General features: G+C 35.7%; 4 protein-coding genes across 8 annotated transcripts in view; 2 read left to right on the forward strand and 2 right to left on the reverse strand.

Annotated features, from left to right (window-relative positions):
• The first annotated feature begins 3,177 nt into the window (after positions 1-3,177).
• Positions 3,178-48,536, forward strand: LOC121416109 (ADAMTS-like protein 5). Of its 3 annotated transcripts, none has more exons than XM_041609569.1 (13): positions 3,178-3,711; positions 32,512-32,617; positions 33,570-33,736; positions 35,639-35,714; positions 36,625-36,730; positions 39,951-40,078; positions 40,531-40,654; positions 41,088-41,174; positions 42,098-42,261; positions 43,701-43,869; positions 44,631-44,774; positions 45,288-45,350; positions 46,036-48,536. In XM_041609569.1, exons 1-13 carry the CDS (start codon positions 3,647-3,649, stop codon positions 46,353-46,355), a joined length of 1,719 nt encoding a protein of 572 aa, XP_041465503.1. In that variant the 5' UTR covers positions 3,178-3,646; the 3' UTR covers positions 46,356-48,536. The 3 variants fall into 3 exon arrangements, with proteins under 3 accessions (XP_041465503.1, XP_041465504.1, XP_041465505.1); XM_041609570.1 differs by lacking the exon at positions 3,178-3,711 and adding an exon at positions 20,091-20,189; XM_041609571.1 differs by lacking the exon at positions 3,178-3,711 and adding an exon at positions 21,910-22,278.
• Positions 48,537-52,565: 4,029 nt separating this feature from the next.
• On the reverse strand, positions 52,566-77,550 carry LOC121416110 (serine incorporator 5-like). Of its 3 annotated transcripts, none has more exons than XM_041609573.1 (13): positions 77,399-77,550; positions 75,607-75,765; positions 72,195-72,373; positions 70,345-70,521; positions 67,259-67,299; positions 63,769-63,945; positions 62,245-62,340; positions 61,671-61,845; positions 59,500-59,539; positions 56,274-56,337; positions 55,586-55,712; positions 53,849-53,995; positions 52,566-52,922 (listed from the first exon to the last, which is right to left on the reverse strand). In XM_041609573.1, the coding sequence occupies exons 1-13, from the start codon at positions 77,435-77,437 to the stop codon at positions 52,871-52,873; spliced, it is 1,473 nt and encodes a 490-aa protein (XP_041465507.1). In that variant the 5' UTR covers positions 77,438-77,550; the 3' UTR covers positions 52,566-52,870. The 3 variants fall into 3 exon arrangements, with proteins under 3 accessions (XP_041465507.1, XP_041465506.1, XP_041465508.1); XM_041609572.1 differs by lacking the exon at positions 59,500-59,539 and adding an exon at positions 58,738-58,780 and having other exon boundaries at positions 77,399-77,549; XM_041609574.1 differs by lacking the exon at positions 59,500-59,539 and adding an exon at positions 58,738-58,780 and having other exon boundaries at positions 53,799-53,995; positions 77,399-77,549.
• A 17,858-nt stretch (positions 77,551-95,408) lies between these two features.
• Positions 95,409-123,407, forward strand: LOC121416111 (DNA polymerase subunit gamma-1-like). The gene is given in 24 exon segments (XM_041609575.1): positions 95,409-95,471; positions 98,661-99,402; positions 99,877-100,005; positions 100,660-100,855; positions 101,521-101,682; positions 102,084-102,227; positions 102,808-102,887; positions 103,497-103,679; positions 104,334-104,573; positions 105,003-105,224; positions 108,026-108,116; positions 108,690-108,779; positions 109,391-109,548; positions 110,184-110,355; positions 111,381-111,516; positions 112,211-112,317; positions 113,047-113,190; positions 114,567-114,578; positions 115,020-115,043; positions 116,295-116,302; positions 118,472-118,586; positions 120,612-120,863; positions 122,739-122,856; positions 123,177-123,407. Coding segments are annotated over 23 exon segments (3,621 nt in total). The 5' UTR covers positions 95,409-95,471; positions 98,661-98,698; the 3' UTR covers positions 123,311-123,407.
• Positions 123,408-134,020: 10,613 nt separating this feature from the next.
• The window catches only part of LOC121416112 (RNA-binding protein 8A-like), a 15,032-nt gene continuing 4,873 nt past the window's right edge, over positions 134,021-144,179 (reverse strand). The window contains exons 3-6 of the mRNA XM_041609576.1: positions 144,134-144,179; positions 143,282-143,418; positions 141,064-141,206; positions 134,021-137,098 (exon numbers count right to left, since the gene is read on the reverse strand). The exon at positions 144,134-144,179 is cut by the window's right edge and continues 29 nt beyond it. Of these exons, the coding sequence (XP_041465510.1) occupies positions 137,080-137,098; positions 141,064-141,206; positions 143,282-143,418; positions 144,134-144,179 (345 nt within the window). The 3' untranslated portion in view covers positions 134,021-137,079. The remainder of the gene's footprint in view (positions 137,099-141,063; positions 141,207-143,281; positions 143,419-144,133) is intronic.

The following is a 144,179-nucleotide window of genomic DNA, read 5'->3' on the forward strand; positions in this document are numbered from 1 at the left end:
GATGAGGATTGAAGAACATGATCAACGAAAATAAAGAAAAAATAAAGATAAACCGCAATGATAAAAATACGACAGCACCTTTGTCCATGACATTCATCATTATTCTTCATGTAATTGAAATTATTTTTATTATTATTATTAGTCTATTCGGCACTTAATCGTTCAGAACATTGTGTGAAACAATTTCTTCACCATTTCGGATATTGTTAACGTTTGTGTATCGAACTTAATTCATCATGACTGAAAAATAAGTTTCTTCTGACGTTTCAATAATTGGATCACGACCTACTTCTCCACAATTTTCATTTCTACTTTACTGGAGGGTGATAAGGAAATGGATTGTGGGTAAAATTATTAAAGATGGTAGAGGATCGTTCCAATTAAAGACCCCTTTTTTAAAACACATCTGGTCCACTTTTGAGAGACTTATGTCTATTTATTTATCTATTTATATATATATTTATTTATTTATCACTATTATTTTTTTCGGGGGGGGGAGGGGCTTGTCATATTTTTTAGTAAAATGTCCCCCTGGAAAATCCTGGATCCACCACGGCTTACATGCATGTACAATAAGAGCCAAAAGCCTAAATGGAACAACATTAAACGGGTGAACGGGATATGAAAACCATGTCCACGTTATAGTTAAATGATTGCCATGACTAGATGACTAGCTTGAAGCGACCAAAATAATTTATCCTCGATAATTGATATTCAATACTTATTCCTTCACACTAACATTTAAACAAGCTAAATCGTTGGTGATATATTTTCATGAGACATATTTAGCGATTCACGGCGTTTTCGAAACAAGACATTAAACGGGCATTTTAAGTCCTTAATTTAAATCCAAATAGTCAGATATTCAATTTACTTCCGAATTGGATCCTTTAATGAGGGGGAAGTTTAATCCCAAACTCACAAACCCTCGAGCGTATATATGAAATAGGTCATTTCCTCGGCTTGTTTACTCATTTCGTCATCATTTTATGCCTAATTTTCTTTCGTGTAATAGTATTCTGAGATTAATCGTGACAGGTTCATCTGTCCCTTCATACCAATTTACCGCTGACCTGATTTTTTTAATTTCATTCAATATATTAATATTTATAGCTTGATTTAGAGAGCCACATGGCAATTACTTCTTTTCAATATTGATCAAATTTGAATCTTAATTTCTAACCGGCGAATAGAAATACAATTTCAATTTCGCATTTAACATCATGATTTTTGATAACGGCTTCTCTATAGATTTACAAATACTAAAACTATACCAAATAGCACTAAGAAAAATTCCTCTTTTCCTCTTCCTATTGTAACATCATTCTTATTCTTTTGAAATCATTAAATCGATAAAAATATCTTTATGATTATCGTTATGTCTATTGTAGACAAAAAATAATTATTCGAAATGAATTGATAAAATTGAAATAGTGATCAGAAGAACCATAATTAAAAGCTATATAAAGTTAATGTGCAATAAAAGGGACGGCAACATTTATTCTTTAGCTGCATTCAAAACTGTTTAAAATTGAGAATAATATACAGTATATACCATTCACAGTTCACTTCCCCTACTACTCCGGTCATCGGATCCTGGCATGCCCAGCACCTTTCGCATCCTTACGGGTACACATTAACACCTGGGTGGAGAGTAGCCAACTGTGCTTTGATGCTTAACCAGACGACGCTAGTCCCCTGTAATAGGGAATTTTCGGAATCACGTCAGGAGCAGACTCTACAACAAAGCAAATCTATTGTCAAAAGCCCTTCATGATAACGCAGTCTTTGTCAAAAATCAGTGAATAAAAAACAGCAGTTTCGTCCTGGACAAACGACATATTTGTAGTTTGTTGTCAGTCGATCAGCTGTCCCGGTTTACCAGTTTTCGACAAGACATCTCAGCTGATCATTGTGATTTAACGGGCATGCTCAGTAGATTTTCATTGTTGTAGAATTCGTCCCAGTCGCGATTGCGAAAACTCGCTGCCACCACGGCTCTTCCACAAGAAATTTAAGTCAATGCCCAAAATTCATCCAATGCCTTTGGGTCTTGTCAGGGTAATAGGATTGAACTCTCCTGAGATTATTGGGGGAGGGGGGGGGGGGTGCATGATGGATCATGGATATCATCCCTACCTTGAAGCTGACCCAAGGAACAAAGGTTAAAGCGTTTGCCGAACGTGTCCATAGGTGGTCATTTTTCCCACCAGTCCAGGAGGTGATAGAAGACACAAGGTGTTATGTGTACACTGGTCAGGAGTAAAAAGGGCGTGCTAGGGGCTGTGCCCCCCAAAAGTTTCACAAGAAGGGGAAAAATAAAAGGGAAGGAAAAAAAAGGGAATGATACTTTCTCTCTCTTTCTATTTTTTTTATTAAAGAGGTCACAAAATTGCCCTAATTCGCTTTGCTCGTTCGCAGCTTCGGAGAAAAGTTTGCCCCATACAACATTTCTGACCCCCTCGACAATTTTGGCTCATTACGCTACTGACGTGCACATTAAAGGGATGATCTCCCTTACATGACTCAGGTATGATGTGAAAGCATAAGTGAGATTTATTTTCGTACATACCTCGGACATTATTGCCCCGGCCTGTGCACAGAAGCCGAAACGTTCATTTGATAATTCATGAAGCAAATTTCCACCAGGTAATCATTTGATAACACACCTGGGTCGAATGTGGAAATTAACGACAAATAGTTCGTTAATATTGACGGACATTGCGGTTATATTTGAACCCTTGTAGACACTGAACTCGTTTCGATAAGGTTGGAGAATCACTTCAGGGAAAGTTTGGAAAATTATATTAATAACAAACTAATTTGTTTAATTTTTTTTGCACTTAGAATTTTGTTTAAGTGTTTATTTTTTTCTTTTATGATACAATACAAAGTGAATTCCATATAAATCAAGAAAATTTGTAGTTATAGTAATTCAGTTTCATGAAAAACCCCAATACATGGAAGATCGTTCACCATTCATTCCACATGCAAAATATTATCAATTATCAACATAATCTAGATTCAGGGGGAAGTGAAGAATGAGATGAATAAGAAGGAGTTTTCGTCATGAAACCCAAACCCAATGATTTTGTGGGACCGTTGACAGTCAGCCTACTTGGTGTCTGACCCGGCCTGTGTTTGATATTGCTTGACACACTCAGACCGTAGAAGCACTCAGTTGACTGCAGTCCGTCATTGCGATACGACCTCGTCATCATCACCTCAAGATCATCATCTGGGGGAAGATCTATCTTTATTATCCACGTAACCATTTTTTTTTATTTCGAACAGTTACTCTGTAACGACATTGGATTTTGTTTGATTTTCTACAAAACCTGCGTGATGAATTACTCATTTCATATCTGGTAAATTCCCATGATTACTGTTAACGGACGAGTTTTTTTTTAGACTTTTTTTATCGAGAAAATAAAACTAGATATTTGAGATTTGTTCCTGAAAAGGTGAGAAATAATTTCAGGTGGAGCGATTTTACCTCATATTCTTCAATGCGCACGCTGTATGTGACTTTGAGAAAGATATATTTTCTTCAGTAAGGATTCCACCCACATTGCTCTTGAACGACAAGTGTGTATTATAGCCAGATGCAGCGTTTTGACCTTCACAATGCACGGATAAGCCGTTGATGATACCTGGTCCGCTGAGGAATAAAAGTGATTTATACAAACGAGAAGAATTAAAAATAAAGAGGTAAGTGAAAATTATACATTGTATAATTATGTGGCACGCCATCATGAATTTTAATTCTTCCTCCTTTCTCACTTTATTTTGGGAACATCTTCAGTTGAGCCAAGCCAAGGCATTCTTTCACGGTTGGATACTAATTAGCATACAAATAGCATTTTGGTGTGCTTAGTTGCAAGAAGGAAGCCAATTTATATAGCCCCTCGCTCTTTTTTGGAAGCTTTTGTGAACCCCTATTGTTGGTTTGCTTTGTGGTCAGTATGCGAACAAGTTTTAAACTAACATAGAAGTTCTGATCTCTAAACTTCATTCTGTAAAGGTAAACTGGTAAAAGAGAAGGTGTGACCCACAGGTTAGCTGATAGCTGTGAAGCAGAGCTAACTGGTCATCTTTTATATATAAATGCTTTAATTTGTCCGATACAGATCATATAGGTCTATGTATCAAATTATCAATTAATGAATAACTTATTGGTGTAACAAACTTTTTCTACACCACATATTGTTATATCTATTCCTTCGTTTCGAAATTTTGGAATGCTAAAGCTTGACTCCACAAGTCGCTATACGATGTCCATTCACTGCAAGTATCATTCCTAATTCATTATGTAAATGTTTTATTGGAGGCTGCATTTTTGTTCACCCAGTATTTGATTTGTTTTAAGTAAAAAAAGGTTAAATGTACTTTACAAGTTAGCTATATTGTCAACAGGTTCACAACCCAAATGGGTGTGAGTAACGTTTAAATGAAATAGAATAAATTAGATTAGAGGATGATATAGGTTTGCCCAATCGATGAGTCGGCTTCAACATGTTCAAGTCTTCGTCTGGCAGTCAAATACCATAAAGTTGGGATTACTCGGGCGAATATTGGAAGTCGATTCTAATTCAGAATTCGGACAGGCGATCAGTTGTGGCTATTCTAAACTAGCTTTCTTTTGCTTCTATTTTTCTTTTCTTTACTTTTTTGTCAGGATTTATTTCTGAAGCTGCCGATGCCATATTCTCGTTTTGCTTTCCATTTAGAGAATATATATATATTAGAGGCGGGTTGGTCGTGGGGAATTTCTACTCGATGCTTCTGCTTGTAGATCTTTCCGTTTGTTGTTTGAAATTTAACTGTATTCTCCAACTGTAAAGCGACCTTAATCCACGGAATGAAATACTCAAGTATGACGAAGTAAATACAACGCAGAGTGAAAGATTCAAACTTATTTGTTAGAGAAATTGGCACCCCACTTACATCTGACATTGAAAAGGTTCAATTACTTCCATTCTGAGCTGCCGAAGGGATGAAAATAACTACTTGTATCTTAACACTTTGATCGTCGACCGGCGTTAAGTTTCTTAACTGGGTAATATAATATAGCCGAAATAGGGACAAATAGTTAAAAACAAATCTCTTTCATTCTTTTATTGAATCACATTTTCTTTTTCTTCCATTCTCTGTTCGTATAGGCTCATCCATCTCTCCTTCTCATTCCCCCCCCCCACACACACACACCGCTGCACCCTAAATTTCAAGGATTTTCAATTTTAAATCCTTTTTTTCAAAAATAAATCCAGATCGGCTCTGAAGTGACCAGAATAAAATTTTATATATTTTTACTGTTATTCGATTGTCTCTTCACTCTAAACAAGAAATCAATTTAGATCGTTTAGTTTTATATTCACGTGCACAAGTTAAACCTAAATCTGATATTCACGTTAAACCTAAATCTGATATTCGGCTGGTAACTACTTACAACCGATCTATATACTTCAAAATTTTTGAAATTTACAGTGTAAAAACTGGAACTCCCCTTTTTACTCTGGAGTAAACACGATACTTTTCATCTCGTCATCGGCAATGAATTTGTGGACAAAAGACATTCATAACAAAGCATCCCTGGAAAGTATTATAACAAACTTGTATTTCCAGGTATAACTTTATGTTCATTATCAAGAACCAGAGACATTACAAGAGGATTTAAATCATTTATCATACTTCTCCAACCATAAATGTACTTCCAACTTGTCCAAAGGCTATCGTTTATACAATGAATTAAGCGACATGCGGATCGAGTCATTAAGTCTCGAAGATAATTTCAAGATTGCTCAAAGTAATTGTTTAATTATGGGTTTTACATCCCAGATTAGTCATTGATACCGCCAGTACATGTATATTTTACGAATTATTAACAGATATAATCTAATGCAAAGTACCGATGAACTGGATTACTATCTTTGGATTAAAGTTGAATGCATTATTATCACACCTGCATTTAGTTTAAGAGCTATTACCTATTCTAGACCGATGCAAAACTTGGTTTGAATGCTGATAATGCAGACCCCCCTCCCCCCAAAAAAGTAATAATAATAATAACAAAGCACTGTAATAAGTAAATCTTAAGAGAATGTTGGATTTCTTTTCACATTTGGGGCATGTTTATTAAATCATTGAAAAGGGATGGCTTTTTAAAAATATTTGCTGCTAGTTGTAAGGACAAATTAGATTCCCCTTTTAACATAGGGTTATTCATAGGTCGAATGAACAATGCAATGGATTCTCGGTTATAAAGAAAATGATAAAAATGAGAAATAATGGCGGATATTCGTTGATCCATGGATGGTTGATCTAAAATGGGAAAGCTTAAGATAAAGCAACATCTTACCCGTAAACTCTCCTCAGTAATCTTCAAGCAATAAGATCATGTCTGGTGGGACCCCTTAAGTGACTTTTCTATCAACGGATATAACCTGATGCATCCTGAAGTTAGGTCCAGACAGAGTATATGGAATGCACTTGGGAGCAAGCTAGGTGTTGCATAGCTTTTATGAACAGATTTCAGTGGTATTACTATCTAAACGAACACACGTGTTCAGTTCTATCAACAAATTTACCCCCTTGGCGTCGGATTGCCCTCAGATTTTGTATACCCTCCTTGGAAGACAGGTTTGATTACTGAAATATTGTCGCTTATTTCAATTCAAGGAAAACATCTCGATGTATAGCATGATGTTGCAACGATATCCTAGTTTATCTTTACGGCAAGCTAGCTGCAATGGTTTTTTTTTCAACAAAGTTCATGGTAGAACAAAGTAACAAACAATTAATGTTGAAATGCATCCCAAATAATAATTAATGGAGATAAATTAACGATTCCCTACCAGCCGGATGGGCGTGGCACTTCGCATTACTTTTATTAACTTTTCATTGATCCTCGTTCATGATACGCTTTTGAAATCAATTACTGAAATTACCATTTTTTTCGTATGTGCACAGAGATTTGTTATTTTGACCAATTGCTTGAACATGTTGAATGATGTTTTGGAATATGTCCTTATTTTCTCCCGGGATTTGGCGAGAGCGATGTATTGTATAATTTGTAGTTTGATGCTATAGTAACTGTAAACATGTTAAAATTAATTTCAAGAAGTCATGTAATTTCAGGAAACGACAAGTGTATGAAGCATGAGCGGCGTTTTCGTTTGATTTGAGGTTCCTCATGAGGGGAGGGGGGGGGGGGGGGCTCTCCCACAGACCGCTTTACAAAATTCGAGATTCAGTGGGGGGGGGAGGGGTAGCGGCATGTTATCCACCCCGGGATCGCTTCCCGTGTGATCTAGGACAGTGGCGGACCGTGACTGGGAGGAGACAAAGCATGGGGGCACAGCATTGTTCACAGACAATGCAGTGCCCCCCCCCCAATGCTTTATCTCGTCGGGGTCACGGTCCGCTACTGATCTAGGATGTATTGTTCTGAAAATTTCAGAGGATGTATAGTCATGGGGTAATCAGACTGCTTGTCTTGATGCAAGGACATTGCGAAAAAAACCATTTCTGAAAGAAAAAGTAACTGCCCACACGCCACACCACATTTGACGTCGATTTCCTTTTTTTTTGTTCCCCCTGGGTGCGTCATGATGTACGAGCGGACACGTCGCCCGGTCTTCCGCCGTGATCGTGCCATACCTGTCATCGCAATGTCTCGATGGGTTGTAGTGTTCCCATCTGGGATGGTGAGGGAAATCATTTCATTCAATAAAAGCTTACACACAATGAAAATATCTTTAAAAACAATTTTTACCCCAGCATGTATATTTTCTTTTACCTACCCTCACTTTTCAATTCCATTTTTTCTTCATTCCTCTTTCTTTTCTCTCATTCACCCATACATACCCCCATAGACCCTAAATCCATCACATGCCCCTTTTCACACCCTCTCCCCTTCCTCACAAGTTACTATCAAATTTCATTTCCCATCATAATTACTCAATAGGGCTGCAAGGAGGGGGCGCCCGGGGCCCTTCCCCCTAAGGTACGCCAATGAGCCCAAACCTTTATACCCGGTCCCACCACTTTATCCTCCTTTCCCATTCTCTATCAATCTTTCAAAGAAACTTTCGTCATAGAACTGATCGATCACTTCTTACCTACATTATTACTAACATTAATTTTGCAATCATGATAATTTGCTTTATCCAAGTCCTAATTGTGTGTCCCTTTATGACTAAATCATCTTAAAGATAAGTTTTATCTATGCCACCAAATTAAGTTACATTTCAAAAGAATTTATAATGGTCTTCATTATGAACAACCTTTATCGCTGCGGATGATAAGACACACCCCCTTCCATACACCAAAAAACAATCAAACATAAAACCCGATGTCTTATCTAATAATTGCACCTCCTTATCTGAAAAAAATAATGATGGTGTCACTTTATGAAACTTTCATGTCAGTGTACAAAAAGGTTTCATTTGTATGACCGTAATGATGTTATAGTACATGAACATGATTTTCTCTTTTTCTATATGTTAGGATTAAGTTTCTTCACGTTCTTGTACAATATTATGTTTCCTATAATCTCACTGTTCCCTTTTACATACAATGATGTACAGCCTCCAGCTTTTAAAACACTTCACTCCCTCTATACTTGCACCATTTCTCATTTTCTACCTTCATAAACCATGTTATTCAAACATTATTAAATGTCTCATGTACTTCTCTCCTTACACCTCGCCTACTTCCTGCATCCTTTTCTCCGGGCCCCCGTTTCAGAAGAAGTTGTGATCAAATAAAACCCGAAAAATCCATCACAACTCCATTTTCAACCAATTAGAGGAACGCATTCTTGGGTTACATACAATTTTGAGCACTTTCATTAAACGCGCTTCTTTCTGCAACGACCCTCTTTACCTCATGTAAACTGACCTGCTTTTCGGATACATTCGTGACATTGGCAGTGGGTGAAAAATACCTCTCCCTTCAGCTCTCATACCTAGACAAAATCCGAAAGAAAACAGCGTGTTCCACTTTGACAGCATTATATCCCCATCATGCTCTTGACCCTATGGTTCATGAATTGAAACCTCAAACTCTTCTTGGTGATAGACAGCCTCGTTCAAACTTGAACATCTAATTGATTTGTTATTCTACGGGAAAATTTTCAGCAAAAACAAACAACTGATCATTAAACACCAACAGAACGTGGCCAAAATACTACGACAGTGTGTTAGTCTATTTCAATCCTACTGTTATATCACTGAGACCGACTAAACAGGACAGAGCATTTTAAGCGTTGCTTCAAAACGCTTATACTAACTAGAGACAGAGTCATATTCACACTAAACTTGTACGAGCGAGTATGTCCTATCCCCGGGTCCTGTCTTTCTTGATAATAGGTGAGGTGAATCAGTGTATATTTACCATCTGTGAAACTATATTTCAAGGTTCTTGGAAAATTTTACTGCTACACTGAATACTGATATGTTGTATTGGACTGCGTAACCATTCAATTTCGCCTTTAAATACACCAGTTGAATGTTTTCAAAACAGCCATAATCGAAATAAACAGAACAAACGAAGAAATCACATTTTTAGTTTCATGATGTTATTTGATAAAACCTTTAGAGAAAGTAATACAATGCCGAAGCTATGAAATTGGTAGTGCAATATTCATCCAATCGTATACGGTTGAGTGCACTGCAGGGCCTACTGTCATCTTATCATGATATGAACACCTTCCAAAGTCGAAACGTCATTCTTTGTGTCATCTCAATAGATCGTGGGAAAATAAGACGGTTTACGTAAATGTTTCATTCACATGACCCTTTGTTTACTATGTAAGTTACCTATGACATAAGTGATATCGGGTATACCTCCGGGCTAGTGGCTCAAGACACAGAGCATAGACAATAATGTCTCCGTAGAGAGTTTACCTTTCTCAAGTGATTTAGGGAGCACCTCTTTTATGAAAGGGAGGTTAGGGGTTCGAACCAGATATAACGCAGACCTTACAGCCAATAAGTGTTCAGCATTCAAATTCGACCTGAGTTAGACATTATATTTAGGGGGTTTATTTTGGACACTATTTGAATACGTAAAGCGTAATTGACGAAATACGTAAATGATGAACGGTTATTTAATATTAATTTGATGATCTCATGATTCTTATTTCTTGAAAGCGTTACCAAAGCGTCGTCGAAGCATTGCAAGGAGCTGTTATGATGGCTATCGGGGGAGTGTTTCATCAACATTTTCATCCGACAAGTTGTCAGATCTGACATCTTTCTCTGATGTTGATTGGCTGAGAGGTACTGTTACTATGGTAACTGTCGGATAAAATGGGACTTGTCGGATGAAACGTCCGACAAGTCCTTTCATGAAACGCCCTCCTGGACTGTAGTAAGGTTAATTGCGATGAATATCTTATATAAAATGTTTCGTAACATTCTTATATTAAGTATCGAACGATTCTTTCGTCTCTATGAATGCTCTGATGTTAACAAATCCTTTCCAGCTTCGAGGGTAAAAAGACATTTTTTTCTGAGTGGCATGAACCGGAGTGTATGGATACATGAATATGAGATCTGTACAAAACTTGAAGAAAGAATATGGATGGAAAGGTTAAAAATATTTTCATTCACTTCTGTTCGATTTATGTATCTTCACTCATGGAATATCATAACTCGCTGTCTGTATCATTTGTTGTTCGAGTACTTTAAAGTATAAAGAATAAAACCATACTTGGATTTATTTAACGCTCTCTTACACCTGTCATGATGAAACCAATATAAACTTTGCTTTTTTTTTATTGTTTTCTTTGTTTTATCTTTCATTAACTTTTAATAACTTATTCATTCATATGAATATTTACATTTATTTCCCGTTTTGATTTTAGTATTCGTGCGATTCACTCGAGCGATTGTGGCGAAATAACTAATGACAGAAGGGGGAGGGGTGTTGTAAATCCATATAGGATGCTCCATCAATTATCGAAACAGAGTGTAAGTCTTAATGGTGCAATGGAAGAATGATAGCGAAAAGAGATAGAATGAAATGACCAAATTGAGAACTCTTCGAAGGAAAATAATTCGTTTAAAATAGGCCAGACGGTAAGGGACATGGAACAAAAATTGTGACGAGAAACCGTGAATGAGGCCGACAGCGGTACAAAAGCTAAATAAGGCGTGAATACATTGCCAATTCTTGTTCACTTAGCTATCCATAAAGGGGGGTTTCTTGCAGAAAAGCTGTCAAAATCTATATTTGATTTAGCCACAATGATGAATGGGTTTGGAGGACGGCCGGGTTAACGCCATGATAAAAGCACCATTGAGCTCGGAAAATCGGATTTCATAGAATAATTCTCCGTCAGATTAGTTCAATTACACCTTTAAACCCTCCCCTCACAAAAGCACGGCGATGAATAGAAAAGTACATTTGTAACAATAGTAGAGTTAAATCCTGCATGCGATTATGTTGACTTATGTGAAATGTTGTGACGCGTCAGAATGTCGTCACTTGTTTGTGGGGCCTACGTGCTGGTGTGTCGGGGTTTGAGGTTCGTTTAGAATATATAAATTGACTTTTATGTTTGCATCTCTCAACAACGGATTGACAAAAGACATTTAAACAAATGTTTTACATTCAATGATAAACAGGTTAACTTCTATTCTTCGCCTCCTGATTTATATACCAAGAAGAAGACGACACAAATTTACACAATGCACCTCTCAGAGTAACTTACAGGTTACTTTTAAAAGAGTAAAAAAAAATTGTCAAATTTGAAAAGTGAAAATAAGCATTTTATAGCAATAGCAATTTTACGACTTGAATAGCGTTTTTCACATTTCTTTACACAAATATATTTATTTACATTTTCTAAACTTAGTATACATTTTCTATACTTATATACATTTTCAAAAATACTTACTATACAGTTTCTTCTTCAAAATTTCCGGGGACGCAAATATTCTTACTTGGTAGGTGTCACATTGGTCACCATGCATTGCCCATTCTAAGACAATATATTTCAACCACTTTAAAGTCGCCGTACTCACTTCATTTTGTAAGTTACCCATTCATGATTTCAAAATCATGGTTTAGAGAACCAAAGTTGTAGTTCTGGAACATATACTTGAGCAAAATTGTTTGCTATCGTGATTACTGGCGTTAAACTTGACACGTTCACACCCTGGCATCCTCTGGGTAAGAAGACCCATTCCACCATGGTTGATAGAACATCCAGGACAATCTTGGACGAATACATTATCAAAGGTGGATCTGAGGTGGAGTTGTGCACAGATTGCAACTATGGGTAAACTGTGTGAAAAATAATGGGAATACTTTGACAAAGAAGTGACATGTTGGAAAGTCCAACGGTGAAGGTTGAATCGACAAATGGATTTCAGAAAAGAGGATGGAGTGAGAGATCGAGTCTTATATGAGGACAATGTTCGGCAAGGCGGTCATTGGAATGAGCAGTACATCAAAATAATTTACAATCAACACCATATACGGCCTGTCTGACACGTTTTACTCTGTATCATTAACTTATTTCGATATTTTAATAGCAAGAAACAAATACGAGAGAACACAAAGACGGCTGATTTAACTCTCACTATACTATCGCACTGCGCAGACGCAGCTCTACAAGGTTGCCACATAAATTATTATCATACATACATTACACTACCCATCTTTGCAAACTACTTTGAATAAAAAAAATCGTCGTGTAAATAGTCGTGGTATTATAGAGTGATGATGATGTCTTCTGTGTGTGATGTGTTATCGTTCTATATCATGTATATGTTAAGTGTGCGCGTGTGGGTTTGTATTCACCCACAAACGGTGACCAAATCTGAAACAACACATTAGAATCGAGGACACCTTCGAACCGTGGACTGTCCACGGTATAAGTAGTGCAAACTAATGCAAAAAGACTGGAAAAAAACATAAACACCACAGAAGTTGTGTCCATATTTAGCACGTGGAATATAGGCCTACACGGTTTGGCATTTGGCGTCAGAATTTTTGAAGACATTTTTCAAGTCAAGTCGGTAGACGGCATTTGCAGGTATGTGTGTGGGCTTCCTCGTTTCTTCCACACACACACACTTCCCCATACGTAAGCATCTCACACCCACACTCCATACCAATTTTGCTAGCACGGCTTTAATAATTTTCTTTCGAATATCTAAACTAGGAATCGCCCGTGCCGGAGGAGTAATGTTGGTCAGTAACTGTAGGCCTCCCTCTTGAGGGTATAATTTCCTTGAACTTACAGTTTAGTCTTCCTTTTGGTGTCAAAGAATGCACATGGGGAGAAAGAATACCCTAAACAAATACATTTCCTACCGTGTATACCGTTCAGTCAGAGTTTACACGGTTTAAGGAAAGTTATACATGCGAACCATCTAAATCCGACATCTTCAAATCTAAGTTAACTTTCCTTGCTTAAAAATAGCGCCAACTAAGTCATTGATCGATTTCTGATAAAGCAGTATCCAGTACATTAGCTGTCAATTACCATGTTGATCATTCCGGTGGGATCGCTAAATTCAAAGTATCCCACGTGGTAGAATTGATCCCGAACCATAAACTATCAATTTCTGTATTTCTTATGTGCTAATTTCATTATTCTCTTAATTCATCTGTATCTGTATGAACATGGATTTGTACCTATGCATTTGTCTAAAGCGCCATGGATGTCTTGGGGCGGCTTGTGTGCTTTATAAGATATCATTATTTTATTATTGTTATTGATTATTTCCTCACAAATAATCCTTATTCTAATATAGAATGCAGCTAGGGACCGTTGCTTCTCAGTTATAAAAACTTACCTGCCACCGAAAAATGACTGGAGGACGAGTATTTTTTCTCCGAAAGCAGCAAATTGAAAAAAAGTGCCTTGCCAAAATGATTAATCGAGCAAGCAAACTAGTAAAAACCATCTTTCAATTCAAGTTTACTACTCTCGACAATGACGCCTCTTTGGCACGTATTCTGAACTCAGACTTTAAGTTAGACCGTGGTCTTACTGTGTGCCAGAATTATGGGAAGCCGAACATGTCAAAATGTGTTCACATGGTATGTTTCTTATGTTTCCTGTGCTCTTTCCTAATCCTTTCATGGTAAAGAAAATTATCTTAGTTATCCTTGCCAAACAGTAAACAATGATTTGATAGTCAAAATGAGCTGATTCATTTAAACTCTATTGTTAGAGATTATGTCACAATTGGCTATCCATAGTTAAACCACAACTTTAGACCAGAGTTTAAAATTAAACCTGGTTTCATAATACGGGTGTATATACTTATGTGGCTCCTGCAAGATGGTATGGTCATACATATCGTGGGGCAGTGGGTGAGGATTCCCGCATGAATTTATAAGTCTATTTATAAATGTAAAATTAACCACACTACCCTCATAATGTGCATTAAATACTTCAATATCAGATTATACCTAAAAAATAGTACATCCTAGAATAAACTCAATCTCTTCGCTTCGGCCTTGCTTCTATCTAATATCGGAGATACTACTTTTGCCCGTCAGGTTAAATGTTCCCTTGTACAGGCATGCAAGATACAACCTGGAACTGATATCTTATTGCATATACGCAACTTGACGTTGACCCCATTAAATCCGAAGGGTTAATGTTTGTGATTGAGATGCTAAATCAACATGAACCAGCTAGCGATACCTATCCATCAACTCACCGTGACCGAGTTGGAGGCAGAGGAACATTTGGTAAGATCTTCAAGCAGGGTTCGAGTGATAGGAAAGACAAACATTTTCCATGGATTGCATTTGTAATTGGATGATGAGAGAGAAGGCGTAACCCTTTGATAAATGCTCGTCAAGGATTGCGGAAGATGTAAAAAATTGTGTCGGGAGTGGCGTCCCTGGGCAATGTAGATGAAAGCCATCTCTGGTACCAGTCTGAGAGCTAGGATCCTGGGGAGTCGCTGAGATTCTAGGAGCAGATCTCCCAATTAAGAGTCACATTTCATGTTGCAATTTCATTTTATTCTTCATAATCATAAATTATGTTCAGACAACTTCTGTTATTGCGCATGGTGAAGAGGGGGGCGGGGGGGGGGTTATCCCAGCGCCAGGGGTTGAATAGGAGCCAAAGGAGTTCTTGGTCCCTTGGTCTCCATTTTTTTTTCCTTGGCAGAAATTGTTTACTACTTGTGCCAAGCCACCTTACATCTCATAATATGAATATTTCCATCTTGAATTTCATCTGGAAAGATAAATTTTACCAACATAGAGAAAAAAAAGACGGTAAGGCCACACTTGGCACGTATCGAGTCTGACTTCCGATCCCTGCTTTAATAAAAAATCAAATTTCAGGTTCATTGACACGGAGGACACCCTACACCACCACACCCATCCCATCCATTCTATCCGATGTCGATGTTTGTTCGGTGCATACCCATGCCGTCACAGATGGTTATTTTTGAAACGGCATATGCAGGGCGAAAATTGAAATGGACCCCTCTCCGGATCGTTTTGGGGATGGTTTCCCAATCAGAAGAGCAGACACCGAGTATCATCTCGTGACTTCAAACTTCGTTCGTCTCCAACTGTCCATGTATTGAGTGATCTGGCTAGTACAAGTGCTACAAATAGCGTATTCATGACCTTTACCGCAAAAATTTACAACTCTTTACTGTCCAATACCTGCATAGGATGATCATGACGGTGAAGATAATTGCGAAAAGCACCTTATAATAATTATGACATCTCGTACTCGAGAAATATTATTGATTATTCATACGAGGTACAACAAAAAAAGAAATATAGGTTCAAAATCGGTACAAAAGCAGCATCCAAAAAGCGTGCAATCAAACTCAATCCTAACGGGTACCCATTTGACACCTGGGTGGAGAGTGGCAAAATTATGTATTGATGCCTTACGAAATCAAGCACGACCGCGCTGGGATTCGAACACACGACCCTCCGATTACAATACGAGAGTCAGAATCGCTACACCACGACTCTTACATACTTATCATCGGATATCGAACCACGAAAAAAATACAATCGTCATCTTACAACATTAGCTTTCCGAGTTCAAAATCAGTGTACCGGGCTGCCTCTTCAATAAAGATTTAGTTTAATGCATTTTATAATAAAACTGTGGAAATGTAAAAATAAACCCGTACAAAGATAGCTGAAAATACTGATTTATGTTTAAACATCTTGGGGTTTTATCAGTGTGATATTTAGATTATCGTTCCTCAGAATGGTGCGAGATGCCAATTACTCTGATTTATGACGCCATAAACATGTCTAATTGATTTTTCCTTTCTTAAAAAGTTTTCATAAATTTACGAACCCAATCTCAGTTGTCATCTAAGAATACATGCATTATCTTCTTTATGAGCGGGACCTTAAAACACATTGCCAAACCATTGATAACACCTTCAAGACCAAACAACGCACACTGCGAATTTATGAAGGCCTACATAAAAGAATAGACGAATAAATATTTTCAAGCATTAAAAGGTAACGGTAACGGTGAAACATAATAATCTACGTATGGTACTAATATACCATTATTTAGCTTATTGGGTTGGGGTTGTATTATATCGGAGATAATATATATATCATAAAACTTCACGAGATGTAATAATTTGCGTGTAATACTAGACTTCTTATAGGCCTCTATGTCTACTAAGTATAGCCTACATGATATGATTTGAACATTATTGTTTAGACATGTATCATAATATGTTAATAGTTTTTGTCGTTCTGCTCTCAAGCGCCTTGAGCATCTAATCAAGATGGAAAATGCGCTGTACACATATATCACGTATTATTATTATTATCATTATTATTATTATATTAGTTTAATAATTGTGGAGATCGTACTAAAGTAATACTTTCAAGGTTTTCAGTCATCATTCACCCGGCTTTACAGTGTACATACATGGTTTCAAAATCTATTCCCATTTTCACCTGCGTTGTGGGCGTTGTGGCGTGCGCCTGTAATCCAAGCTGTGGGGAAGTTACAAATTGATGCAGAGGTTCGAGCCCTGGTCACGTCTTTCGGATGGTGACGTTAAAGGTCGGTCCCAGACGTAAATAATCATATCTGATTGATACACGTCTGACAAAACTCAAATACACACACACACCTGCATGTAAAAATATTCTGTTTAAAAATAAAACACATCAATCCCTTAACGTCTAAATTCAATGAATTGTCACGTGAAATGAGTATTCTCAAACAATGTTCGTATATAAATTTGGTTGGCGTTTCCTTGCAGACAGTCTAGTGACATATTGTTCGTTGTGGTTCTTTGCTTTTCCGCAGTCTTCTTATTTATAGTTAACTCGCAGATTCTAGAATAGGAAAGAAAATATAGGTGTAAAACATTTCTATATTATGAAGAAATAATATCTATTTTTTTCTACATAGGCCTATAATGCTTTTGCAAATTCCTCCTGTTTGTACCCTGTATATAGGGCGTTGTAGTTTTATTTTTATCATAATTACCATTATTATCATTAACATTGATAATAATAATCATTATTATCATTATTGTTTTTTATCATCATTTTCCATATGACATGGGGTATAAGAGAATTTAAACACACGCATTCAAATATTTATTATATATATAAAAAAGGTTTATTTACTATGATAAAACTGACAAGGGTATGCATTCAGATATCATGTGATAAACATGTTCTTGTAACGGAATGATTACTTCGAATCTATATTTGTCATTTTGTCAATATCACACATATGATCATGAGAAAGATCGATTTCAGAGAGATTACTCGTAAGTCATGCCATAATGACTGCATCCATTATTTACATTCTTTTTATTCGTTGGTAGTATTACCAAGGCGACATTACGTCTCGCGATGTGTTTTTGGTTCTTTTAGTTGATCACCGTGAAATATCTTCCAAACTCATTATATTTTTTCATAAGACGGAACTCTGTCAAGCTGGATAGGTAATTCAAAAACTAAATTCAGTAGTTGTATTCCAGGGCAATATTTATTGTGTGATGACATGAGGGTTTTACAACCCAGTGGGCAAATGAAACTTATCAGGGTAATGAAATGGAATAGATTATTGTATTGTTATGGATAAATTGGAAAATGTGAAGACAGAAAAAGAGAACTTCTTTGGATTTATGTGTGCCATTTCACACATTCATTGGGTTTAGTGACATAACATGTTTCTTCGTCACACAATCTTGACGGAAGTCAAAGTGTAAGAATGTCTCTGCTTTTTCTTGTCTTGTTCACATATTCACACAATTGGTTTTGTTCTGTTTCCCCATCTCACGCTTTTCATGTATATAGATCTATTCATTCATCATGCTCGTATTTGCATTCGTGAAAAGGGTTGTCTCTTTCAAGAGTTTGTTACCCTCATTTTATCACCAATGCCCTCTCTCCATTCTAATTTTCAGATTATAATTATGTAGGCCCACTCGGCCACTCCGCGTACGAGTGGGTACTGTAAGATCATTGTGAATTTGTCAATTTTTTTTCTATCCTCCCTATTCTCTTCTACCCCTCCCTATCTATCTATCTGTCTATCTACCTGTGTATCTATCTATCTATCTATCTCTATAGATCTATCATCCAATTACTCTATCAATCAATCTGCTGAATTACCGATCGATTTAACTAAAGCATCCCTGGCTATCATCTTCATTCTTCTTAAATCCATTTCGGTTCCAGTTTTTCACACACTTCTGTGTCGATGAATGGTGTCGAGCAAATCAAATAAGCAGGTTCAATTCTTTCCACTTTTCATGGGTTTTGATTTCCAATTCTAAAGAAGTTATTTTCGGGTCCAGTGAATTTGCTACAATGTCGTTAAAGTGTCAGGACAAGTTCACGGTCAGACCACGTCGGATCAACCTGTACCAAACATCAACCAAGAAAAAAAAATTGTTGGTGCCAATGGAAACTGCTGCCTTAAAATATAAACAGTTTTCCTGTTGTCCAATCACAAAGAGTGATAATTTTTATTTGTTGAATTTCAAAACAATTGGAGTGAGAAATGGAAAGCCTTTGTATAGAGAAATACAATTCGGTAAAAATCAAACATTCGTGGCGCTCATGAATCAATGATAGGAAAAATTATCATCACACTTCGTAGTTGATGTTCCCCTCATGTTGCAAAATATACAGCAGTTGATTTTTGCCCCTCTTGCTGAAAATGTTGATTATTTATTTTTTTGAATATATATATTTGTTCAGATAGCTGAGAGAAAGCTATAATTTTCTAATGGAATTAATATATAATAACATGAGACATTATAGCTGGCCCATCCTAAGTGTTTGTGTGTGCATGGGGGAGGAGGGGAGGGGGGGGCACCAAGGTTACAACCCTTCCCAATATTACAAGTAGCATATTTCAACCAAATCTTCCTGGTTATTGTGTTGCTCATGCTATGGACTTCATGTAGAATATCGACCCCAAGACCCAAAAATAAACTCGATGCAAGAATAGTTGGTGATGGATTTGTATTGGGTGTAATGGACAACATTGCGATTTTCCCTTTCCATTTTGAAAATTTGAATTCTATATACTCAAAGTCATCGTTATGTTCACTATATTGCAAACACCCTATAAATACGTTATAATTAATAATCAGATTTCTGATGGCTTTCGAATATACCAGTTCTTAATCGCAAGAGGGTATTTTATTTGTCTCGCAATCTACTATGGTCAATCCGCAATAATGAACCTATTTAGTATTATACCAGTTCTTTTCTTATCATCAATACGCGATACTTAGTTCAGATTTTTCACGCAAGGAAAATGGTACTGTATGATGATAATAGTATCGAAATATGTATAATATAAATAAATTTCAATAACTAAGAGTACAACGTGAAATTAAATTTTCAAGTGACTACTCTAAGAGGGGGTTTGATGATTGTGTTGTATGGTCTGTGTCTAGTCTGGTTTTCATTGATTGTTAGCACGAAGGAGTACTCCATTTTTTTGTTATGAACATGGATGAATATATGACTGATCAATACTCGTGAGACCGCAGCGAATTTCTGAAAATCGATTTTGTTTTCAAGTGCACACCCCTCCTTGTACATGTACAGTATGAAGGGGAGGGAGTTTACATTACTCCGTTCAACCAATTAAGCTGCGAATGAGAGGTCTGTCTCTGTGACTTTCAGGTGAATTCTGGGTTCGAGGCCTAGCTCGTGTTATCACCGTGAGTAATGACTACTTGATTGAAATTTCGTACGTTACATCATTTTGTTCACAAAGACATTACATTTTTTCTTCTGGTATCTCATCAATTCTTTACCTACGTGTATGTGTCAATACAGGCCTATCTGTGGAAATCGAGGCTGCCTATATCAAATCAGCATACGGTACGATTTCTCGAGAAATTTATAAGGGGTGTGGGTAAAATGACCCTCTCTCATGTAGGCAGAATTAGGACAAATCGTCCCGGATCATCGCCCATGCATACCAGTACTCACAGATAGTTTATGCGATCTATTGGTCCTCAATTGATAAAGATATCATCGAAGTTAAATCTAGAAGAAAACGAATCAATAGTAGAATATTATGCATTCAGATATAATTTTCATATCCATTAAGTGAAATCTTAGAAAAATTACATAATGAGGTTTCAGCGGGACGCTCGTCGCCAGTTACAAACCGTTCAAAAATTTATGTGCGAGGTCATACTGACAATTATTTTTTGTATACAAAAATCGGGAACTTTATGCATACATTTATCGAGTTCCTTAGACGAATTCTTTCTAAAAGCATAAAAGGACATGATGCTAATTATATAAGATGGTCCTGTTATCCAATAACGAAGTTGTACTGTAAGGGACAAAGAGTTAATTTCACCGCCAGTGGCTAGCGTACTATAACAGCAGAAAGGCAATAAAGATGAATTTATTTCTGCCAAACCCCTTTTAAAAAGACACGGTGTGTTCGCTTGTTTCCTTTTATCAGCGGCACATTCGAGCTTTTTACGGATTCCACCGAGCTAGAATCATTCTTTTCATCGTTTTATCCACGATTCTCTCTCTTTTTTTGTTAAGAAAAGAGAGAAAGTGGATGTTCTGAGTTTGAAGAATGAACCGAGGAAGGATTACAAGATGCTAACAATATCGGACAATAATAACGACACAAGGAACTATTGTTGTTGGGTAGTTTACTCACATGGATTCTAGTCCGACCTATCAGTTCCTGGTCCCGGGTCCTGGTCTAAGATCAATAATTCCAATACCATTTTACTTAATGATCAAATTTGTATACTTCTTATAAACGCCACTTGTTCCCAAACCAGCTGTGATATGGCTTTTTTTAAATAGCATCTTATACATCTAACAGGAACCACTGAGAACACCCGGTTAAGTCAATGTTCATTTCCCTTTCTTTAACTGTTAAAATCAAGTCATTGTTGCCTTAGTTTGAATGATCAACAAGATAGGCTACTTAAGAAAAATAAATCAGATGTAAAATCAGCTGAAAAAGAAAAATGGGTAAATCATTGCTTTATTATTATGATCATTATATTTCGAAAAAAATTACACCCGGCTAAATCAAATGATGAGTTACAACAATTTTGGTAAAGTGTAATAAAATAATAAAAAGAGGGGTCGTGTATAGTTACTCTATCATTGAACTCACTTGCAAAATGAATACAAGGTACACCAAAAACACAAACCTACACACCGGTTGTATAATTTCTATTTTCTTTGGTATGATGTTTAAAGCGATCAAAACGGTAATACTGCCAAGGTTTAACAAAGCAGAAACATTTTATCATTATCCTATCGCGGTTTGTATTACCTTTATCAGAGTACGAATGTAAACAAAGGCAATTTTAGGTAATATAATGTACAGTGTAATAGATACTTACTCTACCTCAGAAGGGGTAGGTATTAGCAATTTAAACTTTGTGGGACGATTTTTAATACCCCTTCCAATATTCTACTTGACGCTCAAAAGACGCACCGAAGTGGTATCCGTGGGTGCGTTCAGCTATTGTTGCGTGGCTAGTAGCGCGACGAACGCAGTCACAGTTCTCACTTCAGTTTAATAAGTTCGGAAGTAGGTCCCAGTCTCGGGTCACACTTGGATGCCGAGTGTTCCATTCAGCTACTGTATCAGTATCACTCTATCCAGGGCACTGTTCCATTCTCTATCGGCACTATGTCAAGATAACTCCTTTGCAATTAACCCTTTGTGATCAGAGCTGGGAGTTAACTCGAGGAGGTCAATACCATATATACTCTAGGAGCTTGGATGATGATTTTGGAATTAACAAATTAAAGGTAATGAGTTCTTACTCGACTTTACTATTTTCTGAGGCATATTATAGACTCTCTATCTATTCATTGCATCACAGGGCTACTGTCATTCGAATCATCAGAAAGGTTTCACAGTTGAAAGACAGATGAAGAAATAAAAAATGATGTCTTGCTATTGCATTTTCTTAAAGTGTTTCCTCTTTCTATATCAAGTCGAACTGCTTTGTCCTGGGTCTTACTTAGTTGTTTGGTAAAAGTCTGACAGTATTCAGACCTTTTCTATATGCCTTCTCATTTATCACATCACGAACTGCAGCTTGACCCATGTCTTTGAAAATATCTTAAAATTTTGTCATTAGCCACAGATGGAGAGTAACGATTACAGGGATTCAGTGGGTGGTGGGGGATCTATTCTAGTATCATCACCAAGAAGCCCATATTATTTTTAATCATTATGGTCTTGTCGAACAATAGTAACGGATATTGAAACTCAGGCACATGATTGATAGAATGGTTACCATGGTAACTGAAATGACATTTTCCGTTCACCCTATTACCTAATTTTCTTTCTAAGTTATCCGAAAATATACGGTAGGTAGGTTGAAGGTATAACGAGTTACCTCCAGACTAAAGGATCAATTACGGTAGTTGATTTTTAAGACCAACTGCCCTTCAATGAGGACAATCACACTGCTGTAGAACCATGAAGGACAGATTTATGAGTTTTTAATTAAAAAGGAGAAATTCATAACTGATCTGTAATATTGCTCTACCACTTTGAAAATCGTTAGTATCTTAAATGGAAAGCCGTGTTCCCCCTATTTTCCCAAATTAGCATATTTTGATTATGTTGTTCGGGTGAAATAAAGTTCTCTTATTCATGATAACAGTTTTAGAGAGTCAGTCATGGGGTGTCATTCTAGTGGGTATATTGATTATTATAAAACTATATTAGGTGTAGGGAATCAGATGGTAATTAAAGGTCAAGTCCACCTCAGGAAAATGTTGATTTGAATCAATAGAGAAAAATCAGACAAGCATGATGCTGAAAAATTCATCAAAATCGGATGTAAATATGAAAGTTATAACATTTTAAACTTTCGCTTATTTTACACAAAATAGTTTCTTATAATATTATGTAGTGAGTGTGAGTGAGTAAAGTCATCAATTTCCTCATGTGCACACCGACCGGGATGCATATAACAGTTTTGTGAAATTAAGCGAAACTTTAAAATGTCATAACTTTCTCATTTTACATCCGATTTTGATAAAATGTTCAATGTTATGCTTGTTGGATTTTTCTCTTTTTGTTCAAATCAACTTTTTGTTAGGGTGGACTTGTCCTTTAAGAATTTGTGGCATAGGTGCTCTATATAGCTGTAAACTATCCCCTATTGTTTCACTCGTCTATTACAGAAACAGTCTGTTTCCGATTGTTTTGTCAGTTCTTTTCTGCAATTGTTTCCGGATCTGCTGCTCCTTTTCGTCTTTTGCAGAGTTTAAAAAATTGCATGATCTTGAAAAATAGGAAGAGTTGACCATTATAAGTTCAACTGTTTAAGCTGAGTAATTTAATTCATCAAATATTCAAGGTGATCTCTTCGTAACCGTTTAATCATTTACATGTAGAGTTGAAACGCAGTTTCTGATCAGTAATAAAGGAGGTTCATTCCAGTGCAAAGTACTTCTTGGACTGCCTGAAGCTTTCTGAATCATTTTCAACAGGTTTATTGAAGCGGTGGGTGTTGAAAGAAGATGTAACACTTGATGCTTACGGCCCTCGAAGTGTGCAAACATCCAAATCTTTCAATTGGGTTTTCTTTCCTCTCTGTTCGAGAATCATAGTAAGAATAGTGATGCAGAGTTCACAGAGTGCGATCATTTGTTGTTTGGCATATTTCATATTTGATTTTTTTTTTAATAAATGCGATTATAGGAGTAACTAGATGTTGATCGATGGGTCTCAGGTTGGTCTAGGCCGATAAGGAAATATTGCATTATATTTTTAAAAATGGCATCTGTCGCTTGGATTTTCAGAATAAAGATAGAGCAATCACTCATCCAGTATGTTGACCCGAGACTCTTGGAATATTTTTCTGCTCGTGCTAATGTCAAAATACGATCTCAAGAAGGAACCAAATAGATTCATATAAGAAAGACTCTATCTGAAGGACCTTCTTCATTTTTGTATTATTGATAATATTTAACCGCCTTTTGACTCTGACAAATCGCCCGTGAAATATAACCTAGTCATTTATTTTTACTATACATTAAACGGACCTTGAACCTACGAAATATGTGTTCAATAAAATATTACAGCGGGGCTCTGCATGATTGTGACGAGCGTAGCAACCGAGCAAAAATTGTTATTTTCGCCCATGAAACTTTCAAAACGGTAGATACTACTCCAGTGAAAGGAGATATTATGAGCTAGCGTAGTGACGAAGCGAATTTGCTATTTTCAGAATTAAAAATATTATGAAGCACTTCGCAATCCATACATTTTACATTAACTGTGTTTGACAGCAATTACCCCATGTGTTTTCTAGATACTGTGTCAAAGTCATTGCTTTTGCTCGTAATTTGCGGAATTTCAGTCAGATTTTGAAATATAAAATGAATAGGCATTCCGTTAAAAGCACACCTTTAATGCAGCCGTGCTCCTTTGTAAACGTATTTAAAAGCTAAGATTTTTTGTTGTGTGGTCCTGATTGGTGTTTTATAAAGCTGTTCAGAAGTTACGAACGACTTTACAAGCGATTGGTGATTCTTAAACTATAGATCATTACCAATAGAAATATGGTGTGTATTATTTACCACAAGAAAGGATCATCAGTCGTCCTTGAACATGTTGAAGTAGCTCGGAACTTTGTTACGAACAGCTTCATAAAACACCAATGATGACTTAGGATTCTAGTAACCTTGCTATTATTTATTGTAACTTCCATGGAAACATGGCTCAACCGCCAATCAAAATAATGGTTCCTATACGGTAGTTACAATAACTGCAAAGTTATTTCTAAGTCATTGTGAAACGAGCCCCTGGACAGGAAGAATTCTCGTATTAATCTGATTTGGCTAATGAATTTCAGAAACCTGCTAAATTTCATACTTGAAGGACGTATTTTATATCGAATAATTCAATACGGTCGAAATTATTCACCCCACAACTTCCTACCTACGAAAGAAACGGACATGGAACAGTTCCATGATGGGGTTCAATTTAGCATCTCATGATTGTAAAAAAATGTTTCCTAAAGGGTTGCAATACAGTAATTCTGACATATACCATAATAACAACGAATCAAAATAAATATTCCAACGGATGTAAAGTTATCACAATTGAAAGTCTTTATGAAAGTAAGAGGAAGCATTCTCGAATTATTCTGATGGGGCTAATGAATATCAGATATTTGTTAAATTTTATCAAATAACTTACTTATGATTCATCTAACAACTTCATAATCATTCAGTTATTTAAAGAAACGGACACGGAACAGTTCCATGGGGTCCAATTCAGCATCTTGTAATTTTAAAAACATTCCATAAAGGGCTTAAAATTATAATCACTCTGCCATTAGGTCAACTACCATAATAACGTACAGCCAATCAAAATAAAGGTTTCCACGGATGCATGTATAGTTCCCGCAATTGTAAGTATTTATTACGAAACGGACCATGAGCAATTAAGATGCATTCTCTAATTCATCTGGGGCTTATATATTTAATTATATCTGTTAAATTTCATCAAGCTTACTTGGAGGGCGTGAGTACATCGAATGATTCATTTCGGTCGAAATCCTACAACTTCCTCATTATTCATTTATTGAAAGAGACAGACATTGAAAAATGCCATGGGGTCCAATTCGACATCTTGTAATTTTTAGAACTTTTCATACAGGGCCTAAAATTATAGTCACTCTGTTATTATGGCAATCACCATAATAAACATGATAAAAGCCAATCAAAATAAAAGTTTCCACGGAAGCAAGTAACCGCAATATTGTAAGTCTTTGTGAAACAGGCCCTGAATAGGAAGAATTCTTAAATTCATCTGGGGCTAATATATTTCAAATATCTGCTAAATTTCATCAAATTACCCCATTTGAAGGACATTAGTGTATCGAATAATTCATTTCGCTCAAAATGATTCATCTAATAACTTCCTCATTGAAAGAGACGGACACAATCCACGGGGTCTGATTTGGCATCTTGCATTATTTTTTTAACGTGTCATGCACATCGTCAATTTAGACATTAGAGTGACTTTTGGGGGAGTCGAGGAACGCACCACGTGGGATTGTGAAGGCTGATATGGTTTGAACATGGACTTATTACAAATGAATAAATCATGAGATTTTTTCCTCACCACATACTCCATGTCACTCCGCGGCGTGGTGAATGATTGATGCTTTTGATAATCATAGAAATTACGATTGTTTAAATGACTTCGAAGACACATTGAATTACCACTAATTCATGTCGGATATTTCTACTTTCGCGGGTAATAAGTAAATATACTTAGATTGAGAGCGTGCGAGATGTACTGGATGTAGCCATTTCCCCCCTAATCATGCATGTGCCATTTGAAGTGAAAATATTTCTAATTTTTCTTGTTCCAAAAGAAAACATATATCTGTCTGGCGCTAAAATTAATATTTTTTCACTTCAGAAGATAGATATATAAGGATCGTTCCTATATTTTCACATAAAGTTTCTTAATGTATCAAGATAGAATCTTAAAGTATTGAGAACTCTAAAAATCAAGATAATTCGTGTCAGGGTCTTTGTTCTATTGTTGGGTATTTATTGCTTTTCTTGCTCCACAAGTCCATGAAGACATACAATTTCTCTGAGAATTGGTCAGGCTAATATTGATATCTGAAGAACCGAATTGATTGTGAATAAACACCCGATGGTGCAGTTATAAAAAAATATTTTCCTATACTGTTATGAATGTGTTGTTTATTTTAAAAGACCATTCCCATTTTCGTAAAGGATTAGCATGATTAGCACCAAAGTAATATATGATTTCTTTCTGCAACGGATTAGAATACATAGAAATCAAAGAAACAATGGTAGAAAAAGATTGAAAAAAAGATTAACCTGGAGATTACTAATCAATAGCATTTTCTTTGTTGGCAGGTTGCAATTACATTACTTTTCTTGCTTCATGAAGTCATATAAATTGATAAATTCTTTGAGAATTTGTCAGATTGTATTATTGGAGTGCGATGAAATGATAAATCACCTTGTGTACTTATTCTTTATTTTGTTGAATGTTTATCGAGTCGGTTATGTTGTATGAGTAACTTGTGACAACTTTTATTATCCAATGAATGATTTATTAGTTTTATTTTACAAATTTCTACAAACATTAAAGTACAAGGATGTAGAGAGATTTAATAAAGTCTTATCCGTGTCAGGGTTTTTCGTTTGATTGTCGAGTGGCTGTTGCCGTCAATTTACTTTCTTGACGAAGGCATTAAATATATTGATAGATTCGTGATCAGTCTCGTGATAATGAATTGAATCTGATTCTAACAAAAAAAATATTATTTTCATTTCTTTCAAATAGGAAACCTATCAGTTTGTACTTACATAAAAGGTAGGCCTACTTATATAGCGCTTTACCAAAAATATGATCAAAGCGCTTTATAATAAGAAACTAATAAAATAAATAATGAAATTACATTTTATTTGGTCGATAGCCCGATTGATTGAATGAATTGTCTTAAAATCAATAACTCCTCAAGGTTGCTTGCAGCCTCGACAGCTCAGTCCAAAGGCTCCATGACTTTTGACTGTTTATAAAAAAAAAATCATTGTGAAAGAGCTCGAAAATGATTTATGGTATAACACACAACGCAAATCACATTTCAAATCTGATAATCTGATTCGCGTTAAACTAAAGGATATTTTATTTGACTTGAGGGAGATGATCCAAGCGTCCATTATTTTGTATTATTTGTAATCTCTATTTTTCTCCGGGGTTTGGTATGGTTGTTTTTTTTTATGTTTAACCTTGTTCTCAATTATTGTCGTGTATGTTTTTTTTTCTCGTTGAAGTTTTAGTTGTTTTCATTTTCCCTATTCTGTATTCTGCCTATTAATGATACAGCTCCCTTCCATCTTGTCTTAAACAATATTCCTTCACCACAGCGACAATTATAAGGCATTTGAAGGTCAATATAGGCTGTTATTTCCCGTGATTATTAATAGCAGAAATGATCCATTACTTCAATCGCCTCAGCGAGGTTTTTAAAGTGGAAGGAGGGGAGGGGGATGGTAAAAGCCCAAAGAAAATGTAAGGAGCAAGGGTGAAAAAAAAAACATTTTGAGAAACACAAAGAGTGCTCCAAAATGGTATTCTATAAGAAGTAACGAACATCGCACTTAAAAAGCAAACATGGTTCCATAAACATGTTCGGTGTAATTCCGACATGTTTCGGGGATGAAGCAACACTTGCGATTGATAATAATTATAAAGGCCTACTATTGGGGAAAACGATGTTGAAATAATTGTGGAATTATTGATGTTTATCATGTTGATAATAATAATGTTGATCAAAGCATGCAGTAACTACTGCATGCAAGATGCAGATATTTATGTTATTGTTACATTTTCCATTTTCAATTTTGAAGATTACCCTCAGCATGTTCAGTGTATATTTCACAATGCGGACTCTCCTTGTATAATGGGATTTGACTGGGTTTCGAATCCACAACCGTCCCGTTCCGAGGGGAGCTGTACAACCACTGCGTCAGTATTTCCTTTTTGACATGTCTTGATCATCGACAAAACCAATTCACATTGAATATTGTATCGACGGGCTAATTGTTGTGGAGTTATTGTTTCGTTTTACAGAAAAGTAATGACATACCTTGGATGAGCATACAATTAAGTACTCGGTATTTATTTCATTTGTATCACGCTCTTTACTTTCCAAGACACACGGGATTATGTACAAGATATCGCAAACTGCACAAACATTGTGTAGTGATTATCTTATCAAGTAAACATCGTTCGTCTCGCCATCATCAATGGACCATCATTTGGTCTGTGAGCAGGATGGCGCCGATCTTAAACCATGGTCTGATAAACCAAACACAATGTAAACACCAATAAAGTTGACAACAATTCAACACTGTTCAAGACATGTTACAATTTATTAGGTAAATGCTTGTCTGTTACAACCAACAATTATTTCGACATTACTTTTATAATTAGAAAGTCTTTATGGCATAATTCCCTAATCCATCCAGACTCGAAGGCCGGGTAGAAATCACACGTGGACGATTTATTTTGGAAGAAGAATAATAACGTGTGTGACACGGATGAGCAAAGAAAGAAACCCGCCAAGGAAAATATCGAAGATGAAGAATAAATGCGATTACGAACGAAAATTAGTAACAACTTGATTTAATCTGTCTAATCCCAGTAATTGGTGGTATGTTTGAGGTTTATGTTTGGAGTAAATAAAAGAATTGGGATGGGTGGACACTCTTCATGGACATGATACCTCTCAAGTATTCTGAAAAAAAAATGTGTCAAAAGCAAACATTAACTGGAATGACAAACGTTATCATGGAAGAATTTGACAAGCTCTGTCCATGCGCTGATTGAAAAGAGCCAGGACAAATTTCGTAGATATATTTGATAATCCGCTGTTTACATCATTCGGGAGCATGCCTTTCAGCAATGATACGTCCAAACCCTGCCAAATACACTTTTATCTCCAAAGTTTACTATTATTTTGAAAAAAAGTGGCATATAAAATGTATTTTTAGGGTACAAACAAGGAGTTATACCAGCACTCTTTGGTACAAACAAACTTTTTTGATGTCGACGGTGAAATTGATGGTGATTAGAGCGATCTTTAATGGTGAAGTCGGTGGAGATGACGATTATGATGATCTTAATGACGACATAATTATCTTACGAAATAAAGACTCACCCCTGTGATAGTAAAAAAAAACAAGAATTCTTTCATAAATTAGGCTATCAATAATTATCATACTTAACGCTTTTTACTGTAACCTACTGACCTGTCTTTTCGAGAGCTTGTGTGTCATGTGTGTTGTCAAAATTCGTTCGCTTGAAAGCCCCTGCACTGTAAAAACTGTGGTGTTAAAACTGACACCAATTGGTGTTAATAGAGGACCACACCCTGAGGTGTTAAAATAACACCCTAGAGATTGAACATAACACCAAAGAGTGTAAATGTAACAACCATAGGTGTAGTAATAACACCTATAGGTGTAAACCTAACACCACTAATTTAAAACCGGTGTAAAATAACTGGTGTGGTCCTCTATGTACACCGGTTAACACCACAGTTTTTGCTGTGTGGGGATACAAAAAATATAGTTTTTTCTCGATTATGACCAAGGCCTGTGCCCAGGGTGGGGTGAAACTGTTCCTACGGTTTTTTGTAAATAGGAGGCTAAAACAAGAAAAGGGAGGAAGAAAACTCTCGATTGTAACTCTTTTATCAAAATTAAGAAGAAAAAACATGACGTCAAATTTAGGTTGTCTTCCCCTCCCCCGATCAAAATATCCTGGGGCTGTCACTGTCCTCAATACTGTTTTTTGTAGAACATATTGAATTGAGGTGTTATGGCCCAGTGGAGTCTTCGAACTATGAACCACGAGGTCTGGGGTTCGAATCCCACCGCAGCATTCGCGTCCTTTGGCAAGTATTTTTTCAACATTTGCCACACTCTATCCAGGTGTAGTAAGTGGGTACCATATATTATTCCTGGTACGCTTGAGCGGATTAGCCCAGTTAATCCGGGTAATGATAACTCTTATGTAGCAGTGCCTTAAATGGATACCCTTGCGTTAATTTTAGTTTCGAATATTTTTATTCCATTGATGTGAGTACATAGTTTATACGCACTTCATTACATACCTTGATTTTCAGTTCTTTGAAAATGGCACTATATGCGTCAAATAAGCAACGAGTCTTGCGAGTGGGGGTAATGAGAGAACCGGGATGAAAGATAGAAAAACGGACTCGGTGTCGTTAAACAAACATGACAAAGTTGAGATTTTGAGTTTTCATTAGATAAATAGGTTTCCCTTCTCTCCCCCCCCCCTCTCTCTCTCTCCCTCTCTACCATTCTCTTCCGCTGTCTTTCTCACACTATCTCTATTTGAAGTATAAAGTTTGTCTGTTTCTCGATATGTCTTGATCAAAAATTAGTCTTTACTATTCTTACTCTGTCGCTACCACCCGTTTTTCATGAAACATTCTAATCTAATCACATTCGTATTTCTAACATTCAGAAGACAATTGTTATCTTATTATTGGCTTGCAATGGGTCGAATAGAGTGCACAATTTTCGCCATGGGGCCTTGGATATCAGATCAACAACAATTATTACATACAAAAGTAATCCCCGTTGAGGGTAAGCGTAGCAAATTGAACAATATTGCTATAATCATGATAATTATGTTGTATAACGTCGTAAAAAAAGCTCTATACAAATTAGCATCTTTAAGCTGATTTCGAACATCAGATTTTGAAATAGAATTAACCTTCAAGATTGTAATAATCACAGTAATGATGAGATCATCGGTTAATCCGATTTTAGTTTTTATTTTGGCCGATATGATCTTATTCTTCTCATCCCTTCCATTTATTCAATTTTAAAAAAACATCTTACTATTTTTCCCGTCGATTCATTTTCTCCTCCTCGAAACTATATATTTGTTTATCATTTTCCACGTTTTTTCATTGTCCGATTTCACTTAATTCTTTTTTTTTATTTCTCAATTTCTTCTTCCACTCGCATTTTTTCTCGTCCTTCTTTTTCCGTTGTCTTCTTTTTGCCAAATGTTTTATAAGCAAGAATTGTTTTTTCTAAAACTAAAAAAAAAGTCTAACCATCTTATTGCTCAGTTATTTTGGGCAATAGATCCCATAAATTGGGGGGGGGGGGGAGGAGGTATAAAAGAAAATCTGATTCGGATGTAAGAATATATCCACAGATCAACCCCTCCCTCTCCCTCTGTATTCATCCCAAATCACATTACGGTTATCTTTTATGTTCAGGGAATAGGAAATTTAGCCAGTATAACTCTCTAACCCTCTCCCCAATCCTGAACAAACTGACATTTGTTCTAAAATTAATGTGTTGTATGTGGCAATGAGTTAATTGCCATAAAATATTCCTGTCTATATTACTGTAGCCCAATAATTTATAATTAAAACAGATATTTTGTTTTATTTCTTATCTTCATATTTTCAGAGACATGATGGTTGGGATTTGTTACACCAGAGCCTGTTTCATTCCCGCTATTATCTGTCTTCTTTGGAGTGGTTCCGTTAACAGTGAAGATGCTAAGCATAGTCAGGTAAGAACTTTCTACATCAGCATTTTTTTTGCCGCGTCTGTCACTATGCATAAAATACAAGCAATGTGATTTGTATAAAAGATTTGAAACATTCACTAGAATTGTTGGAATGTGTATCTGGTTTAATTTTAGTTACCGTGATTACGTGGGGCTGTTATATAAAGTACATGGTTGACATCCAAACAGTTAGCTCTCAATATAAGCGTTGAGATGGAAAGTATTCCAATTAAATTCGTGTTCTAATTCATATTCGAGAAGGCAAAAAGTCAAGTCCATACTTCAACAAAATTGATTTGAATAAAATGGTACAAGGTGAGATAAGAATTATATTGAATGAAAATATCAAAATTGGATTTTAGCACGAGAGATATATTTCAAGTTAAAAACAAAACACCGATATGCACATCATCGGCGGTAAGCAAAATGGGGTACCAATGACGTCACCCGCTCAATAATTTTTCTGCATTTTTTTGTACATGAACATCAACTATTTAATTTTGACCTCTTACAAAGTAAAAAAATGGTTTGGCGCGTCTGTTTTGTTCAAGTAATTTCACCTTGGTCATGATTTATTGTATTGTTATGCTGGTTGGGATCCTCTTTAGGATCAAATAATGTAGACTAACATTCAGTTAGATTTTACGTAAATATGAAATAAATAGTGTGTTACCTCTTCAGTTCACCCATTTTTCGTACCGACCAGGATTTTTTTTAGTTTATAATTGAACAAAAATTAATGTTTCAAAACTTTTCAGTGCCATGTTTGTTTGATTTTCTCTGTTTGCTAAAAAATCAAGCTGTTGTCGGGTGGACTTGGCCTTTAAACGCATAATTTTATGGGGACTTCTGTAGATAACATTATTTTTTTCAAAGTGTGTTATTGTATTTTTGTTGGAAAGCAAATAAACTTTTCAATCACGATAAACTGATTTTTTTATGATGCTCTCTTCAGGTGGATAAGATTGACGTAAGAAGTGCATCGAGATCGCTTATTGACTGGCGACATCGTGTACGACGGGCATCATTGACCAGCGTGTGGTCATCATGGAGTGGATGGTCAGCGTGTTCGAGAACGTGTGGCGGTGGAGCACAGTTTAAGACCAGACATTGTATGAGTAGGTAAGTTCATTGCAGCATATTGGAACTACACCGAACGCTCTAATGACCACAAATTTTGTGGGGGAAAAGCATGACGTTATCATTAAAGCAAATTCACAAACGAGCAAAAATGTTTTTATTTACAAAAATATTATTTTCTGATATATTTTTACATAATATCGAGAAAATATAATATGCCGCACTTTCTTTCGTTTCCTGTTTTTCATCTTGTTCGTGAAACTTATTTTTCATGTTTTTTAAATTTATATTTATTCATATATTTACTTATTAATTTATTTTCATCACAACCACCACCACCACCATCATCATCAGCAGCATCACAATCATCATCATCAACTTCGTCATCACCACCACCACCAACACCACCACCACCCCATCATCATCATCAGCAGCAGCAGCATCAGCATCATAATCAACATCATCATCATCACCACCATCATCATCGTCATCAAAATCATTATCATCAACATCAACATCATCGTCATCGTCACCATCATTATCATCGTTCACATGAACTTCGTTATCGAGTAACGTGATCATGCCCACGTTCTTGTTATTTTTTTTAACAACAGGCACACAGCTATTCCACTCATACTGACTGCAACATTTCAGTCATCCATGCAATGTTACTGCTTTCAATTCAATATATATCAGTTTCATTTTTTCAATTGCTAACGTAATATAGAGCGCCGACAGGTGCATCCTAGAATGTAGAGAGTAAAATCATTTACCTGGGGGACCATATTAAATTCACATTCCAACAAATGTTTGCATGATCTCCCTTCAGGACATTTCCACATACACGCACAATATCAAGAGCAATCAATCAAACCGGTTAGGTAACATACTTTGTCGGATACCATAGGAGATTCAAGGATTAATGAGTAATACAGACTTAAAATTAATAGGAAGTGATTTCGAATCACTCCCCTATCTGAAGTGAAAACATTTCAAATACTTCCATCAACATGATCAAGGCTATCGTCACTGAAAAGTCTTGGCTTTCCCCCTTCCCCATGTATTCTGCTCTTGTCTGATGGGACAATCATCAACAGGAATCGAAAGTGGGGGTTTATTTAAAGAAATCTTGAGCAAAAATCAGGAAACTTTCAAGCGATTGTATGTTTTATGTCATTCCCTTATGAAAGGAAAAGGAAGGGTACCCCCAAGATCCAAAATAGATTACCTGGGGGCCCATTTCATAAAGGACTTGCAACTGTTCTGACTTTGCAATAATGGCAACTGCCATGGTAACAGGGCTCAGCAGCCAATCAGAATCAAGATTTCCATGGTAGTTGCCATAATGGCAAAGGTACAACAGTAATGCTACAAGTCCCTTATGAAACGGGCCACTGGTTTGGTTTGGTTAGAAACTCTCACCACTTCTCGAGAAGGTGTAATCATGTTCACCGTTATGACTATCTGACTATGAGGTTATTACGCGCCGATAGCATCTAAGTAATTTCTTTCGCCAAAGTGCCATCATAGAACAAGCAGATCCTGCACTGGCACTTCCTTGCAAGAAAATTACCAGACAATTATTAATACAAACAGGGATAATTCCCTGCCGTGACGAAGAACTCCAATACAAAAAAAGAATTTAACTAATATCCCGATCCATGTATAAACTGTTATAGGCCCCGTCACATTGGTCTGTGCAAACAACAAAGTTTTTAGCATCAAAACAGCAAGGCTTGCACATGTTGCACGGAACGATGTTACAAGATTAAACAATATATTTTAGTCATCTACTGCATTTTCTTTTTTTAAAAGTGGAAAGAAAATTGGTATAACTGTATATTGTCAAAGTCAGCAGCACTGCCTTTCTAGATACTTTCAGATAAGCAAGTTGTGAAGTTTCTGATGTTTGATACAATTCCATCTCTTAATTTTCTTGATCAGGATTCCGATGAGGTATATGACAGGAGCTCTGACCTGCCCAGGAGACAGGAGAAAGTATCGAACGTGTAATATAAAGGTATACTATATCCCATCTATACTTGTCAAACGTGTAATATCAAGGTACTAAACTCTGTCAATACTTCATTCATTATTAGTCTGCCCTTGACTGCGGCTCCAGACCTTGACTGCTAGATATATTGCATTCAGCTTGCAAACATCTGTCACGAATAGAACATTCATGCAAGCTTTAATGTGATACCACAAATTGCAGCATCTGGTATCATTATAAAATCAAATTTTAAGTTCAATAATTCAGCATTGAAAATTGTCAACATTGCTCGCTGTGTAATGGAATGATATAATGTAACTTTCTGCCCTTTCCCTCTCGGGGGGGGGGGGGTCGGAACATCCCACAAAAATATATTTTTTAATAGAATCATTGTAAAATTCATCTTCGTCCAAAATGTCCATGAATTTTGTTTTTTGAATATCCGGACTATTTTACTTTCTGCATACCACAGTTAAAAATATTGATAAAATATATTTATATTTTGCTAGCTCACAACAGTGTTAGGCCTATACATGTATATCCACAGTCCCTAACAATTTTTTCATTAAAACAGAGACGAATCTCGGGAAAAGATCAATATCTACATTTTTATAAAAATAATTTAAAAGGGATTTGATTATCCTTTGTTTCAGTTTCTTTTTAATGTTTCTTTTGTAAATTATCATAATGGATTGTGATAAGCGACTATATCAAATTAAAATTTGAAATCCATATCTTCTGAATTAAAAATGATCTATATTTTTCCTTCACGAGAGATATTATCATTAAAACTCGATCACAATTTTTTTCTTTTGTTTTTCTAATTATAAGTGTCTAACGAATTTATGAGAATGGATCATCTCCGTTCTTAAAACTGAGACATTTAAACAGAATGATCAAAATTCGGTATATGTGTACCAAAACCTCAATTTTCTAGGACTGTCCCCACCATCATCTTGACTACAGATCAGCTCAGTGTGCTGTCTTCAACCAACGTGATATTCAAGGGAATATAATCAGAGAATGGCTACCAGTATACAATTGTAAGTGTACAAATTCATACTTTATGAAATATATTATTTCACAGGATAACAAAATACAAAACGTCATGAAATTTCATCATCTCTGGAAAATTTCTAACAATAGTCATAACTTGTATTGGGTGGGGGTGCTATATTCCTATACCTAACAAAAACCCAATGTCATCAGTCTCCTCTGGATCCGCCCATGACCATGATCCAATTTGGCAGACTGACAAATTTCCATTTGCTGGTTTCAGGAGAGGCGGTGGGGGGGATGTCTGCCTCGAATTTCAAATTTTGTAAAGCATATATAGGAAAAAAAAATCGTGAGATGACCGAAGGGGTTCGAGTTGCACTTATGCGTCGGTAACTGTCAATGACTGACAACTTGACTATGATCTGTGAAACGAAGGCCCTCTATGATGTGCATATTCGTGATTCAAGCCACGCAAGGGTCCATACATGGCCCACACCAGGCTGTCTTACCCTTCAAAACTTGATCTACAAAACGAGTATACCGACTGCCTGTTATCATGGTTATACAGAATATACACGAGTCGGAGACGAGGAAGAAGAAGACATCCCCGCAAGTTGAAACAAACATTCCCAAATCAAGAAATTAACAAATTAAACAAACATAAACAACATCAACAAAGAGGGACAACATTCCCTGGAACGATACAAGTTCAGTCCTAATATATGAAATAGCAACTTTAACAAATTTTAGTTAGGTTTTTGCTTAAGAAATATATTATTTTCTATTATTTTGGGGGCACGGCAGCCAATCTGTTTCCATGGACACAGACGCAACGCCGTAATATGACTCAAAGCATTAGCCCACTTTCAATCACATGAAGTGTCGGATTTCTACGGATGTCTGCTATCATCTAAAATAACACCGTTTTACTATATCAGAAATCCAATTTCAAACATCCAAATGATCATTGTGTAAACAAATCTAGAAATGACAGGACTGCCGAGAATTTACAGCAACTGAAACTGAAAGTATCTGATGAATATTGTGACATTTAATGTTAGCCTTCCTACCGCAAGGAAAAGACTGTCTTTCGTTTTCAGAATTGCCTTTGACAGGAGAAGATATTAGACCTAATTCCGTTTCAGTTGCTTTTTTGCCTTTATACATGTGTATTTTGTTTTCAAGCAATGAATGATTAAAATGCAAAATGTCACGTAATGAAAAAGACCATTCGTATGGCCTGGATTTCGTGTCCTCGCTCCTGCAGAAAATAGATACATAAGAATGCAGTTGAGTTAAAAGGGAAAGAAATAATTTGGCCATGTTTGGAAGTAGGTTAATCCATTTTGTGTTAAATTCTCATGAGCATTTTATTTCATTTTATATGAGTGTACAGCGGCAATCCATCAAGAATGTAAAAATGTTTTTAGACGGTGCGTATTAAACAAGCGACTACACAAACCTTTCAAAATAAAGTGAATACCTCTACCGGTGGATCGGAGGGGAAAGGGGTAATTGGGTATTATAATATGTCGAAATATTAAAGGACAAGTCTACCCCCAACAAAAACTTGACTTGAATAAAAAGAGAAAAATTCAACAAGCATAACACTGAAAATTTCATCAAAATCGGATGTAAAATAAGAAAGTTATGGCATTTTAAAGTTTCGCTTCATTTCACAAAACATGCAGTTATATGCACATCTCGGTCGGTACGCAAATGAGGAACTGATGACATCACTCACTCACTATTTCTTTTGTATTTTATTATATGAAATATGAAATCTTTTTATTTTCTCGTCATTGTCATGTGAAATGAAGTTTCATTCCTCCCTGAACACGTAGAATTCCATTATTTTAACTTTTTGTGCTTCAGGCAAGGATGTCCTAATCGTCAAATTCGTAAAAATTGAAATATTGTATAATTCAAACAATAAAAAACAAAAGAAATAGTGAGTGAGTGGCATCATCGACTCTCCCATTTGGATGAAACTGGCTCGTTCTTGTAACTATTTTGTTAAATATAAGCGAAACTTTGAAATGTCATAACTTTCTTATTTTACATCCGATTTTGATGAAATTTTCAGCATCGTGCTTGTCTGATTTTTCTCTATTGATTCAAATCAACATTTTTTTCTGAGGTGGACTTGACCTTTAAAGAGGGCTTGTGAAGAGAAGACACAAAGGAAAATGATAAAGAATAAGATATTTCATACAGTACGAGATAAATCTGCAATTTCCATATAATTTTAGTCATTGCATCTCATTCGTCACCCTTTCTTTAACAAATGTGTGCTTTTCGACCCTCTCACGCTAATATTTGACCGTTATACTGACCGATAATGACAGGTCTATCTGCGTTCATGTACGTTTCATTACAACGTTCCTTCGAGAAATTGGGCCAAAACAAAACAATGCAAAACGATACAAATATCACACTTAAACAAATAATCCAAATCATGAGCCACTTAACATGCTCCTATACTCTTTTGGAAATCTTATTTGAGTACACTTTATCAGAGGGAATAGAAGGGGGAAAGAACGAATTCGAGATTCTTAATCATCTGGTCTTGTGACCTTCCCCTTTTCCTTGATTCTGACTATAAGGAAGCACGAGAAACAATCATGGCAACTGGATATATTATATTCAGGTGAGATGTTTGCCAATTTGACCTGATCATTGTGATTAGAAAAGATAAAAATGGCAAGATGACGCAAACAAGAGTTCTCCATGGATTTGTCGACAATCACCTTAACGTGTTCTGATTCACACTCCAGGAAAAGCCATTCAATACTAATTACATTTCATGTACATCAAGGACCTACCTGTTCAAAGAACTTTGACGCTTTCACCTGAAATAAAAATTATCCAGTACTAACTTACATAGTGGTGATGAATCTATATTTGTAAACACGCTCAGCATGAAACAAAATAAGAATGCATATTTTAAAAAATATATAGACCTATATACTGAAAAAGGATTACAGGATCAGAGGCAATGAGCATGATGAGAGTATGTAGACTCATTCTTTGCAATCTTAGTTTTGTTTACCATATTATAGGTTGGTAAAAAATGAATCTACCAATATTGTTGGATAAGTTAATGCATGTAAAACGTATGTTTTTTTAACCACCAGTTCATAAACATGGTAAAAATTTATGAAATGCTTTTTTGTTGTACCCTGCCAAGCACGTTGATTACAAACATTATGAAAGTGTACCTCAACTAGACAATGTTTATCTTCATATATAATTTTGTTACAGCTCAAGAGGAATGTGAGTTAGTATGTCATACATCTGATGGAGCCTATATGTATACATTTGGAAGAGTACTGGATGGAACGCGTTGCCGATTTGAAGATCGGGATATGTGTATCAATGGAAAATGTAATGTAAGTTGATGAAAATATAGAATTGCATTAGGGCACATAAGAACAATTGTAAAAAAAAAAGGTGTCTGCATATCTAGATAAGCGAGATATAAATAGGGCCTAAATGAATATTTCATGGTTACCGCAGAGAGAGTTCTTTGAGTCTTACTCAGAGCTTCTAATAGCCCAAAATTATATTTACAAACCAACTCATGAACTCACTCTGATTTTTTTTCGTAAGAAAAACAAAACACCGGGCATCTGTTATATAAAAAGAAATTTATTTGTGATTGGATAAATGTCAAAAACAGAAAACAGATAACAAGAACAGACTACTTGGACAAATAATGCCCCTCAAAGAAAAAAATTTGCATTCTATGAAGAAAAATATGGCAGGTATATAATTATTGTGGCCCAACATATGTTTTTTAGAGAATCTGTTCTTTATTTATTATTTGTCTCTATATTTTTAGAAAGTTGGATGTGACGGAGTATTATATTCCAATCTGACCAAGGATTCATGTGGTGTTTGTGGAGGGCTCAATGAGACATGTGGATACGTTAGGAATGTATATACAGATGAATATCCAGTAAAAGGTATGTATGTTAACTTTGTTTTATTTTATTGGAGAAAAAATATTCGAAATTTTAGTACAAATAAGATTTGATGATTTTGATCATAATTCACTTTTGGATGATTGTTACCGTCAACTGACAAACAGCAAAATATAAAATGAAATGCAGAACTGATTTAAAGAAAAGTGATGTTTCATGAACTAACAAGGTCAATCTCAAATTCGAAAATATGTATTTGAATTCAATAATCAAATCTATTAGGCTGCAATTCATATTACTAAAGCTTATAGTGGAGCTCAAGCAACAATTCAAGTGTAATGTGGAGTCATGCTCTCTAAATGTTACTCGGAAGACAAGAAGCATAAGATTTTTGTAAAAAAAATGCAAGATTGAATTAAACTGTAAAGGATTGAATATTGATTATAATTCCTGTATTCTTAATCTATTTTACCAGGTTATTACAGGTATAGTAAGATTGGGTCAATACCAGCTGGAGCTACCAACATCAGGATCAATGATAAAAGTGGACTCAATTATATAGGTAAGATTTTAAGAAGTATAGCTAGGACAAGAATGATCCCACCCATAATACCAGTCACATCAGTGAATGCGACTCCTATATCATTGGTCACTTTAGAGTCAGTTTGTTTGGTATGACTGTAGCTTAATCAGACCACTAGCATACCTACGGGGGGGGGGGGCAGTCTGCCCCCCTGACGAGTCACAACCCATACAAAAGACATATCCCTGCCCCCCCTGACGAGTTGAATACCTATTTTGCCCCCCCCCCCCCCCCCCCTGTCAAGCCTGAAGACTTTTTTTTTTTTTTTTGCTTGTCAAAATTTTCGACCGGTTTCCCCCCCCCCTGTGGAAAATCCCAGGTACGCCACTGAATCAGACTAATGCTTACAATTAACCCAACAAGATAAACCCTTCAAATTATGTTGCAGAAGAGTATCATATGGTGGGCTTCATGAATGTATATTGCTTTTATCTTTTTATTGTATAATCAATGAGAATGAATTAAGAAATGAATATCACTCCAATACGAGTAGATAATGACCATGTTACCAGTCACAAATTTGATAATATAATTTTGGATTTACAAGCACAATCTTATTCAATGAATTTCTAAGTGGCTTGTAGTTTTAGCAATTGGAAACATCATATCGAGTATCGTATGTTACAATCGATCAGAAGAAAAAATTTATACATTTGACTATCAAATAATAGAATACCCTTTGTTTCAACACAAATAACAAAAAATGCCATCCAAAAAACTAATAATAATGTTCTCTAAAATGATATTTGTATGAATTTAATCAGTCACTATTGTTTGCATTGTCTTGAAACTAAAATATATATTCAAATGAATATTAAAAAGGACTCCCATAATCAACATAATTAATGTAAATTTTAAAGTTAAAAACATTCCAATTAAGTTTGTTTTCTTTATCTTCACAGCCATAAAGGACGAGTCCAATAATTTCATTTTGAATGGTGACTGGACCATTAGCTGGCCTGGAAGCTATGAAGCAGCTGGTACATCTATATTCTATGATAGAAAGAATGATGGATTGGAAAATGTGATAGCTGATGGACCTCTTAATAGTTCATTAAATCTTATGGTAGGTGATTACTTTAGACTTTTTTCATTGGAGAAGGGTAATAGTAACATATCATGTTATGCAGGGCCGGTTGAAGTGGCTGCCCTGGGTAAATAAAACATTATTATTATTGTACATCTTTATAATAAAACAAACGAATAATACTACCAATTCAATGTTTGTAATTAATATTATATAAATTGTCATTGTAAAAAATTTTACATTTTTTCTTTATATTCAACATTGTTGCAATCTGTTCACATTTTGAAGAATTCTTCCTTATTATATATGTCTTTGATTGAGACTATTGATGATGATGTATTGATGAAGTTTCATCACAGATTTGTATAAATTGAAATGGTAGTTTCTTATACATAAAGAAGTTACCCTTTTTTAAATATATATTATTTTCTGTACACCATAACGCTTAACCCTAAAAAGACTTGGGGGGGCTGATTCAGCCCCCCCCTCGACATTTTTCGCGATAAATCCGCTGCGCAAAATTTTTTGACCGCGTCGCTCGCTGACTTTTTACTTTCAAGTCTCGCGCAACTTTTGAGACCAAAATTGTGACCCCCGGGTACGCGGTTCCAAAATTACGCAACATTTCGTAAGTGCATGCAGACCCAAAATTACTCAAAAACGTGAATTTGTGTACAAATCCAATGCAAATAGTGTTCTTAGCCAAAATTCATAAATGTTTCATTATTTTTCATTTTACTGCTTAAAATCAATTAATTTTATCTTGTTTATGGTCAAAATAAAGTCCCCGACAATTTCCATTGAAAAAACAATAAAAAACAAAAAGTCGAAAAACAAAGAAATACATAAGAAATTTAGAAAACAATAGAATACATAAGAAAATAAATTTGATTTTGAAATTTTTTTAAAATCAATTTGATCATATGCCTATCTAGAGTATGTGAAACAAAAATTAGCATTTCAGGGCATTATTTTATTAATTAGAGCAAACTTATGATTTTACGCATAAATTAGCATAATTAATGAGACATGAGATTTTTTGCCGAATTTGATGTTATAATTTTGTAGATAATGCCATGGGTAATGCGTGTGCCAATTTTCGTCGCGATCGCGCGATCGACGGCCGAGATCATAAGGGGGGGCTGAATCAGCCCCCCCCAGTCTTTTTAGGCGTCGAAATAGCCCAGTCTATTTAGGGTTAAACAATAATAGAAAATAGATACAAGTTGCCAACTCTGCTCTCTTACGAGATGTGAAGGTACATACCTTATTTGATTCTTAATTTTATGTCTTTCTCTGAATACTCCATGGTTAAAAATATAACTCAGGAGTAAATTGCAATCAGTGGAAGGCATTTTGATTGTTTTCTGTTTTGTTGTTTCCCTTCATTAAATGTATATATAAAATTATAAACATTTTTTGTTTTTTTAATCTTGAATCACTGTAGACTTTTATATTTCATTTCTATTACATTACAGATCATATTTCGGGAGCGCAACCCAGGTGTGGAGTATGAGTATTGGCTCCCACCCAAGACTAAAGATAATGAAGTACATAGTATCAACTATAACAATGAGATACAGATGCTTCCATTCTTACCAGAAGTATTAAAAGGAACACCAGAAAAGAAGAAATTTGGTACAATTGGTATGTTTCATCTCAGGACTGTACATAAGAAAAGTTAGGATGGAAGTGATTTATTCATCAATTTCCTTTTTCAAATTTAGTTATTAATATTGTTGCTTTTCTCCTTTCTCTCAACTCACTTAAATTAACGTTATTCATTCAGATATTTTTTTTTAAATTTGTTTGTTTGATTATTAGTTCCACTATTTCATTTTTCATTCATTCATGTGAAGGAGAATCAAAACCATTCTTCCATATCCCTAAACATGTTCACTAATTATTCATGAGAGAGCCCATTTGGAAAATGAAACAGTCTTTCTAGTCACTTTTCAAATTTACTATTTCATAATAAATTCAAACTATTCACATTCAAGGGCTGGTATATTTACTAATAACTTCTGTGATGTTTTTATTGCAAATGTCAAAAGGTAAAATGAGAGCCTTAAAGTTTTCATACTACATTATTAAACTATGACTGTTTGCCAAATAATTTCAACATTTAGGTGAAAAACTTTGTTCTAAAATATGTTTTACTAGCAATACTAACAGCTTTACAATTAATTGTTCAGCCTCTGCATGTGATGGAGAAATATATTTCGCTCGCAATTATATTGAAATAGTTCATACGTTATGCAGAACTTTAACACATCCCATTTATGTTCTGAGCATTTTCATTAACCTTGATTATAAAAATCTCATCATCCACACCATATTCTTTTTTCCATATTACTTTCATCATATTTTTACTGTCATATTCTTTCTTTCAACAACTATATGATCAGAATCAACAAATAAGAAGCAACTCCCTGAACGTGAAGAATCTGTTCCGCCCGCCTCATCGCCAGCAGGCAACGAGAAAAGGCCGGCATTAAAGAGTTCTGGTAAAAAGAGTAAAAGAAAGAACAAAAACAATAATACTCGAAAAGGTGAGAAATCTATCAATACAGTCATGAATGCCTTGATTTTTGTTTAATCACGTTAAGTTTGATACAAATTTGTATTTATCCCTGAGTCATTCGAAACAAACACAACAAAAAGGAATAATAAGATCAATGAAGCTAATCCTCTGGGGTAATTCATGGCGTACCTGAAGATCTTGGAGCTTGTGGGGAGGGGTGAGAAGAGAAAGGGAAGATAAAAAAGAGAAAAAAGAGAGGGGTGTGAGAAATGGTAATAACTGCCAAGCAAACATTGATTAACAGATATTTATATTCAAAACATTTCTATGGAAATCTAGTTGCATGCAATGTGCTTTGACAATGCAGTCTTCAATAAAACCATATAATTAGCAGGAACCCCCACGAAAAAAAAATAATATAGACAATGACACCCTAAATGAACTTACTATAAACAAAATTAATCTTTCATATCATGACTAATTTTTTCTTCAATGAGATGCCTGTATATTTTCAATAATCAATACCCATTTTTTTTTTCAGAGAAATGCGGCAAATGCAAAAGGGTGAAGGGTCGATCGGTGCACTTCTGTAAAGGGTCCTATGGTGAGTATATACATTCTAAATTTCTAATATCAAAAGCAAGTGACAATTTTAAACATTTTGTTTCAATTTTAGATTCTCTTATATACATGTATATCGTGAAAAAAAAATGAAAAGAACAATTGTAGGCACAGCTTAAATCAAGGTTCCCCAGAGCTATCTACCCTTTGGAAATATTGGTGATGCTGAAAAAATATCTCTGCTGGTAATAGAACCTGGGCCCTCCAGCTTTGAACGCTGGTGCCTTAACCACTAGACCACAGAGACAGGTTAGTGACTAGGGCAACCCCGTTCCGATTGACCATCAGATAAACAGATTATAGACACCACCATTGTTCTCTTTATTCATTTCTTTCACTACATATTTGAATACAAGAGTTGCCAATAACTGTCGTACATGTATAATTTCTCACATAAACACACACATATATATATTTATCATCTACATGTACAATCCTGAGATCGTTTATTCATGTTTCACTTTGGTTAAAGTCAAGTCCTCCTACAAGTTATATCAGTTGAGGAGAAGTTGACTTTAGAAACTGTATGATTTGTATGAATTTATCGATTGATGTTTGTTATTGATGCCATTTTTCATTGCATCCAAGGTGGGTATGTGCACAATATGAATGGCCTATACTGTTTTCATTATTATAACAAAACATTTAATATTTCATCTGAATTCCAGCAATCTTATTTGAAGTCGTCGGCCAGGCAACCATCGATGGCGAAACACGATACGACGTTGCCATCGAGGAGAGCTTCAAAAACCAGATGCAACTTAACCATCGGGAGTACTTATGGGTTACCAACTCATGCCCCTGCCCTAAGCTACGAACAGGTGGTCGATATATCGCAACCGGTGATCGAGTCACGGACTTAGAGTCAGGCGAGAGCAGATTAACTTTAGAGCGGGAAAACTTGGTTGTCAAGTACAAAGCAGGATTGAGAGAATCTTGGAATCGATTGCAAAGGAAAGAAGAATCCATTTGCTCTAAATATCTCTGAAAATTATTGGGAATAAAACTGTTACATGCTGCTTTGATTTGATTGAAAAAAAATTGTACTTCTTGTTGACGTGCTTTAACATGACATGGAGAGACTACCATTTGATGTGCCCCTTCCAAACAATTAAAATGGCTTTTCTCTTTTATCTTCTTTAATGCAATGTGTATTTATAATTAGCATGTATACCATGAGGTAGATCAATACATATGGCTTACCAATGTAGGAAATACCTTTTAGAATATAGGCATTTGCTACAAGTAATATTTTGAATTCATTACCAACCTGTGTTAAAAGCATAAATGCACAAGGTTATGAAATTCCAAAAGCTTCTTGAACAGATGAAAATTGGTGCTAACATCCCAGGATGGTTTCAAATCATTACTTTGAAATGAATTTGCTGATTTTTTTTTAAATATTCAAATAGTAGGCAGTTTCAAATAATAAATTGATATTTTTGAGAAACCTGAGCTGAACTCATATGTTCACATGAAAACAATCAGGAAACTCTCATTAGGGAAACAGACATAAAGAAAATTACAGCAATATTGGGAAAAAAAATCCATGGATAATCTTCTGAATTGATGAATTTACATAAATCAAGTACATGTAATTATTAGTTTCATTGAAAACACATAAAGAATGGAAGTTAAACAAATTACCTTAAGTTTAAATTCTGTATTTAATAAATCACTTGATTATAGTAATCATAATGCGTAGATAAATAATTGCTATACATAAAATATAAAAATTTCCATCACCATACACTTGTGCAACTGGCGTGAAGTACTATTATTCTCAGACAAATATGAAATTGTTTCATAATTCACCTCCAAAATATGAAATATAAATTATGCAACATAACGGATTTGTAGCTTTGTTTTAAAAATGTTTGAAAAAAAAATATATAAAAAATTAAGGGATTTCTCTTTTAAAAGATCATAAATTTACATCATGAATTCATTAAAATATCTGATAATCATGAATAAGTACAGTGCACAAAAATGCCAACACGAGAGCACTCGGATATACTGCAGAGCTCAACACAAAGATCACAAATCAGGTGCAAGTTTCAAATGGCAATTCTGATTGGATATTAGTTGTAATGTTGACCATCAAGCCCATGCAATAATGATCTTGAATTAGTCTGCATGCACAGACTAAAATTTGACACTTTAACCAAATATAACGGCCCGAATTCACAAACATTGTTTTGAAAACCCACGGTTGAGTCCATGGTTTATGCGGATTTTCTGTATAAATTACACTTAATTTAGCGCGTATATGGTGCGTGTATCAGAAATTCAAATTCTGATGTGCGCTTTTGTCACAGTGCGCAAATTTGACGCCTGTTACCATGGTTAGATACGCTCTTTTATTAATGAATCCACTGTATTTATTCATGAGTCCACTCTTCAAACAGTGGACTCATGAATGAAATAGCGCATCTAACCATGGTAACAGGCGTCAATTTGGCGCATTGTGACAAAAGCGTGCATCAAAGTTTGACCATTTTTCATACACGATCGAGCCAGATACGTGCTAAATTAAGCGTAATTTATACAAGAATTCTGCATTAACCATGGACTCAACCGTGGGTTTTCAAAACCACCTTTGTGAATTCGGGCCACTATGTTTATAATGAATACTCCCTGTCTGAGGTACACGCAGCTACAACACAAAGTGAATCTAGTCTCACTATTTCAGACTCTACATTATACACTCAGCGAATAGAGAAAACCTAAGGTCTGTGCCTGCAGACTAATGTTGACTGGCCATGTCACTGACCACCTTGTAATCAATTGGGAATTGTTGTGGTTTGGGGGGGGCAGATGAGTTCAAAATGACTCATAACCTTGCTACTTTGAGTATTTTGAGCTGTGTTCTTGAAAGCCTAACATACAACACATTGGATAAATCCTGAATTCATTAGTTCATGGTGACATATTAAGCGTCATGATTCTTTAAAAAAAACATCACAACCATACTATTGGCAAAAGCTCAACATACACCGACTTCCACTGTAAAACGCAATTATAATACCTGTACGTTATAAGGATATGTGCCTATTGTTTATAACTTTTGACTTGTATATAAGAGGTGTACAGATTTCTATACTTGTTATTTTGTATTACAGTTTTGTGAATTGTACATATGTTTTCAATAAAATATCAGAATTTACTGACATAAGACTTCAATAATATTTGATTTCATGTGCAAGATTGACATCAGACAGGTTAGAGAGTTCCAACAGTAGTAAAATGCTGTTATCACCATACCTTAGTTATACTTATAATAATATCTTGGTTTAATTGAAGACATTTATGTCTAAACGTTGTTTTGATTACTATACAAAGTTACAGGGAAAATGTTCCGACAAATGAGTTGTCTGATCCATTGTTATAACAAAATGGCCAATGTGAGATTTACATTCTACGTGACTTATTTCTTTCAAGCTTTCACTATTCTGTTTTCCTTATTACCCCCAACTTTTTGTACGGATTCTTTTTTTTTCAGACAAGATGCATTACACTTGATTTTTTTACATACAATAATCACTCTGCATTGGATAAAAAGAAATTTCGCACAGACATATAACAACATATAATACAAATAAAATACAAAATAAAATAATGTGTAGTACAATGTCATGAGTACATATATTTCAATTTTTTATACCAGTAGTAACACAATATTTGCACAATTCATTTTGATTTTCTAATGTCCTAATAAATGTAGAACATATTCATGAGAAGCCCCAGATGGAGAGCGAAGATAATGCATACTTGGAATATTTAAGAGAAAAAAGGGAGAACTTAATGAGAGAGATATTGGGAGTGTATAAGAAATTAAAACAAAATAAATAAAAAGAGAGAAAGAGACCAAGATATAGTAAGGAAAATACTGGTAGAAAGACCCCCCCCAAAAAAAAAAAAAAGAGAAAGCAAGAAAGAGAGAAAGAGAAGGAAGGAAGGGGATGAAAGACTGAGAAAGAGTAAGGAAAAAAAGGAACACTCCTATTTGGAAACCAACATCTTTACTAAGCGATAATAAAACCTTACAATGCCCTTGAAAAGACCCTGCTCATTTCATTTTACCCTTTCTCTTCCAAAACATCTTGAAATTATTTCAGAATCCCATACCATTTTATTTTAAAAATTCATCACTTTACGCAGCAGAGAGAGGTCTTTGAACAAAAACTAGCACTATTATTAAGCCTGTGTCATTTTTGCAGAATGTACAATGTCTAGAAGTTCAAAGACAACTGCACTTCACAGCTTCACAATACATGAGGAAATAATACAAAACATAGTTCACATACGTAAAGCAGAACCATGTCTAAACACATTTACACGTACCCATATAATGAGTAACTATATACTAGTATACGCTTGGCGATAAATAGGAATACAACAGCTTCACAAAGTAAATAAATGTAACTTCAGCTTTGGTACATACATGTATTACAACAATCTAGCATCTACTTTCTTTAGTGTAATACTTTTCCATTATAATGTTATTACATGAATACAAGGTTAATTATACAATTAGTGATATCAAAATAACTTGGTATACACAACACAAACAAGACAATGTTATTAAACAAAAGTAGCTTTCGTGAAATATGAAGAAAAATGGGGTCTGTGAGAAACTGAATTACATTCCTGTTCATCCACATTTTATTTTTATTAAAATCACTTTAAATTGCTTTCGCAATTTCCTCAATGTTTCACTGTCACTGCAATTTTTCTTTAATTGTTGACCATTTCTAATCCACTGCATTAAATAAAACCAAACTTATTCAGCCAAGCAACTTGCTTCCATTTCAGTTAGGACAATTTAGTGTTAGGATAAAAAAAAGCAAACCTTACATTTACTTTACGAGCAGAAAATACATGCAAGTATTGAGGAAAATTATTAATGTCCAGCAAGTATATATATATATATATACATCAGTGTTTTAGTCCTGTTAGCATTGATATAATTATATCATTTAGATCTGGAATCAAAGGAAAATCCCAAGTGAAAGACTACTGTATTTGAGGTATGAACCATGATTCTAAAATAGAAAATATGAGGAGAAAATATGAAGTTACACCACAGAGTCAATAAAAGATATACGATCCTCAAGATCTTCCCTAAAATGAGTTGGAAGTGAAGGGAAACCTATCAAAAATATGAAGTATTAAAATACATGTAGTAGACAATGACATTAGCATCTTGTCTTCAATTTCATTGTGAACATAGTGATCAACAAATAAGGTAGTATATCAATGTCTGATAATTAATTTATATACAATTCTCATTAACAGGCTAAGATCACAGTGAAATAAATACAGAAAAATTGCATGCATATAACTGTTGATATTATTCACACACATGATTCATTAGAATTAAAATTTCGATCTCATTCAATATCAATCTATTTCAATCATAAACCCAAGGCAAGTTTTGAGTCCTCATACAGGTGGTTGGTACCCTCAATCTCAATGAAGATATTCACATCGATAAAAGAACAAAACATAACAAAAATAAATGATTACCATTGATTCCATAAAAAAGGATCAAAGTGTGTAATTAAGGCAGCATCTGTTCACAAAAGACTTCAATGGCATTAGAAAAATTAAGTACATGGCATACATGTATGATGTAGGTAGACTTTTAAGTACATGTACAAGTACTTATTAACAGAGTAACAGTATCAACCAATACATCATAAATCACATTTTAAATAGTTCTGATATTCAAGTACAACAGCACCCATAGTACAAGTAAAAAAAAAGGACTGTTCATAGAGAAGATCTGTATTGTTCCACTATGCTCTCAATTCACCTAGAGCATAACCAAGCAGGCAAGATTCTTTGTAACAGGTCAAATTGTACATTTGGGCTTTAAAATTCAATTACTATTTCGACTCATTTAAAAAGAGAGACTCTCCTTTGACCCCATTTAAAACATGAAGTCAAAAGTAAGATGCACATCATTTCAAGGTTGAGACCTTTTTATTTCTTTTTATTTTTTTTATTTCTCATGCTCGAGAGAACCTGAAACTTTTAACACTTGTTTTCTTCTTGTTTCCCTATCTTGAAAATTGTCTACACAGAGTCATGTATTATATGAGTTTGAGCTGATATATTTCTTTTGAAAAGTTTTATAATTTCTAAGCTAAGGATCTGGAAACCTTAATATTTGGACTGGCGTTTGCATCCTTCATTACTACATAACAACACCTTTCTGAAATGTGTTAAAATCCACCAAAAGGGAGCAAGAAATGTTCAAACAAGGTGGAGAACACATAATCTGATTTTTAAAAATAATGAATTAACAAAACTGATAACAAATTCTGATCACTGAAAGAAAAAAAACAGAAACTTCCAATTCTTGTCTTAATCCTTAATAATGAAATATATTTCCCAGTAAAATTAAGTGTAGGAAACATATTTGCAAGTATTATATCAAAAAAATGAATGTGATGCAAGAATCAATGAAATCATCTTGACGTTAATTTGACATGTCTTAGATTGTACATGATGAAGTTAACGGTATGAGAAATTACCTTAATACCTCACATGATCAATCACGGATTTATCATTAAATACTCGCATCCCAAAATTCAGAAATTTCTTGTAACACAAAGGTTAGCGATTAATCATACGCTTGACTTTGACAAATAATGGTACATTTTCGTCAAAGCAATCAACGAAAACAAAATGTCCTAAATGATTGCTAGGATTTGTTTTGCGGGGCCCAGGACCTGATATCACATATTTGCAATCAATTGCATAATGGCCAATTAGAGCCATTGCTGTGTGTGTATTTTTTTTTCACAAGACAGAGCACTACCGGATTCAAATAATTTTTTCCACTCAAATTTGAAATTGATGATCATCACAAGCCTTTTAAAGATAAATTTCCAGTATTGGTAACGATCTCAAAATGACTTTTTACAGAATCTAATATAATGACCATCCAAGTGTCTGTTTGTATGAATAAAAAATATGTGCCAAAGGATTCTGGAAGAAATTGTGTAATTACTGAGAAATAAGCAAAATAAGCACGGATTCGGTCACTTCCGTCTGGTCTTTATTCCAGCAATAATATTACACTGTCCCACGGGTGCCTATCTGTGTTGGTGATATTCAGTGTGAACATTTTTCAGCATAGATTTCAAGATTTCACAAAGTTCAGTTTATGTAACTGTACCAGATCTAGATCTTCGATGATATACTGACAATTAAGCCTGGTTTTACAGACTTTCTCATGAAATCAGTGTTTACTGCAACTACTGGTGTTTCTCTCAAAGTTACTGAGACAAGAAGACACTTTCATCATAAAAAATCCAAAAAACATTTGTTTTCTCTATCATTACTGAAATACTTCCTACATGTATTTATGAAAGCTCAACTACATTTATCCAGAACAAACATTTATTTTTGGGGGACTCTGGTGACAAGCTTCCCTAGTGGTGTACCATACAGAGGTCATTGCCTAAGTTCTGGTAAGAGGCTGTAAAGAAATCACAGTGGTGTACTCCTCTGACGATCTCTTCTCCTTCGTCTTCTTGATCTCCTAGAAACATCAACGACAAAATTAAATGTTTTTATGAAAATATTTTTACAAGAGTTATTTCAACTGCAGAACCAGGTTCAAATATCTTTCTTGATTTCTCAGAACTTGATTCCCAAAAGAAATACAAATGAAAATGAAATATAAAAAAAAAAAAGATTTTCAAAAATTTTCATCACTAGGTCTCTGCCTCTCTCTCACTCTTTCTGGCAATATCTCTATCTCACTCTTAAAATTTGGCCATTTAAACATTCCCACAATATAATGCAAGAAATAAGAACACAGAACGATTCCCTCATGTTGGCTTACGGATCCAACATACATGTAGTCATGTCTGTGTAAAAATCTCATGCAATACCAAGAACCACCAATAGATACTGTAAATATGCAATAGATGAATATCCCTTTACTTTAATAAAGAAAACATTCTAACCAATACTTAGATAAGGTCTAGTGAAAAATAAAAGGTAAATGTTATTGACAAAGATAAAAAGTAAATTTTATTGCCAAAGAATAAAAGTAAATGTTATTTATATGTAAGCCAACTTAAAGCCACGGTTTAAACAAGAATCACTTATACTAAATATATAGCATTCATTGAATATTTTATTTGTATGACAGAATATAGATTTTCTTGCTTGCATATGATTTGAATTAAGATGAACATGAGAAATGAAGGCAAACTACATGAAAAAAATAGAAGAAAAAGAAAATGATGGTAAAAGCTAGTTGAAACAATTACCAATGTAATGAATGTAAAGATAATATCATTTAACAGATCAGTATGATTTTGTCTACCTTTACTGCATACCAAGACTAAAGAATTTTAGAAGATGGGTAAAATTAATGATGAATGAAATGATTAGTGTATCTACTCACATGGGAGAAGTATATGAACAATGCAGTGCATGCATATTACTCTAAACTACCTATTAGACCGTTGATCAGGATCAGTCCGACACAGGATGATGATGATCTTGAGGCCATACAGGAGGGCACACACCCAGGCCGAAACAAGACGTACCCAGAACGGCGGCCATGTTCGGTGAAGGTTCTCCAATGTGGCACTCTCAGGACTATTAAAGAACAAATAAACCACAAAATATAAGTGACAATGATAGTGGGTAGGTTGCTATTAGGTTATTGGTATTCAAGCAAATGAACATTAAGCTTGACATAAACTACAATGATTGGCTTGTACATGTCGAAAGAAAGTGTATACCTACGCACTGCTTACACACATTTAACTCTACGAACAAGGTGGATGTTTCACAAAGCTGTTCGCAACTTACTAGTGACTTTACGAATGACTGGTGACCAACTCTTAGGAATAAATCCCTTAATCAACACTTTTGGAAATCTGATGTATCTTTTACCACAAGAAAGGATCAGCAGTCGTTCGTAAAGTCGCTCATAATTTATAAAGAGCTTTATGGAACATCTACCTGGTTTTGAATGCTTACATATTGAAACCAAGTCACATGGTCCTTCCTCTCAGGCTCTCAAACAAGCATTTTTTTTGCTAGGCAAACACATTTGTTCTATTTTCTTTTAGTTAACTTAGCCAAAGTCACTTTTGTTTATCTCAGTCCCTAAGTATCCTTCTTTTATTTAATGTATCATTGTGATCAACACTGCAATCTCTGTGATAGAATTGATTCTGTTATATTAACATTATTTTGTTATTTTGTGAAGAAAAATCTCAAATTTCAATCTCAACTTTAATGCATCAAGGTAACATCAAAGTTTAAGAACAAGCTTTAATTCAGTTTTTGCTTTAACCCTATCTAGGCCGGGGTATTTTGGAAGTTCATATGGCTGGGGGGCCTCCCAGGCCCCCCCTAAGATCTCGGCCGTCGACCACGCGATTGCGCCGAAAATTGGCACACGGGTTGCCTGGGACATAATCTACAAGATTGTATAGTAATTTATTTCATGCGAATCACTATTAAGTGATTATGCTAATTTATGCGTATTAGTATGCGAAATCATACTTTTTCCTCTAACTCCCTAAATAAAGCTCAAAAATGTACTAATTTTTGGTATAGAAACTCTTTGTGGTGTTCCTAACAATTGTACATGAAGAAAATTGCGATATCAAATTATTTTCTTATGTATTTTATTGTTTTTTTGCAATTTCTTATGTATTTCCATGTTTTCTGACCTTTTGTTTTTCATTGTTTTTTTCAATGAAATTTGTTGGGGACTCTTCTGTGATCATAAAAAGCAGAAAATAAATACATTTAGACCAGCAAAACTAAAAATAATCATACATTTATGAATTTTGGTTGAAAACACAATTTGCATTGACTTTGTACACGAAATCACGTTTTTGAGCAATTTTGGCGAAAATATTGTGCGATTTGTTGAGGGGGGGGCCTCCGAGGCCCCCCCCCCCCCGGCCTAGATAGGGTTAAACAATCAGCGATCTACTGGATAGCAACTATGTGACAAAATATCGATATACAGGTCTTATTAATGAACCCTGCAACAAACAGACTCTCAATATCTTTGAAAAAAATATTATAAAAACAACTTGCCACTTTTTTACAGCAATCTATGAAACCATATATATATATATACGAACAAGAAAAATGTACAAAGTTAAATAACAATGATAGATAATTCTCTCAATTATTTGATTCTTTTCAAACTGATGAACTCACCTATACCAGTTAGTGAATGTCATCATAGTATAGAGTGATGCCAACAGGAATGTTATGTGGAAGAATGAGTAGTTATAAATGGTTTTCTCTTCTTCGTTAGCAATTACACCCCAACCGCGACGGTGACCTGAAAAAAAATGCATTGTTTTTAAGCGACTGAATTATGTTGCAGAGGTAATACAATTTAATAGTTAATGGTAAATATGTTTTGGTCCATCAGATGAAGGTATTGTATTTGTAAATTGCAATGAGCCTGAATTTGTTTCCTTACAAACAAACAAACAAACAAACAGCTCAACATGCTAGAAACACTAATGGAAGATAATGAGCATCTTTGATCATTTCAGAATTAGAGAGAAATTTCTCGACTTATTCTCTACCATACATGAAGATTAGTGATTTTATTGTCATATTTGTCAGTTGTTCATAAGTATATCCACAGTCAATTCATTTGTTTTAATATACAAGAAGTTGCATACTGATCACCTCATTGGATTAAATAAAAACTAAAGAAGAGTATGGGATGTTGTGAGTTGTGATCTACATGTAGTGTTTTGGTAACTTTTGCAACGCTTTAGCAACTAGATTTGAGTATCTCTAAATAGCCAATCTGAAAGTCAGTTAATACATGATCTCATGTTTTGAAATGAACCAATCAGAATGACTGTTATAACATCATTTCACTTACCATCAATTTCATCCTCATGGATTTCATTATGACAGCAGCACCAAAAGTTTTTGTTGGCATTGCCCTTCAAGAAATACAAATGGAAAATATTTATTACACATATATGTACATGCAGATCTTTTTATTAATTCCTCCCTTAAAAGATTGGATTTTTTTTTATACTGTCTGCATTTTAGTATTATATTTTTCTAAACTAGACAAGCTAAAAAGCTTTGTCCTAAGTCACATCCACTACACCTTATGGATTTCATTTGTTTTCTGATCATCTTCTTTGAAGGCATATTCAGAAATTGAATGATATGAAAGGAGAAAACACTAACTGGCTCAGACTTTTGTTATGGTATCTAATTCTTAGTGTTATAATTATCTATGTACAACCTATAAATTAATATAGTCCCCATCAGGTACAAAAAATAAGTTTAAATATAGAAAAGGCAAAATTAAAACAAATATTAAACTAATTTCTCTATAGTAACTATTCAAACAAGAATGAGCAATCGTGAGACTAGGTGACTTTATGTGGTCACTGGAAATAATGACAATGCAAATAAGAATTAGTATGTGCTATAAGATATAGGACTTGCAAAAAATGATTGGAAATCCACTCTTATTTATTAAAGTGTGAAAATCCACTTTAATTTACGAGTGTTAAAAGCACTACACACATAATACATCAAAGTTTTGCACCGTTTTGAATCTGATTTTAATGCAGCTGAATCAAAAGAGAGATCCTTTGCAATTGACTCCTTTACTAAATTTTTTCCCTATTAACATGAAAGGAATGTGCAAATTCACAATATGTATTTCCACCTTCCTATAACAGCAGTTCCCATTTATGAACTTAACAGGTAGAAAACCCATTCAATTGTCAAATACAACTTGCGAGTTGCGACTTTATCATTGTTTCCTGTTCGACTAAATAAAAAGGTGTACATGTACATTAGTATCAAGTCAATATGAAAGTCAATAAAAGGAATATTGAAAAAATAATATCAGAGAGCATACAGTAGTATAAATGACCACTTTTGATTTTGTGTTTAAATCATGCCTCCCTTTAACTATATAAATTTAGAAATATTAAGCACTGCAAGATATGAGAGAGATAAAAGAACTAATGATGCAGTCACAAATATTGATGAGATAGAACCACACACAAAGACACTGCACTGTATTCATGTGTTGTCATGATGTGAAGCTCATGAAACTGATACAACATGACCAAAAAGACAAAAGACAATGAGTCAAAAAAGACTTTATTTGTCCTTAATCAGGTAGCGGGCGAGGGGGGATTCTCACTCTACCGAGTCCTCAGTCCCAATTCGCAACAACATTGCCTGAAATGTTACCAATAATCCATATTTAACTTTATTTTGAATAATTTGATTTCATGTATTAGGTAATAAATTCATTATGCCCAATTTATGCGTAAACGGACATGCTATTCTAAATGTGTTCATTTGATGTTGTAAATACAGGTGAACTTGAAAATTACCATGTTATCATATGTAATACTTGATCCTGAATATGCGCATGCGCATGCCCCTGCCCCCCCCCCCCCCTTGCTAAAACAAATTAAAACTAGCCCAAGCTAAGGCATCACACACCGTAAGACTGAAATTTTGGAAGAAACAGCATTTTTCATATTTACGTATAATGCAAACATACATTATCTTCCTTTTATTGGCAGTAATGTCTTAAAATTTGTAGCTAATCGCATGATTGTTATGACTTCATTACAATTTCGAATTGAACTTGCGTTAACTAATTAAAACTTTCAAGAGGAATGAAATTGCCACTTTCAATTAGGTATACATAACTAGTCAGAAATTTGTAGGGAAGTTCATTCCATGTTTCAATTTTTTCATCAAATGTAACAACACTTGACCTTGAATTCCTGATTGTATTAAGGTCTAAAGCAGTAGTGTAATGAATAAGAAAAAAAAAAATAAATGAAAAATAGAGGGGGCAAGGCATGGCATCAAATTAAATGGCTGTTGTCAATAGAAGCAAAAATAATCATTTAGCTGAAAACACATTTTGTATCAACTTTGTATCTGTATGAAATCATATTTTTAGCACTTTTGGGTCTGACATGCACTTACATAATGTCTTGCCTACCCAGGCTTTGCAAACTTAGTCTCAAAAGTTGCGCTAGACTTGAAAGTGAAAAGTTAGCGACCGACCGGGTAAAAAAAAATTGCATGGCAGATTTATCACGAAAAATGATGAGAGGGTCGATATGGCCCCCCTGGCCTGGGAGTACTAGGGTTATGAGTAGACCTTGTACATTTCATTTACATCAAATCTCTAAGTTCTAAATACAACTTCTGAAATAAATAGATGATCACAAAATAAATAGATCATGCAATACACATAGACCTACTGTGCTCGCACTAATAACATCAGAAAGAATACACTGTAATACTGAACTTAGAATCACACAACTCATAAACCCAACACTCACTTCTTCCTCAGGACTAGGTGCAGTAGATGTTGAAGACATTATGCTGCAAATCATAATGATGATCAAAACATGCATGGAAGCAAAAGCAAAGAATAGGAGAAAGCATGCAGAAAATAAAGGGAAAAAAATTAACATTTCCAGTAACAAATCATGAATGAACAAACTGAACTGCATGTATATACATGAGGCATATATATTACACTCATCCTCACAGTGCATAATTAATTTCCAGCTTGTCAGAAATAATATTTTTTCAGAATGGAATGTGTGTCCCACCTCTTTCATGAACATTGAATAAATAAGCACTGATTTTGTAATACGGAAAGGACTTTTTTTATACTGATCCTTACATATTAAAATGAAATAAAAATAAATCACATAATATAGAATAATAAAAAAGAAACTAGTCTATAATCCAATTCAAGTACATGAACCTCAGTCTGATGTTCCACCAATTAATGAAAATGATAGACCTTTAATAATTTCCAGGCAAAAATCCCTGGTTTATTGAAACACATTAGAGCAGTCTGAAATTCCAGGGGCTGTATTTTTCCTCCTAATTGAAACAGCAAATTGGAACTTGTGCTAAACTTGTTTTAAGTCTAAATTGTTAATTGAAGTGTCAATTGGAGTCTGCACCAGGAGACTATGTGATCCTAGAAATAATAAGTCATTGTCATGCAGATTGAAGGATGAGTGCACAATGGTAAATAGATCTCTTATGTTGATGAGAATAAAACATGTAGGAGACCTCATGTTTACCTGTGTTTGAAGAGGTCTAGGTGTATTGGTCATCATATAGCTGGAAGAACATGCAATCCAATTAATCATTCTCAATAAATATTTTGAATCTTGTATGAAATAGTCAACTATTTTTTCTTTACCAATACACTTCATGAGCCATGAATAATAATAAACAAGGGTTCCCGATACTAAAAACACATTTACCCTATTGATCTAGAACTAATAAAAGCATAGCTTTAAAGAAGTGATACAGAAAGTAACTGTACATGAAATTTATCAAGTTTATCAACAGCTTGGAAGGCGGGGTGAAACTGTGGAAGGAACATTTACATTAATTAGGGAAGCAGAGTAGAGATAGAGGCAATGACCAATCCCCCCCCCCCTGCCCCTTGTGGTAAAACTTGAAAGGTAGCAGATAAAAATTGTGCAATTCATGTTTGTAATACACTTAAAGATTATCTGCATTTTTGTTTTTGCTGTGGGAGGGGGTTGCTTTTGTTTCTTATTTTGGGTGCTTTTGCAATTGGCATGAGAAATCAACTGATCAGTGATGGGTTGGGTTAGCATGAGATAAAGCACTGTGTTATTAAACTTTTAAAACAGATAATCTACCAATTCTTTTTTGTAAATACATATACATGTAGTCCTATAGGAAGACTTATGTACATGTACTATAATTTCATTTGATTCGATCACCTTTAAATAAATCTCAAGTTGAATATACATGTACATGTATGTACACAGACTTACTCTCATAGTCAACATAGTTGACATAACACTTAAATGAGCTACATGATCATGCAAATCACCACCTTTAATAGTATCATCTATTTTCCCAAGGTAGTATGAAAATAATCTTGGTCCTGGAGCCCGTAACACAAAGCTTAACAATCTCGTAGAACATTCTTTTAAGCATTTATTGCATTACCTAAAACATACAATAGATCGCAAAACTCAAGCATACAATCAATCATTAACCATTGTGTTACGGGACCATGGTAATGCTAAAGTAAGCAATCGAATAAGGAGCTAATTTTAAGATTGATTACACTAATCTGTGTGTGTGCAATTAATCATACCATCAGCTGTTCTATTAATCACATTGCCATACGTTGCAGGGATCATATCTCAGTTTACAACACTGATTAAAAGATGACAAGTACTTCCTGATATCCAGCTATTGAAAGCAAAGGTGTCAATATGAGATCATAGTTTTGTACACTATGCAATATGCATGTACACATTGTACGTAAACACTTGATGTAAACAAACAGAAAATGTACTATTACTATTGGTATTAATGACTTTGAAGAAATCTATCCAGGAATCAATGAGCATTAGAATCACTTTAAGAAAATAAAGCAAGTACAATGCCTTGAATTAATTTCTGGTTTTACAAGGTTTCAATGGCACTTTGATGATCTGTAATAGAGATAATAGAAACAAATTCTTTGCGGTTTCTGTAGAACAATATCTTAACAGATGATAAAGCTCATTGCAGTAACCATCAACGTTCATTGAGAGTTCAAAGGTCCTATTATTAATCAATACCCTCCGTGAAATAAATAGAACTCAATATTTCTGTACTTTTACAGGATTCAGTTATACATATTAGAAAGTGCAAGTTTCTCTTCGAAAATAGAGACCTGTACAAATACAGACTACTCTTACTTTTGTTTTAATAAGATTTCGCTATCAACCCCACCCCTCTTCATTTTCTGTTTCCATATGTCCTCTTTCTGCTCCATTATTCCTCTTTTTCTTCTTCTTTCCCACACATGTTAATTTCATCTTTATAGAGTGTAGTGGTTTCATGGTACACCATGTAATCTTTCGTGGGCATATGTTGGTCCTGAAAAGGATCACCCAAATTCGACGTTTTGAAAAGTCTTCAGAAGACGACAAGAACACACTTGTTGAAACATCAATTTTGGGTGGTCCTTTCAGGACCAAAATATGCCCACTAAAGAAGACATGGTGTACTGTGAAACCGCTATACTCTACTTCCTCACCATGAACACCTTCAGAAGTTTCTTCATCATTAAAATCTTATTATAATGTCAGTGGAAACCAAATGCCCATCCAACTATCTTTATTCATGACTTCATATCATTATCATATCTTACTTCCTGTATTCCAATGACATATTCCATATGTTAAGATATTACTATTAGAGATCTCTGGCTTACCAGGCATACAACACCATGCCGAGGAGAAGAATAGTTGCTATAGCTGCACTCAGTAGCTCTCCATACGAAGTATCAACAAAGATAGACGATGCAAAGCTATTTGGAGAGCATAATACCAACGTTGTATTGTAGATCGGTGTATTGGTTGTCTCATTGACCCCAATTTGTGTTACATCTAAAAAGAAAGATATTGTTTGTATTACTTATCTTAATGAGGATATGCAGTTAGATTTTTAGCGTATCTTGTCATATTATGTTAGCACTTTCTTCTATATTTTACCTAAATTAGTACTGACAATTTCTTGAGACCAGTAGATTCATTCCCCTTTTCATTTGTAGATGAAAAGTGAGTAAGTGACATTAATAAAAAAATGCAACAAAATTCAAGATGAAAATTGTTATAAAGCTAGCATGATTACAAAATTGAAATGTGTTAAGATCAATCATTTATTCCTACACCAAATAAATCATCATGCTGGATAATGTACGATCATGCTAACCCATAAAAAGGTAAAATGAAAAAAAAAAAATTTAGGTATGAAAAATAATAATAAAAAAACACTGAATAACTTACTTTCCATTGGTGGTTCAATGACAATTGCTGAGAATGTTAGATACATGACATAAGCTGAGACTATAGACGCTTGTAGTAAGCTGGCCCTTGGATGATCTAGTGATAATAACAAAACATATAGTACATGTACAAATTATCAAACAGTAATTGACTTGTTGAATGGATGAATAAACTTGACATAAAGAATGCATGTAAGTGAAATTATTAGTTGATTGTAAAAAAAGAAACAATAAAAAATGAAATACCCAAAGGTCATCAACCTCATCTGGGCTACTTCAAGTTTTAAAAATAGGCTATCATTTCACTTCCTGTACTTAAGCTTATGCGGTATTCATTCACAGGGCAAATAAGGTCCAATAAACTTTCTTATGTGTACATAAATGCAATTGTGAACAATAGAGTATCTTAAGCCCCTTTCACAATTGGTATTGCGACCGCTTACAACTGTTGCGATCGTACAAGAAATTGTGAAAGCCCCTTTACAGAAACCAAAGGGGTCAGTTTAAAAGGCTAAAGTGGAAATAAGGTTGTGAATATGCAGAGTTAAATCTAATAAACAAAAAAACTGGAAATGCTACAGTGAGATAGAAAATAATACTATGGCATTTAAAGTTTGCAGTTTCAGTGAAATTTTGTTATGTGTTTCCTTCTGATTCCTTGTGCAATGAGTCAGCTCATGATGTCATCTCGTAAGTTTTTCTTCTGTACTTAATCCTACAATTTACAATTATTCAATTTGCTGCTCCAAGGACTTATGACCATCATTGCCAAAACTTTATTTTAAAATATTCTGTCCTGTACACATGTATAAAAAAAAAATCGACTCTATATAATAATAACGCCACGTTTTTATCCTATAGTCAAGACACATGTTTTCACAAGAAAGTGCATGATCTCAAGTACATGCCAAGACATGTAGGTTTGTTTCTTGCTTATGTACAAGGAAATAATCAGTTTCACTCTGATGTGAAAAAATGTCGAACTTGTGAATGAATGCCAAATTAACTAATGGACATAGAATCAATTCCTTGCTGGTCATAGGTTATGTGACTCTTTGTGTGATTGAACCTGCATCTGGGTGGTGTGACTTCAATAGAGTCATGCTTGAAAAACAACTAGAACATGTAATAACGTGTAATCTGATTGATGGATACATGGTAGTGTGTATCCCATGTGCATCTGACCAATGTGGTGATGCCTTTATATACCGCACGCAACTGAAATTTAAGTGCGACTTTACAGTAAGTCACACTTAAACCTTTGTGAAACACGCTCCAGGTCTGTATTTCAAAATACTGTTAACCGTAGTCTGATCTCAAACCTTTTCAATTCTTCTTATTCTTTATTATTATATATCCACACCTTAAAAACATTGCTTTAAGTGAACCCCCACCCTCATTAACATATAAATGCACACTTTGTTATATAAAGAATTTTTTAAATTTATATCAATTTAAAGTGTTGAATGGAAATGAAATAAAGAATTGAATTGAATCATAAGTTTTGTACTAATATCATACTTACTTCGTGGTACACATGGCAGGATGGTGAGAATGGTAATGATGGCACAGGCTGTGGCACTAAAACTGACATAGAGTGTATTCCTGAGACATGAGATGAATGGCTTGCCATACAACTCGATGGTAAAAACAGTTATCAGGATGGATACAGCGTAGAAGATCAAGATGAAGAATATCAATCCTGAAAGGAGAACATTTTGAAAATATGATCATTACTTTTCAATAACAATGTATGATTTGACGGATACAAAAAAAGCCTCATATATGTCAACAAGAAGAAATCAAATCTGCTGGCACTGACTTACTTCATTTAAAAATGAATCAAGTTCAAAGTCAGTTAAATAGTCACAATGATCAAAGATTTCTTAGGAAAGTATTTCATCAAAGGTGACATGTTATCACATGTAAGTCAATATATACATGTATGTAGTTCTTGATTTAAAGTGTTGATATACATATACTGATTTAGCGACCCTTAATACATATACTGATTTAGCGACCCTTACAATTATAACTAGCTGAAAAATCAGACTGCATTTTTAAATCCAAGGTATATAAAATGAATGGCAAAATTAATCTATTTTATTACCTAAGAGTACTCTGGCAGGCTTTATTTTGCTAATTTTTATTGCTCAACCATTTTTACAGTGTGGTCTCAATAAAAGGTAGATTTTTGTAGATCAAGCCAGCGATTTTTGTCGCGAATGTGCTGTCATTGACCAAAATCTGGGGGGGGGAGTAGGGGTAGCACTCCCCCCCCCTCAACTGTGAGATGCATCAAAATATCCAAAGAACTTTGCTCTACAAGGGTTAACCAGACTGTTCTAGAACATAACCAGAACACCTACATGTATACCTACATCATAATAAGATCATATCATAGTTCAGTGGTTTGTCATGAGGAGACCTGGGGCGGTATTCTGAAAACGTTCTTATCTTAATTTTGTTCTTATCTACGTCACGTTCTCAAATTGGTATTCTGAAAACGTTCTTATCTTTTTCTTATCTTTTGTTCTTATCTTTGTTCTTATCTTGCTTTCCATCCAATGCTGAGCGCGTAAATTTATAATTCGCGCATATGATACAAAAGCGCGCTAAAAGATAAGAACAAAATGAAGATAAGTGGTATTCTGAAAACGTTCTTATCTTTTTTCTTTCTTATCTCTTTACGATATTTATGATAATATTTAAGATAGCTAGAGGGTTATCACATCTCACGATGTCCGCGTTCTTTCTTGCTAAAAATCGATGGCCACTGGTAGTAACAAGTATTCCTCCCACCCTTACTTTCATTCACCCTTTATTTTGCCTGTCTCTTTTTTTCGATCCCTTTTTTTCTTTCTTTTTTCTTTCTTTCTTTCTTTCTTTCTTTCTTCCTTTCTTTCATTCTTTCTTTCTTTCTTTATTTCATTTATTTATTTTCGCTTTTTCTTCCTTTCTTTCTGTTTGTCTTTTTTCCTTTCTTTCATTCTTCATTTTGTTTTATTCTTTTGAATCTTTTAACTTCTTCCTTATTTTTCTTTTGCGTTATTTTATCTATTCTTTCTTTTTCTTTTCTTTTTTATTGAATATATTTCCGTTAAAACAAATAACAATACATGCATATAAAATGATACATGTGAATTGATAAATGAAAAACGGGAGGATGGGCCTACACAGCAGCATCAATCCCATGATTGGGAGGGGTCCTTCCTTTTTTATTTTCCCTTTACGATTTTTTTCCTTTTTTCTTTACTAAGTTTTTATTTTCTTTCCCCTTTTTTCTCTTTCTTTCTGTTTTTCTTTTCCTTTCATCCTTCACTTTATGTATTTTTTAAAATCTTTTTATTTCTTCATTCTTTTTCTATCTTTCATTCATTCTTTCCTCTTTATATTTGTTTTTTTATTTATTCATTTTATTTGTTCCTTTTTTCTTTCTTTCCTCCCCTTAATTTTCAATTTTTTCCCCTCATTATTTTTTTTCTGTTTTCTTTCTCTTATAATTTCTTTCATTTTATTTTTTATTTGGGGGTTCTTTTTTTTTTCTTTTTTTGTGCTCGTTCATTTGCTCTTTCTTTCATTCTTTTATTTCTGCTTTATGACACTAAATGTGTGCCTTCTTTCTGACTACTTTCTTCTTTATTCTAATTTATTTTTTTGCTCATTCTCATTTCGTTCGTTCTTTATTTACTCTTTCTTCTATTAATTTCTAAAAATCTTTTTCTTTATTATTTTCCATTAATCTTTCTTCGTTTCTTTTCATTCATTCTTCATGCCTTTATATTTTACCCTTCTGTTTCTTTCCTTCTTTGAATTTACTTCTCTTTTTATCTTTATTTAGTTTTCAATTTTGCTTTAATTTTCCTTTCATCTTTTATCTTCTCTCTCTTATCTCTTTCTTCATTTCTTTATTTAATTTTCCCCTTTTCTCTCTTCCTTCACTTTTTACAAATTCTTGTTCCTTCTTTTTTTTTACTTTCTTTCATTCGTTTTTCTAACTTTCTTTGTTCTTTATTCCTTCATTTTATCCTTTTTAATCTTCTTAATTTGTCCTTTTTCGTTTTTTCCTTTAAGTTTCTTTCCATTTCCTTCTTTATTTTTCCTTCAATTTTTTTATTCCTCTTTTTATCATTGATTATCATTCTATTTATTCCTCCTTTTTCTTTCTTGTATTCTTTCCTTTTTTATTTCTTTTTCTTTTCTTTTTTTATTTTCTTTTAAGTTCTTTTTGCTTGCTTCCTTTCGTTTACCTTTTCTTTCTTTCATTGTTTTTTGCTTTGATCCTTTTATTTTTTAAATTTCTGCTACCTACTTACTTTCTTTCTTCCTGTTTTATTCTTATTCGTAACTGCTTTCTTTACCTTTTTTCTTTACTTTCTTTCTTTATTTTGTGCATGTGTCTACGTCTCGAAATAATAATCAGTCATTGCGTATAAAATGCCTATTTTGCGCAATGCGCCAGAAACAGTTTACGCGCAGCGCCCATGATATTCTCCTCACAAATAAGCAACGCTTCTATTGGTTAAACTGCCAATATAAAGCGCATTTTGATTGGTAATATCTTAAAAATGGGCGTGTTGAAGATAAGAAGGAGGCAGTCCTTACAGAGATAAGAACGCATTAAGAAGATTTTCAGAATACCGATTTGCAATGATTTTAGCGTCTTCTTATCTCATTGAGATAAGAACAAAGATAAGAAGAAAGATAAGAACGTTTTCAGAATACCACCCCTGGGCTCCGTAACACAAAGAATAGCGATCAATCACTAAAATGAACTGACCAATCAAGATCAATGTTACACGCGCATTTGGTTTAAAATACTGACCTTTGTGTTACGGTGCCCTGAAGTCAAAACATTTTACGCCGGCTTTGCACGAACATGTTCCAGTATAGTTACTACTGCTTATCTCATTTCTAATATATTTTCTAACAATAGCCTGCTTTTTATCTCATGATGTCTGCAGGTTTCATTATAATGCACTACCTCAATAGAAAGTTTGTAAACAACGGCTTACCTATATACCAACACACTGATCCCCCATCATACTTCCTTGACCTGTCAGACAAACAATGTAAGATTATCGTGAATCAAAGGAAGTCAAATACTTCCACTCCTGTTATTAGCATATCACTTCCCCTCTAGAGCCTCATTCATACATTCATTTCAAAGTGGGTAAAAGAAATGATGTAAATATGCTAAAAAAAGAGGGCAGAGCATCAAGGCTGTGTTGCAAACAAGTCACTAAACTGTGCCATCCAATGGTAAAAAGATAAATAGGCATAAGTGTGATTATGCCCGAGTCATATCGATTATTTTGAAAACCGGTGTTCGACAGCTCTAATTCGATCGAACATCGATGCATCGAATATTGAAGGCGGGGAAAATTTAGTCTTTTGTTTTTGCGTCGATGCGATACGCTTTGCATATGCACTACGCACTGACGGTATGCGCTGGCGTTGGCCGGGTGAGCGTTGCACAAGCAGATGACAGCAAAGTTCGTTTGTATTTTCCATGATCACAAAACACACAAAAAAAGCGGGGACCAAAGCAGAATTCTTCCCAAAATATCTTCAACAATGATATTTGCAGATGACAACATATAAGTTTAAAATGAAACAATAATAAAGACATGAATCACGCAGAGTCGATCCGAATGATTTTCGGTCAACTAGCATTCGCAGTTCATTCACCAGCCCCGTCCGCAGCTCCGTACACTCACTCTCCCGAAACGACAGGCGTGCTTGACGTCAGCGCCAGCAAACAAGTGCAATCAACGGAGAGCGCTGTAACTTGCCTGAGATTGTGTAGTTGGATCCAAAATGAGCTCCAAATAAATTTATGGGAATAAATACGTAATTTTCTCTGGATGGTCATTTGAATTGCTATTCAATGCTGATATAACGATTGTGAGGAAAGATTGTGGAATATGAGTTATGACGATGTTCGAGAATTAATCCTGATGACAATCCAGTTTTTTAGACGCAATGGAGCATGCGATCAAAATAAATACGAATGTTTCGAATCGAGCCCTAAATTCATCTAAATTATTACGATTTAACAAGATTTTATGGTCATACTAAGAATATTGACGATGTCAGCAAAGTATGTTATGTTCATATGGAAGAATTAATACTGGCCCGATTATTTCTATTGTTATTCCATCTCTGGACGTCTCCTCCAAGCTCCGAGAAAATAAGCACAATGCGCATGCGTGTTCGATGACGTATGACATATTTTTCACATTCATGAAATCAGAGCCCAAAGTTGGGAACAAATTAACTAGCTTCAAATTGATGGGAAAAAATCAAACGCAATTTTCTCTGTTTTGTCATGTAAAATGTTATTATATGGTGATATTACGAACTTGAACAGAGTTTTTGCATGTAGACAATGTTCGAGAATCAATCCTGATGTGATGATTATTTTTTTTAGACAAGTGCACTAGCTCGAAGTCAAGTCGATCGTCATGAGATGTCCGCCATTGAAAGTTGAAACGAAATACAAACGTTTCACATCAAGCTCTAAATTCATATTAATGATTATCATATGCAAATTATTGTTAAATATTACGATTAAATAATGTTCTATGGTCATGATATTAATATTGTTCATGAAAGCAAGATTTATTTTACGTTGATCGCGCCGTGATCGCGTCAATTTCCGGCCATTTTCTGGTTTGATTAAAGAACAGTACTGCGCATGCACGATCGATGGCCATGACTTCCATTCATGAATTCATCGTGCATAAATTATCTCGGCACGAGCAGACGAGTAAGACTCGAACTATGATCGAAATAAACTTCAAATTAATGGTGAATAGCATCATGATTACTCAATCGGTTTCATTTTGGGGGCAATAGAAATCAAGTAAGTAGTAGTAAAGTTGGACATTACTGATATTTTGATGATTGATTGTGTAAACCAAACGAATCGGCCGGCCGACTTTTTTTTTTTTCGATGCTCCGATTTTGCAAAATTTGTACCGGTGTTCGATGACATCGATCGAACACCGATTTTAAAATCGATTCGACTCAGGCTTAAGTGTGATGATACAAAATTGCAAATATTCCATATTTCACTGAATAATAGTATACATCAGTGTCTTGGGGTTTATTGTGCGATATCTGGACATAACTGTCAATTCATTTTGAGAGCCACATGACATGAAAACAATCCTACACCCATTCACACTTCCTGGGAGTGAAAAAAAATCAAACATATTACCCATGCCTTCCCATACCTACTTGTACATGTAACAGGGATTTTTCAGGTATCCAGTCATAATAGAATTGACTTTATGAATTAAGTTGTCAACTTTCAGCAATATTCCGATTTCTATTTGGCTAATGATAATGACTGGCATAAGGTACATGTTTATATTTATTTTTTTTATATGGTATTAATTTCTCTCACTCGATTAGTTTTGCCAGAGCCTACAGACAAGATCAGTAGGTGGTTTCAAACCGCCTCGATCACAAGAATCCCCGTTAAATTACGGTAACTGTTTTCGGCTAAAATATACCATTAATTATTCCTGCATTCACACCGCCCCGAAACATACCCTTCGGAATAAGTTCCTGAAGTTACGAGCATGCGCATAGTATGGTCTGATAAGCAGGCAAGGCGTGAGATTCAAAATCACTAGCCCAGCAGCCACCCACAGCTCCTGCGCCCAACGACACGCTGGGCTAAAAGTAATTTGCTTTCACATCGCCAAAATACCTGCGACCTTGGAAAAATCCCCGCGAAAGTTCTCGTAATTTCGCCAAGTACCTACTATTTAGCGGGTATTTTCTTTCGGGGAGATTACGCGTAGTTTGCTTTCACATTACCAAAATACCTGGTATTTTCTGATCGGGGTAAATTTCCCGATCAGAGAATACCTGGAACTGATGAACTTCGAGGCGGTCTGAAACCACCTATTATGGTTCCACATTTCCAGGGTCAAAAGCAATACTAAAATCATCTTATCATGGCAATGTATGTGGGATCGCCTTCAAAGCCTATTAACACATAAAATTGACATTCTTTTAAGTGCCCCCATCTAGAGTTCGTACAGTCTGCACTAAAACCAAGGTCATTAAGATCCTTTGGACTCACCAACTGCGGTTCCAGGAGGAAGCAAAGTCTATGAGAAGCCATAGCTGCATGATGATGAACAGACAAGCCCCTGTGAAGCCCACCACCAGTCCTGCTGTCAGAACCTCAGGAGGGGTTGGCACGAAGAATGCACCAACCCACAGCAATATCAAGAAAATGAACTTAAAGAACCAGAAACTGTTTCAAAGGAGATAACAAAAAAAATATTTTCAATAAAAATTGAGACTAAAGGAGAAAAAATGTTACATAATTGTATATACTGGGCATATATAAAAAGTAAACCACACTTCAATGTCTTTTACTTTAATAAAGAATATGAAGACAGTGACATCAGAAATCACATTCTTACAGTGCATCTGTTAAGTATTCAAACGGTACATTGATCACATTTCTAGGACTTCGAATCTCACATTTGTTTTCAAAATATTGTGCAAGGATGCACTTGCTTCACTTAATCAGGGTTCCCAGCTTTTCAAGAAAACAAATTCCCTGATTTTCCCTGATGAAGTTTAAAAATTTCCTGATAATTATTTAAACCCATTCCAGTTCCGCATGTTTTCTATTGTTGCAGTGAATTACAAGTATTTTCAGTATAAAAACAATGATGTATTAGTACCACGTAACATAACCAGTCGTTCAATGGATTTTGTTTTGATAAGCAACAAAATATAACAGAGTCTGATTGACTACCCTACTTTTGGGCTGCTCAAAATTCCCTCATTTTTTCCCTCATTTGATGCATTTTCCCCTTATTTGAGGGTTTTTAATCAAATTCCCTGATTTTACCGTGACTGGAAGAAAGTAAAAGAATTTTTCCCAGAATTCCCTGATGGACTGGGAGCCCTGCATATGCTCAGAAAAGTGGGCAAATTAGACAATGAAATATAAATGGAATAATGTACATTCTGTAATCTTGCCACTTCTTCACATCTTGTACATGTAGATCTGTTTTAATCATAGAGAGCACTCTGCTTGAATTTCAATTTTTAATGTACACCTAAAGGCCTGGGGAGCATTTCATTAACATTTTTGTCCGACAAGTTGTCAGATCAGATATCTTTTCTTGATTTTGATTGGCTGAGAAGCAATGTTACTATGGTAACTGTCGGATGAAATAGGACTTGTTGGATAAAACATCTCTCAATTCCTTTCATGAAACGCTCCCCAGGTCACACCGCCCGAGCGCTGTTGGAGCAGTCGTGGAGCGGTAGGGAGAGGGGGTCGAATCTCGCTCACAAAATTGGGGAACAAGTCAAAAACAAAAATCGAAAACAAAATAAAAACAATTGAAATCGAAAATGGTGAACCGGAGTGAGCGGTGATAATTTTTTTCTCTCCGCTCCACGACCGCTCCAACAACGCTAAGGCGGTGTGACCATGCCTTAACACTTTTTATTGACGTTATGATGAAAGAGCAAGTTCACATTTTCATTCTCGAAAGGCCCACTCATAATATGCCAATTCAATGTGCAATGGAAGTAAACCACTAGCTATTTTGTAGTTCTTTTTAGAACAATGCTGATTAGTGAAGCTTGGCCATGAACCCTTCTTGTACTTTGGGTATCCTTGGAATGCTAATGAGTCATATATACTTTAAAAGTAGCATGGTATATGATTATTAATAGATGATTTTCTCACAATAATTATCAAATGTTTCCCTTTTATTGATAAATCTAAGATTGATCTTTATAAGTATGTTTAATAAAATCCTGGTAAACAAACATTTGAAGAAAAAAAATCCTTTCTGATAACTTTTAAAATTTAAGGCAGATATTAATTGGATTGTTGCTAAAAAAAGAACAATTTCGGTAAAATTGATTCTCACATACAGTTACAATCACATTATTTACCCATTGTGTATTTGTCCTCTGATGGATGAACTACTTCCGACACAGATGGTCAATACAGCTAAGACAAGGAAGAATGCTGCAAGGGAATAGTTTATACGGTATACTGCAACATATCCCATGAAACTGCTGCAGTTTGTCCCAGCGCCAACATTCTCACAGAAATCTACCAGCCATGGAGCCTGGAAGGAAAGGGGAAGGATGTCATTCGTGATCAATATTCCATTGATGATTCAGATTTCATTCTTATATGTCTATGGGTGAATTGTGTGCAACTTGGCTCATTACAAAATGTGACTACACCCATTCACTCAAAGACATGCACAAACAAACAAAGAATGTCAACAGACCATTGATTACATGAAGGTATTTCCAACATAAATTATGATTCAAATTAATGCATGACTTTGTAAATAACCTGGAATATATATTGCTATGTATAAATCATTTAAAACAATATTTTTTTTGTTGTCTTTGTGTGTGTGTGTAATTGTAAATATTATTTAGTAAAAACAGACAAACTTTACATTCTCAGTGTTACATGTATTTCTGGTGGATTTTTTTCATTGGGATACAATACATTGCATTTTCCTTTTCCAACATCAAGGAAAGATAAATTTGGGCCCAATTGGTCGTTTTGGGTGGTCGATGACATACAATGTATGTTAAAAGATGGTTTTAGATTGCAGACTATTAGCTAATATAGAGTAGTCTAATGATGGGATGACTGCAAATTTGTTTGCACATATTCCCAGTATTTTATAATGTTCTCAACAATGTTTTTTGTCTGTTGCCTACTGTTCAACACTCCAGCATAATATACACTCCCAGGCAAGTGTATTCATGTGTTTTCTTGCAATTTCACATGCAATGGGATGGTGATGCAAACAAATTTGATCTCTTTCAGTAAAATCACTCCCCTGTTAATAATAATATCCAAAGTACATACATGTATAGAGACCTTTAAATGACTTGTGGTCTGTATGCACATTTCCTGACTCAAATCAAAGAGTTTGTTTATTCAAAGACAATAGAAAGTCATAGAGAGAGAGAGAGAGTGACACATACATGTATTATAGAGAGGAACAGATACATAGAGGGAGAGAGAGGTAGAGACAAATAACACAATGTTTGCTCCAAAGACTACATTTCACATTTCTTGTCAATTTTTCTCATTTGTAATACATACATGTATGCAGTCCTACATAGGTAGCTTTGGGAGTTCAGCTGGGGGTCTGTGATCACCCTTTGACATATCAAGTCACTATTCCGAAACACATAAATACCACATAAAATTCACATACTTATTTGAAGTCCTGTCCAACTTTTGAGACCTTATTCGCAATGAATGGGATAAGCAAAGAGATATCCCATGACTTTTCTTGAGAAAATGTCATGCCAAAATTAGCTCAGTTTTTAGACCTTATTAAAGGGGACCAGAGGCTGAAAATAATATGATTTGAGCATATAAAGAAAAATCAGACATACAAAACAAAGAAAATTTGATCAAATTCAGACAAGGAATACATGGCATTTTAAGATTATCAATTTCCGATGAAACAGTTCTAGGCATATATTCATGAATATTCAATGAGCAAACTGATGATGCCAAATCCCCACTAGTTATTACATATACTTTATTTATTATTTGAAATTAGTTTTATTCAATTTTTTTTACCAATAACTAAATATATCGGATTGAAAGATGATTAAAGTGCATTAGTTAATTCATAGCTAAAACTTATTTCATAAGGAAGACATACATTCACACATTATATGAAAATGAAAAAATTATGATTTCATGTAATAACATAAGAAAAAGGAAACTGGAGATGTGACATCCATCATAAGCCCACCTAACGAATATTCATGAAGGTATGCATACAACTGTTTTCACAAAATATTGCTAAACTTAAAAATTCAATTAGTTTGTTATATTAGATTTTGATATTTCCAGCATTTTGCTCTGTGAATTTCCAGTCCGAAGTACCCCCTTGAAGTTTTTAATATCAGTTTACAATGTCAAGAGAAGATGAAACCCTTTTTATTTACATGTAAATTGGTTACTGAATGGTCTGTAATAGGGCTGGGACTCAAACCCGGGTACCCGGGTCCCGCCCGGAAGCGTCGGGTACCCGGGTAGAAAAATCAATACCCGATACCCGAAAATTGCTCACCAGTATAACGTACATTTGATTTGTATTGCGTAGTGTAAGACATGATTGTAAACTCATCACAAAAGTACACAAGTCTCATTCTAAATCTCACCAATTACCCTCGAAATATCCTTAAATATACTAGTTTTTCAAGTGATGACGATGTAACTGAGATCGTTCAATCGTCGCCATGTTTCTTTTGCAGCGCAGTGACGTCATCCAGCCACTGCGACGCAAGCCAATTTATGAATGAAAATATAGTAAGCATGCGCATTGCAAGCCTCAGCCCCACGCAGTATTCCGTCAAAAAAAGTCTGCAATACTGTGTCACATCGTGCCAAAATCGACCTAGAATTCCACTTTCCTTTATTTCATATGAATTATGAAAGGTATTTCCAGAGGATCTGTTTTCTCACCGATACCACACAAGTAAGCAAATTTTATTACTTCTTGCTTTTCCGTCAAAATCTTACGAAGTAGCGTCGATGTTGCATCGTGTTTGTGAGTTTGTAGAATCTATCGCTACGTGAACAAAGTCAATTGATTTCCGGGTTTCGGAGCATACGAGGCGCCAGCCAATCACGTTCTTGATACCATTTTCAGTTTATCATAAACCGAAAATGGTAACACGATCGTGATTGGCTGGCGCATTCGACGCTCCGAAACCCGGAAATCAATTGACTTTGTTCACGTAGCGATAGATTCTAGAAATTCACGAACACGATGTAATATCGACGCTACTTCGTAAGATTTTGACGGAAAAGCAAGAAGTAATAAAAATTTGCTTACCAGTGCGGTATCGGTGGGAAAACAGATCCTCTGAGAATACCTTTTATATTTCATATAAAATATAGAAAAGTGGATTTCTAGGCCGATTTTGGTACGAGGTGACAGAGTATTGCAGACTTGTTTTGACGGAATACTGCGTTGGGCTGAGGCTTGCAATGCGCATGCTTACTATATTTTCATTCATAAATTGGCTTGCATCGCATTGGCTTGATGACGTCACCTATGGGGTTTTTCCACCAGTCATATTTCGAGCGACATGATTTTCGGGTACCCGGGTACCCGCCCGAAAATTACCACGGGTACCCGAAAAGAAAAAAACCCGAAAGTCCCAGGCCTAGTCTGTAATGATTTTAATTGCAAAAATCAAATGAAAATAAAATTCAATGGATATAAAGGAAGTTTGTTTGATGGACAGTTTTAATTTGGGTTCTATAAGGGACAAGGGTAGTAAAAGTATGTATCTTAATTACCCGATGTAATGATTCTCTAATGGTTTCTGTAACCATGACTGCTGAAAGAATAGCTCCAATGAGATAATACAATATATACATCAGTCTTGTGCTGGTAGATTCTTTGATAGGTGGCAGACATGGCGATGAACATGATGAGTTCCCACAGCAACATGCTACCTGTTGTAATAAAAGATCACAAAAAACTTTAACAATTATAATTACAAAAATCTTTACTTGCACTTGGCAAAAATTCTCTCAATTTCATACATTTTTAATAAATATACAAGTTTGCACTGTTACATGATTTATTTTATATCATTATGACCAATAATAACGCCTGACCAAATTCTGGAACCCCTAAGCAATGTTACATGTATATGAAATCCCCCCCCCCCCTACAGGAGCGATAATCTAACTGTTCTAAAAGGTGACATGAGCATAAAATAAAGGAAAAGAAAACATTCCTTCACATTTTATGTAAGGAAATATTCATCAAAGTAGATAACGCACTAATTAAGTTTATACATGTAGATCATACTATACTTGGTCAAATTTTACAAGTTTTTGGTATGAAAGATCAATATGGTGCCCCTAAGACTGAGAATAATTTGGTGCCCCCATGCTAAACATCAATTTGACCCCCACCCCCACCCAAAAAAGTATATCATCAAATTTGCAATCCTTCAAAAAAGATACGGTATACCCATGCTGCTATTTTTCTTCCATTTTATTCCTTCTTCTCCCCCCCCCCCCCACCGCCCTCTTTCCACTCCAAGATTGCCCCAGGAGCTCCCCAAAGAATATTTACAAGATGCATCATACTTCAAACTATTGTGAAGAATTTTGGTTTCTGCTTCTGATCAAATACATGTAACTGTATTAAGTATTAATACATGAAATTAATGCATCTACTAGTTCCTCCATATTCGCTGCCGATTTCAAAACATCGCATGCGCATGCACAAGGGTCTGAGTTCGGACCCTCGCGCATGTGATGTTTTGTAATCGGCAGCAAATTATTTATACGTGTGAGGAACTCCATGTTGGCCCTAAATCACCAATTTTTAGGGTAACCGTAGGATGGATATGGAGTGAAATCAGGGCGTAAAGAAAGAAATTGAGCTTTTATTCTTTTTTTTAATGCCTTTTTATCGCAATTTTTTTACAATGATTTGTATGCATTTGCCGCATTTTTTCCCACCTTGGCTTTGCCATGTTTGCTACTCGGAGTACCCAATCGATTTCACCACCTTGATGTTCGGGTAGGTGAAGCGTAGTGTAGCGGTAGTGAAGTGGAGCCTGCACGAACATCACTTGAGGTATATCCAGGTAAGCGAATAATTTATTTATCCCCAATTAGGGGAGTGACAGAGCTACCAAGTCTCACGCATTATGCTTGAGACTCAAGCATTTTGGACTCTTGTTCATCCCCTCAAATCTCGGTCTCATGCAACTACTCAACTAGTTTCACAGCCTATCCCCATATTTGTACACAATGTCTGTGATCTCACTCAGATTCACAGAAAATCTCACGCATAGGCATAGCTGGTCTTTGAACTTGGCATCTCTGGAGTGACATAGGCCCTACGTAGTATTAAACTTCAGTCCCCAGACGCCTCCAGGCATGCCATTGCCAGGCCAGGCTAAGTATGGGAAAATAAATACACGGTGAGCTCCTGGGCGCCGGCCCGCTTCGCGGGCCGGCGCTCCTAGCTCCTGGCCTGGGTTAAACGTTACCCAGTCCCAACGTTAACAATAACATTACCGTACCGTACCGAAGTCGATGTCAATAATCTACAGATCAGCATTACCTGGCTACTACAACAGTTTCGATGATTATTTCTGTCCATTTTCGTTCACATTTCTCAATCCTAGTGTACGTTTTTTGTAACAATGCTAGAACGATGATCGACGCAAAGTCAGGCTCCGACAATCTACAATTGTAGCTTAGCATGCACACTACATGCACTGTGTGTGTGCTCATCGATATGTCGCTAGCTAGCTAGCTCGATGGTCTTGTTTCCGTAGTACCAATGACAATTAGGCGAGCGCCGAGAGGCCAAAATTTGGGACTTTAATCCCCCCGACTAGATCAAAGCAAAAACATGCATCATTTTGAAGGAAATTTTCTGAATTTTTCAGAACTGAGAGCTAAAAGTGTCGCAGAGTGTAGCTTCACCATGGAAACCAGCCTTGAATAGGCCACGCCCATTTTTGTGATAAAAGCAAAGCAGCAACTTATTATTTAGATTCGTTAATTAATCATACTAATTTATATATAAATATAGAATTTACAAGGATAAAATCACTTCAGATTGAATGATATGATAATGCCTAGCAACCAAATATATATTTCATACATATTTGATTTCAAAACCGTTGCCTAGCAACATTATTTTCCCTAGCAACCATATTCACTTTTCAATATTCTTTGATTTTTTACCAGATTAATTTATTTTATATATTTTTTAAAGTTTTTAATTTGTAAAAACTAATTAAAAAGGTGAATTTTGATGAAAAAGTGATAAAAGAGGAAGACTAGGATGTATAATGCATATATGATCATGAAAAGTTACATTATTGCTGAGTTTGATTAACCCCTGCATGTGACAGATATCACTAAAATATATGTTTGTGTGTATTTACGAGTATACGCATCATTTAATGGATATTGTAATATTGTTATAAATCAAACAGATACCCTACTGTGTCATGTTATCTGTTCTAATCTAAATAATTGAGTATTCAAAGATTTTTCTGTTACCGATGGAAACCATTTTATGTTGCCTAGCAACAGTATTTTCCCTAGCAACCATCACTTTTTGGTGATATTTCAAGCCTGTAACCTCCCCAAAATTCCTGTTTTTGGTCCTCAAAATGCATCTTATACTATTCTAAGCATTTACTGTGGTGATGACAGTTAATTTCAGCCATCTGGCCAGGCAGTCAGCATACTGAGAGAAGGCATGGCTTTATACAGAAAACTTTTCCTTGCCGGGTGGCAAGAAAGTCTCCAAGAAACAAAGCGAAGAAGCAAAACGACTGAGTTTGGCAAGGGATGCTTTTTCATAGTGAATGGAAGGATATCATGCACACTTTTGTAAATTTTGTGAAAATTTTCAGTTAGATACCCTGTGTCAAGTTATCTGTTCTAAGCTAAATATTTCAGTATTCATAGAATTTTCTGTTACCTATGGAAACCATTGTGTTGCCTAGCAACAGCATTTTCCTTAGCAACCATCACTTTTTGGTGATATTTCAAGCCTGCAACCTCCCCAAATTCCCTTTTTTGGTCCTCAAAATGCATATTATACTATTCTGTGCATTTATTGTGGTGATGACAATTAATTTCAGCCATCTGGCCAGACAGTCCAAATATTGAGAGAGGGCATGGCTGTATACAGAAAACTTTTCCTTGGGGGTGGCAAGAAAGTCTCCAAGAAGCAAAGCGACTGAGTTTGGCAAGGGATGCTTTTTCATAGTAAATGGAGGGATAACATGCACACTTTTGGTGAATTTTGTGTAGATACCCTGTGTTAAGTTATCTGTTCTAATCTAAATAATTCATTATTCATAGAATTTTCTGTTACCTATGGAAACCATTACGTTGCCTAGCACTAGCATTTTACCTAGCAACCATCAATTTTTGGCCATATTTCAAGCCTGCAACCTCCCCAAATTTTCTTTTTTGGTCCTCAAAATGCATCTTATACTATTCTAAGCATTTATTGCGGTGATGACAATTAATTTCAGCCATCTGGCCAGGCAGTCGGCATATTGAGAGAGGGCATGGCTGTATACAGAAAACTTGTCTTTGGAGTGGCAAGCCGACTAAAAGTCTCTAATAAACAAAGCGAGGAAGCAAAGCGACCGAGTTTGGCAATGGACGCTTATTCATAGTAAATGGAAGGATATAATCTTTTCGCTGCGTACAGCCATGGTAGAGGAAATGGGTATTATTAACAATATCATTTAGTTTGTAATTTGGAACATTTTATTATACATTTTAGGAAAGGTAATATATATCCAAGAACAACCAATAAGTCTTAAAGTGTATCCAAGACCAGCCAATAAGTCTTAGAGTGCCTGCAATGGGAAAACGGAATTATTTATCTTATGGAAAATATAATTCCTATACTGTAGTGATTGTGAACTCTAAAGCTAATTACTTTATGAGGTTCCTACTAGAATATGTAAATCACAATGATCTATCAAAGTTTCTATCTGCAATTCTGGCAACTCTGTACATTGTGAACTCAAAAACTAATTACTTTATGAGGTTCCTACTAAAATATGTAAATCACAATGAACTATCAAAGTTTCTATCTGCAATTCTGGCAATTTTCTTGTGTTGTTGGAAGGTTTTTTTTTATTATACCAATTGATGGGCAATAGGGCAGTTAACACGATACTTGCAGACCTTCAAACAGGATTGCTGGTTTATATGCACAACTTGATGAAAAAAACCTTTTAAATGATCACCTGCCATGATTTAAACACAGATCAAGAGATCCTCAGTACGTCGTATATACCAACCAGACAACAAAAATTACTCTAATCTGTGCCTGTTGCTCACTAGAGCCGATTAGTCTCTGTAGATTAGTGGGCATTACATTACTGATTCCAGCAGTTAATTAGCAGGTCAAATATCTGTTTAAGTAGAATTAATTAGGAGTAGGCCCTGTTATTGTCTCATCAAGATAAATGGCAAAGTCCTAACCATTTAACTTATGAGTATTCCCATTCAAGTTCTTTCTATAAACCTCCTAACCAATCTCTCTCCCTTCCTCGAGAAGCCACCTCCGATTGAGAAAATGTAATTTATTGGGGATTTCAATAGTCACAGCATTATCTGGGGGTATGGAGAAACCAACGAGATGGAGAACTTGTGGAGAACTGGTCAGATGCAAATCAGATTGCACCACCCAACAAAATGTGAGAAGGTTGTGCTTGACCCTCTCCCGCACACTCAACATCAACCTATTGGACTGAAGGTCAGCCATAACTCCATGCACAGTTCCCTTTCACAGATGTTCACCCTAAAGAAAGCAATCTGAGAGCAGTTTGTCATAGATCCGGATAACTATCCACAGGATCTTCCAGCATTCCCTACTCATTATGACACATTTGGAAAGCTGTTAAAGAAATCATCACAGAAGAATATTCCACGAGGATGCTGTACAAACTATTCTCCGGGCTTGACGAATGATGAAGCTGCTGTACAGTAAATATTTCAAGAGCTTTGAGAATGACACCTTTGGTGCTGATACACTTGAATGTTGGGGAAAATTGACAACTGTCATTATGGATAATAAAAAAGAAAGTGACAGTGATTTAATAAATCAATGGAAATGACTCACAACAGCAGAAACGCCGGGGAAAACGATTCGGATCTTTGAAAAACGATTCAAACTAGTGACCAACGACCAAGTGGCCCACTATCTTCTTGTGTACAGTCAAAGTAACCCTATTTATTGCCCACGAAGGGCCAACCTCCCTAAATAAAAGTGCAGTGACAGTCTCCCAACTAAGAGTCATTTAAATACACAATACCATTCAGCCTGAACGTCTTGTCTACTTGTGCTAGGCTATCAAAGGGAATAATTAAGAGCAACAAGATGGTGTCCTCTGTGAGCAGATCACCCTTCATGGACCAATGGCTGCTGACATGTTAAACTACTGTTTGCATGAAGAAAAAAAACAATGCCAAGAGGACATTTAGGATAGTTGTCAAAGTCGAGCCAGGCAAAGACCCATCAGAGTTACAGATAAATTTCTCTACTCTGTCACACATACAAGCCCTTTGAAAAGCTTCTGCTTAACCGCATTGTTCCCTTTGTGACTGAGTTCTTCATTCCAGTACGCAAGATTCAGGCCAGGAAAGTCCTTTACCTATCAAGTACTGAGTCTGACTCGGTAAATCAGATGGTTTGAGGAAGGTCTGAAAACTAGAGCAGCCTTTGTTAACTTAACTGCAGCTTATGAAACAGGTAATCATGGGGTAGGCCTACTTACGAGGAAAGTCATTATGATGACAAAGGAAGTCAAGTTGACAAGGCTAATTAAAAAAAAAATACCCTCAAACTGGTTGTGAATCTCAGTGGTTCCAGCAGCAAATGGTGGAGGCAGAAAAATGGTCTCCCACAAAGAAGTGTCCTTGCCCAACTCCTCTTTAACATCTACGCAGATGACCAAGTAATCCGTCTGTCTGCTACCATAAAGAGTATAGATGATCTTTACCTATTGTGTGGCACAGTCCCCCAGATATAGAGGTAAAAGAGCCAAAAAGATGTCCTTCTTCCACTCTTTAACTATGAACCTGACAAAAAGAGACTGGAATCAAGACAATTTCCTTCACTTGACTGAATCCCTTGATAGCTATGCACATAGTCAAAGGATCGCCCTATGGACAAAATCAACCCCCAGTCTGTGACGCTAAAGCTTTCCATGTGACCTAGCGAATCACGCCCAAAGGTTCAAATGACGAATGGCCATCCTGGCTATGTCTTACATGTAATCGCTTATGGTCTGGAACAAAAAGGTGCAAAGTCGTTAATATGCAGGGATGCAGACACTATCTACGACTGAGGAGAAGATCAGACAGTGCATCACCTTTTGGTCTGCCCCCCCCCCCCCCTCCTCCTACCAGAGCCGTGCGCTGCCAATTAAAGATCTGGAGTCATTCAACCCTATAAAGCCAGTTCTTGCATGAACCCTCTACTACAAAGGACTTGTGTAGTTACCCGAGGAGATGGGCACAGAGCAAATATTGCCCTTTAAAATCATTCAGTTTACTATGACCAAATGGGAGCTTAGGTGTGCAGGAGTTTGTCTCTCCAAAAGGTGGCTTTTTAAGGGGGTATGTAGATATTGGGTATTGGTGAGGCTAAAACTTTGCTGAAAACGGTGGCTATATTCTGATTGTTAGTGTTTTAAGGTGAAATTTACAATTTGTCAGTGAAAGAGCAAAGATATTTGATGCTAACAATCTTACCCAATATCTACATACCCCCTTAAAAAGCCACCTTTTGGAGAGACAAACTCCTGCATACATAAGCTCCCATTTTGGTCATAGTATACTGAATGATTTTAAAGGGCAATATTTGCTCTGTGCCCATCTCCTCGGGTAACTACACAAGTCCTTTGTAGTAGAGGGTTCAAGCAAGAACTGGCGTAATACGGTTGAATGATTCCAGATCTTTAATTGGCAGCGCACGGCTCTGGTAGGAGGAGGGGGGGGGGGGCAGACCAAAAGGTGATGCACTGTCTGATCTTCTCCTCAGTCGTAGATAGCGTCTGCATCCCTGCATATTAACGACTTTGCACCTTTTTGTTCCAGACCATAAGCGATTACATGTAAGACATAGCCAGGATGGCCATTCGTCATTTGAACCTTTGGGCGTGATTCGCTAGGTCACATGGAAAGCTTTAGCGTCACAGACTGGGGGTTGATTTTGTCCATAGGGCGATCCTTTGACTATGTGCATAGCTATCAAGGGATTCAGTCAAGTGAAGGAAATTGTCTTGATTCCAGTCTCTTTTTGTCAGGTTCATAGTTAAAGAGTGGAAGAAGGACATCTTTTTGGCTCTTTTACCTCTATATCTGGGGGACTGTGCCACACAATAGGTAAAGATCATCTATACTCTTTATGGTCAGATGTCAGATTACCATAAAGAGGTGTCTTCTACCAGTCGGATAATTAATGACACACTTCTTCTTAGGTCATTAAAGATGTCGTGTCCTGATAATGGTACAAGATCTACATGTAGCTTTCCTGTGAAAAGAATTGAGTGCAGTGGCAAAGGCATGCAGTTCAAAGCTTTGGTAGGAGGGGTATGCCAAAAAGTGTTGTATCCTATGATCACCCTTACAGTTGCAGGAAGTTTCTCCATTCCTATTGTAGACCCATAGGCGGTTCAAACAAGATCAGGTAGGCCATTCTTCACTTGGACCTGGAGAGTGATGTACTAAGTCCATAGGTGAGATTGTGCATCACAGAATGGAGATTGTTAGACCAGTGAATGACGCTGCGAGCAGAGTCATCAAGGGATTCTATTGAGCAGAGAAAACTGTGTCTAGATTTGAGTCTCGTTGCAGGCTCATGATTGACGAATGGAATACTATGTTCTTGATTGTTTTTTTCTTTCATCTATGCTGATGACTTCTGACGTACGGTGGGGCAATAATATATTGTACGTAAAGATTACTCACTTCTTTTAGTCACAGGCAGTCAGTGATGGCTCTGCAAGCTCCATTCAAGATTTGGGGTCAATATTTATCACCAAGATACTCAGCAGTGCAGAAGCATAAAGTCAGAGCTATGGTACAGAGAGATTTGGCATCTATCAATTCCCCAAATGTTTCCCAGCTTCTTCAGAATAATATTCCTTGCTCCAAATTTTGCATTTGTTTGGCAGCATATTCTTTCTATGAAAAAAGAATGGTCTACAATGACGCCAAGGTAGGTTGGCTTGTTAACACCTGACCCTCAGTTTTTGATCTGCTCTCTGTTCTTAAGGTGGAATACACTAAGTTTGAGTCTTTCTGGATCGGTACAGAGATGATTTATAGCACAGTATAGGAGTTAAACTTGCCAGATCATCACTGAGTCCGTTTTGGCACACTGAGGAGTGATTATTACTTTAGAGATTATTGTTCAATTCAATGTTTTTCTACTCCATTCAAGTAGTGATACAAATTATGGCTCTAATTTAAATGTTCCAGCCTTATTATTTGAACAAATCATCATTACAAATGCAAATGCATTTGTATTGTTAGTATTGGCATGTTTTACCAATACTTTAGGGGTATCATCCCAATTGCATCAGTTTAAGATATTTTCTCATACACATTCCTTATACCATGGATGTGTTTGAAGATTTACATTGATCTAAATCTCCATGGAACGAACAGTAGCGTTAGTTTAAGCCCAACAATCATGACAATAAAGGAATGTGTACCCGTTTTCTGAAGCTTTACCCATGTCAACATCCTTTACATATGTATGCATGTTGAGAGGAATCCTTGTCTTTTTTTTAGACATCTTTTTTTCACTGAGTTTTTAAGGCATCAGTTTTTAACCATCAGAGTCACTGACACTATCGCTGTAGCAGAAAATACCCTATGGACAACATCAAAGACTAGGATATGCCTCCTCTCTATATTCCGGGACTTTTATTGTATGCCCCACCCTGGTTGTCTCTATTCAGCAGATGTGTGCAAACCTCATGACATATTACATAATGACATTTACACATAGAAAACATCTCCCACTTCAGTAAGCCTTTCTATCCTTACTGGTTTTCTTGTCCTTTTCTTGGCCTGATCAGGAACGATAGCTCAGTCGATAGAGCGGGGGTTTCGGATTCCGGTGAGCTGGATTTGATTCCCAAATCCTCATTATATCCTCATTACCAGGAATTGGAGAGGACATTAAGCTGTCGGTCCTCTGGTTGTTTGCTTTCTTAGCAATCAGGTAAAAAAAAACGCCATATCATAAGGCTTAAGATCCCAAGTTTCCATACTTTCATCCTTCTGATTTCTTGACAGTTATCAGATTAAAAGTGACGTCATAAGTTCCCTGTGATTAAACTTCTGACACTTATTAATAGTATTAAAGTTTCAACAGATACTTGTCGAACTCACAGCCTTGGCATCTTTTGGCTACAGCCTCAACACAGACACAACCTTGGAAGATGGACATGCATGGGTGATTATGTATTATTTGACAAGAGAGATCCATTTGTTAACCATTCCATATTCACTCGAAGAAAGTGATCTGAATATGCAGCCAGAAGCCTTAAGTAGCCAATGACTTTAATTGAGTACTAGTATAGGAGGTCCCTGAAATAGAAAAAATATCTGTACAAGCCTAAAGTTAAGACCCACTTTATGATCAAAGCTTTAATCAGGGACTGTGCCTGAAGAGTAGTGTTGTCCATTTTATTATATCATCAATGCTATACCTACTGTAGCAAACTAAAAAAATGCTATGTACCCAGCAGCGATGAATCATCCAAACCATGTTATTCCTTTTTTATCTGCAAAACATTTAAATTTCTCTTTGAAGCTGCTCTTTCTTAAATGATAAAGTTTAAATACCATTCTCATATTAAGAATTGGTAGACAATATACGCACAAGGATAAATTATTATTTTTTTTGGGGGGGGGCAGGAGAAATGAAGCGCTTCAATTTACCTTTGCCAGTATGCATGTAGGTATATTATTGAACAAATGGTAGGGGAAGGCGGGGTAAGTTGTGACAGTTTTTGCTTTTTGCATGTTAGAACTGATATGATTAATAATCTTGTCGAAATAAGTACCTTGCCTTGAAATTTAATTCTTCTGAAATATTTTCCACCTATATATAACTTTCTATCCCCACACTGAAAGTCATCGTGACCTTTGAAAAAAACGATGTCAAATGGCTCAACTTGCCCCATATATGGGGTAAGTTTGAGCCACCTTCTGGGGTAAGTTGAGCCACAAAAACTATGTGCAAAATGTATGAGGGGAGAACCAGCATGTCAAATTTTCGTTTAAAGTCTTTTCACTCGCTAATTCTCTATAAATACTAACATTCTTTAAAGGAAAAGAGCAGCCATGTAAATTTACTCCATTCAACCAGCATTTCAATCGATTTTATGGTTTGTTTGTTTTTTAAGATACATTACCATAGGAATTACCATGGCTCAACTTGCCCCATGCTGTTTGGCTCAACTTACCCAGTCCGAATTTAGTGCGATAATTTTGTATCCACATATTTATTATGCATCCATCATATAAAAGACTATGACAAAAATGAAGATCCATACCTGGACTAATAATGTTGCTATCATGTCTTTATTATATTTAAAGACGTGTGTGTTTATAAAGCACTTATCTATTTCACACTCTTTTTTTCTTTTTTGGCTGAAATTCATATTTTTTCCTCTAAAAAACTACTTTTTGTTTCAAAGTTGAAAACAATATGGTGGGGTTAGGGGTTATGCTATGGGTCATCAATACATGACATCACCACAATGTCTGACTCATTCATTATTGGCCTGGGGCTGGTGGCTCAACTTGCCCCTATGCTCAACTTACCCCGCCTTCCCCTACTGTACAATTAAAAGTGGATTATTTTCCTCAAGATTTATTAAGGGGAAAATATATCGTTGCTAAGGTAAATAGTGTTGCTAGGCAATGAAATTGTGTCAGTACATAATGGTAGACTTCGGAATGTTGTTTGCCTATCGATAACAAACTATCATATGTCAATTTTCTCAATATTTTTACATTAAGGCACAACTTCATCAACACATTTGGCCGAGATGAAGAGTGGTAACATAGCCGTTGCTAGGAAATATTGTTTCTGGGCAACACATTTGACTCCATGGAAGCTATAAAATAGTCAGTTTGTTGAATGATTACTGCAAACGAGGTTATAGACATTATAATAATTGTGTTAGTAGGCCTATTATTTCTCATAATTGTTTTTCCACAGATTTGTCCAGGGAAAAGAGGGTTAACATAGTCGTTGCTATGGAAAATAGTCGTTGCTAGGCAACAAATTGGTATCCATGGGTAATGTAAAATGGTCATTTTGGTGTTTTATTGAAGACAATATAATTGATCAGGTATTTTAAACTCAATCAACTTTTTCACCACAAAATAGTATAAAGTATGTGACTTGTACTCACGTGTATCAATGTAGTCAAATTGAACAATAACAATACAATAACTGAACAAAACTGGCAATTTGTACGATGTGAAGGGGTATGCCAGGTAGAGCTTAGCGAATTTATTTGAGGTTCGCAATAGCTAAAATGGGGGTTTTCAGTTCTTTTTATTATTTTCCAATAATACTTTATATAATTTCATTGGAGTAACTTATTTGGTTTAATTCAACCTAGTTAAAAAGTTAAAAGTTAGGTTTGAAATAGAAAAATAAGTGGTTTACTTAAGGAGCTAAATGGTTGCTAAGGAAAGTTATGTTGCTAGGCAACAATTTCTGAGAAAATGGTCATAAAATTCACGCTAAGTTGTTTTTCAGTAATTCTTCTTACAATACATAGTAGATCTAGCCTTTGAAAATAAGAAAAAATACCTGATAATCTAAATTAATAAGTAAAACATCAATATTCATGATAGATATTTAATAAGTATCTAAAATGGGCGTGGCTTATTCAAGGCTAGTTTCCATGGTGATGCTACACATTACGGCATTTTTGATGCCCAATTCCGAAAAATTCAGAAAATTTCCTTTAATTTGATGTATGATTTTGCTTTGATCCAGCCGGGGGGATTAAAGTCAAGAAATAAGGCACTTTTTGGCTTCTGGCCGCTCACCTAAATGGAGCATCATCATCAGCTGGAGAATGATAACAATGTGTTAGTCTCGAACTCGCAGGCCCCTGTCAATTTCATGAACAATGATCGACGCAAAAAAAAGTTAGACTGGAAGGGGGGGGGGGGCAAAATACCAAACGGAAAAAGGACCCTAGATTAAAGAAAGACCCCCCCAAAAAAATACAAAACAAAACAGTACAAAATTGAGCTCCGGGTTGCGCCCCCAAATTGATGCTCAATCAGAAGGAAAAAAATAATGCATTTTCATAGTTGAAAAAAATTGTTTGATTTTCACAGAAATGTTTTACCTAAATTTGCTTCAAAATTACATTTATACAAATTAAAAAATGAGAGTCCTGAGATGAGATTATAGCGTAAAAGGCGGGGGCAGCCCGTCCCTCCCCCGGCCCCCGGCGGATTTCACCGGGGAAAAAAGGAGGAAAGGGAGGGAGAAGGAAAGGGGAAGGAAAGGCGAAGAGGAAAGGAGGAAAATGAACGGGAAAGGTGAAAAGAAAACGAAGAATTTTTGTTTTTTTAATGAAAAAAGTAATTAGGAAAGCGGGAAAGGAACGATAGAAGAACAATTGTGCTTGAAGAACAAATCATTCCGAAATAAGCCTATGTAAAGGATTAGCATGATGGGAAATAAATCAAAAGATGAAAAAGTGGCAAACAATAGCAGGAAACGAAGGTAAAATGGAATTAGTCAAAAGCTAAATTGGAAAACACAGAAAAGGGACAAGAAAAAGAAAACTTAATATCACGACCAAGCTGCCGAGGATTGAAAGTAAAAAAGAGCGGGAAGAAAGAAGGACAGTATACAACATTGTGCTATAATAAACTTGCTAAATTTTATGCAAATAAGCTACAGGGGATTTGCCCCAGAACCCATGGGGCTGTTCATCTATAAACTTCATTGTTATATAGGCCTCCCCCGCCCCCCCCCCCGTAGGGACCCTTCCTACATTAAGCTGTAAGCTCAATCTCTGGTGTTCAGGCGCAGGGGTTCCACACTCAAGAGGAAATAAAAGAAATTACAGGAGACAAATGAAATTAATGGCGAAATGTAAATGTGTTATTTGCTGAATAATTATAATGGAAAAATCTACCACATAATTAGAATTTTGTCAAAGGATGAGAGTGGTGGGATTTGAACCCCGAACATTGTGGTGCAAAGTCCGGGGATTCATCCACTGAGCCACAACACCTCTACACTAAAATAAAAGAAAAAAAAATCAACTTTTTGGCCAGGTGCGGCAGAGCGAAGTTGACAGTGCGGGGGGGGGGGGATAAAAAGCACCCTTTCTTTTGAAAAGGGCACTATCTTATTTATCCAACTCTTATGACTGGTGAAACTAACGGCATTTAGGATTATTCTTATTTATTTTTCATTTATAAGTAGTAACACATAACCATAAGAATAATGTTTTCTTGTTTCTTACCAATAATGCAGTTTCTTTAAGGGAATTTGCCAAAGTAATTTTAACGTTGGCTCTTCCTGTCAACAATTTCGGCAATGGCTGTGTCTTACGTGGAATTCATCAATTCAAAATTTGTTTTGTCACAATTATCTGATATGAACAATTTCCAAAGGAAAGGGGACGCCATTACATCATTAACAGAGTAAACATTTGAACAACGAAACTAGACAAGAAAAGGGACATTTAACAAAAGGAAATAAGGGCATATTGAAATACGGCATTTAATAATTTGAGGTTGAACATGTTGAAAGGGGATGAGTTTCATTATCATAAGAAAAAGAAGTAGTGAAAGAGGCAAATCATATTTTGAAAGGGATTATGCGATGAAAATGATGCACATGCAGAAGGAAGCAGAACGTTAATGCTCATCGGACACGAAAAGAATGTTTTTAAGGATAACTAATAAAGAACAGGCACTATTATAGAAAGCCAAGGGGGCACTCGTTAACACATAAAACGGGTCCTTCTCCGTTGAAAGGGCCACAGAACACGTTCATAAGGGGCACCTTCCTTGCGTGAAAAGGAGCACAGATACCAGTAAGGGCACCCATATATATAAGAAGATACTTGCTTACATATAACATGGGTCATTCTCGATCCACATGTTTTCAAGTGAAAGCCAGGCGCAGAACATGATCGTGAGGGGGCATTTTTTGATAAAAATTGGCATTGATACCAGAAATGGCACTTATACGAGAAAGGGCACCTCCTCAGGTGAAGGGTGACAGTACAAGTTCGTGAGGGGGCATTTTTCTTGCGTAAAAAGGACACCTTTTCAGTGCTTCAAAAATGGGGAGGTTGCACTGTGCCGCCCCTGTTTAATGTACAAAATATAATGATGATCACGATAACAATGTTAATATTGATGAGGATGACAATGAATAAGAATAAGGCCTAAATAAAGTTTGTATGAAATATCATTACATTTTCAAAAATTATATATACATTTTCCATGTTGAAACCTGGGGGGTTGGGGGATGCATCCCCCGCCAGACTGTCTACGCCTCTCACTTACAGTCACTTTTATTTAGGTCTAAACACGGAAGAATAAAAAGTAAGTTCCTGCTTCTTGGTCGCATACTATATATAGTTGCATTACCCCCATGATGGGGCCCATCTTGCACGGGAAACACGGAAAACGACGACAACAACAACAGCAACAACCAAACAGCTATCGCACTGTGAACGGCAGATCGGGAAAATGTGGATGATTTTTTTTTTCGCCCCACAAAAATCGAATCCGCCAAGGTCTGTCCACTAGATGTTCCCTTCTTACTCCATTACCTACATGAATTATATAGCCCTACAAAATATTTGGTATATCTTTTTTTCCCAACCAACATTCATGTTCCCACTTTACCCAATATGGTTTCTTTTTATTTAGAGTGTATGCCCTGCTACACAACACAGCTGATAAAACATGGAGAGAGACGACGTCTCAGCGATATCTTATGCAAAATTCACTATTTTATTTGATTCTATTATATAGGCCTGTACTTTTCTGAAATCTTTATATTTTATTTCTGTTTCTCTTAATTTGAAGACAATTTATATTTTCTTGATTATACACCATGTAATTAGTCAATAGCAAAAAAAAAACTGAGCTCTTAGAAAATAATGTCTGTATTAAACGCCTGTGAAAATTGTTGATATTAACTACATAGGTGTAAATTCTTGGAAGAGAGGGGCGGAAAATATTTTCAACCTCATCTTGCCCGATCGGCTGCTATTTTTTAATTGTTCCTCTCAAGGGGGGGGGGCACGGACCGGCTGTGCCCTCCCCCCTCTCCGGATCAGCCAGTGCTGATTCGTATATCATGCTTCTGGTTACGTTTCCAATTAAACTCTTGCTAGTTATTTGTGTGTTGTTGACGAGGCGTTAACATTTCATCATTTCATCATTGCTTTGCCATATTCCCTTGTGGTTTTTCATTCTTCTTTTCTTATTCTTGCAATGACAGAAAATATACCCGTATTCGGTACAGGGTAGTTTTCCCCCACTTTCTGTCATTTTTTTTGTCAATTTAATTAAGGAATTATTTCAACTCTCAAAGATTTTCTTTCGATCAAAATATATCATCATTTATTAATATAATATTGATAACTTTATTTCATTTTCAATATCGTCAATTTCAGTGATCCGAAACTCGGTCTTCGTTCATGGAAGGGGCCATAAAGACTATTAAGTCTATAATATGCCAAGCGTGTAGAATAAATAATCATCAATGGATAAATAAATACAATTTGAGATGTCCTTAATCACGTTGATTGAATACGACGTCCAGTGTTTCCTGAAGTGATCATCAAGGATTTTCCGGGGGGGGGGGGGCACATTTCCAGATAAAAAATGACAAGAAAAAAGAAAAGGCTTTCACCAAAATTTGAAGGTCCTTTCGTCCACGAAATAAATTTAAAATGTTTCTTTTACAAAATCTTTAATTTCCTAGACTAAGTTAACTCAATTTCATTGTATCCCCTCCCAAGTCTTTCTCTGCAAAACTTAAACTTTTTATTGACAAAATTTGAATTATTTTATAAATAAGTATTTAAAGTTTTGATTGATCCCCTTTATATACTGTTTGTCTGTTTGTAAATAGGTATTGTTTAGATTTTGGATTATTATTTCATGTAAGTATATTTTTTTGCATTGGAATATTCACATGCATTATATTGTACTGTATTCTGTAATATCATTTCTGCACTGTTTCTATCGTTATTTCTTTGAAATGTGGAAATAGATAAACAAGTAAATTAATTTAAAAAAAATGAAAAGATAGATAGATCGATGAATAAAAAGATAGATCAATAAATAAATAAATAAATAAATAAGATAAATTGATAAAATGAATAATTCAATGCTGTAACTTTCAGGGGGGCACGGGCCGATTATGCAGATTACGTTCATTAATCCAAAGGCTCATTATTCCGAAGGTTCGAATATTCTGAAGGTTTGTTATTCTAAAGGTTCGTAATTCCGAAGGTTCGGTAGTCTGAATACGAAATAAGGTTATTCCGAAAGTTCATTAGTCTGAAAACGAAATAAGGTTCGTGTTCGTTATTTCGAATATTCGTTTGTCCGAAAACAAAATAAGTTATTCCGAATGTTTGTTGACCCGAAAATGAAATAAGGCTCCTTTTTCCGAAGGTTCGTTAATCCGAAAAATAAAATAAAATAATTGTGGCCGCGAAGCAGCGGCGGATCCAGGATTTTCCAAAAGGGGGGGGGGGGCAAATTTTTCGGAGGATATTTCCTCCGCGAAAAAAATTGACCAGCAAAAAAAAATGAAAAAGGTCTTCAACCACAAATAAAGGAGATTTCGTACCAGAAAAAAACATTGACAAGCAAAAAAGAAAAAATGAAAAAGGGACTCGTCAGGGGGGGGGCAGTCTCCCCTCCCCCTTAGGTACGCCGCGAAGCCGGAAGGGTAAGCGTGGATGAGAGGGGTAGAAACACCGTTGCTGTTCAAGTTATTGTTATGAGGATGGGAAGGCAGGGGCGGCGGAACGTATTCTCGTTTGGGGGCATGTCAAATTAAAAAGAAGGGCACTTATATGTCAAATCCCGTTTTCAAGTCAATATTCACCAAATACATTTCCTCGCACTCCGAGTTATTGTTTTAGGTATAGTGGTATATGCTTCTTTTTCATGACGTCTTAAAGTGATTGCCCCCTTTTAAGGTCTGAATATGAAACATTTTCAGTCCTTGCTTACGTTCACATTAGTGGATTGGTGATGTCTGCTCTTCATGAATTCCTTAACAGTCCTATAAATGTCCCATTTTCTGGTCTGAATATCACAAATGTTCGGCTTCCGCTTGGTGCTCGCATCAAGTGAATTCACACAAAACAAGCCTTATGAATGCCCCTCTTCTGGTCTGAATAAAAAAAAAATCATTTCGCGCTTCGCGCACAATATTCGAGTAATGAGATACCTTTTATGTTAACGATTACAATCACTATAAAAAAGCGATTTATGTGTTTAGGTGTAATTCTAACAAAATCGGCAAGCGCATTAGATGATATGGTGAGATATGTATGCTCTTCATGAATTCCTTAATGATATTCCTTAACATATGTCCCTGTTTGGGGTCAATATATATGATAAATTTCAGCTCGCGCATTAATTGTTTGTTTAATGAGACAGGTACGTATCATGATGACATACATTTGCTTAAATGTTTCTTTATAGGTCTGAATAAAGAAAAAAGTTTGCCCTTCACGCTCGCATTATTTGAAACAAAACAAATGTCATCTACGTTTTTGTTAATAGAAAGATATAGGCCTGTAACAAGAAGGCAATATGACAAACGATTCGACAAGACAGTGTTATTAAGTTGATACATACACAAAATGTGTTCTGAATAAATAAACTCTTGTTGACGCTGAAACGACTAATATATCGGGGCGTAATTTTTGTTAACGATTCTTATCTCGCATATTTTCTTTCATATATTTCTATTCCTTTCTAAGTTCCGACATTTAAATTACCAATTCTTTCTTCCCCGGCCTATATATAGCACGTTTTCTATATGCGAAAGTCGAGAATATTGGCCACTCACTGTCGCCCCATGCCCCTGGTCCTGGTTGCGTCGCCCTATAATAGATCAACACACTCTGGAACAAATTAATTAAATTGATTGTAATTCAGTTTAATCGGTTTTGTCACAGTTTCTGCAAGCATAATTAGGTTCGAACCATATAGAGTTATATACGTATTTAACTCTATGGTTCAAACAGATATTCTTTGCGCTGATGTGGTTTACGGGACACCATGTGGAGTGTTATAGAAACAGTGAATAGAAGAAGAGAAGAAATGGATAGGCGAGAAAGTGGAGATTTGAGAGTAGAGTATTCTTTCTTGAAATGTAGTCCTGAAAAGGACTGTAAACCAGAAGGAATTGATGAGTGAGAACAGCTTGAGTAGTAGAGCTGATGAGGAGATGCTGGCTTGAGTCGGTGAGTAGAGGATGATGAGTAGTAGAGAGACTCGAAGTTTCGGACAGGTTGACTGTCCGTCTTCAGGAGACGGACTCCTGAAGCCTGGGGGGGGGGGGTACTTACATTGACGAGTGGATACCATGCGCGACCCCCCAAAAAAAAACACGTAAAAAGGATGTCTTTTTTTACGTTAGGGCACGTTACGTACGTAACGTAATAAGGGTGTCAAAAACACAAAAATAATGAAAAAAGGGTATCTATTTTTCGCTAGGAAAATTACGTGATTAGGGTCGAATTTGCGGGGGTTATAAAACAAAATTAAAATGTTTTATAATGTCCTTTTTGCCCCAACACTTCGTGTTTGAGTCCGATTTGCGCGAGGTGTAGAAAGTGGGGTCGTACTAAACCAAATTAGGTAAAGCCGACGACCGAAGGACCCGTAACAATAAAACATTCCTGTACTTGTTTAGGGGTTCATTTCAGGGAATATTTGCCAAGAGTATCATTTTGTTTCCAATACTTGTTAAGGGTAGGGTTTCACACGCCAATAGTTAAGGGGTGCATTTTCAGAATATGGAAATTACGTGTTTAGGGTGCTTGCTTTTCGAGACCCTAGTCGCGCATGGTATCCACTCGTGAATGGAAGTGCCCCCCCCCCCCGGGTCCTGAACCTGTCCGACTAGTCAGCAAGGGTCAATCGCGGGGTCAAACATATTTAGGGTATGTTTTTTTTCCAATGAAGTTTTTTTTTTTAAAGACTAGCCAAAGGTGCTCAGGGTATGTTATTTTTTCACCAAGCTTTTTCCCCGGGGTCATTCTGACGACAACTTTTTAGGGGCCAAAATAATAATGCCAGCAAAAAAACTTGTTTAGGGGTTATTTTGCATACAGACAAAAACAATCTTTTCGGGGGTGTTTGGACATTATTTGGTCACGCATGTGTACAGCAATACAATTGACTGCCCCCCCCCCCCGGAAGAATAGTTCTCATATGGGCCCATAGAGATAATGGGCCCTAGACATGCTGGATATGGTATCGAGAAATTTAGATAGTAATTTAGATTTGTGTGTGTGTGCTGTAAGACACCTTTAGCGCGCTCTAGTTGAAAAGGATCGCGGTCATTCCTGAATACGGTGAGAAATGCGTCTGTTTTCTAAATTATAGAAATCTCTTTTAAAATATTTGCATGAATATTTATAGACTTAAACGTTTTTCCAAATTTGTGTGGATGTATGGAGGTTTAGAAAGCTTTATAAAGTGGTCGCCTGCATGCAGAAACGTCTTAACCCTGGCCAGGCAGCGGCCGCAGGGAGCTCCGGACCGGCCCGCAAAGCGTGCCGTAGTAGCCCAAGCTTTGCCTTTGGCTTTGCGGGCCTGCATGAGGCATGGCATGCATGTCCCATTTTTAAGATAAATGCACTTTATTTTTTTGGCAGTTTAATATTATCATATTCATAGAAGCTGCATGTACACTGCTTCTGGCGCATTGCGCGAATTAGGCATTTGTACGCAATGACTGATTCTATTTTTTTGAGACACGTGCACAAAGTAAAGAAAGAAAGAAAAGAAAAATAAAGCTGGTACGAATAAAGAATAAAATATGAAGAAAGAAATTAAGTAGGTATTAAAGTATGAAGACAGATAAGGGTCAAAATGAAGCAGAAATAAATAAAAAATGAAAGGAACAAAGCAGAAAATAAAAAAATAAACAGTAAACAAAAGAGGCAAGCAAAAAGAACTTAAAAAAGAAAAAGAATGAATAAAAGAAGGAAAATGGAGAAAGAAATAGAACGATTATCAGTGATAAAGTGAAGAAGAAAAAAATGAACGAAAAAAAAAGAAAAGAACAAAATAAAAAGATTGAAAAGGATAAGATAAATGAATAAGGAACCGAAAAAGAAAAAAAGTTAGAAAAAACAAAAGAGAGTAAGAAAGAAAGGGAAAAAAGGGAATAAAAATGTAAAAAGTGAAGGAAGAGAGAAAAAAGGAAAAAGAAGCAAAGAAATAAAGATGAGAGAGAAAAAATGAAAGGAAAGTTAATGCAAAAATAAAGACTACAGAAAGATAAAGGAAAGAAATGTAGATTCAAAGAAAGAAATTAAAAGAACAAAAAAGGGAAAATAAAAAGTCAGGGAAAAGAAAAAAGAAAAAAACATTTTTATAATGGAAAGAATAAAGAAAAAAATTAATAGAGAAATGAAGTAAAGAGAGTAAATGAAGAATGAATGAAAAAAGAATGAGTGAAATAAGAATGAAAGAAAGTAAATAAGACAAAAACAAGTGTCAGAAAGCAGAAATAAAAAAAATGAATGAACAAACGAACGAACGAAATAAGAAAAAAAAAAGAAAAAGAAAAAAATTAAAGAAAGAAAAATTAAAGATTAAGGGAAAGAAGAAAAAGAAAATGAATGAATAAAAAAGAAAAGCATATATAAAGATGAGAGAATGAAAGAAAAAAAAATAAAGGAAGAAATAAAAAGATTACAAAAAAGTGAAGGAAGAAAGAAAGAAAAAGGAAAAAAAGAAAAGGAAAGAAAGAGAAAAGCAGAAATAAAGACAAAGTTAAGAAAAATAAAGGGAAAAAAACGAAAAGGGAAAATAAAAAAATGAAGAATAAATCAAACAAAGCAAAAGAAAAATGAGAAATAAATTAAAAGATTCAAACAGAATAAAAGGAGAACAAACGAGATAGAACTTCTTTTTTGGAGAGTCCAGTTTGTGATGATTTGTTGTATAACAGTTGTTTCATTTGTGAAAGCCTCTGGGCGAACTTATGAGATGAAAAGCGATTGATGCCTGTTGCAGTCTGTCACGCGACCAAAAGGTCGCAAATGGTCTTACGTCAATTGTGAAAGGGGCTTTATGTTCTTACAAGACATTTTTTATTTCTTTGATATCTTCTGCTGCAGTATGCTGCAACAGAAGTGAACTTGGGGCCTGCATACTCTAGATTTTGAGAATTCAATTAAGAGAAAAAAAAATTATTGTTTTGTATCTGAGCTTGTTATGAGCTTGATTTTTTACTTCATTTTGTGTGTACTGTGTGATCAAAGAAAACAGTCCACACAACCTGGGAACGATGCATTTCATTTTTTCTCTATCATTGAATCTTTACAATGATAGTACAATTTATATATTCACTACATTTGATATAAATCAATTTGCACAATAAAATAAAAGTCACAAGGTCTACATAAAATGTATAAACTGAATCAAACTTAGTGGTCGTGGCTTGAACCACGGTAGCTGCAGAATTAATATTGATTGTTTGATCTATTTGTAATGTTTTAACCAAGGTTAAGTTTTTGAAAAGTCATAACTTAGTATGTGGACCTAGTTCATGAAACTTAAATATACATGTAAGGGTAATCAAGTATTACTAAACATTCTGCCTGACTTTCAGGTCACATGACCAAGGTCAAAGCCAAAGGTCATTTAGGGTCAATGAACCTAGACCATGTTGGGGGAATCAATATCGAAATCTGGACCAAGGTTAAGCTTTTGAAATGTTGTCATAACTATATGGACCTAATTCATGAAACTTAGACATAAGGGTAATGGTGTATCACTGAAGATCTTGCTTGAGTTTCAGGTCACATTACCAAGGTCAAAGGTCACTGTAGGGTCAATGAACTTTGGCCATGTTGGGGGAATTTGTGGAATTGTCATCATAACTCAAAATTTTGTTGATCTAGTTCATTAAACTTCGACTTAAGAGCAATTAAATAACCTTCAACATCCTGTGCAAGTTTCAGGTCACATGACCAAGGTCAAAGGTCATTTAGGGTCAATTGCAGCAAATAGCAGCAATAGCAGCAATGAAAGCACTGCTGCTATATTGAATCGTGTAAAGCAGGTGAGACTGCCAGAGGCGTTCCACTTGTTATTCAATTTCAATTCAATTTACTGTTTTTAACCATCAAATACAGAAACAATACAAAAAAATTAACAACAATGAAGGGAAATTACAATGATGGTAAGGTGACCCTGGAGTAGCAAGGCTTATAAAAGGGGCCACCAGATAACATATATATATACAAAATCTTTTGATTTACTAAAGAGAAGGAAATATGTTTGATATATTTTTTACTCATGTCGGACCAGTCAATTTTCTATTTCTGAAAAGTTACTGGCCCGACAGCAATTTTTACTGGTCTGGAACCATCGGACTGGTGCCAGTGTTGCACGCTGCTGAATATGTATTTGGAATACAGAAAAGATATTTCTGACTGACTTGCGCTAAAGAGTATTTTGTGGCATTATACAATATACACTGCCATGTTTTTATTTGTGTTTTCTTTCTACCTTTTTTAATTCACTAGGGATGAACAGATAATGAGAAACCCCTTGTCAGCAACAGATGCTTCAGCTGCCAGGTTTGCCCTTCATCATCAACATGTCTATTGTGGGAAACAGTTGTAAGAAATCAATGGTTAATACAGTATGCACTTTCTGCAGATCAATCCATTACAGGCATCTCTATTGCTCGCCTAATGCTGTGTTGCTTAGGAAAATACTACCAAAGTTAAATGGATCCACAGGTTCATTACCATTGTCAACATCGTCTGTCAGAAAACACTTGCCCAGTGATGGCAGTGCAAGTTCCAAACAAGTGGAATCGTATTCATCATCATCATTATCATCGTCATCATCACCATCATCATCGACACCAGCTGATTCGCCATCAGACTCCTCCCAATTGAGAATGAATGCAATCAACATTCAGATGCTTTCAAAAGAGCTTCATCAACAGATATTCAACTTCCAGCGCAGGAAGGCTTCAAGCAGGTCAAAGGCCAAAGAGGTTGCGGAATCCATTGATGATGAGCTCTTGGAGAAAACCAAGCAACATCTTCAGAAGCATGGGCTGTGGGGAAAAGAAGGTTCCGTCTTACCGGATGTTGATTTCAAACTTCCAAGGCTCTTTGGTAGTAGCATTGATGAGCATTTCCAGATTCTTGCCAACAAGCAAAGTGTTTCCTACCTTGACATGGCTCAGGAACTTGCAGAAACACTCCCCCCTCCCATGCCTGAAGACTGGATTTTCAAAGAAGGATGGACAAAGTGAGTGTTTTATGAAGTACATGTAATGTTATTTCAACCATAAAAAAGAACATAAAATGGAGATAGACGCTTAAAAGCTTGTTGAGGTTAAGGGACCAATTATTTCTTTTGATTTTGTTGCGACATGTAGTTCTTCTACTGAGGCCTGTTTTCAATGTCTTTCAATTACCAGTTTAATTACATGCCAAGACTACAGTCATTTAGACTGGGCTCATGCAAATTGAATATTAGTGATGAATTATTTTTCCTTCTATTCTGATTTTCCTTGACTTTCTAGTTAGGCCTTGTGGCAGTTTTATGATAGGAAGGAGTGTAGTCTCTCTACGGGTAATTCAATTCAGGGTCCCATGGTGATGTTTATGGTCTGAAAAAGGCATAAAGTGATTATAAGATGGACTTGACAAGTATTTTAAAATTACTAGATATATTTGAACACCAAAATATTTCTCACATTTTTGTCACAACTACATGTAGGTATGTTGAAAATGAGACACCTGTTCCTGTTGATTTTCCAGAAGACCAAAGTCTTGTCTTTGATATGGAGTGTTGCGTTGCTGAAGGCAATTATCCTACGTTGGCTGTAGCAGTTTCAACAAGTGCATGGTAAAATAAAGAGCACACAATTATAAAGTTAGGATTATTAAAGTAGGGAATAAAATCTAATTTCTTCTTTACTTTCTCTCACAAAGCATTTCTTATTTTGAGATTTAGTATGAAAATGTGACTTTTCACTCCTAATTTCACACATGAATCTTCAATCACCATTGTAATATTGATTGCAATCGGTCTTTAGAATCATCAGACCTTTCACATGCTCACTTATGTGATTTGAATTCTAATTCCAGAGTGAAGGCGGTATGTGTCCTTGGTGACTTGTCGATCAATGCACTGCATTGCAAATACAAACTACGATGAGTGCATGACAATTGTATTATCTACGGAAGTGCTTGAAAGGTCAATTTAGCTCTTCACCAAAAAGATGTTTTTGCAGTCAAGCCTTTCACACCCAGAATTCGTACTGCAATTTGAGTGAAACTTAACTAGAATTCACCTGCGGAGTAGAATTTGAATTTGTGATTAGCGTTTGTGATTCTAATGTTCTAGTTTGTTTTCACACGTGCTAAATATTCGTCATTAGCCTTATTTTTCACTGGAATCATTCAAATTACGATTTTTTTTATTGTGTTGAAAGAGTGGTATATCCATTCTAATGCTATATATCGGAGTTACTTTTGTTTTTTTTATTGTTTTCACCAGGTATTCATGGTGTAGTCCTCGACTGATTGAAGATCATCTTTCCCTATCTCAGAAGATGACCCTGCCAGATCTCATTCCTTTAGAGACCAAGAAAGGCTCCATTAAACCACCCAGTAAGAAATGGACAGAGAGATTGATAGTTGGACATAATGTCAGCTTTGACAGAAGCTTTATCAAAGAACAGTATCTCTTGCAGGTTAGAGACATATTGTTACACTCAAGACCACTCTCTCTGTAAGGTACCCTGTCATTATAAATTCTCACATTTCATCATAGACAAAACAATAGAGAATGCAGAAAAGCCACTATGAAAAGACACAAAGTGCCTTAAGATTGGGATTCCTGCTAATATATGTAGATGCAACACAGACTTTTTTACAATTTACCTGAATGATTTCACATGTTCTCTGTATTTATCCCCTTTTCTCTTCCATTCTCTAAGTAACACTGTGGAACAACAAAATCTAAGCTGTAAAACTACCACACTATTGATTGAATTGTTGACAGTGTATTTGTAATGCTTTGAAAAAGACCTGGCACCTCACTGGAATGCAATGCTTATTTTGTCAAGAAATTACAAATTTGGCACATACTTTTTATGTATGTATGTACAACACTTGTATGATTATTTTTATTGGATTCTGTTGAAATCCGTTCTTAGATTGTTACAACAATTGTCATTTAGAGTAATTTAATCACTTATCAGTTAAAATGCTTTTGAAACTTGTGTTAAAGAATTGATAATGAAAACTTTCCATTATCATAAGGTTGTATGTGAACTTGTTCGTATTTTGAGTCTGTTGTAAAATGATTACACTTCTCCTACATTGTATTCATTGAACATTTCTGATTTCTTGCCAGGGTACAAAGACTCGTTTCCTGGACACTCTGAGCCTTCATATGTGTGTATCAGGTCAGACGACCCTCCAGAGGGCGCTGTGGCAGGTCAATGAAAGAGGGGGAGGGCGTACTGCTGCACCCTGGATCCAGAAAAAGCACAATAAGAAATCCTTTGGGACTCCAGTAAGTTTTTTTTTGTGATTTTAGGGATTACTTTGGTATTGGTGGAAGGCTGATAATCTTTTATTAATGATTGCTTTATTTCAATCTAGGGAGCATTTTACCAAAGGACCTGTCTGACTTTTCATCCAACAGTTTCCATAGAAACTGCTTCTCAGCCAATCAAAATGAAGAAAAGTTGGCAGATCTGACAGCATATGTTGACAAATTGCTCTCCAGAATACCCTTGTAATCTACAATCTAGCTATTTTTAATTAGGAGTACATCTCAAAAAAAATCAAGCAAGGTAAATCCATTGTAGGACAAAAAATGTCAATATTTGTTTAACAAATTAGTGATAATCTGTATATATGCATTTCAGTTGGATCTATAATAACACATGAATTCAATAATTTGGTATACAGGCCACTGCATGGTTAGCAGAAAGCAGTCCTAACAATCTAGCTGATGTATACAGACTGTATAATGAAGATGGCAGCCTACTTGATAAGAGCAAGAGGGACACCTTTGTCACTGGGAGCATGACTGATATTCGATCAGACTTTCAGGTGATTATATTTAACACTCATCAAATCAAATATCAAACTTTTCAAAGCACATTCATGCATCCAAAGAGATTTCATTCAATAAATTAATGGTTTTTTTCTGTTTGAAATTATCAAACATGTTCAATGTTCCCTTACTGTGACTTTTTCCAGAGTAAAGCATCCTACTACTTTGGAATGTTATTGTTTAAACTTTTATCACTTTCCCTTGTGTATATGAATATGAATGATTTGTTTCGTTTTTATTTAAGCATGTTCAAAATAGGAGGCAAAATTGCTCCACCAATGAAACAAACACAAAAAAGATATAGGGAGGAGAATTATTGCAAAATCAAGTGATCTGAAAGAAAAAATAGAATTCATTGAAGTCATGATTAAATCTAGACCTGCAGACAAGGTGTAGCAAAGAGAAAACATTATTTAGGCCTATGTTAATTAATTTCTCCACCTACTCTCAGTAAATCTAAAGTCCTTTGTCCATTCCAAATGTGATATAAATATATTTCAACAGATTTTTCTTTGTTCTTATAGACTAGTCTCTCCAAATATGTATTTCATTTGTTTTAATTTTATTCTTGAATAGTCTCTAATGACATACTGTGCTCAAGATGTTGCTGCAACACACCAGATTATCAGCAAGCTTCTTCCTATGTTTCTTGAAAGGTAAATAGGTATACGACTGCAGGATTAGAAAATGAGTTTCAATACAAAAATCACTAAGGAAAGCAAGATCTTGTATATCCATTTCAATTTATTATCAAAGACATTAAGGAATTCAAACCTGTCACAGTATATTGTTTGTATTCATGGTAAGCTCCAGAACAATGCGAAGTCATTAAAATTGTGATTTCCTGAAAGGGAATTCTGTTATAGTAGCACATGAAGACCAGAAAAATGCTGAAAGTTCATGCAGGTCAAAGGTCACTTGTGAACAGCATCCCAAGAGAGTGTTGTGGGTTCAAATCCCAGCCCCAGGTCCCAGCCTTGGTGTAACCTCCGTCAGCAAAAAATTGGTCTACATTGTGCTTCACTCAACCCAGGTGAGGGAAATGGGTACCTGGCAGGAATTAATTCCTAGAAATACTTGTGCATTGTAAGGTAGTCGGGCTAAAGCCGGGTTATTATATCTAGGTCTTATTGAAGCGCATAGATCTAGAGATGTTATATCTTGTGATCTGCTTGATACAAGAATTGTTTTTTATTTTTATTATTGTTGTTATTACTATTATTATTGTTATTATTAAAGTCTTTCTGTGTAATGGCATTTTCCAGGTTCCCTCACCCTGTAACCTTTGCAGCCATGTTAGAGATGGGACAGGCTTACCTGCCTATCAATCAGAACTGGGACAGATACCTGAGAGATGCCCAGGAGACCTATGACAACCTTCAACAAGAGATGAAACAATCATTGATGCACATTGCTAATGATGCTTGCAACATGCTACATCAGGATAAGTGAGTCATCCTTTATACATAATGTCTTTGAGTCTTGCAGCATATGTTATCAAGACACCAAGGTGAACTAAACTAGAATTTTAAACCACATTTCTATGGAATGCTGGGCTTCATAATATTTTGTCAATATTCATGGCAACTATAATGTATAAATGAATTTATTAAAATTTATAACATTGTATGTTCCTATTTGCATTTCACGACTTGAATTTTTTTTTGCAGCGGGATAAGTATTATTGATTGGTGAATGAGTGGGCAACTGGCAATTCATAAACTTGTATTTTAGATAACCCAGGTTTAACTAAAGTTTGGTTATTTCATATAAGTATGTAGATTTTGATATTGCTTTTTTTATCGCTTGCTTTATTGTTATATCTATGAGACACCAAAAGTCGAAATTCATATTTACCTTTTATTGCTAGAATCTTCTTAAAATTACATAGAAAATATGATGTAATAGTTGTAGGATTACCAAACGCCATTGTCTTCACTACCAAAGGCTTAATATCACCTTTTTGTGTTTATTCCGTGTTTGATTAAGCAACGTCTGCATCTAGTCATGAGAAATAGGACACGTTTTGTTCCTTATCATTCAAAAGTTCTAGATAGAGAAAAAGCAAAAACAAAGATGCATTTTTTGTGTAATTGATGCAGGTACCGTGAAGACCCATGGCTCTGGGAATTAGATTGGTCAGTGGATGATTACAGGCTCAGGAAGACCATCCCTCAATCAGAAAGAACAAAGAAGAAAGATAAACAGGAGGAATGTTCCAAGGAGAAAGAAGTGAAAGAGGAAGAAAGTGAGGAAGATGCAGAAGAGACTTGCGTTGCTGATGTACTAAAGACGTCAGAAAGGATTCCTAAAGTGAATCAGCATATGACTGGATATCCTGTGTAAGTGGTAGGAAATTGGGCAACTGAATGCAATATCTTTTTTTCATTCAGAACAATAGGTAATTTTGCTAATCTGGTATTTGCTTCTGCGACATTTGCTGTTGTTGTAATAGAAAACAGGGTGATAGTATTTTGGGATTTGGGTTCAAAATTTGTATGATAATTAGGATTATGTTTGGTTTTTATGTTGGGCTGATAGTGCTGATTTTCCATGATGAATTATCATAGGTAGCATATGTCATGAAACCGGTTTGCTTTCTCAAGCCCTTCTGGAATGACTGACCTTAATGTAGTGAGGCATGAAGATTTTATGCTTCATTATTGATTTCTACATTGACAATTATTGTTGAAAACTGTTCTGACATACTTTAACCCATCTTCCTAACCTCACAGTTTGATGTTTATTTACTATCATTGTCTTCATTGCAGTTGGTTCCGAGAGCTATGCCCCAAGAAGTCTCATGCTGACTGGTCTCCTGGACCTTCTCTGATCAGCTCACAGACTAGGATCACTCCCAAGCTCCTGCGTCTTACGTGGGATGGGTATCCATTACACTACACCAGTAAGCATGGGTGGGGCTACTTGGTGCCTGGCAGACCAGAGAGTAAATATCAACCCAGAACTGACCCTGGACCCTCCTTCCCTTTAAAGTGAGTGTGATAGAATTGATCTGTAATCAGCACCCTGTAACCTAAAGCTTTAATAGCAAGTGACTGTGAGGCTAATTTTTATGATTGATTGCATTGATTATTGTGTATGATCAATCATAAAATAAAGCCCCAGGATCACTTGCTAAGCTTTGTGCTGTGGGGTCCAGTGCCCTGTCTTACAAAGAGTTACGATTGATTCAGTCAATCATAAGTATTTGGAAATTCATCAGTGTCATTATTTCTTCTTCAGGAAATTTGCTCAATGTCTTATGAATAAAAAGAAAAGCATACTGAATTGTAAAGAAAACAGTGGATACTAAATAGGTTCATTATTGCGGATTGAAATAATCGCTAGAGGGTATTCATTTGTCTCGCAATCTACTATGGTCAACAAGGAAATTCGTGATCACTCTCACAAAAAGTGTTCACTGGCTTTCTAGGAAATTCGTGATCACTCTCGCAAAAAGTGTTCACTAGCTTACAAGTTCACGAGCTTTCGAGTGCCGCTGCAACTCTTTATCAAGTGACACGGATTGTCCGATATCGTACTCTATTTATACTAACCTCCAAGACCGTACGCACAAATGCGAGAACAATAGGTGGGCACTGATCCGTTGTGTGATTGGTCAGGAATTATGCAAATAAGCCGGGGGTATATGCAAATACGCCGTGGGTCGGCAATATGCAAATGAGACCAAAATTGGCGGGCTCGCTAGTTTCCCGTGGGCGGGGGTTGACTGGCTGAGCGGTCCCTCGATCGGGGCCGGGAACAATCGGGTCGGCGTGCACTGCCAGGTAAGGGGGTATTGTGCTGTCGGATGGTTCGCATCCAGAAATCGGGGATGTCGATCCCGCTGTCTCTGTTGAAATTGTTAGGACAAAGACGTATACTAATAGCCTCCTTAATCCTGCGTGTATACCAATGTCTTTCTTTGGCAATGCAATGTACACCCTCCCAATCTGGGTGGTGTTGCTTCTCCCAAGCATGTTCTGCCACCGCGGATGTGTCGGTTCGCTGTAACCGAACATCGCGCTTGTGTTCAGAAATGCGTTCAACTATCGGTCGGGCTGTCTCTCCGATGTAAGACCCGTCACATCCCTGGCAAGGAATGTTGTATACTACGCCATACTATAGGCGCCGCTTTTCCGACGGCGGCGGCGGCGTCAACATCAAATCTTAACCTGAGGTTAAGTTTTTGAAATGACATCATAACTTAGAAAGTATATGGACCTAGTTCATGAAACTTGGCCATAAGGTTAATCAAGTATTACTGAACATCCTATTAGAGTTTCATGTCACATGACCAAGGTCAAAGGTCATTTAGGGTCAATGAACTTAGACCATGTTGGAGGAATCAACATCGAAATCTTAACCTGAGGTTAAGTTTTTGAAATGTCATCATAACTTAGAAAATATATGGACCTAGTTCATGAAACTTGGACATAAGGTTAATCAATTATCACTGAACATCCTACGTGAGTTTTATGTCACATGACCAAGGTCAAAGGTCATTTAGGGTCAATGAACTTTGGCCGAACTGGGGGTATCTGTTGAATTCCCATCATAACTTTGAAAGTTTATGGATCTGATTCATGAAACATGGACATAATAGTAATCAAGCATCACTGAACATTTTGTGCAAGTTTCAGGTCTCATGATTAAGGTCAAAGGTCATTTAGGGTCAATGAACTTTGGCCGATTTGGGGGTATCTGTTGAATTACCATCATAACTTTGAAAGTTTATTGGTCTAGTTCGTTAAACCTGGACATTTGAGTAATCAAGTAACACTGAACATCCTGTGGGCATTTCAGGTCACATGACCAAGGTCAAAGGTCAATGAACTTTGGCCGAATTGGGTGTATCTGTTGAATTACCATCATAACTTTGAAAGTTTATGGATCTGATTCATGAATCTTGGACATAAGAGTAATCAAGTATCACTGAACATCCTGTGTGAGTTTCAAGTCACATGATCAAGGTCAAAGGTCATGTAAGGCCAATGAACTTTGGCCATGTTGGGGTTTTTTGTTGAATAACCATCATATCTCTGTAGGTTTATTGGTCTAGTTCATAAAAAGTGGACATAAGAGTAACCATGTATCACTGAACATCTTGTGCGAGTAAGAGTAGTTTTCAAAGTCAGCACTGCTGCTATATTGAACCGCGTGATGCAGGTGAGACGGCCAGAGGCATTCCACTTGTTTAGATGTTGACGTTGCTGGCCGTCCATAGTTGCGATTGATGGGATAAATCACAACTTTTTGTATGTTGGGCTCCAGAACTGACCTGATTGGAAAATGATAGTGTATGCAAATGTAACAAATTGATGTTTTATTTTACTTTAATAGTGAAATGGTTTGAAACATTGTATTCTCAGTCTAACATAGGGTTTTCTTCATTCTTCAAGTTGAGTGTGATATGTAAATCAATTTGTGTTATATAAGCTCTTATTTTTCTGTGAAGGAGACATGCCCATGCACTGATGCCATGATGGAATGATAATAGACAGAAGAAAACATTAGTTATGGTAAACTTGGAACATTGAGTTTCCATATTAAACACACAAAGGTTAATGTTCCAATCTTTCTTCGGATTGTATGCATCCTCTCCTCAGTTGGCTGACTTACAGATATGCTCTCAACCGATCACATACAATCATTTCAATAGCTTATAACATATGTCAGTGGCAACCACTGTCAAAGACACTTCATTGTGATTGATTGATATAGGAGCGCCTTGCGCACCTTACAAGGTGGATATGTGCGCAGTATAAATACCCTATATTATTATCTCCTGCAGGAGTCTGCAAGACATGATGTCTTCCCAGACTGATAATGTTTCCAGGGATGATATTGCTGATGAAATTACTGCAAAGGGAATTACTTCCAAGGTATGACTCAGTTTGGGGTAGTAAAATAATTTTAAAAAATGACTTATATATGAAGGTTAACGTCACTAATACTAGATTATTGATATACATGTATTTATTAAACAATAATATCCAAGATCAAAACATAAATCTACTGAGATTTTCTTATCTTTTTCTTGTCAAATTGAACTTGAAATACAAAGAAGTAATATACATGTATTTTATCATCCTTTAATATTATGTTTACCTCACTATGCTTCGATGCAACAATAATTTTGCTGGCATATTTACATCTACTCTTCTCTCAATAATGAATATATTATATAATCTATAGTTAAAGTGTAATTTAATATTGAATTCACACTACTTCAGAATAATTTGTGTATAAAATTATTTGGTTTGTATATATAAATCCTTCACCATACACCTATCCATAGCAGAGACAAATGAATATTGTGATGGCTATGGCTCAATTCTGTTTCAGCATGCTCAAACAAATTCTCTGAACATCTTTTATTGGTACTTTTTAATCCCGGAAGGATTTTACTTGGATTAAAGGAGATATTATATTGTCATTGTATGTTTGTTATTTAGACATCAAGATCACCTCCAAGCCATAGTGGAAGACTTCCTGTCAAAGACATCAACATTCCAGGATGCTGGTTCTACAAACTACCTCACAAGGTATGAGTTATTTCACTCCTATATTGGGTCACTTCAAGTACAATGTTGAAAGTAGATGTAAGAGTTTAGTTCAGCAGCTTATTTTCACCCTGATATCTATTTAACAGCAACATCGTTACTGTAGCTAAAAATCGCAGATGGTCTATAGGCCCTACATGGTTGACCATAGATTTGTTACAAAGTATTCTGTTCGTTCTTCAAGCCTTATCATATTTGATCACTATATTGTGGAGCACTATAACATGTAGAGATGTAGAGCAGGGACCACTATGCTATTGAAATGATTAGGATTGCTCTTAGTTTGATATGGGTAATCCCCTTCTGGAGTATGTGGGGTCGTCTGATAAGGGGGACTGTTTCATTTCATGTTACAATCAATCAAACAGTTGATATTTATTGTGCATCACTTGCATTTGACCTTTAAGTTTGGTATGATTGCGCAGTGTTATGCAACCGGCTGGTAGGGCCCCAGAATTTTTGCTCATTATAAAATCAATCTTTCAACTCTTTTAGATAACAGCTACTGATATTTTGTAAAAGAAAGGCTTCTTGTTCTTGATATTTTTGGGCTTGTCTGGAGAGGGCTTAACAAGATGTTTTATGTCATATAGGATGGAGCAGAGTTCAATGTGGGTAATCCCCTCGCTAAGGACTTCTTGAACAAGGTAGAGGATGGAACCCTGGGATCTGGGGGCGGGGCTCAGGCCAACAGGATCCTGGAAATCAACAAGTTCATCTCATTCTGGAGGAATGCACAGAAGAGGATTAGGTAACAGAAACAGTTCTATATTCTTGTCATTAACCCAAATTGAGACCCCTGGAATGGTTGCCTTATCTGTCCTTAGCCGTTCTAAGTTTTGTTAAAACTACATAGAGAAGTTGAGCAAACAATGATTTCATGAGAATGTATTTAAAAGCATGATTAATTGTGATCATATTATGCTATTTTTTATATGGTTTATTTATATTCATCTCACTCTTTGAAATCATGAAATCTAAGCTAGAAAATGACCACGCTTGAGCTCACCAACACAAATTAGCACTTGTGGGACAGTGTATTATTGCTTGAGGAAAATACACAACACCTGGCTGGAATGCCATGGCTGTTTCATCAATTTCTCATTAATCACGCATTTTATACAAGAATAATTTGGCAAATACTTTTATTTATACAAATACATGCATATAAACATTTTGTCATTTTATAGGATTCTGATTGAGCTCATTTTCAGATCGTTGCCACAACAGGCGTTTATGATTAATCTGTCTTGAGGGCTTTATCTGTGGTGCAGTAGGTATCCAGATACACTTTTAATCAAGGAGTGAATGCTGTTAGCAAAAATTGAATGAGCATTGCCTTTCCCTTCTGATTATCCATGAACCATACTGTTAATTGATATTTAGTTCTCAGATGGTTGTAGGCCTTGAAAGAGGTGATCTACCACTTTCAGTTCGGAGGAATCCTGATTATGATGATGATGGTTTCTACGGAGCTATCATTCCAAGGGTCATCACTGCAGGAACGGTTACTAGGAGAGCTGTAGAACCAACATGGTTGACTGCCAGTAATGCTCGAGTAAGTTCACTTAATTATGCAAAGCATTTATTTTTAGGAGTTATTTCAGCATTTTGTTTTGGCATTTAGAATGGATATTTAGTTTTCAGTGGTCTCATTTTAAGTTTATCTGTGTACTTTCCCTGCAATGCATGCTTACTGATATTGATTGAATGCTGTAAAAGGTTTGGAAAAGTCACGTAGATCAACTTTCACTGACTTCACCACATTTGGAATTTCACATTAACTTTCTTATTGCCCTCTGTCTTTAAAGCAACTTGTCAAAAAGTCTGCCATGTCTTATAGCAGGAATCCCGCTATAAGGATGTTATTTGTCTTTTCATTGCGGCCTTCTTGCCGTCTCCATTGTTTGTTTTTTTGGTTATTGTGATATTATTTGTAATGAAAAGCTTCTGGCAGGATTCCTGCGAAAAAGATGCAGCTCTGACTTTCGACAAGGTGCCTATAAATTTGAATTCCTGCTGAATGATATGATCAAAAGCAAAGATACTACAAGGGGAAGATGGGACACTTGAGCGATTATTTGAAACGCTCGATAAATGCTCATGGGGAAGGGCACCCACTAGCGTTGAGTAAGTAAAGCACCGCACATTGGCACATGCTGTGTATAAAACATGGGGAAAATGAGAGAAGGGATTTGGGAGATGGCACAAGGACAGCGTATGGGAATAATTCCACCTTTTATAACCCAGAAAACTCTGAAATATATTCATCTCTTATTTAAGCAAAAAAATTTGAAGAAAAAAATCTTTAAATGTAAAAATTATATATTCATTCACCCCTTCACTATTTCTCTCATATGATTTGTACACAACTATATATACGCAAAGGTAAAAAAGGTTATTACATTTTCTTACTCAACGCTGTCAGGCGCTCTTCCCAAGCGTTTCATTGCGTGCTCTATGTACTGTCCGATCTTCCCCTTGTATTATCTTTTTCCAAAGTGACTCAGACTTAAGATATGTTGCATCTCAATGAATCTTAAATCTTACTGACATTGTTTTTCTGAATGTCATTCATTGTAGACTGATCGAGTAGGGAGTGAGTTGAAGTCCATGGTCCAGTGTCCTCCAGGATATCATTTTGTAGGTGCAGACGTTGACTCTCAAGAACTCTGGATAGCAGCACTCCTTGGAGATAAAACATTTGCTGGTTTCCATGGTAATCTATTTCCAAATATTTGATGATTAGCTTGTCCTTCCCACTTAAGTGACAATTTCTATCTGAACAAATGTTATAAATGATTCTTTATTTTGTGGTGATAATGAGAGAAATATTTTCACGTGCAAAGTCAATGTAGTGCCTAGTGCCGATACGACGGTTTGGTTGAACGCGCGCATTGAAATCGCGGTCAGTCAAAGCATTATATCACTCAATACAGTACACGTTTCCAATGGTATTTGCGCATTTTATTAAAAATTTGTATGGCATCACTGTGAAAATCCTGTCATATCTCAGAAAATAAAATAAATTGCTGCCTAAGAATTAGGTTATGAATAAAGTACCCTGTAGGACTTGTACTTTTTGTTTTCTGCAAAGATCTCAAACTTGATTTTTTAAAACCAAAATTGACTGATACGACGGTTTGGATGACCGCCGACAATATGCTTGCATTGAAAGTAAGCATTCTCTGGCAAGTTGGATACCTCTTTGAATTCAAGTTCTAAATACGTGCCTTTGATTGGATGAAAAAAAATGTCCTAAATGATGTTTGCCATCCAATCTATGGTGCTGTGAGTGGGTAAAATATGGATTTTAAAACCTATTAAAAATTGAGTTGGTTTATCTATGGATGAGTAGCTATGCACTGTAGATGAATATTATCTCAGTGTTTCGTCTATTTGTTTGTATTCAGGTTGTACAGCATTTAGTTGGATGATGTTACAAGGGAAGAAGAGCGAAGGCACAGACATGCATAGTATGACTGCTTCAACTGTTGGTATCAGCAGAGATCATGCTAAGGTAAGGCTCTGTTCATATTAGGATATTATCTTGTAAAAAGAAGAAGGCACAGACATGCATAGTATGACTGCTTTGACTGTCGGTAACAGCAGAGATCATGCTAAGGTAAGGCTCTGTTCATATGAGGATATTATCTTGTAAAAAGAAGAAGGCACAGACATGCATAGTATGACTGCTTCAACTGTTGGTATCAGCAGAGATCATGCTAAGGTAAGGCTCTGTTCATATGAGGATATTATCTTGTAAAAAGAAGAAGAGTGGAGGAGAGGGTGTGTGTGCGCTGGTGTACAGATGGGGCCCTCAGAAACGTCCCGTCCAAGAAAAATAAGGGAAAAGAAGGGGGGTGAGGGAGGGACAGGTGTATATACTCTTAACACTCTGTCAATATTTATCACAAAATTAGAGTTTCGTTATAGAAAGCTCAAACTTTTTGCTTGCTGGTGACTTTTAAGAAATTTTGCCACACACGCATTGTTTGGCCTCCATCAAAATTTGTTTGGGCTCATTGCGCCACTCCATTTGTGTATAATACAAGTTCTTAATCACATTCTCACTCCCCCCCCGAAAAAAAAATTGATTACTCTTAATTTTCTTGTTTTCAAAGTGATTTGCCACTATGTTAATTTTGGCCACACCACCTTCAAAATAATCAGGCAGCATTTGCTTTCATAAAATGTACAGAACAAAGAGCTAAGTAACACCATGTGTTGTATATTTTATGTTGCCAAGGTTATCAACTATGGTCGTATCTATGGAGCAGGAGAGAAGTTTGCCCTGAGGCTTTTAATCCAGTTCAATCACAGGCTAACTCAGGATGAAGCTCGGCAGAAAGCAAGGGATATCTATATAGCAACCAAAGGAAGAAGACTGTGAGTTCACTCTTTCATTTTTTCTTAGATGTTAATAATAAACAATAACAATGATTAATGATAAAACATAGAAGCGATCATAATATTGTCAGAACATGAGTAAAATAAAGCAATTTACAATATAAGTTAAAAGAATACAATTATTTTGTTATTACATGAAGCTCTTGTATGTTCATGATTTGGTGCTCTCTTGCATGTGGCACTTAATATGTAAATCAAACTTCTGTCTGTGTTTTCGATCTGCTCAAATGTAAATGTTGCATTATCACTGTTTGAATTAGTTTCTATTATTCAGTTCTGATTATGATATCATACATGCTAATATTAAACTGTAAAAGCACATATTTTTCCCTTTTGATTGTCACTGTTATTTGGGTGACTCAACTGTATATTATGAAACTGACATGAGAGATAGCTTCATTTTGTTTTATTGTACAACTTGTATTTAAATGAAATATGGTAATTGTAAGCTTTGAAACACCGTGTGTGTACAGTAATGACTTTGATGTGATGTTCATGTCATATTGTTTGTAGGTATCATCTTTCATCTACTGGTCAGAGCTTAGCTGAACAGGTTGATTTGGATACAGAGGAGAGTGATGGTTGGGTTTCACTTGAAGAACTCAAGATATTGGCCAAGAAATCACAAATTAAAGAGTGAGTCAAGCATGTGGAAGTTATGTAAATGAAGAGTACCTCCTGATTTTTGTTATTTTGGCAAATTCAAGTTATTTCACTTGTCAAAATGCTGTGCTGCATCTAATAGCATGAATTTCGCTACAAGGGTGCTCTGTGTCTTTTCATTGCAACTTTCCTGCATTCTCACTTTTTTTTGTCTTTGATGAAATGTGAGTATTGATTATGAAAATCTGCTTGCAGGATTCCTGCGAGAAAGATGCAACTTAAACTTAGACGTTTGATAAGGTGTCTTAAAGCTATTTCAGACTTGATTTTCACCATTTTCAGTACAAGTAATTAGAAACAATTTATGTTTTAGACATGACACATTTCTGAAGTATCAAATTCATAGTCACATCTTTTCTTTTTCCCCATATTTCAACCTAAAAATCTCATCTTCAAATATCAGTATTCCTCAAAACTGGTTAATTTGGCAAATGCCTTCACTAAGAGAGCGTTGTTGGCTCAGTCAGTAACGCGTCTGCCCATCGACCAAAGATCGTGGGTTTGAGTCCACCCTGGGCGGATGACTGAAGCCAGTGCGTTGTGTGTAAATGTCTCTCCCATGTTTCATAGATGCAGGCTATGTTACACTGAAAAACATTCTGTCCCTCAGATAGGATGTTAGATGGAGGCCCCGTGTCGAGGAGAGTCACCACCTTTGCACGTTAAGAACCCAGTGCACTATTTGTATAAGAGTAGGGGGAAACCCTGGTGTAGTGGTCCACCTGCACTCCCCCAATCAGTTATATCGGGAGGAGAGACCTGCAGCGGGTCATAGTGATTCAGTTCGCTTTTCGCCTCCCAGGCCCAGGTGATGCCAAACAAATAATGATAATAATGTTTAGTAAATCTAAAGTTAACCTTATACTGACCATGCATTAGAATAAGATGAATCCTCCCCTCACCCAAGTGTAACAAGCTCTGTCATAAGAAAACATGAAAATTGAAGATGAAAGTTATTTGTCTTGGTATTATTTGTATTGTAAATCTTGCAATGCAGTAAAATTGACTTGTGATTTTATTTGTTTTGTACATATTTGAACAATGAGTATTCCTCTAAAAAGTACAAATTTCTCTTCTGCTTCTCGTTAATTGATATCTAGGCCAATATATTCCAGCCCACAACACATTGAGATCACAGATGGGAGGAAGTGGGAAGGAGGAAGGTAAATAAAGGTCTTTCATGTCATTGATTACGGACTTAAAGAAAGGGCTTGATGTGAAGAAATAATTTTCAAAACACATGTGGAGTTTTCTTCCACCCATAAGTTCTAACATTGTGGATATCAGTATGAAGAGAGTTCCCAGTGAATTTTATTATTATTATTTATTTGGCATAATCAAACATATATACAACATATACAAACAATAGAATAAGGAGAGTCACATGGATGCTGGGAAAGGAAAAAGATTAACTAAATAACTATAACCCGAAGGACTTCCTTTCCAATCCTTGTGACTTTACAAAAATAACATGAATGTAACACAAAATAGTAAAATACAACTATACAGTTGTTCAAGATGACAACAAATTAAATTAGAATCAAATAAAGAATCAACCTGGGTAGAAGTATAGCTCATGAGAAAAATAAAAAATAAATAAATAAAAATAATAATTAAATGTGAGCACGTGCCCAGATTGACACAGTATGAATGAAGAGGGCACTGTGCAATAAAATGATTTAGCTTGTGTACAAAATGATAAACATATAAATTAAGTTTTATTAGACCCCATTAATGTAGGCTGAGAAGCCAACACTATGATTGAGACAAGAGATTACTCCCCACCCCCAATATATGACCAAAAACAAGTATTATAAATTTATTGATGTATACTGAGAATGATTATGATCAATGTAAGGAATTTGGAACTATTAATTAAGGAAAAAAATACACATCAGTCTCATGTACACTGTTCAGTGTTCAATATGAAGCTTACAAATCTGGAAAGCTGTCAGAGCTTACATGTAAATTTGAATTAGTTAAAGAATAAAATGAATTTACATTCAACCGGTTGATAATACCTGTTGTTTTAATTTATTAAGCCAGGTTTGAAAAGCTTGTAGTACAATATCTACCTTTAGATTAGAAGGTAGTGAATCCCACACACGAGGAAATGCGTGAACAGCAGAACCATGTAATCTTTGGGTGCGAGCTTTTAGATGTTTGAATTGAATCACTTCAGAATATCTGGGATTAATATGAATATGATATTCAACAGCTTCACATTTTATAAGGCAAAATAGTACTTTAACTATAAAACTCATCAAAAGATAATTCCGTCTAGAATTGAGGGTGTACCACTTCAAGTTTTGAAGATGTATGGGATACTCCATTTCCTGTCTTCTCTGCTTGAGGATAATGCGCATTGCTCGCCTTTGTATTTTTTCAATTTTATCAATATGTCCCTTACTATGTATGAACCAGGCAGGCAGGTTGCCCATATTCAATGAGTGGGAGAACAAGGCTCTTATACAAACACATTAAAGTGTCACTGGATAGATGCTTTGCCACACTGATAATGAAACCTAACATACGGTTTGCCCTGGATACTACATAATCAACATGATTTGACCAAGTCATTCTACTGTTTAAAATAACACCAAGGTATTTGAACTCTGAGACAACCTCGAGAGCTGAGTTGTTGATATGGTAATGAGGCTGCCCAGGATTCCTACCTTGGGTTATTCACATAACCTTGCATTTGGAAGTGTTAAGTTTCATATCGTTTTTCTTACACCAGTCACTGATTGCCGTCAGATCAGACTGCAAGAAATTTTCGTCCTCTTGGGTATGGATAGCACGAAAAACCAATGAGTCATCAGCAAATAGCATCTGACCAGAGCCAGACATGACTCTAGAAAAAATATCATTAATGAGTAAATCAAACAGGAGCGGGCCGATTACACTACCCTGTGGTATTCCAGAAGTAACCGAGTACCGACTTGGGTAATAGCCTTTGTAAACAACTCGCTGTTGACGGTCTTGTAAGAAAGACTTAAGCCATTTCCAGATATTACCACATATATTAAACTGTGTAGCTAACTTCATCAATAGTACATCGTGAGGCATAACATCGAACCAGGCATTAGTTACATTCATCAATTGTGTTACACATGAACGACCTTTCATAAACCCGTGCTGCTGGGGATTCACCAGACAGTAGTCATCCAAATGGGCTCTGATAGATTTCGCCATAATGGATTCCATCAGTTTACAAACTATAGATGTTAGTGCTGTAGGTCTGTAATTTTTCAAGTTTGATTTATCACCACTATTGAAAACAGGCGTAACATTAGCTTGTTTCCAGGCAACAGGAAGTTTACCATTTACAAGCACTAAATTAAATATTTGGAGCAAAATAGGAGAAATTACATCTTTGCAAGATTTTAGAAGCCGTGGTATTATACAATCCGGTCTAGGGGACTTGTCGTTAGGTAATTGTGTGATCAGTTCTTTAATAGTACATTCCTGTATAGAAACTGTTTCTAAAGGGGGAATTGCATATTCACACTCTGTAGGTTCAACTGGGAGTTCACCAGCAGCACTGTACAGATGCAAAGTATTGACAAAACAATTCAGATATCACTTCAGGTTTATACTCTACCATTATTATCAATTGTATGAGGACATGCACCTTTTCTCGTTGTTCGTAAACATTTTGTTCAATGTTCTAACTGTTGGACATCAACTTGATGATAGGGAGTCTGACATCCTAAAAAATGTGATTTGCAATGAAGTAAATTATGAAAAAAATTATAAAAAATTTTCATGTATAAAAATACCATAGTTTTAATTCAATGCTGAATGCTGTGTTTTATCTTGTTTAAGGCATGGTCCCACTACACTTACAAATGCAAAGAGGATGTAAAACAAAAAGTTCTTGTCATCCGTTGGGAAGCGCTATGCATTTGTTGTGTACTTAAGTACGTATTTGATACGCTTTATCTATTAACCATCCATCCACTATGATTTAATCTGCGCAAAAAAGGTTTTGAGCTGCTTAATACTTTTAGAATGGATCAACATTTTGCTGTGTACAATGTAAATCTGCAACACATAAAAGCAAGATACGTTCTATGTCCGTTATAAACCACTGAACGTCTGTTGTATCCTCTCTGCATCCTCTGAGCATTATCGCAACTCATTTACTGCTGCTGGAACAGAAATGGGGAAAGATAAGGTACATGGAATGTCAGTGTATCGTTAGTCTCACGGAAATAGAAGGGGTGTAAGCGTATGCATCTCTTATATATTAGTAATGTATTAAAAAAACCCAGGAACACCTGTGGACCCGTCATCCTTGTTCTTCGGCTTTCATCCGCTAGGCTTCCGATAAACATCCCCGCTACATACTACTCATGTCCATTCTTTTTTGTTTTCAAGAGTTTCCGTCAATTTCTGGAGCAGATAGAGCCCCCTCCAAAATTTTGTTTGTCCTCAGTGTCATTTATGCATGCGTGTTGTGTCTATCGGCCAGTGGGACCGGGCCTTTCAGTCATGTGATTGGATGGAAGAAATGACACGGTCAGAAAATAATGTAATCTTTTCATGAGTGAAAAAGTCTTCTTAGTGATGACTGCTGTATTTTTTTTCTTGTTCAGTGAGTCAGCCATGTTTAACGGGTTGGAAGAGATAGCACAGTCAGAGAATCCTCAGACACCAGTCTTACAGTGCAGTATCAGCAGAGCCCTTCAACCAGATACAGTTAATAATGAGGTATGCCAAGGTAGCTTATATTGCATGAACTAAATAAATCAAAATTCATATGAAATTTTAGTTTCCCGATATTATTAACATGCCATTAGATAAAATTGAAAATAGCTACAGTAAACACTTATTTCACAAGAAAATCTGTAAAACCAAGATTAATTGTCACTTTACATGTATCGTCATGGATCTTGATCTGCTGCTGTAATCTAAGCTGATAAACAGTCATTCTGTAGATCACCAACGCAGATTTTAGCATGTGGGACAGTGTTGTTATGGCTTGAATTAAAAAAAAACAATATTTAATTTGAATGCTTATTTTACTTATTTCTCAGCAATTACACTATTTCTTCTACAATCGTTTTGCACATATTTTGGGTCAATGAAAACAGTCACTTAGGTGGTCATTTTATTGGATTCTGTATGAACTTATTTTGACATCATTGCCACAACTGGCATTTATGTTTAATGTAATTCCCTTACCCCCAGTACTTGTAAGGGTTTTTTCTTTACGCCCGTTTTTCACCTTTTCTCTGTCCTCATTAGTTTTTTTTTTCCTCTTTCCATTTATTTCATAATTGATATTTAACATGTGATTACCAAGTACTTTCTTTGTAGAAAATGTATGATTGTAATCTTGACATAAAGTAATACATGTGCATGTCATGTAGCTCACTCTTATTATGTTCACATGTGTGAAAATTCAAATTATCCTTTCATTTGGGAGAATTCTATGGTAATTACTGGTGAAGGTTTTCTTTGGCAAAGAAGAAGAGTGAAATGCATTCACAGAATACTATGTATTCTTTTGTTGGGGTTTGTTGGTCCAAACTCTACACTCCACCTACACTGTCATTCTCAAAGTTTGGCTGGTCCATTTCTGGACCAACACAAAAGAATAAATGGTGTATAGTGAAACCAGTCTACTGAAACTCTATAATAGAGAGATTATCACTTGGAACAAGAGTTGGCTTTTTTGTTCTATTATCAGGACAGCTGATTATGAGCAGGATGTGTGCTATTGTATTTGAGTCAAAACCACCTAACTATAAAAGCACTTCCATTCTTCACTCAGAGTACCACTATTGTAGACCTTATTCCCACTTCCATCTGCAAAGATAAGCTGTCCCACAAGAAAAGCATTAGAAAAACTGCAAAATCACTTGTTTTTGTAACCCTTCTTTGCCTTAAAAGTATGTGGTCTTTCTTGATGGGTACCTGGCAGGAATTTATTCCTTGAAATGGCAAGCGTGTGAAACCTGCTTCAGCTACAGCCGGGGTAATGATATCCAAGTCCTTTGGAAGCGCATAGACGTAATTCATAATGTTTTATGTGCTATACAAGAACTGACCATTATTATTATCGATCAGATCCCCATACAGTCCGACCTCTCTTATCCAGACACGTTGGGTCCATCACCAATCCGGATAAGGATTTATGCGGATCTGGGAGACCCAATCTTTAATACACGCAGCTGTGTCTCCGCAATGCCTACTGTAGTGGGTAGTATTCACTGCAGTGTCAGTGCAAATTGTAGGCATGTTATTATGGAAATGAAACTGATAGGTTGCCCTTGAAAGAAAGAGAATGACTATATGAAACCATGTCTGGAAATTGGATCATCATGGCAGTCATCGCAGCTTTGCAAAGTCAGTCATTGTTAGACTACTGGGAAATTATCCTGTTTTATAATAAATTATAAGTTTTTTCGGTGATTTGGGTAATTTCTTTTCATAAAAAATAATGAGGTTGTAGGTAAAGTATATTTGAAAATGTATGTAATGGAAGTGAGTTTGGGTAGGAATTTTGATTTTAGATTCAAATCTAATCTCAGATTTAAAAAAAAATATTGGCAAGTGTGCGTCCGGATAATTGAAAGATCCAGATGATTGGAGGCCGGATAAGAGAGGTTGGACTGTACTTGCTGTGGTAATAAGACATTACCTAAGTATGTTTGTTTATGAAGGTTATCTAAAGTTAGAAAGTCTGACGAAAGTATACCAATCATGTCAACTGTTTAAATCCCTTTGCAGTTTTTAACGAGCCGAGTGAACTGGGTTGTACAGAGTTCAGCAGTGGACTACCTCCATCTGATGCTGGTGTGCATGCGTTGGTTGTTTGAAATGTACAACATTGATGGACGATTCTGCATTAGTATCCATGATGAAGTGCGTTATCTGGTTAAGAGTGAAGATAGATATCGGGCAGCCTTGGCTCTGCAAATCACCAATCTCCTCACCAGAGCTGTCTTCGCTTATAACATGGGCATGAATGATCTTCCGCAGGTAACTAATCAGTCATTATTTATTCATTCTTTTCAACTTATTGTTTAATCATCGAATACAAAAATAATAAAAACAAATTGACAACAAAATTATATGTAAATACAATGATGGGAAGGTGACCCCAGAGAAGCAAGGCTTATAAAGAACAAAAATAATAACACTAATCAATAGTACAAACATATAAGTTACGATAACACTCATCTATAAATAACACACTCATGCAGCAAAAAAGTACTTTAGTATTTGAGGGAGGTTAACCCTAAATAGACTGGGCTATTTCAACGCCTAAAAAGACTGGGGGGGGGGGGGCCTGATTCAGCCCCCCCTTATGATCTCGGCTGTTGATCGCGTGATCGCGTCGAAAATTGGCACACGCGTTACCCATGGCATTATCTACAAAACTATAACATCAAATTTGGCAAAAAATCTCATGTCACATTAATTATGCTAATTTATGCGTAAAATCATAAGTTTGTTCTAATTAATAAAATAATGCCCCTGAAATGCTAATTTTTGTTTCACATACTCTAGATCAAATTGATTAAAAAAAAAAATTCAAAATCAAATTTATTTTCTTATGTATTCTATTGTTTTCTAAATTTCTTATGTACTTCTTTGTTTTTCGACTTTTTGTTTTTTATTGTTTTTTCAATGGAAATTGTCGGGGAATTTATTTTGACCATAAAGAAGATAAAATTGATTGATTATAAGCAGTAAAAGGAAAAATAATGATACATTTATGAATTTTGGCTAAGAACACTATTTGCATTGGATTTGTACACAAATTCACGTTTTTGAGTAATTTTGGGTCTGCATGCACTTACGAAATGTTGCGTAATTTTGGAACCGCGTACTTGGGGGTCACAATTTTGATCTCAAAAGTTGCGCAAAACTTGAAAGTAAAAAGTCAGCGAGCGACACGGTCAAAAAATTTTGCGCAGCAGATTTGTCGCGAAAAATGTCGAGGGGGGGGCTGAATCAGCCCCCCCCAGTCTTTTTAGGGTTAAGTGGACAATTAACAAGACTTCAGTGTGGATAGGGCACTAAGTGTACATCCTTTGGAGTAAGCAATCAAGAATCCACCTCAATTTTTCTGAAAAATCACTTCAGAAGCTAGTATTCTGAACTCTAGTTTGATTTATATTTTGGTCTAAAGTTGTGGTTTAACTATGGATAGCCACTTTTGACACAAATCTCTAAAGGTACAGGTTCAGTTTAGTAGCACATTTGACACTCAAATATTTCATAAATGTTTAGGAATGATATCTAAAATTGTTTTCTGTGTCATTAAAGTATGAGGAAAGAGCACAATAAAGAAAACAAAAATACAATGCAAACCAAATTTTGACAATTTTAACTTCCCACAATTTTAGCACAGAGTTACATGTAGACCATGGCCAAGGTTCAAACAGACTTCAGAATGCAGGCTACTTCCTGTAGTAGGAGAACTTTCAAGCTAGCAAGGTATTTTTAGGTGGGCTTCCAAGGCATTATCACCCAACCGTGCTAACATCTCAAAAGAGAACAGTTAAGCAATAAAAAATAGTCAAATTTCATTCGCAACATAAATGGACCTTAAGAGCTGGTCCACAGATGCTACAGTCTTCAGGAAGGTGTTCAGATTGTTCTACAGCTTAGAAGTGGACTAATAACTAACATTGTAATATAAAGCTAACGCTGACCACTGACTGACAGTCTGCTTCTCCAGAGGTGTAAAATATTTTGTTTATTTATTTTTCTCTATCTCTGTGTGAATCTAAATGCAACTTTACTGTACATTTTAAGAAACCTCTGATAATTAATTCCAAATTGAAGACTTTGAGAAATCCTCAGAATCATGAAATGAGTAAGAGTCATCTTTGATCTTGTTTACAGTCTGTAGCATTCTTCAGTGCTGTGGACATTGATACTGTATTGAGGAAAGAAGTCACCATGGATTGTAAGACGCCATCTAACCCTCATGGGCTACACAAGGGATATGGTATACCAAAAGGTAAGAAAAGCTTCACTCTTAAAGAGATGAAGGGGGGGGGGGGGAATGGAGGCAAAGATAGAATGAGGGAGAGGGGATGGGCTGGGAGGGGTTGCATATAGTATTTAATTTCTTTTTGTTTTGTGCAATGGAAAAAAAAGCTTTAAATTGCTACTTCACCATTTCTTGGACAGCAAATCTTGGAGATCCAGTAGATACACACCTGTCCCTTTTAACCCCAGCAAGAAAAGGAAATAGAAGAGTAAAATTTCTTCTTTGATGCTTCTATGAGCTCTTGATTAATCTTATACTCTGTTATGTTTCTTCTTGTGTCTGGTTAGGGGAGGCTTTGGACATCTATGATATCTTGAAGCTAACAAACAATGGATCTCTGACAAGAATATCATCAACCAGCAACAAGAACCAAGAAACACACAGGGATGGTAGACCACATGCAGTCAAGGCAGCTGGCTGAACCTTTTCATCATAGATATATTAACGGCTAAAGTTGGTCGTGGTACTCCTCAAATTGGCAATGCTACATTGTGTCATCACAGTTGATATAACTTTTATTTGTGGTTCAAATTTTCAAACGTTGAAAGCAAATGTTGTTGGTGCCATTTTTACTTTCTCCTTTTTTGTAATTTGAGAAGGATCTCAAGGCTTATTTTTATTTTCAGATTAACCATCTCAAAACATTAATTATATAAATGAGTAAAAAAGAGATATATTAATGTTATGTCAGTACTATGTATCACTTTTCTATGTGTATCTTGCATATATATTTTTAAAAGTTCTTAAAAGTTGTTCAGGTAAACTCTTTTTTTCTGATTTGGTGTCTGCAATCATGAAAGGGGTAAAAAAGTACAGTAACAAATTATTATCTGCACCCATGAATTAAATGACCCCCATTTTCTGCCTCGGCTATGTGCAAGTCTGATGCAAAGCTCCATGGTTGATAGTGCATGGCACTCATTGGGCTTCTCTCTAGCCCATGTGATCAACTTCTCTTCCAGTGCCGGCTACCTAGCTGCCTTCACCCTCATTGCTTTCTTTGTTCTCAGCATTGCTTTCCATTTGTCAATGTTGGCTCGCCATCGTCAGATGAGACTTGTCCACTCGTCCATATGGCATTCCTTTGGCAAGCAGCCCTTTTTCTTGCTGTTTTCCCCCCATGTCTACATGATGTAGCATATATGCTATCCTGTTGACTTCATTCTTGTTTTATAATATAGACTTTTTTAAATTGCTTTTCTAAAAAAAGCAACAAAAGGATCCTCACAGGAGATGAAAATTGTGTCCCTCAGTCATTAATTTGATAAATTTTCAATAAATTTATCTGCTCATTCTTTACATTTTGTTGTAATGTATTCATCCTCTTTTCAACTTTTAAAAATTAATTTTCTCAACCGTTCTTTTCTGATAACTTTTTGGTGTAGATCCTTCCTCTTTTATTAAGGTAACAGACATTATCTTTGCTCCTGTTTTCATTTCTTTTCTCTTTCATTCTATATTCATATTTTTCTTTGATTTTGTCTCTAATCAATCAATTGCTTTCTTTCCTTTTGCATCAGTATCTTTATTAATTTGTGAAATCATTTCTATTTTGTTTATAAGTGTCATTCTTTTCCTTTTTATTTGGTTTCAGTCACCTTTAAGAAACAATTGAATCTTTTGGAAAGCTAAATTCCTCAATTAAATGGCATTAATATCTTTTCTACAAATTTCACTTTCCAGATAGCTGAATAATACTCTAACATCTATGAAATATAACAAGTCACCTGACGTTGATGGTTTACCTTTTGAGTTCTATGTTTATTTTGGAAGGATTTAAGTAATATGCTTTGCATTCACATCATTTTTCTTTGCAGAACAATCTGATGTCTTTCTTGGAGACAAACCAAGTAATAACCTTAATTCCAAAAACAAATAGAGAAACATTTATACTTCAAAAACTTCAACCAATATCCTCATTAATTGTTGATTACTAGATTTTAACTAAAAGACTTGCAATTGATCTCTCTCAAATTTTATCCATCACACCCAATCTGGCTTCATGAAAGGATGGAACATTGGTAAAATGTGCAACTTATTATTGATATAATCTAAAAATACTGCTACTGCTATCCTCCTCCACATTCAAAAGGCATTTGACAGTGTCTCTCATGAGTTTCTTATTCATGTGCTTAGGAAATTTGACTTTAATATTACAATTATTGGTTGAATAACAATTTTTTATCCTCAGCGAAAAAGTTATGTTTCGCATTATGGTAACATGACAATTCAACATGACATTTAAGTTACATGAGCTTACTTTCTCATCTTGGATGTCAACTCTTGCAGAGAGTTCGGCGACGTGAGTGGAAACAAGGGCTTCAATGCGAGTATCCATACGTTTCTCAAAACAGGCCATGTAGCTCGTGAAGCAAAGCGGGGCTGGCTCGGCCGGAGCACCTGCGGGCTGGGCCCCAGAGGAGGATGGAGCTTGTTCTGCGGCCAACGAAGAATTACCAGGATCGTCTTTAGAATCAACTTTATCAAGCTTAGGTTTCTTGGATTTGGAGCTAGAGTTCACTTTCTCTGGTGAATGAGAATGCTTGTCCTTGCCCATGGTGATAAGGGGGTAGTCCACTATCAACAAAATTGCTTAAAATCTGAATTTTAACACCTTTCCAGGCTCCGGTCGATATTTGGCTGAACTTCACAGCATGACGGTCACGTGATCTCCATAATAATTATTTTTAGAATTAACCACAAAAGTTTCTTGTAAAAAAGAACAATGCTGGGATTGTCATTTATACATGAAAATAACACAATCCGTACCATTTCATTGAATGGTGACATATTCAAATGCAAAAAAAGTGGGGAACTCGGAGCCAGTTAAATTGAATTTGTTACATGTCTCATACATGTAGCATTCTTTTGAAAAACTTGTAGCTTACATACATGAGTCCTGTATGTATGCCCCAAAGCAATATTGCAATACATTAAATGCTACAAATTAGCATTGAAATTATTCTTTTCTGTACGAAGAACTTGCAAGTCCTGTTCAAAGTAAAAAAAAAAACAAATGACCTCACATCATTGTCAGGTGCTCGATATACACATCCAACAACAGTCTTATTCGTCGCCCAAAGTTACTTATGACAAATCATTGCAAATTTTATATTCAAGACCCTCTAAAATATAGAGCTAGGCCACCCCCTCTTTTATTTTGACAGCAAACTTGAACAAGAGAATATTCAGGGATATGAAATAAATTCACATCTGTAGATGGTTTGAACCAGGTCTCTGTAATCCCAATAATAGAAAAAAATGTGTTTTACACTGGATAAGAAAACGACAAGATCTTCAAAGTTGTTAGATAGGCTTCGTGAATTTATATGAAGGAGAGAAAGTTTGCTATTACTTTTAAAAGAAAATTGTTACAATTAATATAATTACACTCATTCTCTACAATCACAGCATGGTCCTCTATGTCATCATCCATGAAGAAGAGATGTACATACTTAGTACGTAGTAGAATTTCAGCAGCCTTAAACATCTTGGAATATTAAATTTGAAAAATATACATCAAATACCTAAAGTATAGCTTGGGGTAGCTATTCAAAGAGACATGCACATACACATTGCAACACAAAACACACACAAAAAGAAACATACAAGAGCACAAATATATGTAGATGAGTAAATATATATAATGAAAGGTAAATACATGTATAGCAAATAAAAGAAACAAACATTGAGTTTGTCTCACAAAACACTAAGAAAAGTGATTAATGATTATTCAAGGTAAAAAAAAAGTAATAAAAGGAGAAAACAATGAGTTTACCCTCTGGGAGACTGTAAGAAAGATTATCAGCAGCTTATAGCTACGTAGATGTAATGAAGTAAAGATGATCTCAAGAAACAGATTACAGGGCAGTAAGTTGTTGCAGAGATGTAAAGACCTTCTTAACTTGAACACCATCTTGGGAAGTTTTTAGGGAGCTACAACCCTTCCATCAGTTGACCAGGCAGCAGCCAATTTGGGGTGTGTCACCAGTTTCATTAGAATCTTGTGATTAGCCCTAGTCAAATCCTCTTGGATGGAGAAGCCAGAGTCCTTCATCTTTCGTCGATTCTTCAGCAGCGCAAACTTACTTCTGTGTGAACATATATTCACTTATATCCGGCAGGGCTTCCTGTTTAAAAAGCGGCCTTGGTCGAGTTGTAGCCAAGGTGATTTGACACGATCTTGATCACCTGATCGTCGATGTCTTTGTCTGGTGCTTCTGGGATTCCAAAAACACGCACATTATTTTGTCGGCAATATTGTTCTAGATTGTTGGCCCTAGTCTGACAAGCCGCTATCCTTGACTCCAGTTTTTCCACAGAAGACTTGAGGGACTTCTGCTCCTTCTGCTCCATAGCTAGGTCAACCCTTGGGTCATGGATCCCACCCTGCTGCTTATCTTTTTTTTCCTCATTCTTTTCAATCCTCGCTTTGAGAATTTTGGCAACACATTTCTCAAGAGCCTCAATGAATTCAGCTTCAGTTAGGAGCTCCTTCGGTGAAACAGCTGAATTTAGACTAGTAGTGTTGTTAGTATGAGCACAAACCACCTTTTTCCAAAAACTGTGTTTTGTCGATCCTGTTGATAGTGGCTATGTTGCCCAAAACTGCGCCGTTTGCAAAAAGTTCAATGCAACAAATAATTGTAATTCCCCTGGGAGTGCACAACTTCTTTCAGTTGGGTGCTCTAACCTCTCTGAAAATATTGATGAGCTGCATCCATTCCTTGTAAACAATACGATACATACAATACTATTCTGGATTATGTTGTTGCTGAGCTCCAACGGCTGCATCCTATCATGTGAAACGCTCTCCCTCAGTCGACTTCTCCCCTCCTAAGTCGACTTTCCCCTTGGCTTGTAAAGCAATGAATGCAGCTATTGGAGCTAGAGTACCAAATGAGAGCAACAAATGCGCATCATGCATAACTTGGGAGTGTTTGTTTCTTCACTTGGGAAAATAAACTACAGTTTCTATGCTCATAATGCCCTTAATAGTGCTTACTGTTGATTCTTCCATCTCATCATCCTCACAGTCCTCTTCCATTCCATTGTCATCTACATTGACCTTTGAATTGAGGGAAAGATTGTATAATTGAACCTGCAATGATATTATCTGAAGAAGAGTCTCACTTTTTCCAATTCTGGCATTATCCACCATGGCCTCCTTGATTTCTATTGAATGGAGCAAAGGATGATGAAACAAAGAACATTGATCACACTTCTTACTCCTGCATGTGGTCATAAAATGTTTTTTCAGCTCGTTTCAGGCAGCTAAAAAAAGCTATATTGCACTTCATCAACTCGTACCTCTCTGACTGATTCATTACGATGATCGGCTGACACTTCTCAATCAATAGTCCAAGCAGCCTTTATGTTGTCTTGCCTCCGTAGTGAATGGATGATCCTGCTTCTCATAGGTGTCAAATCCTCTTCTATATAAAGTCCTTTATGAGCCTCCTTCTTTCTCAGCTCTTTCTTATTCGTCAGAAGTTGCTTGGTTGATCGGCGCACGAACTTGACATTGATTGGCCTTGCTGATGCTGCTTTTCCGATAGCTTTATTCACTGAAGTGGACGTCGGCAGGCGATGGCTGATACTGTCTTCAGTTGATATCTTGACTCCAGCATCAGCAGCTAATTGGACAACTTTAGTATTGATGTCCTCACCTCTGGTTTCATCCAGGCCTAAGATTCCATATTGCTCCTATCTCTCAATCTGTGAAAATGCTTCTAAATCTCGGCTAGGTGCTGGTGCAGGCTTGACTTGCTGAGTAGAAATATATGCTTCCATGGCTGCCGTCCCTGTAGCAGTCACTGACTGCACAATCAATGGTTGGATGGCTGCCAGCAATTGAGTGATGATACTGGAGATCATAGCATACTGATTAGGATACTGATGTCATTGACCAGCTAGCCTGACCCAAGATAATTTTTCATTAACTCACTATTATCAAGTATGAGCTTTTCAAGTAATTTGACCATATTATCAGACCTTGCATCTGTCTGTATCTTGACTTATTTTCAGCTGAAGCTCCTCAATTACCTGAAATAATTTTCCCTTTTTTTGAATTCCTTTCCTTTTTCTTCCTAGAACTGTATTCAATACAAGCAGATGTAATTGAACACTTTAGGGCATCCCAACCAATATTAGAATTACATTCAGTGTCGAGGTGAATTGATTTAAAATCTTCAATTTTTTTCTTTACTAGTTGTTTAACTCTGAGTCATTGTGCAATGAAGTTTCTCGAACCCTGGGCCCCATTTTGCTTCGAGTCTTTGAAATTCAACATGACAATTGAATTATCAGATTGAACACCAGGAATAATCTTTGAACTTAAACAATTATAAACAAGAAGTTCTGATACCAAAATAAAATCTAATCTTAACAGGATCCTTGGATTTGTTTGATGTCTAGTATACTGTTTTAAGTGAGGATGGAATTCCTGCCAAATATCAAGAAGATTAAATTCTACCAATCAAAGTTGAGGTCATGTTGGCAGATTTAGAGTTTGTGTGACTCTTGTCTACTGCCCTTATAATCTTAATTGGAAAGGAGTGCATTGAAATCACCAGCACAAATCAAGAGAGAATGGTTGAATTGTTCAACTTTGGCAAAGACATCCAGAAAAAAGTTAGGATCATCATTGTTGGGACCATAAATATTTATTAAGGTTAAAGGGAGGTTGTTTATTACCACTGTCAAAAGCAAATATATTCTATTTGGATCAGCAAATGAGGAGTTTAAGGTAAGAGAAAGATGATTATGTAAAAAGATAGCAACCCCTTTAATATAAGAAGTATAGCTTGAAAAGAACACTCTCTGACACCACTGTTGCTTTCAAAAGGATTGACCCCTGGAAAAAGAATGGCATTCTTGTAAAAAAAATTGCATCACTATTAATGGATCTTAAATAATGAAATGTTCCTATTGCCAATCTTTCTAAAGTGTTCAACAAAATCAGACAATTCAACTGAAGCCTCAGCCGTATTATTGTGTTCCCTAGACTTCAAAGAGGACCAATATTGAGCTGGATTATTATTTCTTAATTCCCGCAATGACTCATTTTGCTGTTTAAAATACAACCTCCTTTTTTCGTCTCAATAATCTTCTATAATACTTGCTGGCTTCACAAAAATCATCCTCTGCTGAAAAAAGAGAAACTTTGCTCTTATTTTTTAAATACCTATTCTTTTTATCAAAAGATTCCCTTCTAACTTTCTGATATTCTTTAACAAACTATGATTTATTTACTTTATTTTCCTTTCCACTGCTCTTCTGTCATATATGTACACACACCAACTTGCTTCACAGAATCTACAAAACTTTACTTAATTCAGTACAAAAATTATCCACTTTTTCACGTATCACATCAACTTCCAGGCAATCTATACCTGAAGAAAGAACATCTAAAAGATTTCCTTTTTCATCAGATTACACATTCTGTGATAACCACCATATTTTCCTGTTTACTGATGCTGAGATTGTTGCTTCACATAGTATTTATAACTTTTAAGATACATGTATCAGAGACATTCACAATATCAGATTTAGTTTTTAAAATGTAAACATTGTCATAATCACTACAGTAAACTTCCCATATCCCTTCATTCAACTTACTGGCAAGTCCATTCACATTCAAGCTGGTAATCGTAAGTCAGATGGGTATATCCAAATCCGAAAGGAAGTCGAAACCCTCGTAGCTATCCTGAATTAAGTTCTAGGAGAGTCCAGCCTTTTTCAGAGTTTCTTCTCCCCAACGAAGTTCGTGAAAGAGGTCATCCGGAGTCGTCAGCATACATATATTTCTCATTCGGGTTCTTAAGTGTGCAATAAATCTTTCCATCAATCGTCCGGTCAAACCTTTTCAGTCTCCTCATCCTTTTTTTACTGCATGAAGCAACTTGTCCCTACCTGGGGCCAGGTGCTCTCCAACCATAAGGTCTTGAATGAGGTTGATTTCGTCAGTGTCCTATTCTTTATCAGAATCTCTTTATGAACATCCCTTCGCATGAAACTAGTCACAATTTGTTGCAAATGCTTATCCACAAGGGCGCGGCAAGGGGTGAAGGATGCCAGAGGTAGCTACAACTGTTTAAAGGAATTGGAGGTAGTTGGTCAATGGTGGGTGGCTGAGACTTTAGGATAAAAAAAATTGACTTGTTTTTCTAAAACAATACCCTTATTAAAAAAAATGCATTTAGAGTATGTGGTGCTAGTTTATTAGCTCTTAATTCAGTAGTGCCTTTTACAATTTCATGTTTGAAATAGACAAATTGGAGTTGAATAACATTCTTGGGCATTCATTGTTAGGATGGAAGGATGACATATTTACTTCTTTGAACTGTTTTATATCAAACACAAGATACAAAGTCATTTCATAATTTTGATGTAAATATGCAACTCTTATTTTTTGTTATTTATTTTTGTGAAGTTTTAAGAAAATATATTTGGGCCCAATTTTTTTTTTAATTCTTTGTGATTATGCAAATATTGTTGATAGGATTATTTTATTTTTTTAATATGAGTGTAAATGTTGTGTACATTAAGCTGTATGATTACCAAATGTCTATATTATTAAAGCAATGTGCTATACCATATGTCAGAACTTGGTTGTTTTGTTTGAATGATCTCTGTGTGATTTTAGCTGAAAAGGAAAAGTGGAGAGGAGAATGTATAGGAGAAAAAAAACATTGACCAGCAAGAAAGGAGAAAGGCTTGAGCAAACGAATATAGACAAATGTCATGAAGAAAGAGCAAGAGGGAAAGACAAGTGTAATGAAAAGAGAGAGGGGGAGGGGGTTAAAGAAAACAAGGAAATAAGAGAATTACATATATCTCCCTCAATTATACCTCTCCCTATTGTACACTATACTGGTTTATATGTAAGACAAATATAAAATTATCCCGAGTGCAGGTTTATTTCACCAAGGATGAAGGCTGAGTGAAATAGACATGCACAAGGGATAATTTTATATTTGGAGTTCATATACTAGCAGTAGTCTAGTAATATTGTATGATAGAACGTTCACTACTTATTCTAGTAAATTGTACAACGCCTACTTGGACTGTACGCATGCAAACGGGAGCCTGAATGCCAAACATTCATATCTTTGCACACGTTCCATCCATATTGTTTAAGTTGCACAAGTATAAGGTGATGTCACTATAGAAATTACGATTCAACGAATTGCATGCACTTTTTAGTAAATGCAGACGCGCAGGACTGACAGGCTAAATGTGCATTGCCTTTATTCAATACTCTCCCCATTCATTTAATACAGGTTTTACCCTCCAAAATTCAAAAGTGGTATTGTACTTAAAGGGAGGTCACATGTTACCAACCTAGCCATTCACATTTTACCACCACTATTTACTGTAAATCTATATCAATCATTCAATCAACCAACCAATCCATACTTGTATATCTATCTTTCTATTATCCATGCATATCTCCCTCCCTAACTTTATGTGTGTTTCTACCATTGTATCAATCTTAACTCTCCCATCAGTATACAGTACAGTTGAAGCCAGGAAATTCAAACGAAAGTTGACTTTTGCCAAACATCGTAAAATTTACTGTATCTTATAAAATATTTGTGCAATCATGACGAATTTGATATCAAACAAATGAGTATGTCATGCCCCTTCATTACATTGCTTTGTCATCAGGAGCTGAAAAATATTTAGGTGTCATTTTCCCCTAAGAATCTTCATATTTTGGACAAATTAAAAATAAAGATTTGACAAAAACTTTGCATATTTGTGCTAGTTAGTTCTCAAACATTTCAGATTACAATTTTTTTCAGTGGTAACATATCATGATAGAAAGTGTTATATGAATCATAGATTTGAATTTATATATTTCTATGAAATGATGTTTGAAAATATGACAATAGAATACATTTGGCATGAATATGAATTTTTGCCTTCAAAGAAAATTTCATCTGAAATATACTCCCAACGGCATCCAATCATGTGAAAGAGCTTAATATGCTCTTTCATTTGATACCAAATTCGTCATGGTAGTATCTATATTTTTGAAGATATAGTATAAAATTGAACGATGTTTAGTAAGCGAACAAATTTTTACTGAATTCCATGGATGTATATAAACTTTTGGCCTCAACTGTATATAATTTTTATCAACTCACTATTGGTACAACTACATTGGTGCTTGAAAGTTAATGAACCCCACCAGAAAATACATATTGAAAGTGTTCAGTTTTGCCATATTTTAGATATTTAGTCATGCAGTGAGGCGATAAAATATTACATTCAATAGTTTATTTCTCTGGGCTCGCCAGGCATTGGTCGTGTTGTCGTCTATATTCATCAGTCAGCATGGAGTGCATTTTTTGATGGGGTTCACTGACTTTTTGAGCATAATTATAAATTTGTATCAACCTTTCTATCCATCTACTTATCCATCTCTATATATTGTCCTGTGGTTCATTAACAGTATACCTCAATTATTCACAAGTTCATTGATCATCAATTCATTCAAAGATTATGATTGGCTATAAATGTACTTCTTTTAATTGCAACACAAATCTGTTTCACCAAATTTGATCAGTTTTAGTAAAATATTAAAATGCTTAAGACAAAATGGGCTAGTTGCATATTGGGACGAACTGAATGGTCAAACACTCCTGTCTCCCTCTCTGTCTTGATTTGCACATCTCGAAAAACAAAATACACACAAGGAGTAAACATTGTACAAATAATTTTTGCATCCCAAGTACCAACACACACAAGCATGATTATCTTTCCGCACATTCTCTCTTTCCTCATCACACACAAGGGGCCCGTTGCAGAAAGAGTTGCATTCAAACCCAAGCCAAAAAATCAATAGCAAGTCCGAAATGCGCGCTGTTGATTGGTTGAAAATCAAGTTGCGCATGATTTTTAGAGATGCGATTGATTGCAACTCTTTCTGCAACGGGCCCAAGGTCTGATAATCGCAATAATCCACAAACTTTGCCCTCCCCTTGAATGATTTTGAAGTATGCCTCAGTTATGAGTTATGAATTTGACGATATTTAGTGATAATATTCAAACTTTGACAAAGGGTGAACACTTTGGTCTTCTACAAGTCACGAAAAAAGAAAATAAAATGCACCGCCTGATAAAAAGATTGTTCATTTCTTTTTATTTCTATCTGAATGTTACATAAAAAAGTTTGAACAAATTATTTGTAACCACTGGAAAGGATAAGTGAACATGTACTGCGCTTTCATTTCACATTCTAGGCATCAAAATATTTTACAATTGTGACTCCTATTATAATCCCAAGGACATCAATCATACTGAGATCAGTGATTTCTAAAGATTTGCTGACATCACACTAATTACAACAATGGTTGGAAATTTTGAATTTTAATGATTTTTTTTATATAATTGATAAAGACATCAACAATGCTGGGGAAAATGATATTCGGAGCTCTCATATTTGATCAAATTATCAAAGACTGCAAAATACATGGACAAGTCCAAAGTAATGTCAGAAATAGTGTAAAAATTCTACCCACAATGACCGCTTGCACACAAGTTTAAAAAGTCTTAATACTATCAACGTATTAACGAAGAAAAAGGATGGATATTCTTGGACACATTAAAGGGCAACAACATGAAAAAGATAAAAATAACTGAACTAATGGGCAATTTCATAAACTAATCAACATATTTGACCATCCGGCCACCATTTTAATCCATTCAAAGTTTTTACTTTAAGAATGGTTCAAATCAAGCCATTAATCCTTTGACAACACGAAGCAGCAAAGATGGTCAAATCATTTCAGGAGTTTCTGACACATTGAGAATCAGATATGTACATACATGTATCTTATGGAATTGCCCTAATATTACCACCCTCCATCTCATGATATGCATAATAACATTTGAAAAACCCCATACAAGTATACACTAGGGTCCTATTTTACAATCTGTTATGATTGATCCTATCGACCTCAATTTTATGGAAATCTATCAATGTCATAAATTTTTCTACAGGAAATTTGTACAATGTCGTTTGCAAACAAAGAGAGGCATACACTAAATTTCCATCAGATAATGGCTGTATAAATATACAGCATATCTAAAAAAATATTTTGAAGATGCATTTTAGATGTTGACTTTCCTGGTTTTCCATAGTTGTGAAAATTTGATCAATCGCATCTCTTTGTGATATGGGGCCAAGATCTCTCCTTAACTCATGGCCTTTGTCATACACAAGATAAATGTACACACAAGTGAAAAATGCCAGAAGCGACATGATAAATATGCCTTATATTTTTTTTCATATGGACAGAAATACATGAGCATACCAATAACATAGTGCCTTTGATTACTGATACTTCCAAATATGCTTGTAAATAAACTGAAACCTGAATTAATCCAATATAAAGAATCAAGAAAATTCATGTTTTCAAAGCTGTGGAAGGGATAGGAGTTCACTGTAAATGCCAATAAAATGTCTCACGATGGAAACACATCCAGTTTAGAAAAATTCATACACAAAAAAATAATTTAAAAAAAGAAAGAAAAGTAGAACAATCGAATAACAAAATGTAGCCAACTATATTGGGATACATGTATCAAAGTATTTACAGGAAACATTTCAAATCATATAACATCTTACTTGGAATTGTAATGTTCAATAATACCACTGATCATACAAAATATGATGAAAGCTTCCAATATGATTTGTGTGTCCGAACAATCAAAGGAGCCATTACAAAACTGTATCATCAGATTGCTGATGATACATTTTAGAACGTATCATAGCAACCTTCAATAATTTACTTTGTAGTAAAATGATCTACTTCATACACCAAAAAGCAGACTATGGTCTGAAATTGAGCCAAGCTGGGATGGAGTAGTTATAGCATCATTCTTACAGGGAAAAGGCTGTGGATTCAAATTCATGATTGGGTAACAGCAAAGACATCTCATGAGATACCTGTTGCTTTTTCAAGATGTGTTTAATATAAAATAGAGTATGCAAAATTAAACTCATAAAGCTACCAGAGGGCTTGTGTCTCTAAAACTGTTTTTTTTGTGGCCAAGTGGTTTCAAAGACCTTATGCACCGGACAGCAAAGGAAGAATTATACTTTCTTGCTCAGCACTCAATGTTTACTTGGTAGCATCTCTCATATTTTGTTTTAAAACTGATTTTCAATGTGATGAATGGACCATGCATCCATCAAATGTGACTGCACTTTCTGAATTGATTAAAAGTCTCAGGATTACAATAACATGTTTTGTACAAATACCTTGGCCTTGGAAGAAGATAAAGGATTTCCACAGAGAGTCAAGAGAATACATTGAGTAATGTGTAATACAACATATGCATGCAATATTGATTTCTGTGATGGATTGCCAACACACTTATCATGGACACAATGTGTCCGATGCAGTCAGTAATGCATTTGTACTGCATGCAGCAATTCCAATGCACTTCTCTGTGAAATACCTCTGCATTTACAGAGAATTGTTCTGTTCAGGAAAAGAGCATTGCTTGAAACAAAAGATTGTAAGTAGCTTTGCCATCAATGTTAAAGTCTCTCTCAACTTTTGGTAAGAGTGTATATCATTGTTCCAGTCAATTACAACATAATATGAATGTGCATGTCCTAAAACTATTATGGAGTGAAAGGTATGATATAAAAAATGACTCATAGCTTGTAATTTGCAACTTTGAAGAAATATCTGAACATTTTTTCCCTTTTTATAAATATCACTTCCCAAGCATGAACTGGGCTGAAATTTCAGATATAATCATTTGTATTTTACTTTCAATATAATCATTTGTATTTAACTTTCTTATATCAAATCACTGATTTTGTAAGAAAAATCATTAAAAGCAAACAAAAACAAAACCACAACACTTTGGTGAGATTGGAGTATTGGATGATACTCAAGTATACCTCCCATTACAGACTCTTTACCACAGCTTGAGAAAGACTCTTGATGTCCATACTGACTTGACTAGTGTTATCTCCATGATAGAGTGACCACTGATGGGAAAGTTACTATCAATGGCAGTTTTTATGCAGTAGGTTCAAGTTTGCACAAAATTTTTACAAAAACCCAGATGATCAGCTTTTCTTCTCCACTGGGTCACAAGGTTGAGGCATATACAACAAGAAATTTTTTACAAAGATCGTATACTCCTTCAATACGTGTGTTAACGCCTTCTTCCACTCCTGTATACACATAAAAAGATATAGACAAACAAAACAAAACAGAAAACAGCAATAGATTAATTCAATCATAGAAATTAAAAAAGAAATAATCAGGGCAGAGACGTTAACAAATAATTGATAATTTATGTGAAATAATACCCAACTTGACAGTGAAGAATAAACTCACTTCAAATAATGAATAAATTACTTTCTACAATAAACATAGTGGTTGAATTAGGTCAGACAAATCTCCTTGTACTTATTTTATTTCAGGATGTATCAAGAGATGCACAGATTATGACATGAATTTATTAATACAATGTCTTTATGGAAGCCACAGTCTAAGTGAGTGGGATTTAAAACATTTTTTTTTACTCACAGGAGTTGTACTGTATCCGCTTAAAAAGTTACTTTCACTATATTTTATGCATCCGAATATAAGTTCAGGGGTCCTTTTCATAAAACTTGTTACAATAACAAATTTTATACAATAACAGTTAAAAGCTACTAAAATCCTTCTATCTGGTTGGCTGATAGTAAATTTGTTATAGAAATCTTGCATTTGTTATTATAAGAAGTCTTTATGAATCGGATCCCTGATGTGTAAAACTAGGGTACATAGCATTTCACAAAACCAATATCACAAGGAAATGGGGGGGGGGGGGGGTGGAACTGTTCACATTATTAAAATGCACAAAAAAAGGTCAAATTGTAGAATGGTGAAATTCGTGTTTCGTATAATCTTTTCTCCCTATTACGACAATGTTTCTACAATACAATTACCTTTTCTTGGTCACCAGAATACAACAGACACAGAGGTAGTCAATATCAAAAGGATAATAACACAACTTATATAACTTTGTCCAATTTTCAAGCTTCACTTTCTTTAGGACTATTTTAAAAGTTGAGTGAATGACAAATGGCTAATTTGATATTCTTGAATTAAAATTGTAAAAATTTCATGGCTGAAGCTAGGGTTACACCAAAACCGTATTGTCCCGAATAAATTTAGAATGATTCTGCCCGAATATGGACTGATTCAGATGGTTTCGGAACTCATTCGTCTCTGATTCAGGGAGCTCCCAGAAAAGAGACGAAAGGGTCCCGATTTAGCGCAGAATCTCCAAGAATTTACCCGAATCAATTCTGACCATCCATAATAATGCCGAATGCCACCCGAATAGTGCCGAATGTGGCCCGTTTGTTCCGATTACAGCCGAACGACGACCCAAATTTTGACCCGAATCGAAACGAACATGGCTGAATGCACTGAGCTCAGACAGTTATGAACCCCTCCCGAGTTTTCTAGCATTTGCAGAGGGAGAACAGTATACTCCCGAAACCACCAGAATAAGCCAGTTCGTAGTTCCTTTCTGCGCATGATCAAAATATTCTACGCATGATCAGAAGAAGGTCATTTGCACTAAAGTGACATGGTGCTTTAAAATCTAATGAGATAAGCACCAACTTTGATGTCAAGAGTATTCATATTAAGCCTGAGTCGAATCGATTTTAAAATCGGTGTTCGATCGATATCATCGAACACCGGTGCAGATTTTGCAAAATCGGTGCATCGAAAAAAAAAAAAAATACGTCGGCCGGCCGATTCGTTTGGTTTACACAATCAATCATCAAAATATCAGTAATGTCCAACTTTACTACTACTTACTTGATTTCTATTGCCCCCAAAATGAAACCGATTGAGTAATTATGATGCTATTCACCATTAATTTGAAGTTTATTTCCATCATAGTTCGAGTCTTACTCGTCTGCTCGTACTGTGCTGAGATAAAATTTTATGCACGATGAATTCATGAATGGAATTGAGTCATGGCCATCGATCGTGCATGCGCAGTACTGTTCTTTAATCAAACCAGAAAATGGCCGGAAATTGACGCGATCAACGTAAAATAAATCTTGCTTTCATGAACAATATTAATATCATGACCATAGAACATTATTTAATCGTAATATTTAACAATAATTTGCATATGATAATCATTAATATGAATTTAGAGCTTGATGTGAAACGTTTGTATTTCGTTTCAATTTTCAATGGCGGACATCTCATGACGATCGACTTGACTTCGAGCTAGTGCACTTGTCTAAAAAAAAAAATCATCACATCAGGATTGATTCTCGAACATTTTCTACATGCAAATTCTCTGTTCAAGTTCGTAATATCACCATATAATAACATTTTACATGACAAAACAGAGAAAATTGCGTTTGATTTTTTTTTCCCCATCAATTTGAAGCTAGTTTGTGCCCAACTTTGGGCTCTGATTTCATGAATGGGAAAATATGTCATACGTCATCGAACACGCATGCGCATTGTGCTTATTTTCTCGGAGCTTGGAGGAGTCGTCCAGAGATATATGGAATAACAACAGAAATAATCCGGCCAGTATTAATTCTTCCATATGAACATAATATACTTTGCTGACATCGTCAATATTCTTAGTATGACCATAAAATCTTGTTAAATCGTAATAATTTAGATGAATTTAGGGCTCGATTCGAAACATTCGTATTTATTTTGATCGCATGCTCAATTGCGTCTAAAAAAACTGGATTGTCATCAGGATTAATTCTCGAACATCGTCATAACTCATATTCCACAATCTTTCCTCACAATCGTTATATCAGCATTGAATAGCAATTCAAATGACCATCCAGAGAAAATTACGTATTTATTCCCATAAATTTATTTGGAGCTCATTTTGGATCCAACTACACAATCTCAGGCAAGTTACAGCGCTCTCCGTTGATTGCACTTGTTTGCTGGCGTTGACGTCAAGCACGCCTGTCGTTTCGGGAGAGTGAGTGTACGGAGCTGCGGACGGGGCTGGTGAATGGACTGCGAATGCTAGTTGACCGAAAATCATTCGGATCGACTCTGCGTGATTCATGTCTTTATTATTGTTTCATTTTAAACTTATATGTTGTCATCTGCAAATATCATTGTTGAAGATATTTTGGGAAGAATTCTGCTTTGGTCCCCGGCCTTTTTTGTGTGTTTTGTGATCATGGAAAATACAAACGAACTTTGCTGTCATCTGCTTGTGCAACGCTCACCCGGCCAACGCCAGCGCATACCGTCAGTGCGTAGTGCATATGCAAAGCGCATCGCATCGACGCAAAAACAAAAGACTAAATTTTCCCCGCCTTCAATATTCGATGCATCGATGTTCGATCGAATTAGAGCTGTCGAACACCGGTTTTCAAAATAATCGATATGACTCAGGCTTAATTCATATATTCTTTTGAATTGTCGTTTTCATTTACATCCGCAAAAAACAACAATGCTTCCACGAACTACTGGTATTTCACAGTTTGTCAAGTACATTGTGCAACATGCTAAGATATGCATTCAAAGTAGGAATGCAACAAATACCTTCATTAAGTGTTCACTGGTGTGCTATTCTAGTCACGTGGGGCCGATTGCACGAAAGGGTCTTTGCAAGAATCGTCTTGGGTGTCGCCCATTTATTATGATGCGCCATGTGAAACGCATTTTAGATAAATTACCTGCAAACATATTTTATTCATCCGTTAAAGTAAACAAAATCTTTGTTTATAAATGATTTGATATATTATGAAATTGTATGCAAATTGATTTAAATGCTAGTTAACAAAGTTTATTTGTTAATCATACATTTCAGAAATTTCCCGCATACAGCGCATCATAAAAGATGGGCGACACGAAAGACGGTCCTTGGAAACTTCCTTTCGTGCAATCGGCCCCTGGTCTATTCAATTTCTTCATCCTGCTATGTAAGGCAAGCTTATGTAATATCTTGCTTTGAAATCTGCCTATCATGATGAAAGAAATGGAAGGTCATTTGACCAAAATTGCCCATGAAGTAACTACGAACTGGTCTATAATGTATTCGGTTGGATTTGCTGCTGATTAGGTTCCGGTGTAACCCTAGCTTCAAGGATCCATGTACATAGATAATAATAAAATTCTATGAGAGACATACCTTTTCTTTGATCCTCCTTCATGTGGTCCCCTGACGAAAGCCCAGTCAACGTTGATTGTTTGACCTAAGATCTCTTCACCGTTTAAGGCATCCATAGCTTTCTGTGCTTCTTTGAATGTTTCAAATTCCACCAACACGTAGCCCTACAATCATAAGAGAGTTATAGTATTTAGAAGGACAAAAAAATGGACAGTTATACCTTAACAGAAATTAAATCTATCCTGAAATGCGCTTAAAGTGATTGGTCAACATTTGGGCCATTCTTGGTCATGTGTGTGACCGAAATTATGACAAATCTTGACTTTAATTAAGTTATAAATCTAAACTTTTACAGATGAGGTTATGTAACATTAACATATTTAGTAAGCTATCATTTGAGAATATTTTTTTTCTGTCTACAATACGCAGGTTCAAGGTCAGATGTCAAAAGAAGTGGGTCACGTGTGTGACTTCAAACAGAAGCATGATTTTGAAAATTCAATTTCAATTTGAAATTCCTGTGAATTTCAAAATGAAACTTAACTTTCAAAATCATCATAATTAATTAGAGATCTCAATTTTTTTGATTTATTACTAATTAAACTCAAGATTAATCAAAATTTCTGTCACACACGTGACCAAGAATGTCCCATTTTTAGATTCATAACATGCTCTTGTTGATATCTCAGAATGGTGTAAATATGAGTTGACAATTGGAAATAGCAATTTAAGAGTCTCATATATCGACGGGACACACATGTATTTTCAAGTAGTGAAAAAGATGAGCAAACCCAAGACACAAGTTAAAATGATGGCTTGCTGTTTAGTCAACTCCCAATGCATTTCTAACAAAAACTAATATGTAATACAAGCAATGCATGTTTATGAGTGCAATGGACAGAATATTTTGTTTCTCACGGAATGAAGTATGCTATCCATTGCACAAATTAATAAAAAAATCATTGTTTTATAGGATCCCCCAAAATATATCTTTTCATTTGACAGTTATGGATTTGGATGCAGAGGTACTGAGTGAGTGCAGTCTGCTGATTGTCCCATAACAGTTTTACATGCTGCAAATGCAAGTGTTTTTTCCGTAGTGCCAGTGGTCTCTGCGAGTGTGTAATGGAAAAATCCTGTGGATCCCATATTGCATGAATGTTGATGTCATTGTGAAATTGGCTGAATGATTGATATTAAAAAACTATAAAATAAATCAAATGACAAGGATCTATCTAGGTGTAATATAAAACAGGGTAGCCCTAATACCTACACCTAAATTCCCAATTTTCTCCTATTTTCCACACCAAAATGGAACAACAATGCTACAAAATACACAGAGTTTTAACTTTCATTATTCACCTTTACCTAGTTACAGGGACAATATACTGAGCAAATAAGGAGGTCTTCCTCAAAGATGAATAATCCAATTGAGGTTATCAGTGTATGAACCATGGAGATGTTTCTCATTTTACAATCATGCAATATTCAGAGTCTCCATGACAATCAGAGAGACTCGGGACCCTGTATTGTTACAGACACAATTCATCATATAACATATATTTTAATTGTAAAGTCAATGAAAACCCATGTACAAATGAGTAATAATTGACTGCAAATACACGTACATGTGTCAACTACCTCCCTTTATTGAACACAGCTAATAGTTCAGTTGCATAATAAACTTGATATTAAGGTATCTAACATAGGACCAATCCTCTGGAGTAGAAAAAAAAAGGTTTCCGTAATAGCTATTCATAGTGGGAATTCATCGAAATAGTAAAGTTTTTATGCAAAGTGATACTGGTTGTGTAATTTGAGAACTCCATCAAAAAACCAACAGTAAGTCTTCAGGCAAGGTTTTTTTTTCCAAAATAGCAAATTCATCTGAAATAATGAATTCCCTTTCATCATAATTTTAAGTTAAGTCCAACTAAAGACAAGATTCAAGGGTTTCCTGAACACCACTTTTTCTGTAGTGATGGAAGAGTTTAACCAAGCTTGCTTGTGCCATGCTTGAGTGAACCCAAACTTTAAACCCTGTTTTCTCCTTATTTTTTGAAGCTATGACTGAAATTCTTCTTCATTGAATAAAGTTCTTGCATGTGATAATTGGTGATCAATTTGACAAGCTAGAATTAAAGAAATTAAAATTGCTTTCTAAAACTTGATAAAAAAAAATCAATTTTGGATGACTTATTGTGGATTTTGATGTGGGGACAATATTTTAATGACTGACCTTGAGGTAACCTGTTCTCCTGTCAAGGTTGACATGTGTGTTTTTTATCTCTCCATAATCAGCAAATTTATCCCTTACATCCTCCTCTGTAGCCTCTTCATGCACTCCGGTCACAAATAATATCCAACCCTCTACAGCTGAAACATGCAATGGTAGACAAAATATTTATTACAAATAATCTCACAAATCATGATTTTACACAGCCAAGGACAAACAATATCTTCATCGACATCAAAATAATTACATAAATCTTGATTTGACAAACAGTGGAAACAGAAACTAAGAGAGTAGATGGATGAATACGAAATAAATCAATAAATAATTGAATGAATACAAACCACTCCATTCATTTATCAATTAATGAAAGACAACAATCCTTGACAAAATGAAAATAATAAATAAAATCGCAGTGATAACAGATATGGCAATGCATCACACACAAACAATTTGCTTATTTAATGAGTAGTGGATGTGAACCACTCTTCAAGCCTTTGTAGAACAATGGTGTTCAGTGGAAACTATTCCTAGAAAACTCATTCTGGTACATGTATGTTTTTGAAAGCTAAGTGCAATCATTTTCATAAAATGTTACTAATTTTAAAGTTTTCTTACAATTAATCACAAAAGTTAGGTTCTTGTTGATTGATATACCCTATGAAGAATTCTGTGACCTTAGATCTTTATCTCCCCCAAATGTAATCACATCATTGTCGCCCCAATATGTTTAAAACTGATTCATCAAACAATCTCTTTAGTCGTGAGAACAAAAGCAGGATAGACAAACAAGAGAAAATAATATTCCATTAATAATAGAAAAAGTATAAACTATTCAAAAGTATTGTTTTTACTTACATCTTTGAGGCCCTGTTTCACTTGTATCAATCTCAAGACCCTGGAA

This window comes from Lytechinus variegatus, chromosome 5 (genome assembly GCF_018143015.1).
Source record: "Lytechinus variegatus isolate NC3 chromosome 5, Lvar_3.0, whole genome shotgun sequence".
NCBI classification, from domain to species: Eukaryota; Metazoa; Echinodermata; class Echinoidea; order Temnopleuroida; family Toxopneustidae; genus Lytechinus; species Lytechinus variegatus.

Bases quoted from the DNA above. Each gene is read 5' to 3' on its own strand.
- LOC121416109 (XM_041609569.1), top strand. From the start codon at position 3,647: ATGATACCTGGTCCGCTGAGGAATAAAAGTGATTTATACAAACGAGAA. The intron at 42,262-43,700 runs GTAGGTGATTAC...ATTACATTACAG, and splicing joins ATAGTTCATTAAATCTTATG to ATCATATTTCGGGAGCGCAA. The intron at 44,775-45,287 runs GTGAGAAATCTA...TTTTTTTTTCAG, and splicing joins AAACAATAATACTCGAAAAG to AGAAATGCGGCAAATGCAAA.
- LOC121416110 (XM_041609572.1), bottom strand. From the start codon at position 77,437: ATGGACAGAAATAATCATCGAAACTGTTGTAGTAGCCAG. The intron at 67,300-70,344 runs GTGAGTCCAAAG...TTTGTCTGACAG, and splicing joins TCCTCCTGGAACCGCAGTTG to GTCAAGGAAGTATGATGGGG. The intron at 53,996-55,585 runs GTGAGTTCATCA...GTTCTTTAATAG, and splicing joins ACATTCACTAACTGGTATAG to TCCTGAGAGTGCCACATTGG.